Source organism: Lupinus angustifolius, chromosome LG13, assembly GCF_001865875.1.
Source record: "Lupinus angustifolius cultivar Tanjil chromosome LG13, LupAngTanjil_v1.0, whole genome shotgun sequence".
Lineage (NCBI taxonomy): Eukaryota > Viridiplantae > Streptophyta > Magnoliopsida > Fabales > Fabaceae > Lupinus > Lupinus angustifolius.
This window is the reverse complement of record NC_032021.1, coordinates 16,821,451-16,936,292: the sequence shown is the minus strand read 5'-3', so window position 1 is coordinate 16,936,292 and position 114,842 is coordinate 16,821,451. Positions and strand designations below refer to the sequence as shown.

At 30.7% G+C, this 114,842-nt stretch overlaps 12 protein-coding genes and 1 long non-coding RNA gene across 21 annotated transcripts; 6 read left to right on the top strand and 7 right to left on the bottom strand.

The window, feature by feature from the left end:
• On the top strand, window positions 9,940–13,221 carry LOC109325293 (PHD finger protein ALFIN-LIKE 2-like). 2 transcript variants are annotated; one of them, XM_019557576.1, is made up of 6 exons: window positions 9,940–10,062; window positions 10,196–10,304; window positions 10,396–10,428; window positions 10,983–11,205; window positions 11,672–11,792; window positions 12,732–13,221. In XM_019557576.1, the coding sequence occupies exons 2-6, from the start codon at window positions 10,214–10,216 to the stop codon at window positions 12,990–12,992; spliced, it is 729 nt and encodes a 242-aa protein (XP_019413121.1). In that variant the 5' UTR covers window positions 9,940–10,062; window positions 10,196–10,213; the 3' UTR covers window positions 12,993–13,221. The 2 variants fall into 2 exon arrangements, with proteins under 2 accessions (XP_019413121.1, XP_019413122.1); XM_019557577.1 differs by having other exon boundaries at window positions 10,043–10,066.
• Window positions 16,739–21,025, bottom strand: LOC109325292 (leucoanthocyanidin dioxygenase-like). Of its 2 annotated transcripts, XM_019557575.1 has the most exons (4): window positions 20,421–21,025; window positions 18,235–18,568; window positions 16,870–17,126; window positions 16,739–16,832 (listed from the first exon to the last, which is right to left on the bottom strand). In XM_019557575.1, the coding sequence occupies exons 1-3, from the start codon at window positions 20,924–20,926 to the stop codon at window positions 16,878–16,880; spliced, it is 1,089 nt and encodes a 362-aa protein (XP_019413120.1). In that variant the 5' UTR covers window positions 20,927–21,025; the 3' UTR covers window positions 16,739–16,832; window positions 16,870–16,877. The 2 variants fall into 2 exon arrangements, with proteins under 2 accessions (XP_019413120.1, XP_019413119.1); XM_019557574.1 differs by having other exon boundaries at window positions 16,739–17,126.
• Window positions 27,840–34,662, top strand: LOC109325296. The gene is made up of 3 exons (XR_002105116.1): window positions 27,840–27,853; window positions 31,179–31,181; window positions 34,516–34,662. It is a non-coding gene; the product is annotated as an uncharacterized LOC109325296 (long non-coding RNA).
• On the top strand, window positions 32,403–46,818 carry LOC109325291 (pentatricopeptide repeat-containing protein At3g22470, mitochondrial-like). Of its 3 annotated transcripts, XR_002105115.1 has the most exons (3): window positions 32,403–34,166; window positions 34,966–35,041; window positions 35,155–35,505. XR_002105115.1 is itself a non-coding variant. In XM_019557573.1 (2 exons), exon 1 carries the CDS (start codon window positions 32,509–32,511, stop codon window positions 34,162–34,164), a length of 1,656 nt encoding a protein of 551 aa, XP_019413118.1. In that variant the 5' UTR covers window positions 32,403–32,508; the 3' UTR covers window positions 34,165–34,166; window positions 46,804–46,818. The 3 variants fall into 3 exon arrangements, 2 of the variants coding, with proteins under 2 accessions (XP_019413118.1, XP_019413117.1); XM_019557573.1 differs by lacking the exons at window positions 34,966–35,041; window positions 35,155–35,505 and adding an exon at window positions 46,804–46,818; XM_019557572.1 differs by lacking the exon at window positions 35,155–35,505 and having other exon boundaries at window positions 34,966–35,145.
• Window positions 37,208–39,595, bottom strand: LOC109325295 (protein DOG1-like 4). The gene is made up of 2 exons (XM_019557578.1): window positions 38,669–39,595; window positions 37,208–38,094 (listed from the first exon to the last, which is right to left on the bottom strand). Exons 1-2 carry the CDS (start codon window positions 39,171–39,173, stop codon window positions 37,904–37,906), a joined length of 696 nt encoding a protein of 231 aa, XP_019413123.1. The 5' UTR covers window positions 39,174–39,595; the 3' UTR covers window positions 37,208–37,903.
• Window positions 41,299–47,680, bottom strand: LOC109325290 (phosphoinositide phosphatase SAC8-like). Of its 3 annotated transcripts, none has more exons than XM_019557571.1 (20): window positions 47,346–47,680; window positions 46,482–46,556; window positions 46,098–46,225; window positions 45,917–46,008; window positions 45,755–45,812; window positions 45,149–45,205; window positions 44,956–44,989; window positions 44,757–44,837; window positions 44,561–44,667; window positions 44,159–44,224; window positions 43,958–44,035; window positions 43,455–43,519; window positions 43,238–43,336; window positions 43,041–43,140; window positions 42,857–42,965; window positions 42,702–42,774; window positions 42,516–42,609; window positions 42,350–42,433; window positions 41,632–41,716; window positions 41,299–41,541 (listed from the first exon to the last, which is right to left on the bottom strand). In XM_019557571.1, the coding sequence occupies exons 1-20, from the start codon at window positions 47,503–47,505 to the stop codon at window positions 41,414–41,416; spliced, it is 1,773 nt and encodes a 590-aa protein (XP_019413116.1). In that variant the 5' UTR covers window positions 47,506–47,680; the 3' UTR covers window positions 41,299–41,413. The 3 variants fall into 3 exon arrangements, with proteins under 3 accessions (XP_019413116.1, XP_019413114.1, XP_019413115.1); XM_019557569.1 differs by having other exon boundaries at window positions 44,138–44,224; window positions 47,346–47,679; XM_019557570.1 differs by having other exon boundaries at window positions 41,632–41,698; window positions 44,138–44,224; window positions 47,346–47,677.
• LOC109325975 (pentatricopeptide repeat-containing protein At1g12300, mitochondrial-like) lies at window positions 51,222–53,202 on the bottom strand. The gene has a single exon (XM_019558625.1). The coding sequence runs from the start codon at window positions 53,097–53,099 to the stop codon at window positions 51,444–51,446; it is 1,656 nt and encodes a 551-aa protein (XP_019414170.1). The 5' UTR covers window positions 53,100–53,202; the 3' UTR covers window positions 51,222–51,443.
• LOC109363645 lies at window positions 59,209–62,056 on the top strand. The gene is made up of 2 exons (XM_019609900.1): window positions 59,209–59,586; window positions 60,676–62,056. Exons 1-2 carry the CDS (start codon window positions 59,237–59,239, stop codon window positions 61,958–61,960), a joined length of 1,635 nt encoding a protein of 544 aa, XP_019465445.1. The 5' UTR covers window positions 59,209–59,236; the 3' UTR covers window positions 61,961–62,056.
• On the bottom strand, window positions 63,455–67,912 carry LOC109325270 (beta-glucosidase 11-like). Its single transcript, XM_019557531.1, has 13 exons — window positions 67,771–67,912; window positions 67,286–67,346; window positions 67,127–67,167; window positions 66,538–66,613; window positions 66,384–66,455; window positions 66,176–66,263; window positions 65,802–66,057; window positions 65,498–65,613; window positions 65,135–65,355; window positions 64,734–64,756; window positions 64,311–64,398; window positions 64,018–64,108; window positions 63,455–63,916 (listed from the first exon to the last, which is right to left on the bottom strand). The coding sequence occupies exons 1-13, from the start codon at window positions 67,894–67,896 to the stop codon at window positions 63,640–63,642; spliced, it is 1,536 nt and encodes a 511-aa protein (XP_019413076.1). The 5' UTR covers window positions 67,897–67,912; the 3' UTR covers window positions 63,455–63,639.
• LOC109325273 lies at window positions 69,325–73,992 on the top strand. Its single transcript, XM_019557534.1, is given in 10 exon segments — window positions 69,325–69,448; window positions 69,672–69,912; window positions 70,585–70,661; window positions 71,158–71,423; window positions 71,611–71,679; window positions 71,826–71,884; window positions 72,888–72,989; window positions 73,252–73,280; window positions 73,282–73,375; window positions 73,599–73,992. Coding segments are annotated over 9 exon segments (984 nt in total). The 5' UTR covers window positions 69,325–69,448; the 3' UTR covers window positions 73,646–73,992.
• LOC109325274 lies at window positions 75,711–78,110 on the bottom strand. The gene is made up of 4 exons (XM_019557535.1): window positions 77,846–78,110; window positions 77,271–77,322; window positions 77,020–77,180; window positions 75,711–76,174 (listed from the first exon to the last, which is right to left on the bottom strand). The coding sequence occupies exons 1-4, from the start codon at window positions 78,047–78,049 to the stop codon at window positions 75,779–75,781; spliced, it is 813 nt and encodes a 270-aa protein (XP_019413080.1). The 5' UTR covers window positions 78,050–78,110; the 3' UTR covers window positions 75,711–75,778.
• Window positions 78,874–85,354, top strand: LOC109325269 (T-complex protein 1 subunit beta). 2 transcript variants are annotated; one of them, XM_019557530.1, is made up of 13 exons: window positions 78,874–78,961; window positions 79,382–79,409; window positions 79,511–79,567; window positions 79,889–79,954; window positions 80,052–80,163; window positions 81,190–81,318; window positions 81,945–82,016; window positions 82,196–82,311; window positions 82,916–82,992; window positions 83,279–83,764; window positions 84,299–84,614; window positions 84,997–85,183; window positions 85,222–85,354. In XM_019557530.1, exons 2-12 carry the CDS (start codon window positions 79,404–79,406, stop codon window positions 85,141–85,143), a joined length of 1,584 nt encoding a protein of 527 aa, XP_019413075.1. In that variant the 5' UTR covers window positions 78,874–78,961; window positions 79,382–79,403; the 3' UTR covers window positions 85,144–85,183; window positions 85,222–85,354. The 2 variants fall into 2 exon arrangements, with proteins under 2 accessions (XP_019413075.1, XP_019413074.1); XM_019557529.1 differs by having other exon boundaries at window positions 84,997–85,354.
• Window positions 86,621–94,365, bottom strand: LOC109325271 (auxin transporter-like protein 4). Of its 2 annotated transcripts, none has more exons than XM_019557532.1 (9): window positions 93,799–94,365; window positions 93,328–93,537; window positions 93,045–93,230; window positions 92,519–92,631; window positions 92,228–92,411; window positions 91,377–91,474; window positions 90,084–90,291; window positions 88,873–89,130; window positions 86,621–87,084 (listed from the first exon to the last, which is right to left on the bottom strand). In XM_019557532.1, the coding sequence occupies exons 2-9, from the start codon at window positions 93,517–93,519 to the stop codon at window positions 86,848–86,850; spliced, it is 1,476 nt and encodes a 491-aa protein (XP_019413077.1). In that variant the 5' UTR covers window positions 93,520–93,537; window positions 93,799–94,365; the 3' UTR covers window positions 86,621–86,847. The 2 variants fall into 2 exon arrangements, with proteins under 2 accessions (XP_019413077.1, XP_019413078.1); XM_019557533.1 differs by lacking the exon at window positions 93,799–94,365 and adding an exon at window positions 93,648–93,728.

The following is a 114,842-nucleotide window of genomic DNA, read 5'->3' as shown; positions in this document are numbered from 1 at the left end:
ATTTCTCATGCATTTGGGCTTGTCATTTTACAAGTAAAGTCGGAAAATTCTGAAGTATCATTTGGCTTGCAATAACGTGATTTATTTGTCTAGCGCGGAACGATGTCATCTTCAAATCAATCAACACATCAACTCAGATTCAATGAAGGTAGTTTATTGGCTGTGGATTAATATAAATGTGTTTAATAGCTTACTCTAGTTGGGTTTCAAACCCTCTTGTGATTGTCTTNAATAACGTGATTTATTTGTCTAGCGCGGAACGATGTCATCTTCAAGTCAATCAACACATCAACTCAGATTCAATGAAGGTAGTTTATTGGCTGTGGATTAATATAAATGTGGTTAATAGCTTACTCTAGTTGGGTTTCAAACCCTCTTGTGATTGTCTTACTCAATTATGTTGATTTTCTTGCTCTTAAATTTCTTTTGAAAATATAGTAACTCTAACTCAATTTTAATAATATTACTTTTTTCCAAAAAAATATTAATTCAACCATCACTTAATTTAAACTCACAAAGGATCCTATTGGTGTAAGACGAATATTGTTCTTTTTGTTTTATAGTCTCATTATTTAATGATCAAACTTTGAACATAATTCATACAATATTCTTTTTTTTTGTAAGTTTTCCCTTTGTACAAGAACTGTTATTAAATTTTTATTCAGCATGTTAGTACCATGGTTTTTATGACCCATTTTAAGGATAGGTTCTCAACGTTAGATTGGTTAATTTATTGGAAATAATGTTCTCATATATGTAGTAAGATTTCAGATTCAATTAGTCAGAATAAAGTATATATTCCTTCAATCATTGTTGTGTCACCTTTAAAGACCAACATTGTGTTTTGCTTGTATATTAGTGTTTTAGAATTTGAAATAAAACAAAAATTAAAACTTGCTTACTTTTTTTCCTCTAAAAGATAGGGTGAATTTTGTCCCTGGAGTTTCTATAATATATATGTCTTATGTTGAACATGTTTAGTAAAATTAGGTGACCTAAAAATAACCAAATGATATTGTAAAGGTTATAATTCATGGAACCATATAACATAAGTCTCTTATAGTGACTTCTTAAATTAGGGTTTATCCATAGTTGGGGTATCTCTGGCTGCCCCAATTTTTTTGCTCTTTTGCACGTAGTAAAGATAAATTGCTATATCTTATTCTATTTAATTGAATTAATTTTACTTGGATTTCTAACCTTTATGGTTGTCTTCCCTATATATCTTGATTCTCTTTTATCTTGTTTTTTCTCTTTTCAATACTAGGGATGGCAAAAAATTCGAGCAGTGTACCCGTGGAAATACCCGCAATGAGTATCTATAATAATAGCTCATGAGTGGGAACGAATTTTATGATATATGCCTTGTCGATACCGGCAAATTAATAAATTAAATTTTTATATAATTATAGTTTTTTATTATTATTTTAAATTATATATCATATATTTTATTATCATTTCATAATAAATTGCACCTATTTGACTATGATTATAAAGTTATCATATAAATATTATACTATTCTTGTAATAATTATTTTATATATTGATTATTACAAAGTATATAAATATATAATTAAAATTAAAAACTCGTTGGGTACCCGCAAATACCCACTACTCGCAAATATTGTGGGTTTGGGAACGTGAAAGCAGTACTTGCACTCATCCACACCCATTGCCATCTCTATCAACCCATTGAAACCATTATTTAGGTTTAGTAAAATTTTGTCTTTTGCCCATTAAAAAATGATAACATCCTTGAAGAAAACCATGAAATTAGTTTAATTTATAAAGCTAAATTTACCACTTATCCCTACTTCTATCCTTCCTTTAAAAAAAATGAAGTTGTGCAAGAAATTATCAAAAAAAATTGATTAGCAAAGAATTTAAAAAATAGGTACAAGGAGTGATAACCTAAATACAAAGCAACACTCTTATTAGCGGTTACCGCTAAAAATATGAAAAATACAAGACCTCGAATTTATGTACCAATGAGAAAAATCATAAAAGCATGGACCACTAATGAAACAAGATCATGTCCATAAACGAATCTGAAATGGAGTGTGAACATTGAGAAGTTGCAGTAGAAGCCACCCACATGAATCAGTATCAGATAGATCCAATTGATAGCCCCACATGAACACGCAACGTTTATCACAAGGTGGTTTGCATTTTTGGTTTTGAAAGCTTTTCAATTCTCCTACGTGACAAAACTAAGTTATATAATATGATAATATTATAAAATAGAGGCATATTTTATAAGGAGGTTTTTTTTAATAAACAAATATTAGTATATTAATATTTTGTTGTAAGTGATACTCGAACCCACATTGTCCTTCAGCCGATTCTTTAACATTTTCATCATAACTATTAGATCACTTTATGACTTCCCGATGAGAATTATCATGAAGACATGTCATTTGAATATTCATGGAGAATTGTGATTATAAGGGACATGTGATATAATATAATAGAAGAGTATTTTATAAGATAAGGATTACATAAAGTCAGCTATTATAATTTACAATTAATATTGCGAGCTAAATTATATAAAAAGAATTGAAAATGAAAAACATAGATTTGTTGGAGATGAGATGAAGTTAAAGAATGAATTATGTGTTCAATAATTTGAACTATGACGTATCATATGAGATTTTCATTCCTCCTTTTGAGTCTTTACATGTACAAAACAAAAGTTAATGAATAAGATAAAAAAAGAGTCACGGGTCTATTAGCTAGTTATTCTCTAATAAAACTTTAAAAAAACGTGAACTGGCAGAAAAATAATTGAGGGAACATTCCAGTGACTGAAGACAATAAAGAAGAATGATGAAATAGACTTTTGCAATAGAATTATGATTGAATATTGTGAATTGTAAAAATTATTATTCTCAATTGATGAATTTACATCATAACTTTTATATAATTATGCACATCCAACTTGAGTAGTCTCACCTAGTGATGTGTGAACCGGATTATACTTGTTTGACCGGTTTAGCCGTTGACCGGACTTGTAAACGATTCTGATCTCACCTATATAAATTATGAATAAATAATATAATTTATTCCTTAAATATACAAGGGTTATATATATCTATTTAAATAAGCCAGCCTCTCAAGATCAAAAGGCTTTCTAATGCCTATGACATCAATCACTTCTTTTTATCGGCAAATGATAATATATAGTATTTGTTGTGAGTAAAATTCGAACCCTCAACATTCCTTAATATACTCATTCTCATTAACCATCATACCACTTTATAATTTTGACACGAATCACAGTACCTATTTAGCTGAATTGGCTTTTAAAAAAGAGGTGATTCTATCTTCATTCTTCATTAGTCAAGCCAAATAGTACTATACACAATTCACATTATGCTACTCTCACATTATGTATATCGTTTTTCAAAGTCCAACACAAAGTGATAACTTTTATTTTATTCATAATAATATAATGCTATTATTATGAATTTTTTGCATACGATATTCATTTGGTAAGGATTCATGATCTTTAATTCACATTAATAATTAAATATGAATATTATATAATAAAAATATGTCCATTTTGCATACATTATTCTCACGTGTCAAAAAATTTAAATTCATAATTACTTGAAAGTTATCACATTTTAAAATTTGGTTATTGTTTTTATTAGTTGAAATAAATAATAACATCATTAATGTAACCATATTTAAGGGGTTTGCCTAAATAAACATGTCAAACGTGTAGGTATACTATCTTCATACTTTTTATACGAGAACTGATCTTACTTAAATCTCTCCATATATATATATATATATTGAAAGAAAAATTTATCATGTTATTAAACACGCAGCGGAATAGACATGAATCTATTAGTGTTTAAAGTTATATATAATGAAAAACTGCGTACCCGGTTGTAGTTCCTGAATTTTAAAGTTGTTCTTCAAAATTATGAAGACTCTACGCGTGTATCCACACCGAGACCAACGTTTGCTATCAACTCTTTGAACTAATGGAGCAGAAAAATATGACACTCTAAAACTCAGAATTTCTTACTCACAAAACTCTTTTGTATGTAAGTGTAGCAAATAAAGATGTGAAAGAAATTACACATAAGGAATGTAATTTTTCTCTCTAGAGTAAGCACACTCTATGTGTGGAGGTATATATGTTGGTGGCACATTTGCCTTTATATCTAATTCTCTCCAAAAGCATTATGCACATGCATTTTTTTTCTTTGCACATATATCCATATATATGATGCATTGTAGTGTGCAGAAAATGAACACAAGCAACACTTCATTATGTGTATATTGCTTTTCCTCAAGTGGTACCTATTGGTTGAATTGTTACAAACCAATTACCATCTATTGTTTCATAAAACAACATAATAACTCATCTTTTATTTTAAGCTACAAATAAATAATTTAGAATATGTTTTTCTCTATTATTTAATTCCTGGTGCTAGCAAAGAATTAAAATAATATTCCACAAAATTATTTATTTGATCAAATTAAATTCTCCAATTTAATTATCAAATAACATAATTATTTAGCAAAGATTAGAACACTCGTTAGTGTGTGACCCCGTAGGTTCAATACTAAGTTGGTAGTAAATTAACTAAATTAATTTACTAATCAAAGTTGGCGTCTAGCAACACTCCTTAACGGCCAGATAGCATGAAGTAATATATTCTACTTTCAAGAACCACTAGAAGATTAATTAAAATATTTCCTTCTATCTTTACAGCTCTGTGCTAACTTTAAAGTATGGTACAATTGTCAAACTTTAGTAAGTTGCCATAATGACTCAAAGAAACTCATTTCTTTATTCATTGTAATACCTTGGCCAAGGTCATTTTATTATAGAGCTCAAACCCATTACCGAGAGTTGATGGATTCCTTTTTGAATAATCATTAATTCTACAAGCATTTAATCATATGCAATATTCATTCAAATAACATCCTGAGACATTATGTGTCCGAAATCAAAGTATGATAAATAACATGTTAATTACTATGTTATTCTCAAGTCAAATGAAACTATTTCATTTCTTCTTCAGAATTTCCTATTGACAATTTAAGGTAATCTTAACCATTAGGAATTCTCGATTGAGTCAGTTCATATTCATATATACATCATCTATATGTGCAATTTAATAAATGAGATCTATTAATATTTATCCAATAAATACTATCACATATATATTGGTCTACCCGAGTCATTGATATCCTATTCTCAATGATTCTACGACCAAGAACAATTTAGATTAAAAATTATAATAGACATGTTTCTCATTATTATAATCTCTATTATAATAACATGTCTCTAATATTTAATCAAGGACCTTATCATATAATCTATTTAATTAAATATGATAAAAATGAATAAATGCAATTACCATAATTATATTTAATGACAGATTGAGTCTTGGGCATAAATATAGAAATATACGAATATATTTCTAACATATATATTGCAACATATCTATGTAATTAGACTTAGGTTACACTCAATCTTAACCATAGATTTTATTTTGATTCAATGGTTTTGGCCCATCCTCTCTTGTAGGCTCTGCACAAACATCAATGGGCTTATTTTAAGTGCCCATGACTTATTTTCAGTTTGGAGAACCATTTTCAATGGAAATGGCTTTGCACTTCTTAACACTTGTTGGCTTCATATATACTCTATTTATTCTTCCTTAAATTGGAAAAATAGGCTTCAACCAATTCAGAATCATGTTGTGAGAAGTGGGTTGAGCCACATAACTAGGTTTGGTCTTTTTGAAATTGAACTTATTCTATGTATGCCTTAAATAAGATGTTGGAAGCTATGATGGCACCACCTAACTACATTGCATCTTGAACTCTTTCTTTATCATCACAATCCTTCATCTATAGTAAATCCTCCTTATCTTCAATTCTTATATATATCTAGCATTGTCTTATATGAAGTCTTCATGCATGTTCCTATTTGGAGTCCCATATTTGCTAGTATAATAAATTTAATGTGGTACTTAAGTCATGAGACTCTCTCACTTAATAGATTAGGTTTTTGGGTTGAACTATCCTCATGTATTTAAGTCCGTCCTAACAATTGGTGTTTTCATTGAGAGTTGTGCACGGAAAGGGCTACCTATTTATAGGCTAGATTAAGGTACATTACTAAATATTGATAGGTGACTGAAATCGCTAAAAGAGAAAGGACTACTATTGAGTTAGTGTCGACAGAGTTGTTGTGGACGTCAACCCTTAAAGAGGTGACAATGTTAGGAGTCTCACATTGCATAACATAACAAATTTAAGGTGATATTTAAGTCATGAGACTCTCCCACCTAATATATTGGTCTTTTAGGTCGAGTTCTCCTCGTATGCTAAATAATAATCGTTCCTTTTCGAGAACCTTCTTCAAAACCCATGTCAATGCCAAACTATAATGTCCTTTGCAAGCATGCCTACTTAATTCACGATATTAAGGTGCATTAGATTATATCTTTTTTTTGTTGTTGTAGAAAACATAAAATAGGCAAAGATAAAATAAGGAATTATAAATTACTTCATGATGGGTGGTATGGGTGAGCAAGACTCATTCCAACCTGTAGACATGTTTCAATCTGATGACTTAAGGACGGGTTTGACTCATCCAAATAAATAAAAAATGACAAATCCAATTAAAAGAGATAGACTCGTTATCAAAAAAGGACATATCCACACTAGTTATCATATGATTTTTATTTCCTTACCCTTTTTTTCATTGTTTAATTCTCATGGATAATGAAGAATTGTTGTGACAAGAGTGAAGGACACTACGATGCTCAAGAGTTAGTTATTTTTGCTTCTCCATTGTTTGTTTTTCCTCTTTGAAGTTGTTTATGCTTATGTTATTGTCTCTGATTGCCAATGTCCAATAGCCTTCAACTCGTCTTCTTCATCTTTTTACCTTTTAGTTCTCATGTGTTTTTTATCATTTATAAGAACACTTCAGCTTATGTTGACAGTTTGAATTTTTTTGAAATTTTTAATGTCTTCTCTAATTTTCACGTGATTGTCATAGTTTTTAGTTTGAAGGATACAATTTACGGTTTGTAATTTATATACTGATGTATGTGGGATACAGGTTTTAGTTGAGTTTATATACAGATTATGATAATTTTGATTGTGCATGTTTAAAGATTTGAGGAAAAAATATACGTTTGTCATTTTCCAACTCGGACTCGTCCCTATCTTAACCCGTCTTATTTTGGACTTGTCCCTCACGAGTCCGATCCTAATTAGGGATGGGTTATGGTTCAAAAATTGACTCAATTAATATTTAGGAACGGGTGAGGGACATGCTTAACCCATCTCATGCTCACCCCTAGTGGGTGGTTACACCAAGTTTTAGTTTTATAATACGTATATACCATGTTTTGGCTTTATAATAACTATATATATATATATATATAGAGAGAGAAAAATATAGATGTAGATATAGAAATATAGATATAGGTATACCATAAGAATTTAGTTATTCACTTTTGTTAATTCCATAAGAATGATGTCTTAATTCACCATATTTGAAGTTTATACCCAACACATAAAAAAGCCAAATCATTAATAATTGAAAAATTACTATAGAAAAATCTTAGTTTGAAATTCTCTAGATGGATTCACTATATTTCAAATTAAATTAGAAATTTAAAAAAGGTAAGGAATTAATAGTCTAATTTGAAAACCAGGAAGGAAAATATCCCTCAAAAAAGAAATAAAAAATGTAAAATTAAAAGGGAATCAAACTAGAAAATCTCCTCCTACATAAAGGCAATGTTGTTAAATTAACAATATATATATATATATATATATATATATATATATGCACTCACACTATAAAAGTTTTTCCCAATTATTTCTATATCATTCATTATTTATACATATTTATTGTTGATATTTAAATATAAGTAATACAAATGAATGAAAAATAATATTTGTCTATAAATTTTTACACTGAAAATACATAAATATTACTCTAAATCAAAAACTAAATTTAACAATCAGTGTAGTTAAATTTAAAATTGGTATGGATAAAGTCAACATAAGCCTAGATTTCGAAGTCATTTTCCATACATTATTTTGCCAAAGCAACAAAAAAATATAAAATATCATATATACTTGGTAAAGATTGAGGATATATGTTAAGAGATTTTACTCATTTTTCGTTAGTCATGTTAAGATATCTTAGTCATTTGATTTCTTTAGTATAATTTAAAATAAATCTAACTTTATAGCCTACATTAAAAATATAGTTACTAAATTACTGTCTGCAGTTGAGAATGTTGCATATATGGGTGAAATATATTCTCAGGAAGTTTCAAAAGTAGAAAAAATATATATACCCACGTTTTATATATTGTCAATATATCATTTATTATTCATATTTAATCATCACTGATTTTTTAAAAAGTAATATAAATAAATATTAGATAATATACAAAATATATATAAATCTTTTTACATACAGTATATAAATATTATACTCTATTATAAGTCATATCTTCCGATATCATGAAAGTATGCAGAATATATCCAATAAAAAATTATAAAAAGTAAAAGGAAAGTATGAGTTATTCTTGTATAAGATATTGAGTTTTTAAAAGCATGTAGAACCTACTATCTTAATTTATTTATAAATTAATTTGACATCCCCAAATTTTTGAAAAATTACACCAAATATTCATTTCTTTTTGTACCTACAAAAATCATTCCTACTTATATATAAACTTTACGCTTACTATCATTATACAATAAATAAATGTAATATTTTAAAGAAATAAGTGACGAATATAATTATGTTAAACAAAATATGTTATATTATGTCATAAAAATCAATTTCTTTTCATAATTTTTTTGGTTTGTTATGAAATACATCAATAATTCTAAGGAAATATTGTTTAACTAACTCTTATATTATATGTAACAAACAAAAAAAGTAATAAAGAAATATTGACTCGTATACTATTTGAAATTGTATTAACAATATACTCTATTTTGTTTAACTTAATTACAATTATCACAATTTTTTGTTTAAAAAAAGATTACATTTATCTTTCATGGATAGGTAGCCAATGCATATACATATACAAATTAGGAATGTTTATATAGGTGCAGAAAATGAAGGGATGATTTCTGTAATTTAACTAAAAATCAGGATTGTGAATATAGTTTACTCAACATTTATTGAAAATTTATAGGATTTAATATATATACTGACGATGTAAATGTTTTTACACTATCAATAAACTATTCACCATTGATTTATTAATCACCATTGACTCATAAACAAAAATAATACAAATTAACAGTAGATGGTAGACCGATAGTATAAAAACTCTTACACTATCAATGCATAAATTTTAAACTCATTTTTATATAGTTATCCAAGTAGTACAAAAAATCATTAAACCTTAATTGATTATTTGAATTTCAAATTGGTGAGTAAGATATATAATCACCTTATTATTACTAGCGTGTTGACATGCACTGTCGTGCCTGTCAATCCGCTTTCCTATCGTTTGTAATGTATAGTTTGTATTTTATAAATTCAAATATAATTTTTTTCGCTAAATTTACGGTTGAATTTATTCAATTGGTCTAATATTCAATTTTTTAAATACACTTTTAAAATAAGAAGATAATAAGGATAAAATAAGAAAATAATATTATATGGTTTTTTGGTATAAATAAAAAGATATTGAGGGCAAAATAGAAAAACATAAATTATATCATGATGGGTGATTATTTTGTGTTTTCTCTTTATTAATAGTATAAATAATATTTAAATACAAACTTTTTTTTTTACCATTTAACTTAATTACTAAACAAACCTGAATTACAAAAAAAGTTATAATCCGTTTTTTTTTTTAAAAAAACTTTATCTCTTTTCTCGTAGAAAAAAAAAGCTTTATCTTTTTTTGGTTAAAAAAAAGCTTTATCTAAAAAAAGCCTTATCTAAAAAAAGGCTTTATCTAATTTATCTAATTATAAATTGCAGTGATTCTAACCCTACCAGTCAATTCTGAACTATAGTTTTGAAAGTGGTAACTGGTAAGTAACTAAGAGGAGGAACGTTTTTTACAACACACTCCTTTTTTCTCTTTTGATCCATTATTCTCATCCAAATTTCTTCAATTCCCTTTAATTTCTCTCAAATTCGTTAATAACCCTTTTTTTCTCTTAGATCTCTCTCAATTGGGTTATGGAAATGGCTTCTAGTCCTCGCACTGTTGAAGAGATCTTCAAAGATTATAGCGCCAGAAGAATCGGTGTTGTTCGTGCTTTGACTCAAGGTACACTTCACTTTTCTTTTCAAATTCTTATCTGGGTCTCTTTTTTTGAACCCTAATATGTGAAAGTTCTTAACTTTTTTCTCTCTCTCAGATGTTGATGAATTTTATGGGCTCTGTGATCCAGGTAAAGTTTGATCTTGGATCTGATTTATTTTATTAAAATAATTAACTTTATATGTTAATTTACGTAAAAAGTATTTTTTTTTTGTTGCTGCATTTTGTTTAGATTCTGGGTTGTGAATTGAGTATGTTTTGTTTGGTGTTTAGTCAAAGTTGACTTTTTAACTGAATTTGAGGAAAATAAAAAATGGGTATGCAAAATATAAAAATTCAGTATGTTTTGTTCTGTGTCTGAGTTTGTTACTTAATGTACCATGTTTGTAATCCATGTTTAGTTTGCAGGATTTCAGTTTCAAGTGAAGTGAAACTTTAATCAATTATCAAAAGTTTTAATTTCTCTGGATTTATTATACTAAAACCAAACAGCAAAAAATATTTTTACCACTAAGTGAGGTTGGCTACATTGATCAAATTATGTGATAATGCCGTAATTCGTCTTTACTAACAAAACCATTTTTTAATCTAAATCCTTCTTAATGGTTTCATAATAATAAATTAAGTATAAGTAATTTATGTGTCCTTACATTAAATTCGAAGTTTCTGCTTTGGTTGTTAAAGATAAGGAGAACTTGTGCCTGTATGGACATCCGAATGAAACATGGGAAGTAACTTTGCCGGCAGAGGAAGTTCCACCGGAGCTCCCTGAGCCAGCTCTTGGAATCAATTTTGCTAGAGATGGCATGAACCGCAGGGACTGGCTGTCTCTTGTTGCTGTGCACAGTGATTCGTGGTTGCTTTCTGTGGCATTTTATCTTGGAGCCCGTCTTAACCGCAATGAAAGGTACAATTTATAGCTTTGTTGGAGGTGCATACATTTGATAGTAATTTAGTTTGTTTTTGCACTCTCTGTTAATGACATGCTTAAGCAATAAGCATTTTGGTTAATGCTGAAGTATGAGTAACAATTGGAGCTATTGGTTGTTATATGCATCTAAATCTAAAGTAATCATGGTGATGGTGGAATAAAGACTGCAGAGATACTTGAGGGAAATATATGCAATTGAGTTTAACTTTATCATTTGTTTGATAGAATCTATCTACACTGAAGCTATTATTTATCCTAACTTCTCCTTATTGCTTTCCCTTAAAAAAAATAAGCTACCGTGATTGAAAGACATGCGAAATGATATTACTTACAATGTCTGTTTGATTTCTTTGTCCACTATCGTCGCATTGTTTTATCAGCATCTGCTGCAGCCCGGCATATGGTTCTTTCCATTGATGTTTCCCCTTATTCTTTATGGCAGGAAACGCTTATTTAGCTTGATCAATGATTTTCCTACAGTTTTCGAAGTTGTTACTGACAGGAAACCGATTAAGGAAAAGCCCACTGTGGATAGTGGAAGCAAATCTCGAGGAAGCACCAAGGTTAGTATTTTTCTCTTTACTAGCTATTGTTATATCTTTGTTTCTATTGGCTGTAGCTGTATCACCAGGGTTTAGTTTAAACTTTAAAGGCTTGGTGTGGTAATTCTTGTGCTTTCTAAAAGTTGCTGCTAACATATTTCATAATAAAAGTTGATATCCCAACATCATTATGTTGGTAAGTAATTCAAATATTCAGATCTTTCTTTGTTTTTTTTTGTGTTCGTGTGTTCGTAAGACAAACAAAGGTACTGGTAACTTATAAAACCATCTCTTAGGTAGAGTTTGGTATGAGGAAATAACAAAATGGAATAGTGTCCAGTTTTGTTCTCTTTGGTTCCACCCTTTTATTGCAACCAAAACGTTTAATTTTTTAGCCTGAAATCCGATCCTGCTTTATTTATAAAATACCACGCATATGTTATTTTTTGTCCCTTTGTAGCATGTCTACCAATTGCTACCTTGGTATGCTTATTGTGGGAGGTGTGACTGTAAGATGAGTGAATCATAAGTCATAACTAGAAGACAAATGGAACAAGAAACACAAACCCGAGACATGCACCGGGACTTGTTGACATCATTACTATTTGTTTTTTTAGTTTCGGTTATATTAACATGAAGGGTCTGACCCTTTTTTGGACGTTGTGCATAATGAGAGCTTTATAGCACTAGGATGGCCTCCCTTTCTTGTGGTTAACTTCCAGAAGCATATTGTAGGAACTACAGACCAATACTAAACTCGGCCTCGGAATTTTTTATCCTAATATTGACATGGAGTACATTATATAAAGCTGTCAATACGACGATGTTTAGTTTTGTATGTTATTGCACCACTAGTACAAACACTATTAATAGTATAAGACTATAATTAAAGGCTTTAAGGTAAAAAAGCATGCCATGTGTATATCCGTATATGATTCAAGCTTGTATATTTATCTGCAGAGATCCAGCGACGGGCAAGTTAAAAGCAACCCGAAGTTTGATGAGGAATATGAGGAGGAGGAGGAGGAAGAAGATGAGCATAGTGAAACCCCTTGCGGTAGTTGCGGCGGCAAATATTACAAGACAAGTGAATTTTGGATTGGCTGTGATATATGTCAGAGGTGGTTCCATGGAAAATGTGTGAAGATGACTCCGGCAAAAGCCGATAGCATAAGGCATTATAAGTGCCCTACATGCAGCTTAAGGAGGGGTAGACCCTAAGGTTGAGGAATATATTATGCTGTGGCTGATACAAATGTTGTTACATCAGTTAGAGATGTTCATGTTAATTAGTAAGTATAGTATCTATGTTTGATGATGGGATTTAATTTCTCAGGGATTATGTTTATTTTCACCAAGTTGAATTCTTAAAGTATGTTATATATATTACTCAAAAATTAGCATATTATAAACTCTAACTTGTTAATCAATTGCTATTTGCTTGAATGTATAAATTGTATAACCTATGAGTAAGGAACTAATTCCTTTTTTGGTGTCTGAATGTCCTTCGTAACAAGTGTTGTTTACAGGAACAATCATTCGACATTCAGCTTAGTACGATACCCGGGAATTCAATGAGATCTTATACTATTAGACCAAAACCTCGTTGGTTTTTTTATTATAGAAAATCATATTTCTCTTATTATAGGTTGTGAACTAGAAGGTGAAATATTCTTAGAGGTTCTTGGTTTACTGTTCATTACATAGGTGGGTAGTAGCCGAGGGAAGGTAGATATACATAGTGTTATCCGAGTAGAAACCGATGACAATTAGGAGCTGGTCTTTTTAACTCAAGGGGCTCATCTTCTACACACTTGTAGATTACCAACCAACTCTAATGAGGTTGAATTAATAAAAGAATAGATATGCACATTGTATGAATTAATAAAGGTAACAATTTTTAATATAATTATAATTGTATAATTAATTTCAAATTAGATCGGCTATCATAATTTGAATAAAATCCATGCCTATATGTTAAATTATTTTTGGGTAGACATACGTATAAACTAAAGTATGCTATCTTATAAAACTGATTAAATCATATTTCTCTTAGTAGCCAATGAATTATATTTAAAAAAAAGATGCATGTCATTTAGAGAAAGAGACGTGCCCTTTTTTATTTCTCTTCTTTTTTCTATTTACACTTAAATTAGTTATATAATTTTAAAATTTAAATATTTTATCTTTTATCTATGTTGTGTTTGTCAAATCTTAGGCTGGTTCATGTTTTTTTTTTTTTTTGCTGTATTTTACTCAAAGGGTTGAAGAAAAATAGTGTATTAAGTTGTTCATAAGGGCCGACTTGATTCTCTTCCCTATGATCCTATGTTAAGAAGTCTTAGGAGAGCCACCGATTCTAACTATCATTCATACAAGATTTGACATATTGTCCATCTTATATCCTCTATGTTTTTTACAGCTCATATTTGTTTCAGTAGAGTCTTTTAGTAGCATGTTTCGATTCTCTTTCCTATTACTTAGAAAAAGTGAGTTGTCAAATTTCAGATAGAAGGTATTATCATTATTATTTGTACAATTAGATATCCAACCTGAAATCATAAAACTGACTCAATTGTAAGAGATATATCCCCCCTAATCGAAGTGGAATATGCATTAAAGAGTCCATCATAATTAAATGTTACCCTCTCAAGAATGAGGAGTTTTACCCATTTTATTTATCAAAAACATATTTTGTCTTTTAATCTATTTTTTTTAATTCTACTTGAATAATTATGCATTACGAACTGATAATTTTAAATATTTTTTGAAACATAAATCATCCATATTGTAGGATTGAAACATGATTGTTACTATACTTAAAAATGCTCATGCAAATGCTCATAATATTCACTTGTTATTTAAAAGCACTAAGCAACCACTTATTTTTTTGCGTCATATATTTTTTAAGGCCTAGACCCAGTTGTGGGATTTGAAGAAAGGCCCCCAAATGAAGGCACTAAGTGACTCTTAATAGGACCCATGGGATAGGTGATTGGGAGAAAGATTCGTATTGAGTGTTGAGGCAACATAAATGATAGTACCAAAAGAATATAAGAGAAAAAAATGTATGTATTGATAATTGATCATGTATAAATTTTATATACTATCATCTTATCATTTATATTTTATGTTTCATCTTTATTGATTCTTAATTTTTTTAAACACAAATGAAGTATGGGTGATACATGACTGTATATAAATTGTTACACTAACAATATATAAATATTATATTCAAAATATAAATACATCTATCTCTATATATAACGTATTCGATATATTTCCACACAAATTTTTCTGCATAATGGGAGAGGGTTATGGAATGGAAATTGAGTAGTGCATTGACTTCAACATGATTAAATCATGTGTATAAAATGTATAAATATTTTTTTTTTTGTATATTTTAAAGAAAAAAGAAGAGTGTAATATTTATCAGTCTGAGAAGATTTATATATAATTGGTATATAATCTACTATTCATTTTATTATTATTATTTGAATAGTTAATAATGATTAAACATAGGGTTGGAAACGAGCCGAACCGAGTCGAACCAGAGTTCAGCATAGTTCAGTTCGATAAGGATTGGTTCAGCTCGAAACTCGACTTGAGTTCGATACGTGTTATTTTTTTAGCTCGAGTTCGGTTTGGTTAAAGTTCGTGAATTGTTCGGCTCAATTCAATTGGTTCATTTGGACAACTCAAAATGGTTAATTAAATTTTTTTGGACAATTTAAATAGTTAATTAAAATTTTTTAAAATACTAAATATTTTTTTTATACATATAAATATAACAATCTTTATATATATAATAACAATAAATATAAAAAATAATGTATGAGTCATAATATATATATATATCAAACTAGCTCATGAACCTAATGAGTCGAACTGTATCCAAATCGAGTTTGGTTCGTTAATTTAACAAGCTCAAGTTTGACTCATTTAGTTCATGAACCAAGTTTATCGAGCTAAATAACGAATCGAATTTCGAATGAATACGAAGTTGGGTCGGTTCATTTCCAACCCTAATTAAACATGAATGATGGAGAATGCAGTAATATTATATAAAACTCATACACTATCAGTACTTAGTATAAAAATTTATACACGTTCCGTATATCATCTACTATTCGTTGACTTTTTTTGAATAGTAAATAATGATTAAACATGAATGATGAATGATGTAGTGATATTATATAAAACTTACTCATACACTGTCAGTACATATGTGAAGATTTATACATAGCCAGTACGTCATGTACTATTCGTTTGTATTACTTTTTTCTAAAAGAGTTAATAATGATTAAAAATGAATGATAGATAATATAATAGTATTGTATAAAACTAATCAGAAAATATATTTTTCTCAAAAAGACACATTTTTCTCAACTTCTTTTGTCGTACGGATAACCCCATCAATTTATTATCCCCATTTACGCGTTATCTGTAAAGGTCTACTCCTAAACTAGTGGTAGTTGAAACCTACTAAGGATTTTCAAATTGAAAACGTGATTCAATTCGGATTCTCAATTTGTTCATATTTTATAATCATGTTGCTCAAATTGGCCTAATCACCCACCTCAATAGGGTGGTTGCTCATTTTTTCTCACAATTATTCTCAACAAATTATGTTTCTGGAGTCGACTCAATATGATATTTAAGTCATCATAAGACTTTTCTATTTAATAGATTAATCTTTTAAGTTGAACTCTCATCATATACTTAAATCATAATATACCAATTATCGTAATCAAATTCTCAATGTTTATAATGTATTAATGATTTAAAATGAAATATACATATTCAAGTTAATGATAAAGATATGATTAAAATTATTTATCGTAATAATTACTCAAACATGAGAGAGGTAATTCAATGGACCACTCTATATAGCCATTGCTAATTTTCTTTACATCAATTGACCAAAGCAATAATAAGCTAAGTTTTGAGATAAGAACACACAAATGGAAAGGAAAATTTCTAACATGTAATCAAATTGTCCTCTTTTTAACTTCAAACATTGCACCCTAATATAATAATGATAATAAATTGAACCATTTACTAAGATGCAAACCAAATTGTCCCTTTCAAGTGCCACAATTGGACTCACTTTTTGGAAATCAAAGATTCCACTTGTGCTTTTCCACAAGGACCATGTGTCCTAATGTAAAGTCTATATTCATCATAGGTCATTGGTGAATATAGGGAAGGTTTTTCCTTTGTCACAAGTTCCTTTGAAGGTTCAATCAATAAATCACTCTTGGGATTGTAAAAGAAGGCTAAGGAAACACGATCTTTGTTTGAGTTTACAATTACCCTGTGTTCTACACTCTTGTATATTGCATTACTCATCACCTACAAAAACATGGCATTGAAGATGATTAATGAGTAAACCCCACCAATGTTAGAATTCTAAATATATCAATAAAACATATATAATTACTGAAATTGTACAAACCAATTTTGAAATCTTTTTTTTAACATTATAATTCATTTGGCTAATGTGGAACCAGTCTATTTTCATTGGAAAGGAGATTAGGTATATATCCATAATAAGTTTAAAATTTATGTATTGTCAGTGTGAAGTTTTTTACGCAGCTGATATATTATCCATTATTGATTTGTAGTACTTTTGTTTAAAAGTTAATAATAATTAATATATAAATGATAAATAATTTGCTGACAGTATAAAAAACACTTAAATCTTATGAATAATATGGATTCAATTCAAACTAGGTATTGATTCTCTTCTAGGCTATATCAAATTATTTTGTTTGTGCACAATAATGTATAGATTCTTGGTCATGTATCTTTTCTTATTGTAGGTGGGTTCCTAATTGATTGTAATATCTTATTTGTATATGGGCAAGCACCCATGTGCTCCATCAATATATTTCTTAGCTTAGGAAAAAAATCTCTTTATTTATGTGTATATTTCCTTCACATCATCACATGAAAAAAAAGTATTCACATGAGACCATATTTTTTTATAAGCAAAAATAATATATAAAGGGCAAAAGTAATAAATAAGACCATATGATCTACTTAATTAACATGCCTATCTCTTCCACTTAAAATATTGGTCATTTTCAATATCATTTTAGACATTTAATATGAAATCATTTTTCAATGTGTACCAAAATACTACATCTTTTTAATAAATGTTTAACAACTTTACCATTTAAAAACAACTCACCCTAGAAAATCTCAATAGTAATTGATTTTTTTTAATTAATGAGTCATGATATAAGAGCTTAATTAATTGACTAAAGCTAGTTAAAAGACTAGAAGAACATTTTAGAGTTAGTTGATGGGGATCTGTTGTCCTCAACCACGTCCCTGACGAATTACAATGAAGTAAAATTAATAAAGTTATGAATATTTAATTTTTTTAACTGATGTACATAATATGATTGGTCTGGGACAGAGTTAACGACAGCAGATCCTTATCCAGAGTTAGTACCTGAATTTGGTCACCAATGTTGATGATAAAAGCATTAGGGAAAGGCTTAACAGTGACCCATTCATTTTCTCTCCATACTTGAAGTCCAGAAACAAAATCATCAGGCAGAATAATTGTCATACCACCAGGGTCTGAGTGAGAGGAGAGTCCTAAAGTAAGGTCAGGTTGTGGGCACTTTGGATAAAAATTGACCCTTAAGCAACCACCAATTTCATTTTCTCCACCAAATGCTTTTATAAGGTGATCTTCTTTTAGGCCAAGATTTTTTGACATTATCTTTAGGATCCTTCCTCCTAGCTTAATCACTTCCTCACTATATTCACCAATCACTTTCCTATATTATCATAAAAGTAACATTAGGGGAAATAGAAATTTATTAATGAAAATTTGGTAGGCTTTTTCTTAATAAAAATAAGTTATAAGATTTTTATAATCAATATAAAATACTCCATAGCTAGAAACCAAAATCAAACAAAAGTTATGCCTAATGACTTTAGTCACACATATATATTCATAATGATCATACTTGTGAACATATTAAGCCCTAATGTAAATCAACTGTTGGTGAGTTTTGTTTATACTATTAAGGTATCATCTCATATGGGTAAAAAACTATTCTCTTTCTGGGTGCGTGACTGCCTCTACCAACAAGTGTCGCTCTCAGGAATTGAAACTTTGATCTTTTAGTCGTCATCATGAGATCTAGCAGAGCTTTATACGAGTTCATCAAAAAATAAGAAATCAAGTTTGCAAAAATAAAAAAAAAACAATTATACAATGTTCACAATTTGTTTTTATGATAAATAAAACATATAAAATGTTCTAATTAAAAGGATGTATTCATTAATTTATTTAAAAAAAACTCATGAATGATGTAGATAATGAAAATGAGGTGCAAATGTCCATTTATTTGTATATAATTTATTTTCTCAAGGGCTATTTTTATTTTATCCCCCTCAATTCTAAAGTTTTTTATTTTATTTTCTTATATATAACTAACAATCATGTTATTCCTATATCCAAAACTCATATACCAACCTTACATGTGCTACTTCTAAAATGAAAATTTAAACAAAACTTTTTCCTCCACCTTCATCTTCTTTCACTAAATTGGAATAAAGGTAGAACATAACATGTATATGTTTTTCTGTTTAAAGATAACATTATTTGTTTTTATCTTCTTATTTGCTAAAAGTTGACTTTGCTGTAGATGTATATCACCACGTTTTACATGTTGGTGTAGAGACATGAACGTGTTTTTTCCACTTGAAAAGAAGTGTTCAACAAGTGTCATAATTTACACGTGTTCAAAAAGCTTTACCTCAAATTAATTAATAATTTAAATATTCACCAATGTCTAACACGGCTTCGTCCAGCACATTCCAATGTGACATGTTCAAACTTTTCAAAACCTAACTTTTATTTATACATATAATTTTGAAAAGAAAAAATAAATGTTACGATAATATAAGAGTTTTATATATTATTATTATTATTATTGTATCATTCATGTTTAATCATTATTGATTCTTTAAAAGAAGTAATATATAAATGAATGATAAATATTATACTAATTATATATAAATTTTTACATTGATATTACATAGATATTATTCCTTATAATCTTCTCTCCCACTCATTATATGACCTTAACTAGTTGGTAGCCCATTAATTTATTACAAACTATTTAATCAAATAAATATACATCTAACCAAACAGGACAAAATCAGAAAGTAACAATTTAACAACAACAGAAAATAGCACATGAACAGAAAAATATCTACATTCTTCTTTTAGCCAACACATACAGCTACCAATAAATTTATTATCGGAAACTGTTTCATGATGTCTCCTTAATGTTTTATTTTATGTAATTTTGAAATATATGTATAAAAATGGAAAATAGAGATAAAAACATGCGATACCAAACGTGTTAAAAAATTGATGTAATAAACTCAAATTTACAATGATGTTACTCATCCAAATTTATACACATACAACCTTATAATGAAAACAATATGTTATCAAATCCTAGATATTTTGGATTGCCAAAAGAGTAGTAACATTAGACAAATTTCCAAAATAACTTAATATTTTATGAGACAAAGTAAAACTATGATGTAATGAAATTGCTAAAAATAGATATGTTGATGAAATATTTTGTGAGAGAGATATCATATGCAAACCTTAGAGATTGTGGAATTGAAGGCCACTTAGCTTGGTTCCTAAGAGAAAGAGGCTTATAATGGAGAAAAAAGTAGTCACTCCAATCCAAAATTGCACCTTTTTTCACACCCAAACGACTACCATAACCCTCATAAGTAGAAGGAGAATTAGCATAAACCTCTTTCTCCTCAAGTGGTTGGTTAAAGAACTCACGCCACAACTCCCTAGCACTCTTCATCAACTCATGGCTAACACCATGATTCACAACCTGGAAGAAACCCCACTCCCGGCACGCCTCCGCGACGCGGCCGAGCACCTCCTCCCGGAGGGTTTGATCCTCACCATAGAGGCCTTGAAGGTCAATGATAGGAATGTTAATAGGATCATGGTTTGGAACAAAAGTTGAGTTCATTTTGGTGGGTCTTTGGGACTTTGGCTTGATGTAACATTCAGGAATTAATCTTAGGCCACTTTCGGCTAAGGATTGGACACGAACCACAGGTTCTGGCCATGTTTGACAAGTCATTCTTTTCTTTGTTATAGAAAAGAAAACAAGTAGGGTAGTGAAGCACCAAGGTAAAGAGGGATTGGAGAAGGTGTAGTTTAAGTGTTTTTTTTTGGTAGTGTGATTGAGAATAACTAAGTGAGGGGCTATATATCGATGGATAGCATGACATGCCATAATTTTTGACGTGATGAAATTGAATTGCTACTTGCTAGTGAGCTGTCACCATAATATTTGAGCCGAAAATATTAATAATATAGTGGGTTAACTCTTCTCAATTATTTAAATCGCAAATCGTATCCGAAGCGGCCACAATATTGCGGTATAATTGTTGTGTGACTCTAAAACTGTTTGTATTTGGATCACATCAGGCTGCATCGTTCAAATATATATTTTGAATCAGAAAATAATTCACACCACAACGATCACAATCTGTACCATATCAAATTCAAATATATATTTTTCCATAAATAAGAAGTTATTTAAGATAATTGAACATGTACCACTTTAATAAACTACTCTTTGGTATAACCTATCATACTGAAGAATTTGGATGAGTTCTTAAGTATGATAGTAGGGTTTGATCTCTATTATATTTAAGAGAAATGTTGTTTTAGGAGTAAAATTAATTTTAATGATCTATATCTCAAAAATGAATAATTTTGGACTTTGGGGAAATATTTATTTATTTTATATTAATACATTATATACGCAAATAGACAAAATTATATTTTCGCACTTTTTTATTATACTCATTTCTATATCATCTTATAACAATTGACGTAATAACTTTTGATTTGGAAACAAGGTGATCAATGGTTATAAAGTATGAGTTAAAAAGAGATCTGAAAAAAGTATAATTAATGTTGTTTAGTTTTGGGAAGCTGTGGTCTGAATATACCGAAGTTGATGTAGATAGAATCTTCTAATGTTATTTGAGATTTGTCTTAGAGCGTTTAGAGATGTATTTAAAAGGTTCACTGACGCTCAAGTTAGTATACGAGAAATAGATGAGAACGTGAAAGTGCAAAAGTAAGAGTAAGAGAATAATAGCGAGAAATAAAGAGTGAGTAATTCTTCCTTAGTCCCCTATCTATAATGATGAGCGAAATATTCTGTTGTTGATCTGATCGACCAAATAACTTTGTTGAGCCTACTCTAGACATGTAGATGTTGCTTTTTCCATGTCAGACGACTCTAACAGGTCTATACTCTGTGAATAGTTAACTTATAGCCTCTACTAAGCTGTATCGTTGTATTGTAGGCTTATCTTGTTGTATGTCAAAAGGTGTGGTAGCGTGTAGATAGCATTCGGTATGTGACAAAGTATTTTAGGATCCAGATGAAACAAATAGAATATCATTATTTATGAAATATCTTTGGTTCAAATTTTCAATCAAAAACACATTTTTTTTCCTCTAGAAGACATATATCCTTGATAAGTCCATCTACATCAACAAAACATAATTTATTGTTAAGCAAGTTGCTAACCGACAAATTAGTATTGAAATTACCAAATGATATCACAAACAAGTATAGAGAAAGGAGTTATCGAATTCACAAGAACTTGTTTGGTACTAGTCTTTCAACTAAAAAATATTATTTTAAATCATTGGCCAGAGAGTTATTTATTTGATGATGCAAATATAATGCAAAATTGTAATACAATAATAAAAGGAGCTGATGTCTAGAAGTCTAGATTAATAAAATTATGTTATATGAACCCTTAAGCATATTTCTATGTACAATAGTCTTATGCCAACAAGTCTGAGAGTTATAAAATTACAAGATTGGTTCGACACCTAGATACCAATAAAGTAATATGCATTAGATGACAAAGAATACAAGTATATATCTAGAAAGTGCATTGGTGGTTGAGTTATGCAAGTTCAGAATTATGCAAGTAAGAAACTAATCATTTTATTCAATAACCATGCTATAAGATGATTAAACCTAAAGCAAACATTAAGCACATGCAAATACTCAACTATAATCAAAACTTTATGAATTAATATAGATGAATCATTGTACATGCATAAGGTTTGTGTTACATTCAATCCCAATAAGGATTTTAACTACTTATCTTCACAATGTGTGTAAGTAAGATAAAGATAAACACAACTCATGGGTGGTAGAACCACACACAAATGAACATAGAATAACTCATCTAATATTTAGACCTTGATCTCATGACTCAAATGAGCTGAACTACCCTAGAAATTCAGAAAATAAGTATTACAAATCAAAATTACAAAGTGCGTATCTTTTGGCTCGAGTTAAAAGTCTTTAGATAGTGTCTGTATGCTGGCTCCTGTGCTCAGCGCAACCTTCCAACTGGCTAGTCGTGACCTTTCAGTACACCCACTTACATTGGACGCCAATTCCATGTTGAGTGCACCAACTATTGCGCTAAGCGCAATTCCTTGTGTTGCGCGTATGAGTTATAGAGGCTAAACTTCTTAATTCTTCAATTCACGCGCTCAACATAGATGTTGCAATGAGCATGGGTCTTCCTTCGTTGAGTGTTGAGCTCAGATGTTGTTCGGTTTGCTCATCGTGATCCTTGCGCTGAGCTTGACTAAGTTTTCCCTGAAAATTAGCTTTTTTAAATCATTCCTCCAGATTAAGCATGAAAAACATTTGAGAGATGATATTTGGCTAATTAAGTAAGTTTTTATTATGTATAATTATAATTTTATCCATTTGAGTTGATTAAGTAAGTAAAATTTTGTAAAGTAAATATATATTATATGATCAACTTTACACCGGAATAAATACATATATGTAAAGTTGCAATGGGACTATGTGTGGGAGTTTTTTGTCGGTAAATAAGGGATTATTATGCAATTAGAGCAAGGTCCTTGCTACTCCAATTGATTAAAATAATAATAAAATTGAAGAGAGAAATGAGAGAATGTGAAATAATTGAAAATGGAAAGATATATTATTGTGAAATGTAAATGCTAGGTAGGTCGTGAGATCATTTTAGGAAAAAGTCTAAATTGCATAATTAGAGTAAAAAAAAAAGGAGAGTTACATAATTTATGGAAAAATTTGTAAATAATTACAAAATAAGTTATGAAACTCATTTAACATTAATGGTGTACTTGAACGCTTTAAGTGTCTATCGTTTTAGAACTATGATTTGACTAGTAGAATTTTCATTTTACACAAAACTCAAACTAGACATAAAAATAAATATTTTTATAACTTAGAAAAAGTAGATGTAAGTATTATTGAGAGCTAAATTAATTGGTAGGAACAGTCACACACCTATGAAAGAATGATTAGTTCCTTATTGGTTATATTATCCTTAGATATACTAGGAAAAAACTGATAGAATTGAATATGATAAACTAATTAACATTCTTATAATAAGATTTCCACATTATAGTTTTATTGGTCCAATGATATGAATAAGTGTTATTAGAATTGAATCAGACCAGATGGTCCGATTGCTGATAGGACTTAAAAATGATTTTGATTTGTAGTCTTAACCGAATGAAAAGTTGGACCGCTTTGAATCTGAAAATACCGGTTCAACGGTGTTAAACTCAGTTAAATCGGAATAACTCGGGAAGTATACCGATTCACTTAAAACTTAAAAAAATTGAAACACTACTCTAATATTTTATTTTACTCTAGTTCAAAAGAAAAGGATAGAGATATGTTACTTCAATATAATTATACATAATTGTTAATAATACAAAAATTTTGGATTTATATATGACTATATATAAAATGATTAATTATATATGAAATTATCTAGTCCGACCAGACGTTTTAACCAATTAAATCTAATAAGAGACCTCTTCTGATTTGATGCACAACTCTGGTTTCAAATATCATTTCACTACATCTTAAATTATTTCCAATCACACTTTTTTAAATAATTTTTATCTTTTTTTTCTCTTCTAAGTCTCCTTCTTTTCATTCTCCCAAACATACAGGTATTATTTTAAGCACAGAAATATGGCACACTGAACATGAACCTTAATGTTAGATCAAGCATTTACAATTTAATTATCAATTGATAAAATCGAGTTTCTTTGGTTCCATAAATTTAGTTCGGTTTACAATTTTTTTATAGGCATGTATATGCTGATTATGTGTTCTTTACTTGATGGTGTGGCAATGGGTGGTGATATTCTACTTCGAGGTTATCTAACACATAAATAATTTGATTTGCATTATACGATTGTTTTTATTTTACTTTAATTTAATCTATTCTATTTTTACTTTAACTATACAATTTTCCTATAGATAGATTCATTAAATAGGGGTCACACAACTTGGGCAGGGATCCTCAAAATTAATGAAGAAATAAGAAATATAAAAATAAGGAAAAAATAACATGATAAAATATTTTTATTCTTCTATATATAATAAAATAATATTTTTGTCATTAAAAACATAAATAAAATCAAATATTTATCTTTCTATTAATGGAGATGATCTTTATTCAAATTATCCTATTGTTATATTATTAAAAAATAATTTTAACTCCATTTATATTATTAAGCACTCCCTAGGTTTGCTTTGGTTCTTGTAAGTTTGTTGGGTAATAAGCTTAGCTTCAAAAAACTTATATACCAGAGTAAAAAGTAACATGTTAAAAAATGAGTTATTTTACTTAATATATAGAGTAAATTATACTAATATATTTGAGTTTTAATAAAATTATATAAATTATCTTTTTTTGTACCTACACAAATAATCTCTATTTATGTACATAACTACACCAACTACCCTATGAGAAGGATAATTGTGATCTTTTAAGCAAAAAATGATGATAAATGTAATTAAGTTAAACAAAATATACTTTGTGGAGACAAGACCAAATAATATAAAGTCAATTTCTATTCATTGTTTTAAGTTCGTTACAAACTGCATCAATAATTCTAAGGAGATGTTTAAATTACTCTTATATTATAGTGTAACAAACCAAAAATAATAAAGAGATATTGACTCTTATACCATTTGGATTTGTCTCTACAAAATATCATATTTTGTTTAACTTAATTATACTTATTACTCTTTTTTTTTAAAGAATTTAACATTATCTCTCACCTAGTGTATATATATATATATAATTAGAGGTGATTTATGTAGTTTTAAAAAAGAGAATGATGATTTGTATATTTTTACTAAAACTCAAAATATATCGGTGTAATTTACTATATCATATATTATAGTTACACAATTTATACTCAAAATCTAAAAAATAAAATCCTTACGGTTCATTCTTGCTAGTGAGGGTTGTCGGAATCTGAATCGCCTTGTCGACCTTGGACTGCTTTTGGTGGTTACCTAGAAAGGGATTCCGACATTTAAGTCAATATTTATTAGTGTGTATTTAGAGAAAGAATATAGAATGAAAATATATGTCACCTTATTATGCGATACTTCACCTATTTATATCATGAGGTAAAGTGGTTTGCACTCCAAAAAAGGGTATATCATCATTGTCGACATGTGGTTTTGTCCTTTCTCAATATATCAAATTGACATCGTTGTGAATTTGGACTATCTCTATCATATTTGCAACATGAACTTATCTATTGTTAAGGTGGCATGACTTTTGAAGTGAATGAAGGTTTACCATAGTAGATGTTTACTTAATCATCTTATATTTCCATTCTTCCCCTAGTTAGGATATATGTTAATGCTACTTGAGCAAGCACATAATAATGATATCTTTAATATAGTCTTAGTTTTCCCCTAAAAACCTACTCTCCTAAATATCGTTGTTGTTATTTGTATCTATGAACTACATAAAAAAAATCACAAATATAATATTTATGTACTATTAATATAAAAATTTATATATAATCAATATTTATCCATCATTCTTTTAATATTTTCTTCCTTTTCTTAAATATTGGACCCTAAATACATACATCAAGAACATGTGCAAAACTCACATTACATATCTCGTAGTGATGTTAACATCGATTCATAATGTATTACCATAGCCATGTGCATTGTGCAAGTAGTTTGGTCCCAATAGTGACTCAACCAAACACATAAAAATCATAAAAAGTGTCTCTTTTAAGTGGTCAGAATTCAAGGTTGGACTTTTTATCTATTTATAAACATCCAAAGAAAAATCATGCAATACCCTACGTCAATTCCTTGATGTTCTGTAAAGTTGTGATTTCTAAATCACTCCAATTTTCTATAAAGGGTATTAATTACTACTATATATTCAAGCTAAATGGGCAAGGAAAGCTAAATGGGCAAGGAATCTTTTGGAAAAACTATAAATAATTTTCACGTGGTTAATATCTTTAAGTGATGCATATCACATTTTCTAATTCATGTCTCACTTTGTATCCTAAGTCAATTTGAACGTTACACTCAATTAAAAAGAAATATCATAAAAATATAAACTATTTTTTTAATATTATTTTATAAAATTTGATCGACTAAAGACATTAAAACACGAAAAATTATGTGACATAGGTTCATTGTCCATCTTTATGAAAGTGTCCTGGTAATAGTAGGCAACTAGGGAATTATGCAATAGCCTCTAGGTCAACCTTGATGTTCTGTGAAGTTGTGCATTGTAAATGACTCCAAATTTTTGAAGGGTTATTACTTTTTTTAACTAAAATTAAAGGGCAAGATGGTTTGTGGTTTAGGTGGTTTTTATTTCTTTCTTTATCCTCTTTTGGATGTATTTTCTGAAAGTTGGTTCTAGTTGTTGGGTTTTTTTTTATTTTATATTATTCGAACTTTATTATTCATTTGAGAGGATTTGTTCTCTTCAACACAAGAAAGTTAAAATATTTAATAAGGACAAGTAGAGGAAAAACTAAACATTTCATAAAAATTGTAATAAAATACCTTATAAAAAACCATCCTATCTTTTTTTATAGAATTCAAAATCTATGCATTGTTGGTGTAATTTTTTTACATTATCAGCATATTATTCACTATTGGTTTGTAATACTTTTGTTTGAAAGTCAATAATAACTAACATATTAATAATGATAATTTATTGACATTAAATCATTTGTATATGATGTCTTATAATGATAACCGGAAAATAAGTTAAATTGTCACTTTATTCTATATGTAGTATCATGTCATAAAAATACTTGGCAACCATAGAAATCCACATTAGAAATTGTTTTAAAGAATGGTGACCAATGTTCTGGACCTCTTCCCTGGAAAAAGTCCTATATATTATATAAAGGTAAATGAGTTAAAAGAATACATAATAACTGATCTGAATAAATTTATTAGAGATCTAATGTCCTATGTTTTTTATATGTTTTTTCACTTAGCTCCTAGATATATATAAAAATACCTCATTTTTTACAATTAAAACCATAATATTGCAATTTTTGGAGTTTCTGGGTGAGCATTACAATCACAATTGTGGCCACTTGTGGTGCAACCATGATAATCTAAACTCAGCATGTAATAGGGACGCAAGAGCAGCATAAGATCAAAGACAATACATATGAAATCACATGAGAATCAAATTATATGAAGTGATAGCAGAGAATGAATTCTAATAATGAGATAGAGAATAAAGTTTCTTTTCGTATAAAGAGATAAATTATCTTCTTTAACTATTAAAATTATGCATGTGTTTTATTAAATCATTTTCTATAAAAATATTTTTAAAATTAGACAAAATAATACACATGTCATATTTTTACTGGATGAATGAGATAAATTATCTCTTAATATGAGAAGATACTTTAGTTATTCAGATCACACTACTACTTATAATGGCCAACAAATATTGAGGAACAAGATATTATGCTACAATGCATGCAATAATGATATTGATGAGATTGTAGTCAAATTTCAAACGAGAAAAATATCACATGCATGAGACTATGATAAGAGTATGAATTTACTTTGGATACATTTTATGTGTGTACACTTAATCAATTATACATCATCTCATGTATATATAATTTTTTTGGATAATTATTGGGAAACTATAAAAAATACAATGATGATTATTAATTGATACTGTATTTTTTACAACATTAATGTATTTATTTTTTTACTATTAATGTATTATAAGTCAATCCAAAAAGTAATTATTTTTTTAAATTTAAAGTTAATCAATGGAAGTTTCGTCATCTACTAAAGTTTTTTCTTTCACACTATAAGAATTAAGCTCCAATGTCATATTTAAAGAACCAAAATATTAATCATCTACACAACAAGTAATATATAGTATTAAAAACCCGATATGGATTTCAATTAGTTTAGTATAGCTAGCGATCGTCCTCGATTTGTGATTTAGATATTGGGTTGTCACCACCTAATTTTACATAAATTAAGGAAAAGAGAGAACATGTATATGTTAATGGAGAGTGATGAAGAAGTACTATGGAAGCACCATGGCTTCTAACTTCATCATTCTCCTTTCATAAAATAAATTTTCAATTACTTGATCCACTTTTCAAAAGCAATGGGATAAGATAATAATGTCCATCATGGTTCCATTGTTATTGAATATGAAAAGAGTGGAGAGTCACAAATGAGACACTAACTAAAACTTTAAAGACATTAGTTTTATGAGTTTTTTTTACTTATAAACTCTTTTAATCATCCCCACATATTCAATGTGGAACTTCACACTTGAATAAACTCGATGTCTCCTTAACTACTACACAATCTCTTTGTGTACAAGGCACCACCACGACTCAGTATGGTTTTCTGACTTCATTCCTCCTTTAATTGTGTGTTGTTTCATCATTGACTGAGTTTATGTGACGTCTTATTTATACCTTTTAAAATATGGTAAAAACATTTGGATCCTTATTACTTGAGTATCTACTTTTCTCATGATATATTATTTATCTTTAAGATTTTGGTATATTCAGATAAATTCATCCTTTATATCATGATTATATTGTAGGATATATACATTTATTAATCCTTTATATTAAAATGATCATATAGATTTTTCCAAAATATAAGATAACATGTTTTCTATATTATTATCTTTGGGGATTATGGATATTATGATGTAGAATTTAATGTCACAAAAATGTATTATTTTGACTGTCTTTATCGAGTCTAACAATAGATATGTCATGGTACAAATAAGCACATACATATGACATAATATTGGTGACTAATCTTAATCTAAGGTGGAAATGTAGAGACACAAGATGTTGAAAATCGTGTGTTTAACCCATTCTCTTTTTAAATGGATGAATTTTGTTTCTTTTTTTTTCCGAAAAATGTGTCACTGCTTTTGTTTGATTGAAAAATTACATTTAAATTAAAATTTTAAAAATTAAGTATTTTTCTAATCAATCACAAATAATAATACATGAAATGGTATACTTTTATAGGATAAAAGATATTCACCTTTTTTTTTTTTGTAGACTTGTTCAAATAAACAAATGACACATAAAGGGAAATTTGGTTGTTAAAGGGTGCAATTGCTTTCAGCATAAGATGGAAAACACATTTATGCACATGCCAAAATTCAAGTAATATTAAATGTAAGTGGCAAAGCTCAACTATATGTTGTCCCTTTGTGATTAAGATTGATTGAAATGTGCCTAACCCAACACCCAATAATAGAGTTTTCCCAATCTTAAGTATTGATTTTCACAAAGAATAATATATGAATCGAACAAAATCATAATACTATATCACATATCAAAGCTAACAAACTTGTTTATTAAATAATATTTACTTCATCCATCCCATTTTAATTGTTATTTTAGAATAATATACACATGTTAAGATTATCATTCAAAGTGTTCGTCATCAATATAGAATAATGTATTATAACCTAAATATCCTAACAACTCATACTCACCATTATCCCAACAAGTTTAATGCAATAGGGCGAAACATGAAAAGAAATGTAGTTAGAGAATCTCCCTCAACAAATAAAATTTTCATTTTTATTTGAGTTTCACATATTATTTTGTAATTTTATTATAATTTCTCATAAAATAAGAACAATATCTACTTTTTCTTTACAATGACAAATATCATTCTTATTCTTATTTGGATCAGACAACCTACCCCACACTTTTATATTTTACAATAAATATAACAAATTATTAAGAATAATTACTTATTTATTAATAATTAAAAATCACTATAATTTATTATAACTAAAAATGTTAAAATGTGGTAAGAGCCGTGAAAAGAAAGCTCATTGATGAATCAAGAAGTGTATAAAAGAAAGTTTAAAAAAGCTTAAAGAAAGAAGAATGAGAAAGAAAGATTGATAATATTCTCATTGAACGAATTGAATTGATTGAATAAGAAGTGAGTCAATATGACTTATTTATACAAGAGAAAAGAAAACTTGTAAAGCAAGTAACTAACATAAACCTAACTTGTCAATTCCTAACTTTCTAACCAACTATCATCTTCCAAAATAACCTATCATATATCTTTAATAAAAATATTTTTTTAAATTATAAAAATAAAATAATTGAAATACATTAAATATAATAAAAATTTCAACCTAGTAAATTAAAAGATAAATAAAATACATAAAATAGATAAAGTACATCACAATATATAAAAGTCATATCTCCTCACCAAGAATTGTTCTATAAACATTTATTACTAATAAAAATATTATCTTTTGTATGTTATTTATCAACACTTTCATTGTGAACTATTATATTAAATTTGGTGGTGTTGAGTTCTCTATGATAAACATTTTATGCTGATTTTAGTTTTGTTGTAAACATTATTTTCTTTATTATATTTTTGTGGTAAAGTTAAATCTAATTAAATACATAATAACATAATACTTATTAATAATTTTTTATTTAAAGTTATTTGGTAAATTTTCATTTAGTGCTTATTACCAAGCCAAAAGTCTCAAAAAAGATTAAAATATATAAGAAAAATGGGTAGCCCAAACCCGTCCAGGTAAGCCTGGCCTAAGCCCGAATTTATAATAGCCTGACCGGACTGGGCTAAAAAGTCCGGATTTAATAAAAAGTACCTAAAATGATACCCAAGCCCTATAAATTTTCGAGTTGTGGCGGGCTAGCCCGACTGGGCCCGCACATTTTGACAGCTCTAAAATAAATATTAATTCTTATACTATTTGAACTTGTATTCACAATAAATATCATTATATTTAACTTAATTACAATCATCGCCATTTCAATTTTTATTTAAGAAATTATACTTATCTTTTACACAGTTGTAATCAATGTAACATATGTATATAATTAGAGGTGATTTGTATAAGTTTAAAAATAGTAAATAATTTGTATAATTTCACTAAAACTCATGTGATGAATTTAATTTACTATAATTTTATGAAATGATTCCTAGAATATTATATTAGAGATAAACCCATTTGAAATCGGAAGCACATTTGTCCCACTTTTTGTACCACTTCATGTACAATTACTTTTATTGATTGGAAAAAATTATTTAAGTTAAAATTGTAATTATTAATTATTTTTCGACCAATTATATTTCCTATCACATTGCACCTTAGTGGGACACAAGATGTGTCCCCTTTGAAATCATGGTTCTGTTCCAACGTTGTTGTTACTGTGCAAAGTCATCATTCAGAAAAAGACCTAATTTGAGTTCAGTGTGTTCCAAACAGCCATTGCAAGAATCAAATGTATCAATTTCAAAGGTATTATTCTCTTTCTCTCTCAAAGTTTCATTCTTTCATTCCTCAATTTCAATACCCTTCTTTCCTTCTTAGGTTTTTCTCTCTTTCTCTTCATCCAATTCATCTCAATAACCCTCTTAATGATGCTGTTCATTCCTTCAATCACATGCTTCATATGCATAAGAAACCACCCATCTTTCAATTTAATCAAATTTTAGGGTCCATTGTGAAAATGAAGCATTACCCTATTGCTATTTCCCTTTTCAAACGATTTGAACGAATGAGAATTAACCCTGATAATTTTACTTTGAACATCTTACTCAATTGTTACTGCCATTTGGATAAAATGGATTATGCTTTCTCTGTATTGGCCAAAATTCTGAAATTGGGTTATGAGCCAAATACTATAACCTTCAACGCACTCATCAATGGTCTTTGTCTCAGTGGTGATATTAAGAAAGCTCTTCAATTTCATGACACTGTGATAGGACTTGGTTATCCGTTAAATGCAATTACTTATGGGACTTTGATCAATGGGTTATGTAAAATAGGACAAACAGAGGCTGCAACTCAGTTGTTGAGAAAGATTGAATCGAAAGTCATGAAGCCGAATGTGGTAATGTACAACACTATCATTGATAGCCTCTGCAAAGATAAACTCATAACTAGGGCCCTTCATCTATATTCCGAAATGGTTGTTAGAGGAATTTCTCCTGATATTTTCACTTACAGTTCTTTAATGTATGGTTTGTGTGTCGTAGATCGATTGAAGGAAGCGACTGATTTGCTAAGTGATATGGTAATGAAAAACATCGACCCGGATATCTATACTTTCAATACATTAGTTGATGCATTTTTTAAGGAAGGAAGGGTCACAGAAGCTACGAGTTTGTTAGCTGTTATGATAAAAGCTGGTGTGAAACCGGATGTTGTTACTTATAATTCTTTAATCGATGGTTACTGCTTAGTGAATGAAGTGAGCAAGGCAAAACATGTATTCAGCACTATGCCTCAAATGGGAGCGACTCCCAATGTTCAAAGCTATAGTATTCTAATTAATGGATACTGTAAGCTTAAAATGGTGGGTGAAGCCATGAATCTCTTTAAGGAAATGCAGCGTAAAAGTATCACCCCTAATACTGTAACTTACAATTCTCTTATTGATGGTTTGTGCAAATCGGGGAGATTATCTCACGCATGGAAGCTTCTTGACGAGATGCATGATCGGGGTCAACCTGCCAATGTTATTACTTACAATTCCTTACTAGATACTTTATGCAAAAATCATCAGCTTGACGAGGCAACTGCGTTACTCAAGAAAATTGAAGGCCAAGGAATTCAGCCAAATGTGTACACATACACTGTACTTATTCACGGGTTATGCAATGTGGGTAGAGTTGAAACTGCAAAACAAGTTTTTCAACATTTTTTGATTAAAGGGTATCACCCAAATGTTCGGATATGTAATGCTATGATATGGGGGCTTTGTAAAGTGGACTCTTTTGATGAAGCATTGGCATTGAAGTCAAAAATGGAAGAAAATAATTGCCTCCCAGATGCTGTAACTTTTGAAATAATTATTGTAGCGCTCTTAGAAAAATATAAGAATGAAGATGCAGAGAAGCTTCTTAGTGAAATGATAGCTAGAGGGCTACTGTAATGGTAAATGGTTCCTAGTTACACATTAATATATGTTTGCCATGTACACTTACATGGTTGTGAAATTGCTTTATCAACATTTAAAAATTTATTCCTTCATCCTTACCCTCTTTGCTTGTGAGGGTAAGGGTGAGAGTCTCATCCATAAGCCGTTCTTTTAAAAGAATGAACAAAAGAGATATGAGAATGGGGATTGTTTAGAAGTCTCAGATTCTAATATTCTACTTTACTTATGGTCATTTATTGGGTTGATATGTAACCCATTTCGTCATTAGACTATGAGTATCATGTTGATATCAATTCTTTGTATAGTTGGTTACTTCACTCTATTGATATCAAAAACTAGGATCAGAGTTACATGTTGCTTGTGATTTTCAGATTAGTTCACCTTATATATGCAAATGCTTGTGAACTTTCTTGTTTTGGCTTTTACCTTCTAAGAAGTCCAAAGCTCCCTCATTTTTTTTGTATATTTTTTTAAAATCTGCTCAATGTCTTGTTTCAGGATCAGAGTGCAGTTGAGATTTTGTATAGGTTCTTAGAATTAAGGATGATTTACTTTAAGACTTGATATTTAAATGTTGGGTATTTGTTTTCTTTTAATGATTTTTGTGTTGATTTTGTTTCCAAGAAATGATCATGTGAATTTCTGATTTTTGGGTGTAAATAAATGGTACTGGGATGATTGTATAAAGATTTGTATAGTTTTTTGCTCTCTTTGATTTGAAGAAATTTAATGCAGTTTTTATTTTATTTTGTTACCAGATGCTAATACTTGTTTCTGTTTTGTTTCTTGTCTCAGATGAAAAAAGTATCATCATGTTATCTTTATTGTCACTTGAGAATGAATGTGAAGGATGGATTAGTTGAAGAATTGTGTATGACTCCCTAACTTCAACTCTGTAATGGTGCTGCCACCTTAGATGCATATGTCACATAGTTGAGACACTTATTGAGAGGGATTAACATATTTATATATGTATGCTTGTAGGAAAGATTTCAAGGGTTCGATTTCAAGAAGCGACACTTGTTGGGAGGGATAATCATGTACCCTGGAAGGGATTAGTTACATACCCATATAATGACGATTGACGAGATACCCTTAGTAATACAAAAAAAAAGACTTCACTGCATATGTGAATGTGTGCTTCGGAATTTGGGGACAAAGTTAAGTATTGGACTACAGTGAATGAGACCAACATATTTCCCTGGTTCGGCTACGATTCCAGACTGTTACCACATAATCGGTAAGGCTGTGTACATCTACTTTCCCACACCCTATTAAGTCAAAGCACTGTGCACTGGGTTGCCTTTTTTAACGGGATGCAATGACATTATATACAAACAGAAATGTTACTATATTAATTTTAACTTTTACTATATTCCTTATAGTGTTTAATTTAAATTTATTAACTTCATTGATTTTACTAAATATAAGAGTGTTTGACTTATATGTAATACTATTGAATAAGTGGTTCCTTCAAAATCTTTTCACACTAAGTGACTTTAATTATTAATTATTATTCAAAATTTCTTTTAATTAATTATCTTAAAAAATTATTGCCCTAATTATTTAAGTAACTTTTAGGATTCTAAGATTAAAGGAAATTGTACTCGACTTGTGTCTTATCTTCCTATCCTCCTCTTTTAGTAGTAGAAAAGCATCATGTTATTATAATATTATCTTAATATGAATAACTCAATGCAGACCAATATTGACTCATTTTTCTTGCCTTGAATTTAAAACATTAATGTCCTAGATTTTATTAACTTATATTCAAAACTAAAATAAATCTATCTTTCCAAATTCTAAGGTTAAAGGAAACAATACTCTAGTCTTATCTTGTGATCTTATTTGAACAAAAAAAGTGGTACATAAATGACTCCATATCATGCTAGCTTTGGTAAGGAAATTTTGTAACTTATGTGATGATTTGCCACATTTATAATGAGTGTTATAAAACTTGATTTAGTTTGTTTAAGCCTAAAACTGATGATTCAGATGGTCGGACTGATTGGATCCGCCGATTTTTTTTAAAATACAACCAAATCAATGTGGTTTTCAATGAAAATCAAGTACATTTAACTTATTTGTAGTCATGTTTGTCATTTATTAACTTATGTTATAGCAAAATCTTCGTTATGTAATTAAAATTTAAATTTATTGTACACTTTTGTTGTAGTTAAAACATAGTTTATATGTTGTTTGATGATGTTTTCAATTTGTTTGTGTCATTTTATAAAAGTAAAATCTTATTTTGTTGGTTGTTTAATGAGGTATGCTAATGTTTTTAAATTTTTAGTATACAATTATTAAATGTTGTTACGTAGCATTATGAATTTTTTAGAATTTTTAATGTAAATCGAGTTAATCGGTCCAACGATTGACCCACTAGTTCGACCAATGATTTATTGACCCAGTACCCTGACCGAGTCATTGACCGGTCCGAGTTTAATAACACTGTTTGTAATCCTCTCTCACCATATATAGTAATAAGATTACAACCCCAACTCCTTTGGTCCTTTAACATAATAAAAAAGTTAATCTCATACTTGAATTTCCATATTTTACTAAATTGACATCAAGAATTGATTGACGACGACTAAATTTTTCCTTTCTTAATTTAAGAATTTGATTGCGAGATAATTTTTAGAAAGGATATAATATACTTATGAGAAGATTCCTAAGATTTACCTTTCTATGACTAAATTGATGAATGATATCAATCTGAACGACTAAATTGACGTTTTACTATTTACTTATCTCATGATAGGGTGATCATTAAATAAGTGTAACCTTAAATTAAGATGCATAGTTAATTCAAATTTTAGGAAATAATTATATAATAGACCAAGCATGAAATCTCTTATATTAAATTCAAGATCTAATTAGCACCTAATGAATCTGACTCCTCTTCATTAGTAGAAAGGGTAGTGCATAGGTAAGATCACGATACATGTGATGATTGGGAAGTATATCTTTTGTTGTGATGTGTTGATGGAAAGAATATAAATACTTTGATGCAATGCCCAATGCCTTGTGATACATTAAAAAGTGATTTTTTAAGGTTCCAAATTATATATCCAAGTACTTCACTGAAAAACATGTACTTAATATCACACAAAATAAAAATAACATAATTCTTAGCTATGTACAGCAAATATAACAAGCAAATAGTGAAATCTGGGGTTCAAAATGAGATCCTAAACTGCTTATTTGTCTACCTGCTTGCATGGTATGACTTATGACTTCATCTTGCTGTGGCCGGGAAGTCTCCAACCATCAAAGATTTCTACTTTTACGGGAAGAGTGGAAAGCCATAAGAGAGATACCACATTTTGAATTGAAACCTTAAAACAACCTAATAGACTTATATCTAATATAAGACTTCACAGTTGAATAAACTCAATTGTCATATCCATAATGCTAAATGCTAAGGCCTACCTATGCATTATACAATTCAAACCATTTTCCAAAAGAAAATACAATCAAATTAAAAATAACACTAAGAGAAAAAAAGGGAAGACATCAACTAAAAACTAAACCTAAAACCACCTTATAAACAGCCTTCAAATATATTCCTATGATCATAGTTACCTAAATACGGCTACGTGGTTCATTTGGATACACAGTTTGTCGTTTGATATATTATGAACTTCCCTTAAGATGAATCCGGTACGCGACACGCCGGATAACGACATGCATGAATCGAGTAACTATGCCCGTGATGACTTCAGACTTAGCCTCCACTCAGACCATCCTTCTCCAAACCCCAGGCCCTGACCCTGAGCTGAAGCTCAGCCACAGCAACAAAGAATGTAACAGCCTGTGATGGTTTCAATACCTGCACAACTTTCAAAGCTGTATTTCTCCTCAAACCATCAGCCCTTATAACTAGATTCTCCAATTTCACCTTCAAAGTGCTTGGAACTGCATGATCCACAAAACATTAACATGCAAATATATTTAGCCAAACAACAATATTATCTGTACAACCACACTCAGATAATATTATATACACAAAAATTGTTCCTAAAATGTAAACAAATTTGTTTAGATATCACTTTCAGATTTGCTTTTAGGATAATAGCAACCTAATCAATCTAAATAAATTTGTTTATATATCATCTTCAGATTTGATTTTAGGATAATAACAACCTAATCAATCTAAATAAAGTTGTTTATATGAATTTGGTTTGTTATTACTGCATTAATTTCTGCAACAACTTCGGTTTCATAAGACATCTTGCCTTGTAAAATCTAAAGTTTGCAACAACTATGACACTTTGCCTTATGAACAAGGCAAAGTTGTTGGATGTCTGCAACAATATCACATCGGACGACATTTAGGCTGTAGTGCAACTGCATCGAACAGCATAAGGCCGCATTGATATTAAAAATATTTGTCAAAATAATTCACACCCCCAACGGCGCAACCCGCATCGGCCGCAATCACAATACCCACAATTTAAAATACTATCTAAGTATATATAACTAATTTTACCAGATATATTGGATTGAGAATCCAAGGTTGCCCCACCCAAACACATCTTGCCATGGCTTCTTGCCATCTCCACAAGTGGCGGCGCCGCCACACTCTCATGAAACTTAGCCAATTCATCATTAAGTTCCCTCTCCTTCAACTTTGTCTCTTGTTGGATTTGACTCAACCTATGCTTTTGCTCTTCAGATAATTCACCCTCCAAAGCTGTGCTCACAACCTCAAATGCCATCCCAGGCTTAAACCCTCCAACCCAAAGAAACATTCTTTCCAATGAAGTGAACCATGGTGGTGAAAAAGCAAGGATGATATTGTTTTGGGCAACCTTTGATTTCTCTTCATAGTATTGTCCATAGTGGCAGAGTACTCTGTTTATCAATCCTCTGATGCTGTCACCATCTGGTAGTTGTTGTTGAGCTGAGAGAAGCTCATCAAGGTGGCATCTTTGTCTCATCAACCAACCATGGAAAAATGCCTCAAAAGATGATGCAATATTTGAATCACTCATCTATGTGTTTCAATTTTCAAAGAGTGAGAGAAACAGAGGAATTCAGGGGGAAAAACAGAGTGACAGAAACAGAGGAGATGTTATTTAATAAGGTTGTTGTTGTTGTTGTTGTAAGTAACCTCAATAAATTCAAGTCCTACTTGAAACACTATTTAAGGTATAAACCTATTTCAATGTCCATTTTCTCTATTCACAATGCTAGATCTTGAAACTTAACTCAAAGGAAAACAGAGGAAAACAGAGAAAAACAGGGGAAATGGAGAAAATAAAGTTAATAAATGTGATTTAATAGGGTTTTTTTTGTTGTTTTTGTTATGGAAATGAGTTTTGTGAAAAAGGGTATAAGAATTTGTTGTTGGATTGATTAGGAAGAAGGTGGAAGCAATAGTTGGAAGAGAAAGGTAATGGAAAAAAACAGAGTAAGAAGAATGTGTTAGTGAAAACAGAGAGAGAAAAAAGAGATAAAAAGAGTAGTTAAGTAGTGGGGAATTGTTTCGGTGCAATTTGTCGCCACTTTAAGAGATAAGTGGTAATGCATAAATATTGGAACATTACTACGTGTACTCTAAAACATACACAATAATATCTTTCTTCAACTTAACCAAAATTACCTATACCTACACTAAAAATATATATACAACTCTAATATCTATGTATTTATCAAAATATAAAAAATTATACATAATTATTATATTATTCGTATTTTGTTTAAATTATTTTTTGAAAAATCAATAATTATTAAATATGAGTGACAAATAATATAATAACAATATATAAAATTCATATACAATTAATATATATATTTTATTCCTAGACTAATATCATAATTATCGTTATCATTATTAATTAAACATTATATATATTATAATTTTTTATTATTCCGAATCTATTTTATTATTATTTTATAATAAGTTTTAGTTATGATCTATAATAACAATTCTATCGTATGTTATATATTATTATTAAAAATATATAATTAAACATAAAATTTTATTGGGTATACGTACATACTCATTATTTTTACCTAAAAATAAGTGTAGATATATGTATGAGTATGTATTTTTTATTTTCAGTATATTATTTATTATTCATATATTAATTATTATTGATTTTTAAATAAAAATAATATAGATTGAAATATTAAACTATGTTAGTTTGTTAGATAGATATGAGGAAGTGGGTGGTATTAAATATGTAGCAAGTATCTTTTAGAAAAATGTGATAAAGGGGGATGAACTGAGGGAGTTGAGTATATTGATGAGAAGTGAGTGGGGTTGGTTATTCATGTGATGGACTCAATTATGGTTTAGTGTTGGGATTTGAGATCGAGAAAAACTTAAATGGAGACACATGTAACACATCATATATAATGATAAATACATTTTATATTTTTTGATGCTATCATTTGAGATTAAATTTAATATGTTGTCAAAATTTTATTAGTTGTCTCTATATGGTTTCGTGTCCATACAAGTTTTTCTGTTTGAGATTTTAGATTTTCATTCAAACTTTGGTGAGTAGGACTAATATGTTGACACATGCAAATGTCATATGCCAAATAAGACAGAGAATTCTAGAAATGGAGCCAACTAAGACAGAGAAAATTAACTTCACACACAACATTTTATTCTTGCACAATGTTGTGATTGGAGTGTGTTAGATAAATAATTGTTTTCATTAGTACAATTAACTTATAAAAAGTTATACATTTAACCATAACTTAGATAACATTTAATATGCTTGTAAATAAGTTGAGAGGATCAATTTCAAAGTATCAATGGTCATTGATGCTTAACTATAGTACTAATATTCATCAATAGTTTAAAATTATGGATTATACAATACTAATCTTTTGTTAAGTTTCATCCAAAAATTATTACAAGGTTGCCATGGGGTTATATTAAGTATTAGCCATGTAAGTTTTTTCCTTTAGTTTTTGAATTTAAACTTCATAAAAAAATAATGTGTACACATCACGAAAATATAAGATAATTCCTTTATTTGTAATGCACATTTTCTTTAATAATAGAATATCATAACGCCATTTGATTCATGTAACCGATCTCACCGATCTTACTGGTGTTGGCTTAATGTGCTCACAAACTAAGGGCTAACCAAACTGAAATCACTATAAAGGTATTTCTATCCATAAGAAACATATTTTCATTTTGCAGAATGAGATCATACAAATTTTTCTACATTTTGTTCAAATGATTGGTAAACAATGAAGATTACTTGTATCACAAGAGACCACACAAACGTGGCCTTGAACATAATTGTCTTCCATTAGCTTTGACAATGGCCATTACCCCAGCAGTTATTCCAGCATAAACTACAGAAGACACATACTGATGCGCATTTCGGCCCGCTAGAAAAACCAGCAAGGAACAATAAAAATAATAAACGTCGACGACCCTTTATTCGGATGGATGAAACAAAGAAATGAAGAATCATATACCTTGCTGAAGAGTTAAGGTTGTTGCTGTCAAACCTCCAATTATCAAAGCTGATGCCACCGGAAGGATCTGCATGTTTATAGTTTTCTATCAAAACAAGTCAATTCTACTTGAGAATTTGTTGTATAAGCCATTTTAAAATATGAAACTAAGATAGTTATCAACTATGTCCACACCAGCATGTACAGACGCGTTCGGGTAAATAGCTTAATTAACATCTTGTTTAACAAGTTTTGTATTTCGCAAAGATTCAAGAAGAGTTTTTTGAAATAAGCTAAAAATAGTTTACTTTCATAGGCTTCTCTAATGAGCTTATTGAAATAAGCTAAAAAATAATTGTACTAAAGTCATAAACTTTTTTCATAAGCTATTCTCATTAGTCCAAATAAACTTTCTATAAGCTCTCTATTCTATATATAAAAGCTGAAATCGCACGTCAAGAATTGGTTAGGCTTGGGGTATGTGTATTTTTGCCGATAATATGCTAAATTTAGTTATACACCAGAATGCACTATGCAACCATTTTTGTTTATGTCGTCCCGTATATGTTAAGTTATCAACCTTGATCAGCATAAAAACTAAAACAGCTACTACATTATTCCAACCCCCTCCAGGATCTGTTGAATGGATTCTGAAATGACATTTTCTTTCTTACTTCATTACAAACTTTCAGGGTTGGAAGCGATATAAATTAGAAGACTGGGACCTGATGCTACTTACCGAAAAAGGTTCGAAATTATTTTGCTGGAGAGAAGGGCTGTTTCTACTGATATTATAATGACCACTTATCAGATCCAGCGCGTCCTGCAAAAGACATTCAAATTATTAAATACTTTTAAGATCGGGTAGATTTCATTTAAATGAGTGATGATAATAGTGAACTTGCCTGCCGAACACCATCGTGGAAGTTATTCAAGTAATATCGTGAAATCGCACTCATCCCATCTCTAATCATTCCAGTTAGTGTTTGTTTACCATATCTGCAGCATGTTTCCAAAATGTACAAGTATCAAAAGAAAAAAGAAGGGAACATTGAACCACAGGATTGTAGTAAAAGAAATTAAAATAGTACCTAACTAGGTCCCCTTTAAGGGCAAAAGTCCCAGCATACTCGAGACTTATCTCATCACCTTGCTCTGCCCACACTAAATATAATAAAAAGAGCTCAATTAAACCGGGCAATGATTCAAAAATACGAACGGAAGAAATTATCTAGAAGTTCCGTACATGTTCTAAATTTTCCAAATTCTTCAACAAACATAGAAATGGACTCAGAGAGAGTAAGCAATCCAATCCTCTGCAACTGTAGATTTAATGACTTCTCGGCCAAGTAACACTACAAACAGAAACAAGATAGTCAAAATGAGTAATTATGATTTACCAGAATCCGACTAATGATTTGTCAGCAAACCTGAGTAACATTTGTTCGATCAAGGGAATCAATGCAGTTTTCTCGGACAATTCCATTCTGCTCCTCTAGTACATTTCCCTTACTATCTATCAAGAAGTATCTGCTCAGCTGAAATAGCAATCATTAAAAATCTGAATTATAAATTGCTAGCATATCTGGATCGTCGCAACTAGCTATTGATTTTTTTTTTTCATTACCTTTGTTTTTCAAAATCCTCTGAGATGTCATCGTAGAGGATTTTCAGATTATCGAAGTTTGAGCTTCCACAGTGGCAATGGAAATCAAAAGGCATATATCTGCCATAATCCATGAGTCATAAACAGAAAATTGTATCATAGAAGAGGAAAAGATAAGAGACACAAAATAATCATATAGACACACTGATACCGTTTAAGCTATAGCAGCACTCCGTACCTCACATTTTGCTGATTTTGCATTTCAGCCGCATATGCTGCACTTAATTGACCTTCTTCACCATGCTACAACAGTAAAATTAACAATAAATTTCTCGAAAGAGATACAAAATAACATGCACTTGCTACGGGAAACTGGCTGGTTGAGGCTTATGAAAATAAGTTCTATTTAGCTTATTCCAAAGAAGTTTATTGAATAAGTGGTTAATTAATGTATTTACCAAAACACACCCTTCTCAATTTCCCTACTTTAAATTTCGGGGAAAGATAAGGTGAGCAAGAAAAGAAGGAAATATTTAAATACGATTTTAAGCAAAGAGTCTATAAAGCAGCCAGTTTTTTAGTCCAAACTGAAAAGTAAACACATTTTTACACAATCACGAATATCCTTGCCTCCCAAGCATCAAGAAGATGCTACATATCTTCGGGTTCGCAAAAAAAGTAAGAAATAAATTTTCTGCAGCTTCACAGTTTAAAGTATAAAGAGAGCAAAAGAAGCCATACTTTATCGGTTAGATCAACTGCTATTATCTCTCCATATCTTTGTTTGAGGTCATTGAAATGACGCGTCACAATATTTGGCTGAAGAAAGAGTGGAGAGGAAAAACAAAAGAAACATTTATTAGTGGAAATCCCATGGTAGAATCATTGAAGTGCTGGTAAAATCCAGAAATAGAAGTGTACTGTTTGCTCATGACTAATAACCCTAAGGTGCGGTTTATAGCTTAGATCAACAATCTGCTCCCACAGGATAGGAATTGAACCTCGAACCTGAAAAAGAAATTAATCGGAATACAAATAAGAAACTAGTAGCACAACAAATTGATGTTTGCATATAAAAAGTTTTCTGTGGAAAATGAGATGCCAAATGTTCATGAACCATGTTTTAACATTACTTCCCAATGCATGTTTAGTTTTTTAGAAAAACCTTATTATCTATACTTGTAATCGGGAAAATAAAGCGCTCGAAACCCATTAGCATTTTTGGCAACAGCAACATTATATAAAAATGGACAGATATGGTAATGAAAAACATAACCAACTGTAAGGAGAAACTAGTGAAAGGAATTACTAGAAATTGATACTTCATTAGAGTATAAGTATTACCTGCAAAAATGAGGACCTGAAATCTTCAGTTTCAAACAACTGTTCAGTTTCAAGGAAATTCGCAGTGTCGCCATCAAGGTTAGCTCCTCTTCTCCACATTCTTGTTCCTACGTCACCATGTTGTCATATTATAACGAGCTATTCCAAATTCATGATGATATTATTATAAGAAGGAAGCATCTTCGAGACATTGTACCTAGGCGCCGCGTACATCTCCTTGAAATTAATGTTACTGTAGAAAGTGTGTCTTTTACCTTCAACTCTGTCTTTTGGAAGCTTAAACCCGAGTTAAGGGAGAACGTTACCGGCTTCCCAAGGTGACATTAGCACAATCACACACACACAAACAAACAACGGGGTTGAGTGGAGCAGAGGTAATTTAAATTAAAGGATATTCCCTTGTACTAGGGGGATGATGAATCTGTCAAGCTGCCACCGTAAAGATATTATTAGTTAAGGGGACAAACCTCCTGGTTATACGAAGAATGAAATGATGAAGTTCATTAAGAATTTTAAAACACATATTTTTCAGTATAATTAAAAGCATTTTCATTTCAGTAAACAGGAAGTACTGCCAAGTTATCTAACCTTACACTCAATAAGCTCTTCCAAAAGATGTCTGTTCCATACAAATCGAGGGTCAGCCTGAAATACAAATGGAAAAAGGAAACCTAAAACTGTCAAAAAATTATTGCTGATAATTGCATTTTATGGTATCAACACGGGCCAAGTCAGCAACAAAGCATTGGTCTAGTGATATAAGTTCCCGCTAGATCCTCAGAAAGACTAAAAGGTCAAGGGTTCGATTCCTGAGAGCGATACTTGTTGGGAGGGGCAGCCATGCACTCCGAAAGGGATTAGTTCCTTACCCATAGGGTTAGGAGATACCCTTGGTAGTACTCAAAAAACAGGGGCCAAGTCTTTCTTTGAAATGAAATGACTTCATGGCCGAACTGAACAGTAAAATAATGGATCAAACTGAAGTAGAATAAGCTGATTGAAACAAGATATACATGAAACTTAAGCTCTAACACACAACAGAATTCAATCACACATGAACAAAATGTTGTGGCAGAATGCTTTACTCGCGATGAAGGTATGAAACAGTAGACCTTAATCTAAGAAACTGTGCACTAAATGATTGGACCCCAAATGACAATTATTCCCAGAAGATCAAGCATTACGTCAACCAACCTGCTTCCAGATCGGCTTACGCATCCACCCTTCTACTAACTTGCTTCTTATCTGCAAGCTAGTGACACAAGGAATTAAATATTATGAACATCAACTTTAGAATGATATCGATGTGACACAACTAAGATGATAACAATGTGGCTAAAAGAATGTGATTCTTACCTTAATGTAATATCTGTTTCATACGAATAGTACAAGCCCGGCATTGACTCCACTGCTTTCAACAGAGTCGTGAAGTAAGCCTCATCCTTTTTCTAAAGACGGATATACACAGAGGACACATTAAATGACACAAATAACATTTGAATGATGACATATAACTTCTGACTACATAAATCCTTACTTCTTGACCAGTTGCAAACCTCAATGCCTCATTGCAGGCAAGTACTCTCATAGACGTCAAGTGATATACCGGAAAACCAAGAAAACTTCCAACTTCTTTTCGCGAGGTTATTACAATGGCATAAGTTCCTACGCCAAGGCACATATCATTGAGTATTATATACAAATACCGCACATTTAGTAAACACCACTAGATTTATTTTTTCCAAGCCAACACACTATGAACAAACAAATATTCTCAAGCTGTACCAGGACAGGATAAGATGTTACTACAAGCCGAGCTAGCAGTTAACGTGCAGACAGATGAATGAGTAAAACGAATGCATATGCAAGTATATATAAATACAACTCAAGAATCGAGATAAAAGCATACAAGCATATCTACCTACAACCAATCTTATTGTTCCCACCACACCATAAATGGTAGATGTATTTGATGGGCTTTCTAAGTTTGTGTCACCTGCAAAAAGAAATTTAGAGAAAAAATCATAAAAAGGGAAACTATTACAATAAGATGGTGAATTTAAAAGGTTTCTAAATTTGTAAATCTTGCTTTCCTGAAGCTGAAACTAAATACCTAAATAAGAGTCAACTAAAACCTCAGAATGAATGTAAGAAACTACAAGTTCCTTTTGTCTATAACTGATTCAAAAAAGTGAAAATTGAGATACTCAGAGCATTGAAACACCATTCTCTCATTTTGGTAGAAAATCGCGAATTGGTTCTCTCGTACCAATTTGTGTTTCTTTTGCGAATTGGTTCCCTTTAAAGAACGAATCGAATTTAGCTACAATTTAAGTAAAAGAAAGAAGCAGAATTGGTAATATACACTCACTTACATGAATGGGTTACAACAAATAAGAAATAATTTTATCCTTAGGTATTTCTCCTATGATGAAACAAAAGTTGATTCAAACCTACAAGAATCAGCACTAGAAATGACTATGCAAAGAGCTATAGTTACCCTACTGAATATACCCCTAACATACCACGTACTTCGCCATACCAAAGAGAACCACGTATGAGGTGACTATGACTCGGAGTTTAATATTACATATGATCTTGTTTTCATTCTCAAAATAGCAGAAAACCAAAACCAATACACAGCTTACAATTAAATAATTTCTCATGAAAATTCCAAGACCCTAAGAACTATTTCTACTTCACAAAAGACTTAACTTTTCAATTCATTCTCTCTGATTGGCTGCATTTTTCTCTGAAACCAATCATGAAATGAAAAAAAAAATACCATCTAATAAATTGATATTCCCATCACAACGGTTAATCCAGAACCCTTGATTTGATGATTGATGGGATTTGATGACAAACTTATCCTGAAACTCAAGCAACTCCAGCTCATCGTAAAGCTTGAATCTTTCAGGTGAATCTGAAGAGGGTTCAATGTCCATTATTAAAAGATTGCAAAAACAACACAACCCTTTGAGAAATTAACAGAATAGCATCAAAACCCAGATTTTTGTTTAAGGTAATTGATGCAATTAATGATGTGGTTGAACAATACCAGGAACATAAATGGTGACAAACTCATTTAGGTAACAATCGTTTTCTTTTAATCAATGGAATCAAATTTTGGTAACAGTTTTATGGTAAATTACTGTTACACCCTTCCTCATTATTGAAAACCATTAAGTGATGGATAACCAAAGTGTTTGTTTTTGTTTTATTTATTTTTTTGTTTTGGAACGACTATCTATACCAAGATGTTAGTCTAGTAATGTAACTTGACTCTCATTTCTACAGACCACAATTCTTAAAGATTTGATTTATGTAAATTATTTATTGGGAGAGACAATCATGTGATCCAAAAGATATATCAGAGTAACAAGATACCTTACTTATATCTTATCATCACCCACCTTGATAATTGAAAACCAGCTCAGGAGATAATAAATAAGTCTAGATTCCAGATCATGCTTATGTGTAAGAAAAATAATTAATTCTTTTGAGAGTGTAATGAACTCTTTTATTTTGATTTAATTTATAGAAAAAGAATCCAACCTCATCTAATTTTGAAGTTTTAGATTTTAAGCAAAATTATCTTACACTTATTTCAATTGATGACAGACAGATAATTTTAGCTTTTATAGTATTAGACTCTTCTATTTAAATGTGAGACAAATAATCAGTTTGTTGATTTTTAAATTTATTTTATTGAAAATAATTAAAATATGAACCGTTAAAAAAAAATGTTATACCACATGTTAAGATATTCATTTAATATTGGAGAGTTCAATACTGAATAGAATATGTATGGTAGTGTTGCTTATGAAAACATGTTTCTGGATGGAGTTAAAAAAAATTCACCAACTTTTGTAATTTTCATGTTCTGGCCCAAAGAGGAGGTAAGTGATAATGAGTACAAGAATGAGAATAATGCTTTTCTAATGTCCAATATATATGAGTTTACATGATTATATATGTTTTTCAAAAAATGAAAATGAAGATTATAGAACAATCTTTGTTATATACAAAGATAATATTATATTTTACAGTAATGATAGGGCTCTATAGTATACTCAATTAGAAATTATGCTCAGAATTGGTCATCTAGCTATTTGAACATCCTGAATATTTGATGCCATTATTAGGCCATAGCAGTAGAAAACCAAACATCATATATTACTATATAATTTCTTTCAGATAATGTGACTGCCCCTTCTAACAAGTTTTTCTTACAAGAATCGAGTCTTTGATCGTTTGATCTATCTGGGGATCCAATAGGACTTCACACTGCTAAACCAACACTTTATTGGTTGTCTCATGCAAAATAACAGAACCATTTACATTTGATCCACTTCTAGCACTCATGTTGAAACATCAAACATCATTTGTAATGACCTTACTTAGAAATGAAATTGAAAGTATAAGTAGTTCAGTGCATCAAACATGCTCCCAATGTATGCATGCAAGTACATCCAAGGTTGAACTATAAGGTGTTTGTTGGCCTACAAAACTTGAAAACTTGCCATACAACTACTAATAGAACATTGAATTTGTTCATAAAAGAAAAGTGAATCAACACCCTGTAAAGTAAAAACATAGTTTATGTATTCAATTTTTTAATGAAATAGTATATCTAAAAAATAAATAAAAGAAAGTGAAGCATATTACATAAGTGAGCACAGAAGGGTACCATTTTCAGCATCGGTGAAGGTATCTCATATGTTGGGCTTCCTGCAATCTTCATTAGCTGCACAATCATCCTTTAACATTACCCCAATAAGGTAATACTATATATATATATATATATATATATATATATTGAAGAACAAAATGAGTAAATTTAGTTTGTAAATTTATTTTTGGCATGCAATTTTGGTAGTCGAATTTGTTTTGATCTAGCCAGAGGTATGCACCATAGGAGGCAACCTTGTTCAAGCCAGGAACATTCACAATATAGAAGAGAAAGTTAAGTGAATTTAAGTAAATTGAGACCAATGTGTTGCCTCAACCAATCAACTGGAAGGGGCTTGGTCCCTTAAGTATGCTGTGCTGGGTTCCATACATGGACTCATGTGTATAAAGATAATAAAAAATGGTTAAGAGAACCAAAAAGTCAAGTCACATGACAATGCTTAGCTTGAAAACTCACAGAACTAAGAAAAACAATTGAGTATGGCATGAACCGAAGTGACGTGGATTCAAAGAGGAAATCACTTTTATCATCTTTTGACAATACTAATAAACAAGTTGCTGACATGAAGTTATAAGGTTATTGTTGATTTTGGACTTGTCTATGAGCTACCAAAGGCACTTAACAAAGTGACAGGCCTTAACATTGTTAGCAGCTATATGAAAGAACACGATATAACTGTGGCGGCTAATTTACTAATTTACTCAGAAAAACACCATAATGCCACTTACTGCTAAACTGGCACATGTTGCATGGTATGGGGAAAACATTCATCTTTGATTCACAAGTGGTAGTAAAGAGAACATGATCATATATTTTTTAATCCGAGACAAGAAACAAAACAGAAAACAAGTATTAGCATCTGGTAACAAAAATATCAAAATGTATTTGCAGCTTGCCAAGTTTAGTACAAACATGAATACTAACTAAATTTCAATTTCAATTTCATGACTTATAGGACTTAACTTTCTAGGTAAAGAGACAATTCTGATTAAATGATCACTTGTAACCACCAGAAGCAAAACCAACACCCTCAACATTTTAATACCCAAAATAAAAACTGCATCAAATTACTTCAAATCAAAGGCTACAAATTTTTTTACCAATCTTTATACAACTATTCTAGTACCATTTACACCCAAAAAATCAGCAATTTACATTATCATTTCTTGAAACAGAATCAACATAAAAATCATTAAAAGAAAACAAATGCCCAACATTTAAATCTCAAGTCTTCAAGTAAGACATCCTTGATCCTAAGAACCTATACCAAATCTCAATTGCACTCTGATCCTGAAACAAGACACTGAGCCGATTTAAAAAAATATACGAAAAAAATGAGGGAGCTTTGGACTTCCTAGAAGGCAAAAGCCAAAACAAGAAAGTTCACAAGCATTTGCGTATATTAGGTGAACTAATCTGAAAATCACAAGCAACATGTAACTCCATCCTAGTTTTTGATATCAATAGAGTGAAGTAACCAACTATACAAAGAATTGATATCAACATAATACTCATAGTTTAATGACCGAATGGGTTACATATCAACCCAATAAATGACCATAAGTAAAGTAGAATATTAGAATCTGAGACTTCTAAACAATCCCCATTCTCATATCTCTTTTGTTCATTCTTTTAAAAGAACGGCTTATGGATGAGACTCTCACCCTTACCCTCACAAGCAAAGAGACTGTTTCCAATTTTTTCATTCTTTTCAAAAAGTAAATTTAGGTGATGACTATGACACATATTCCTGAAATAATTACCAACATAATAAACAACAGCCTTTAAAAAGCTCCAATTAATTAGCAGGAATGGCCTCAAGGAAAATATCAGAAAAACACAAAATATAGCTTTCATGATGCAACCAAAATATGCTTGATTTGAAGTTTTCAGTTTCTCTGTAAAATAAGCACAAGATTTATTTTTTGAATGATTAACACATAAGCACGAGAAATAGACACGAAAAAGAACAGAAAAACATCTGATTCTACTTTCTACAATTTGGGGTAAATAGATTTAACCATAAGATATAAAGCATTCCAAATAATCAAAGTCAGTTTCAGCTTGGTTTAATATATGGAACACTGAGAAGTGAAGGAATAAATCTTTAAATGTTGATAAAGCAATTTCACAACCATGTAAGTGTACATGGCAAACATATATTAATGTGTAACTAGGAACCATTTACCATTACAGTAGCCCTCTAGCTATCATTTCACTAAGAAGCTTCTCTGCATCTTCATTCTTATTTTTTTCTAAGAGAGCTAGAATAATTGTTTCAAAAGTTACAGCATCTGGGAGGCAATGATTTTCTTCCATTTTTGACTTCAATGCCAATGCTTCATCAAAAGAGCCTTCTTTACAAAGCCCCCGTATCATAACATTACATATCCGAACATCTGGGTGATACCCTTTAATAAAAAAATGTTGAAAAACTTCTTTTGCAGTCTCAACTCTACCAACATTGCATAATCCGTGAATAAGTACAGTGTATGTGCACACATTTGGCTTAATTCCCTGGTCTTCAATTTTCTTGAGTACAGCAGTTGCTTCGTCAAGCTGCTGATTTTTGCATAAAGCATCTAATAAGGAAGTGTAAGTAATAACATTGGCAGGGTGACCCCGATCATGCATCTCATCAAGAAGCTTACATGCGTGAGATAATCTCCCTGATTTGCACAAACCATCAATAAGAGAACTGTAAAATACAGTATCAGGGGTGATATTTTTGCGCTGCATTTCCTTAAAGAGATTCATGGCTTCATCCACTATTTTAAGCTTACAGTATCCATTAATTATGATACTATAGCTTTGAACATTGGGAGTCACTCCCATTTGAGGCATAGTGCTGAGTACATGTTTTCCCTTGCTCACTTCATTGACTAAGCAGTAACCATCCATTAAAGAATTATAAGTAAAGACATCAGGTTTCACACCAGCTTTTATCATAACAGCTAACAAACTCATAGCTTCTTTGACCCTTCCTTCCTTAAAAAATGCATCAACTAATGTATTGAAAGTATAGATATTCGGGTCGATGTTTTTCATTGCCATATCACTTAGCAAATCAGTCGCTTCCTTCAATCGACCCACGATACACAAACCATACATTAGAGAACTATAAGTGACAATATCAGGAGAAATTCCTTTAACAACCATTTCGGAATATAGATGAAGGGCCCTAGTTATGAGTTTATCTTTGCAGAGGCTATCAATGATAGTGTTGTACATTACCACATTCGGCTTCATCACTTTCGATTCAATCATTCTCAACAACTGAGTGGCAGCCTCTGTTTGCCCCATTTTACATAAACCATTGATCAAAGTCGCATACGTAATTGCATTTAACTGATAACCAAGTCCTATCACAGTGTCATGAAATTGAAGAGCTTTCTTAATATCACCACTGAGACAAAGCCCATTGATGAGTGCGTTGAAAGTTATAGTATTTGGCTCATAACCCAATTTGAGAATCTTGGCCAATACAGAGAAAGCACAATGCATTTGATCTAAATGGCAGTAACAATTGAGTAAGATGTTCAAAGCAATAAAATCAGGGATAATTCTCATAGGTTCCATTCGTTTGAAAAGGGAAATAGCAATAGGGTAATGCTTCATTTTCACAATGGATCCTAAAATCTTACACAATTGAAAGATGGGTGGTTTATTATGCATATGAAGCATGTGATTGAAGGAATGAACAGCATCATTAAGAGGGTTATTGAGATGAATTGGATGAAGAGAAAGAGAGAAAAACCTAAGAAGGAAAGAAGGGTATTGAAATTGAGGAATGAAAGAATGAAACTTTGAGAGAGAAAGAGAATAATACCTTTGACATTCATACATTTGATTCTTCTAATGGCTGTTTGGAACACACTGAACTCAAATTAGGTCTTTTTTGAATGATGACTTTGCTTAGGAACAACAACGTAGGAAACAGAATCATGATTTCAAATGGGTTATCTCGACGTTGGTTCAAGTGGTATACGCTTAAGCCTACTTAACTGTGAATGTTGTCGGCTCGGACAGGATTACCTTCAATACAATGCGATGATATAGATGGGAACAAAAAAATAGGTTTATGTCTTTACAATATAATATTCTTGGAAGTGAGGGATCCATTCATTTATTTTAGGCAAATATAATAATTGATGGTTAAAACTATGCACCTTTTATCCATTTGCTCTATCCCTTCCTGACACCTCCTGAATTGTAATAAAATTGTATAAATTATCTATCATTTTTTAAACTATATAAATCATATCTAATTATACACATACATTACACCTGATTATCTATATATGTGACGAATGTAATTAAATTAAACAAAATATGATAAACTGTAAATACAAGTCCAAATATATAATAATTAATGTTTCTTTATTATTTTGGTTAGTTACAATATAGTATAAGAGATATCTCTTTAGATTTATTGCAGTTTATAATGAAAGATCTCTCCACTAGAAATGTAAATGTCTTTCATAAATAGGGTTATCTCCCCTCAAGTGTGGGTTGTATATAGATCAGCTCCCCCAGGTCTATCATGTTCCAACCGATTCGATACCACTTGTTCAACCCGACTATGATAGTAGAACTTCCAACTATCGGGGAATTCCATTGTTATCTATGTATGAGAAGAGTGAATAGCTACTAATAAAACATCACATCTTGAAACAAAACCTTAAGGCAATAACTTCATAACTTTTTCCACTTATAAACTCTTTTACTCATTCTCTCATATCCAATATGAGACTTGACACTTGAATAAACCAAAAACATCAAATAAAAACTTTCCACAATTGTAACAATTCCAAAAGGTGAATTAGTATAAATGTTCAGTACTTCATGTCTGTGAGACATAAAGTAACATAAAGTGTGGAACATAATATGTATTCAAATCTTAAGTCACAAAACTCTGCTTGAAGCACTACAATTTATATTATATGAATAAAAATGGTCAAAGTCTTTGGTTAAATATTGTTAATTCACTATTATAATAAGCGTATCTATATACACTTCCAGCTATACATATCATGAAGTCTTTGTTTAAATGTTTATATGTGAAAAAATATTTGTTTACAATTATTGTAATAATATAATAAGTTGTATTCCTTCTGCACATAACGTGGTTCTTTTTATATTGGGTTAGAACAATGAGTATTTATGTATTGTCAATATATTTATACACGCTCAATATATCATTCATAATTTATTTGTAACATTTTTTAAGAATCAATAGTAATTAAATATGAATGGTATAATAATATATAAAACTCATATACCCATAAATTATTTTAGTTATACAAAATAAATACAAAGATAGATATATTTTTAAATGTTTGTTTGAATATGGTAGTGCAATCAATTAGATATATTCTTTCAAATGATTCTGTTTTTCATTCTTCTAAAAATTTAAACTCATAACTAAATTAAAGTTGCAACTAGATTTAATTAAAATCTATGTTGTAAAATTACCAGGTAACAATAAAATATGAAGAAAACTACATAATTATATTAATGTTTCAAAATAACATATTAATCAAAAACAACAATAATTAAAAATAAAATATGTAAAAGAAAGTGTTTACATTCATCAGATCATCATTTTCATTCTTAAAAATGTAAAAGGTAAAAAAATTAACTATTATTTTTTTTCAATAAAATAGCCATAATAACTAATACATGATTGAAGAGTTATGTTGTCAGAAAGAAAAATTCTTATATTGTAATAAATATTAAACTCATGATTTAATTTATTATTAATATTATTATAGGAGATGAGAATAATGTTTTCTTTCCTTTTAGTTTCAATGATAAAAATGTATTATCAATATAAATAAAATGATACAAATATTATTATATATGATTTTTTCTTTGTTTTTTTTACAATTACTTCTCTATCCAGTAAGAGAAAGAAGTCTGATTGATACACATACATACATATTTAAATACCGTAATTTTATGTGTGAAAATGAATATTTTAAATCAGTGGAATATTTTATGTGTAATTTTCCTAATCTTGTATTCAATAATCATTAACCTATTGTAAGTTATTTGTACCTACCATACATTATTAATAATATTATTTTTGCTGATAAAAAAACGAATATTTAAAACCAACCTGGTACAAATTTCTAACCATTAATTTTTCCACTTCCATTTATTTGTGAAATTTGAAGAAAGAATGTTCATATATTCATTTTTCACAAGTTCAATATATTTTTCAATAATATTCTCAATAATACGGAAAAAAATAATAACCATCCGTAGATAAATCACTTTAAAATAAAAAAACACAATAAACCTTTAAATTATATTTTGTTCAAACTTTGCTATTAAGGACCCATGTTTTTTCCTGCACAAGCCTCACATATATCAGGATCAGCCCTGAAGATCAAATAGAATAGGATGTTGTTTTTTTATAGGTAGAGAGAATTTTTATTAATGAGTCACTAAAAAGTTACACATGAACAAAAGATAGAAAGGAAACGAATGAGCGTTGGTTCAAGTGGTACATGTTTGATTCCCCTTAAGCAAGAACCCGGGTTCGAGTCTTGTGGGAAACCAAAAAAAAGATAGAAAGGAAAAAAAGGGGAAACTACATCAATCTAGGACAAACATTAAAAGAGAAGTGAAAGATAAATCTACTTGTAGTTGAAGATGATATTATTCATAGCTATCCAAACAAATCAAACAGTTGCGAGCAAATAGTGCTCTAGTGTATGAAGAAGTGATTGGTCAAGTCTGGAGGGAGAACAATGATAAACCCGAGCGAGTTGTAGATCGACTACCACACCGAATAAGTAAACCTACAAGAAGAAAACTTATGAGGATTCGTAATGTTTATCACAAAGTTTGCATAAGGGACCACCACCATATTGAAAATTGATCACTCTCCTAAGTACAACATCCATTATTGGCACTCTGTATTGGAACAAACGACAAACAAATGCGATAACCTTCAAAGGAGATTGATGAGTGTGAAATTATGTTATATTTGTATTGTATTGAACTTGCATTTTAGGACATAATTATGACTTTATGATTGTTTTTAGCTTTTATTTCCTTTTGTTCGGGTTGAGCGGTTTTTTTTGGCTATGTTGTGCACTTTAGATGGATTGAAGACAACAAGAGTAGAGATTGAGTGTTTTCGGCTATGTTGTGCACTTTATATTCTATTCCTATCTTTTAGATTGGTTTTGTTGGGCTTAGCCCAATCTTTTGTAATTATGATAAATGAGAGTTTTCCCTCAAGGGTTGAAGATTTTATACTTTACATTGCAATTTTCTAATTTAGAATTTAGTATTCTCTTCTCCATTATGAGTGAGTAATTCTCTTTGTTTCTAGGATTGGGGCTATGTCCTTTTACATTCAATAAACAATTGTTATAACTTCTATTTCATTAAGTGGTGTGATTTGAATCATTAGACTGAGTTTTATTTGTGTGAGTTGTCTGACCAACAAATTACACCGCTTAGATACATTGGGGAAAGACCAGGGGTGAATCCAACTATCCGACCATTCAGTTATTCGAACTAGAATCATAATACACGATAGTAGTCTAAGTATTCTCGGGGGTTTCTGAAATTCACTTTGGGTTGCTACAAAATAATTGCATAGAAAGATTCAAGTAAAAAATTCAATTGATAATTGTACCACGAGAATAAGTGTGACTTCAATTGAGTACACATGTCAGAGCTTGAAAGATGATGATACATATCAAAGAGCAATTCATCCTTACAGCTTAGTTCATGAAAATGAGCAAAACAAAGATTTGCGAGTGTAAATGCGATAACTCTTATTCTATGAACTCTCCCTAAATTAGATTTTAACCTTTTTTAATATTTTATAATTATTCTTGTCAATTGCTCAAAGTTCTATTTTATTCCTTATTTGAGTTAAATATAAACTAATTGTTATAATTAAAGGAATTTTCTAGTCCTTGGGGATCGATATTTTATTATTTGACGACATAATCATGCACTTGCGATTTGTCTTATCAGAGATTTAGAATGCCAAAGAGTATGAAATAGACGAGAGTCCTTAACCGACAAGGGGGTCTACTTATTGAGAAGCGAATAAGTAGACTTAACAGAGTACTATTTGAATTTATTATGAGATCACTCTTAAGAATCGATGACACACTTCTTAATATCATTGAGGAGGTTGTGGATGTGATCCTGTTCCCAAGAAAAAGGGGATGATGCCAAGTTCCAAACCCAATTTCCATCATCCCAACTACCAAAATCACTAATACTGCATCTTTATTAGTATTGAGGTTGTAAAGTTGGCGGAACAAATCGATGAGATTTCGAAAACCCACCCAATTATCATGCTAGAAATTGTTGTTGTTGCCATCTCCAACGTGTCAAACTAAATCATCCCAAAATAAATTCATAGAGTCAGAGCCTCAAGTTGACAAGCCATGTTTCATTCCTCTTAGGTGATATGATATGCATGACTAACAGTTGAATGAATGAGACTCCTCTCTAGTAATGGAGAGGCAAATGATGCTAAAAACTAAAAAAAATGTGATATGTTTTTACATTTATACCATTATATTTATTATGATAAGATAAATTTACCCTTCAAACTAAAGGGAAAATTGCACTTGCCTCTCCATTAATGGAGAGAATTCTAACCCCTAACAGTTTGACACTTTGGTTCATAAAAAAAAGACTAATCTTTAAAACCATTTGCTAGTATACAAATAACAACAATAATAACTAAGTAATTTTTTAATAACTTAAGTCAATGGTTTGTTAATATTATAGAAAATGGTTCAATATAAATGGAAGAGCTTTAGAATATATTGCTTTCCATTTCTTTTATGTTTATACTGTTTTCCTAATATGCCCTTAATTAGATTATTAAAAAGTTGATATAGAAATGTTTTATTATTTATAACATTCTTAAATTAAATATTTATTGCCTTTGAGTTGAATATTCTTATTAAATATTAAATTTGTATTTTTTATTTTAGAGAATTAGAATATTTTTTATTGGATGTATTTCATGTTATAATTTTTGTATTTATTATAATATCCAACTTAAAGTGAGATGTATTACTTATAGTTATCTAGGATTATATGATTTTACTTTAGAAAAAAAGAGTACTAAAGGCAAAATAGGAAAATAAAATTATGGTGATAGTTATTTCAAGTTTTGGTTTTATATATAGTATAAAAGTATATATATTTCACCATTTTCCAAATATTTAAAAATTTCCACACGTTATCTCCTCTTCTATCAAATTAATGTGATGGGTTTCTTGTTTATCAAACCGCTTACAAATAGATATAGGAGAAAAGAGCATGTATTAAATATCATAGCGTGTGAATGTACTATAATTGGAGAGATTCTTCAAATTTTGGCTCACTGAATTAATTAAATTCATAGGAAAGTGGGCAAGTGGCAATGAAGCCTAACAAAGACAACCATATTATATTATTCTTAAAAATTTGCAACTTTCACGTCGGGTTTAAGTAGTATATGTTTGATTCTCCTTAAGTAATGTATCGGGTTCGAGTCTTGTGAATAGAAAAAATGTTCGCTGGGAGAATTAACTCCATGTAGATGTTCCCAACTTGGATAAGATTAACTATAGTGTGATACATGTGGGAAACAAAAAAAAACTTAGAAATTGATGATAAATAAGAGCCCGAAAATTAAGGACATGGTGGCTTATCATTGAGGGAGCACATGCCCCACGTCAACATATTTATTTATATATTTTATGGCAGTGTTGTTATATAATTTAAATTTTATAATTTCTTTATTTGAGAGGATTTTGACCCCATGTGTACCATTGACTTAAATTAATATTACTATCCTAAGTCTTTATTTATTATTATTATTATTATTATTATTATTGAAGTAGTCTTTTTGTATGAATTCATTGTATATAGATTTTGATTAACTCTTTCACTTATCTAAGTCCTATTTTCAGAAAATGGAGACTAAGAAAGAGAACAATGAGGATATGAAATTCAAGGCATGGAAAGAATCTACAAAATCATTGTTAGGAACAATAGATAACTATTGTTTTCAACCATTTAGCATTTCAGTAGTTCCAGATGAACTTAGAAAATGGAATGAAAATGCTTATATACCAAAATCTATCTCTATTGGTCCTCGATATAAGGGAGTTACAAGGGATCTACAACAAATGGAAGAGATCAAGTGGCGCTATATGAGAACACTCTTTTCTAGAACACAACAACATGATCATGATGATGATGGTGAACAAATCTCTGATATATGCATGAAGGCCATTTTGGAATTGGATGGAGCAGTTCGTGCAAGCTATGTTGATGAGATCAAATTGGACAGGTATGTATATAGATATATATATATGAATGAAATTTACTCGTTTTATTGATGCAATGATAAGGTTGTTACTTACTGATTATGAGCTCATATATGTTTCTCTGCTTACAACGTTAAGGTTGTATTATGTCATTTGTATCACAATATATAGTTGTATTATATATCATTCACTATATTATCAATATAATGTATTAAGTGAGAGCCTCGTGCGTTGGCCGTTAAGGTTGTGTATATTTACTCTCCCTAAATCCTAAGGGTCTGTTTGTGAGTTGAGTTTTGGAAAGAAGAAAATGAAATAGAATATTTCAGAGTCAGTATATTGTATGGCTTTCAAGTTTTCCATTTCTTTTCCTTCACCTCCAAAATCCAACTTGCAAGTAAACCCTAAAACTAGTTTGAGAGTCTTGTTTTGAAGGGGAGAGAAGAAGTACTTTGGAAAGTCTCTCCCTAAATCATGTTTTGTGAGTTGAGTTTTGGAGGGAATAAAAGGAAATAGAATATTTCAAAGCATATCACAGTGTATTTTAGGGCTTTCAAGCCTTCATTTTTTCTTTCTTTCATCTCCAAAACCCAACTTACAAGCAGATTCTAAGACTATGTTTGAGTGTCTTGTTTTGAAGGGGGAAGGGAGTACTTTGGAAAGTGTCTCCTTTATCTAGGAGCTAGGTGAAAGGGAGAGAACGGTTTTAGAGGTTTTCTCGCCCCTCTGTAACTCTTCACATGCCTATTTTCACAAATTCCCTCCATTTAAGTTTTTTAGACAAACATGTCAAAATACTTCAAAGTCTTTGCTAAAATTTTATAATCAGATTATTGTTAATTATATTTATAAAGGGAATGTAAAATAATATTTTTCCATTTTATACCCTTCATTCTCCGATGGTTCTTGATTTGATTTTCATTCTCCTCGTCCTAATTGCCCCTTATCTATCTCCTTCCATTTTCCTCGTAACTTCCAAACACATCCTAATAAGTGGGAGCCTCGTACACTAGCCGTCCTTTTCTATAATTTTTATCTAAGAATCATAATAATGTATTTTATCATTTTTATGTGGCATGACATGAATTAGTATTGAAATCAAAATTTGGCAGGTATGAACTAGCAGCAATTATGTTATATGATGGTTGTTTTCTGCTAGAACTTCTCATAAGTGGATCAAAGCATTTGAATGAAAAACTTAAATCCAAAAGTCCTTCTGCCATAGAAGGTAGATCATTAGGAAGACAAGAAGATGCATTTTCTGATCTAACTCTCTTGGAAAATCAGATACCACTTTTTATTCTCAATGAGTTGGCTCAATTACTCTTCCCTCAATTCTTTGTACACAATAAAGATGGTGTCTACACTGTTGAATCTCTAGTTTTATCTCTATTAGGGTTCTACCCAATTCCAAGCTTTATAACCCTTAAAGCTGGTCACTTTCTTGAACTTACTTACACTTCCATTTTTGAAAAGTTTATACTAATACAAATGGAGCAAGAAAGGAACAATAATCATTTAGAAGGTGATTATTTTGAGCTTGAAAATATCATTGATGTTGAGCAAGATTCTGGACCAAATCAAATAAAACTGCATCGTTGTGCTAATAGGCTTAGAGCTGCAGGGATTACAATCAAAGCTCCAAAAACAACTGATGAAGTGAAGAATAACCCTAGAATAAGTTTCAACTTTGACATGAAGTTTGATAAAGTTAAAGGGGTACTAGAAATTCCACCATTGCATATTACAAAAACATCTGAAGCAAGGTGGCGAAATTTCATTGCATGGGAGCATCATAAGATGAAAGCAAAGAGTTTTGATATTAATAATGAGAAGCAGAGTAGTGAAATGGATTCTTACAGCAACAAATACAAATGCACTAATTGGGTTGCTTCAGTTTTCAAGGGTTGGATATGGTGCAAAAGTAATGGTAATGAAGATAACAAGGTTCATGATAGAAATCAAAGTGACACCATGAGATTAAGTTCTAGCTACAAATGCAAATGCACTTGGGCTGCCCTACTTTTCAGTGGTTTGATTTGTTGTTCAAGTGATATTGAACTACTTAAAGATAGAAAGATCATAGTGAATTATACCAATATGAAAAATAGAGATCTTGTGAAATGGTTCCATTCAATCACAGATGGAGTTGACACTAGCATTGTTGATCCTGAATTACGTAAAGTGTTTACTGAATTGGATACATATGGACCAAAAAGTTATTTCCAAAAAATGATCATAATATTCTGGCATTATTTCACACAAATTCTTGATCCTATTTACAATCTTCATAGTTTTTTGAGTGAAGGTTACAACTATGCTGCTGCAATTGGCCTTATTCTCACTTTGATTCAGACTGTTTATTCAATGGTGGCTTATCATCATCCTCTGAAGTGATGCAAATGTATTTTTATTTTTTATTTAATATCCATTGGTTAGTCTTTTTCCTTTTGTTTGTTGTTGTTGTTAACATTAATGTTTATGTAATAAATAATCAACCACTTGCATGAATATCTTATATATGTTGGCTATTTCAAAGTACAGATTGAATTTTTAATGTTGGATCTTTGTTAATTCATTCATGCTAGTAATTAATTTGCTAAAATGGTTTTATAGAATCTAAGTATGGAGTTCAGAATGAAATCTAAGTATGGGGTTCAGAGTGGGAGCCTCAAAGGTACGTTTTAAAAGGGTAGTGGGGAATGTCCTTTGAATAACTCTTTTCAGAGGCTTTATAATTTGAGCTCGGAAAAGGGGCTCTGGTTGAGCAGTTAAGTGTTTAGAGGGAAGGGTTGTGGAGCTGACATATACCTGAGCTTGGAGAAGAGAGTCTTTTGAGAGGGAAAAACTTTTGATATAAGAGTTTTTGAAGATTGTGAACTCGAGCATATTGAGGGAGGAAGTAGAAGATATATAGTTGGGTATGGATTCATAATGTGTCTAATTGTTATTCAGTTAAATCAACCTACAAAGTTATTTGGCTAGTGGACGATTCTAGATTAGAGGATCGAAAGGTATAGAGTGTGGTTTAGAAATCTATGACACCCTTGAAGTTTCGTGCGTTTGTTTTGATACTTCTTTTAGATAGGATCCCATGTAAATGGAACCTAGCCAAGAGGGATGAAAATTTCTCAGGTAATGCTCTTTTGTGAGTTTGGTATAAGGATCAATCAGAAACGGTGGACCATCTTTTTTTCTCTTATTATTTTTCTTACTGAGTTTGACAACTTCTATATGGTTGGTTGGGGTTAGTGTTGGTGCTGCCTTCAAGAGGTAAATCTTACTATTTACAACATCTTTTGTCGTTAAGGGGAGTGCATTGAAAGGATTTTGTTATGTGTCTTGCAATACTTATGGTAGTACCAAAAAAATAAGTCATTTAAGTTACTTTTTGTTTCAAAACAGACCTATAAAATTATTCCTAATCTTTTCATCCTAGACTAACCAATACCAAAATTGTAAATTTTAGTTGAAAATTGAAGAGCCCCTAACAAAGCCTCAAGCCTCTCTATTTTGTTTTAGGTGATTTTTGAAACCATAGCTGAAGAAAACCAATAGTAGTGCAGACCAAAAATCATTGAATACTGCATACTAGCATGAATGCAGAAAAATAACTTTGTTAAGTTTGATGAGAAATATAATTACTTTTAACAGAAATAATATCATTTCACAATATAATGACTTGTATCTCATCATTTTCTTATTTATTAAAATCTACTTAGTTTCATAATTTAACATCATAAACCATGTCCTCTTATGCTCTCTTGTAGTAAACTAACAAGTTACAACGTCTATTTGCGAGTTGGTTTTGGTGGGAAATAAAAGATTTCAGAGCGATAAAATATACTTGGAACAAAGATATATTATCCCAAATTTTATCTCATAAGTTATCCCATGTCAATAAAAATGAAACGAAAACAACAATAATAATGAGGACTTCAAATTTTTAATTGACGTGACATGTTTTTATTACCACGGACAGTGTACGAGATATGATTTGAGACAGACAAACCTTTGTTCATACACTCGTGGGCTGATTGTAAAGTCTCCTATTTTCTTTCATTCCCGTTCAAAATCTAACTCTCAAACGAACCCTCCATAGCATTATACTGTAAGAGAGAGTGTGAAAGCGCATGTGTATTCTTCTCAATTTCCATGTGAAACTTTGGGTTCATAGTCCTCTTGTTCAGAAAACTTGAGTACCATTCAGCAGAGAGCTTAGGTTTCCTCCTCAAGCTTGGATCTTGAAAATCAATGTAATATAGACCAAAACATTCTTCATATCCATTACCCACTAACTCCAATCCATCCAAGAATGACCATACAAAATAACCTCTTACATTTGATCCCTTCCTTTAATATATCAAGAACAATAAGCATTCATGTTAATAATGGTAACTTCATTTGTAATGATCATTTCACTTGTGTGGAATTGAAAATGAAAGTATAAGTACCTTAATGCATCATGCATGCTCCCAATATATGCATGCAAGTACTTCACCCTTGACCAATCATCCAATGATGAATTACAAGATGTTTTTTGGCCTGCAAAGATTTGTTGATAAAAGAAAAAGTGAAGCTTTTATGTTTACGAATGGAATAAAATATGCAGTATCTACAGACAAAAGTAGTCGGTTATTGGTGAAAAGTCAATATACTTCTAATGCCGAGGATTTCAAGGGAGATAGATAAATCATGTCATCAAACAAGGTTTGCACATGTACTGTTTTGAGACAGAAAACTATACCATTTTCATGTATGTAAATTGGAATATTGCCATAATTGTTCTTCAATGAGTCTAGTATCCTTTGCAATCTCCAGGTTGTAATTGGAATCTAAACAAACCAGCAGATTAGTGGAAAGCAATTAGGTTCAACCTTCATTTGTAAAAATAAAGATAAAAGTATAAGAGTGAATACCCATTTTAGTCTTTTAACATGTACCAATTTGATCCCGAAAAAATAAAAATCTAAACTTGTACTCAAAGATCATGAACATGAGTCAAAATAGTTCCTCTTAGGGATCATATAAATGCTAAAGTTGACTAATTTGACCCACATTTAATATTTTTTGGACCATTTTGAGGTTTTCAAATTTTCGGAGACGAAATTGGTACATACAAAAATTCGTACACTAAAAAAATAATAGTTCTTTCTTACTCTATTGTTACCTGATGTGTAGGAGTATCATTTCCTGTAGCCAGAAAAAAGATTAATTAGTTGTCTCATTTCAATAAATGGTGTTAAATAACTAAGCAAGTCTTCAACATTAACAATACAGGGTTATAAAATTTAGACATGACATGTTAGCATTTTATGCTATGGAAGATTGAAAAGAAAGAGGTATAAAATGTAATGGCAGTGAAAATGTTGAAGAACAATATCATTTATGTCATTGTTGCAGCAATAAATAGCAACAAAATGAGTCCATGTACAAGAAGCATCATGATTTATAAAGTTGAAAATTTCATATAAAATAAAGAGATTGTTATATATAAGAGACTTGTTAGAGATTAATATAGAATTGGTTTATGCAATGAAAATTAGTGTAGGGAAATGGATTATAACATACTTTCAAATTCTATTGCCATATCTGCATTATAATCTCTTTCCTCCATCTTCAAACTGCTAGGACTATTCTTAATGTATAATGTGTAGTAAAAGTTTATTCCTAAGAAGTCAATTGAGCCCTTCACCATATTTGATTCCTTTTTTGTGAAGAAAGGAAGCCTTGAGCCGGCATTCTTTTTCATTATGTCCGGGTAATCTCCGAAAGTAAAGGGATCCATAAACCTGAAACAACAAATCATAGACAGAACCTATAAAGTAGCAAAAAAGCACATGGTTGGATTTTTATGACAAATTTGATGTTTTTGGAGTTTATGGTTTGGGGCAATGTCACAATGAGAGAACTAGACACCGAATCGTTACTTACCACCCGACGAGGAAGTCTTGGACTCTTCGAGTGGCACGTATATCTTCACTAGAATTTGTTTTAGGAACAAGACCAAAAGTAAGTAGATTAAACCCAATAAAGCCATGCTGCAAGTTCTGCATTCAACCAAGATTGCTTTCATCAAAAACTAAATGAAGAGTATATAACATCATCATCATGATCAACATAATTACGTTAACGTTAATTGTGAACTACTGTCAGTATAAATCTTCTAGTTTCCGAATGAATCGAAGGCCTAATGAATGACATAGTAGAGTGGTGAATGTGGCAGGTATTGTTTTACCTGGTATGTCTTCCTATACAGTCTAGCAGCAGATGCATGTGCTAACAACATGTGATGGGTTGCCAAATATGGCTCAGTTGTGGAATTGCCCCGGGAGCAGTTAGCTATAGGGGAACGAGAACACCGCTGTGGTGGTAACACTCCGAAATCATAGCCAAACCAAGCAAGTATATTGGGTTCATTAATTGTAGTCCAATGCTTAACTCTGTCCCCGAATTCTCTGAAACACACATCTGCATACGCTGTGAAGTCTTTCCTGAAACATATATCAAAATAAAACCATCTCTCGATTTTGTGCCATACGCATTTGGCATGATCTCCTATATTGCACAAGATGGTAACGCAATTACAGAGTTGAAGTTATGGAACCATACACAATTCTTCGACTAACCCATCCTCCGTATTCATCCTCGAGTGTTTGTGGCAGGTCAAAATGGTGCAGTGTAACATGTGGCTGGATTCCTACAAGATGAACATACATTAACAAAATCCAATATGCAACAGTAGCAGCATATAACTTGGAAGAGCAATGATTTTAATGAAACATTAAAATCAAAAGTTGTCTTCGTAAAAAGTACGAACCATGGCGTATCAATTCATTGATAAGGTTGTTGTAAAACTGTAATCCCTTCGGATTGATTGGTCCTTTTCCATCTAGTAATACATGACAACAACATGGTCAGAACAAAAAACAACATAACCTATGTAAATCAAACCAAATTTGTGTTAAGTTCACCTGGAATAAGTCTTGACCATGATATGGAAAATCTATAAGCTTCTAAGCCTATGTTAGCCATGAGTTGAACATCTTCCTGTAGGAAATTAAGCTTGGTATTTTCATATAAACAATATTAACTCAAACCCAGTTCTCATCAGAATGTGATCTTATGTTTGATCATGAGATTGTATGAAAAAATCATTGTTGGAAGGGGTCAACATCAGTCTTTAACTATCCGAACATAGACTTGTTGTCCCAAATCCTATTCCATAGGCTGTCTCGTGCCCAATGAAAACAAGTGTGGGTACCACACACTACTGCTATCGGGGAGCCTCCAACCACAGGGGAGTTCCATTGTTACATGGGTATGGGAAGAGTGAAGAGTCACAAGTGAGACACCACGTCTTGAACCAAAACCTTAAGGCATTAGTTCCATGGGCCTTTCCTTCTTATAAACTCTTTCACTCCTCCCCGCATTATCCAATGTGAGACTTCACACTTAAACAACTTATGAGACAGAATCTAGAACAATAGAGACTTGTACTATATTATTATCATTGTCGTTTTTGCTTCGTTATCATTCGTACATACACAACATTTTGCTTACCTTATATTTGTGATAGTGATCACTTGCAATGTCTCCATCACCTTTATACAAATTCACAGAAAATATATTTTAAGTATTGAATTTATTTTCTGCTGAAGTAGGAAAAATAAGTTATAAGATATTGAAGCATATTATATACATATGAGTATAGAAGAGTACCATGGGCAAAAGTATCCCATATACTGGGTTTCCTACCATCTTCATTAGCTGCACCTTCAACCTTTCACCATAGACCAAATGGAAAAAATTACATATAAATAAATATATACATGCTTTAATATTTAGTGTAGAAGATTAAATATTAAACCCGAGTAATCCAATTTGACCCACATTTGATATTTTTATGGACTATTCTCGGGTTTTCAAATTTTAAAAGATTAAATTGGTTGAGAAAAAAAACTTGAGAGACAAAAATATTTCTTTACTCAAATAAAAAAAACCTAATAGTTAGAAGAACATTTTAAAAATAACTTTTTGTTTTAATTTGCAAGAAGGTGTCACATGAAGTTGATTATGACAAAATCATTTTTATGTCTTATAGTTAAAAGCTATCTTTATAAAATGACTATATTACAAAATCTATTTAGTTAGTAATTGAGTGAACTAAGGAACAAGAGAATAAAAAAACTGAGAGAGAAATGAACCTGATATGCTGAAGTTCCTGAACCAAACACAAATTGATTTGGAAAATCATCTCTAGTATAGGTATGAGCACAGCCACCATGTAAGAGAAGGAGAAGGATTCCTATGAAACCAAAAATATTCAACATTTCATCAATCACATAATGTTTTAGTATGCTTTTACCTGTATTTATAGACTATATAAATATATACAGAAAAAGATGTATGTTTGTAAGAGTTTTTTATACAGTATTATTTGTCATTCATTTTTAATTATCATTAACTCTTGAATAAAAATAATGTACTGACTGTATATAAATCTTTACGCTGTCAGTGCATACATATTACATTTATATATATATTATTAATATTGCATTCTGTGGTCATAATAAAGTGCTTTTTTCTTTGTTAATCTGTGTCTTGTTTTAATAGCTACATTAGTCAAAATAATACATCATCTTTACACAGTCCTGATCCGAAGGGCACCAAATGTCAACAGCCACATTCCCATAATATTCCTGAGTTTAAAATCTATACATTTACGACATAAAGTTTTTTATACTGTCAACTCATTATTCAAATCATTGATTTATAATACTTTTATTTAAAAGTTAATAATAACTGACATATAAATGGTGGAGATTTATTAACGGGATAAAAAATAAATCCATGAACAGCACACCGGAATATAATACAATATATAAATTATATCCTACAAATTAAGTCTAACATAAGAAGATATAATATTTGTGAATATAAAAGTAAAGGGAAAGTAGGGTCAGTGTGGTACAAAGGCTAAATCAGGGAATCTCTCTATATTGGTATGAAATATCAATTAATTGATCATATATCTACTACTGATTTTTATTTAATTTTTTTTAAAATAATTTAATTTTTACCAAAATATTGTTATAGAATATCCAACACACCATCATTATATTTGTTTATTCTTATAAAAATTTTCCTGCCACCATGTTATATAATTTATTTTAATAAATAAAATTATTTATCACATTTCTTATTATTTTCTAAACAATTAACATTAGTATAATATATATAACTTTACCATTATATAATTTAAATAGTGAATTATTGGATTAACCATTGTACTATCATATCAATATTTTGAATGATTTGATGACAAATATTATATTAGTAAAATTTTAGGAAACTTATAGTGACTTTAACTTTTGTTAAAAAAAGTAAACATATAAAAGATAATTGTATAAACATAATTTGGAATATTACAATTTTACTACCACATTTCTTATATTTATATTTTCTACTTATATTCAAGTCAACTTTTCTACATGTATTTATCTTCGGAAGAAAAGCTGAAATTCAGATTCTACAAGAAGCTCAACCTGAAATTTTCAGCTTGTATTTATAATACCAATATCTTTGTATTCTAATAATATATTTTTTACTAATTTAATATGTATATATCAGCGATGTAAGGGCTTTTTTATATTATCAATAAATTCTTAAATAAAATAATACAAATGAAAGATAATATATTAATGATATAAAAAACTCTACACTACAAGAATTTAAACTTTTTTTTTACTAAGCTTATAATTCAATTTCAAATTAATTTAGTAGTCCAAACCTAAATCACACTCCATACCTATAATAACCCAAGCGGCAGCTTCTGGTGAGTCCCGCCACCGTCCTCACTCCGCCGCGTAGTCGTCTCTTCAGGTTTCTCTACTCTTCCCTTGTATTAATTTTTTTAAATGTGAGTCAAATTAATTTTTAATAGTTTCGTTACACTTTAGTCTTATCGGCTGCTATTTTGACTCACATTCGCGACCAGTACTAATTTAGTTTTTTGTCGGGATCAAATTGGTATACGCGAAAATTCATAATAGAGCAGAGTTTGAATTTAACTATATTGCACTCTGAATTGTTATTATTGTCGAAGATGGATGGTGCTGCATCAGGTTCTGCTTCAAGAAAGAGAACATTGGAAGCTTTGGAGAAAAGATTTGCTACTGAGACTTTTCTCAACAATCCTACACTCAATGATCCTAAAACACCACCCATTCATATTTCTAATCATAAACCTTCTTCGAATGTTTCTTCATCACGTTCATCTCGTCCTTCATTAGATACACCTAAAGTTGGAAATTTCACTTTTGTTGGAACTATTCCTACTTCACAAGGTACTAAATGAATACTAACCTTTCTAAAGTTCTATTCAGTGTAATTGCGGTTATGGTTGTGTTACTGTGTGCGACTGTTGTCATTGCTGGCGGGCTATTGTGACGTGGAATGCGGCCGTTGCAGTATGATTTGTTTTGTAATTAAAAAAATATTTTTGAATTCAATGTGGTGTGATGTGACCCCAATTGTGGTCTGATGCTGTTGTATTCCGGCCCAATGTGGCTGCATCATTGTGATTTGGAATCACACTGCAACTGCGGTGTGATGCGGTTGCGGCAGTCACCGCAACTGCAATATTGCGACTGCAATTCATGGTTGTGGTTACATTGTGGTCATTGCGGGCTATTGTAATGTGGATTGTGGCCGTTGCAGTATGAACTATGCTGTGATTAAAAAAATATTTTTGAATTCGATATGGTGTGATGTGGTCCCAGTGTGGCCTAATTGTGGTCTAATGCTGTTGTATTGCGGCCCGATGTGGCTGCATCATTGTGATTCGGTTGCGGCGGTCATTGCAACCGCAATACTGCTGTCCTGTCATGTGATGTTGTCCACAATTTGAATCACTGGATATCTTCTTTTCATTATTTGAATGTATTGTCTGAATTTTATTAATCAATTTTATAATTCCAATTTGCATTTAGGAAAATTGAGTCTATTTTGATTTACAGATATCGAAGAAGGTGGTCCGGTGTATACCCAACTTACTCTGCCTGTAGATGAAAATCTGCTCAAAACTAATGAGAAGGTATATATCTATGTGATTTGAAACTCATGTCATGGCCATGAATGAAAAGCGGAGTTCAAGCATTTTCTGATAATTTTTTCTCTTGTAATAACATAAAATCGACAATTAATCTTCAGTGAAATCTTAAACTAAAAAAATTATCATTGGTGCAACAAGTTTTGTGTGGATCTTTAGGAATGGTTTGGTGCGTTGCAGATGATGATGACATTGGTGCGGTGGTCATAGTGGTCTTTATGTATGAGAGGGAAAATTACACTATCATATATTTTTTCTCTTATCCTGTCCACCAAAGGAGCCGTTAAAGTGACATTCTAACATATTGACAAGCATGAAAATTTCTGCAGTATTGTGTCCTTAAATCACCAAAATGTTGAAGTTGTATCTTCAGTTTTCAAAGATATATATTTTCCATTTTTACGTAATACTGTTAGTAGTTGCTTTGTTTTCTGATTTCATCGAAACTGACATACTTGCCTATTTTTCTTATATTCTGCAGTTTTCTGTTGATAGTGGATGTTCAATTGATAGCATGTTGCATGAGATTCTCCAGAAGGGAGATTCATCTCAAAAGTACATGCAAGGATTTAGAAACTTGAAAATTAACAGCTGGATCCTTCTTGATAACGTAAATCAAGGCCGCTCACTTGCTTCGACTTCTCAAACAAGGGCCTTGAAAATTCATTCAAAGCGCTCTAAGAAACACATGTCTATGACGCAGCATAAAAAGCAGGGATCATTAGTTCTTCCTCAAGGGTTCCATAAGTTAGTTTAATGTCTCTGAATTACACATATTTTGAGAAATCTTTTCATCACCATCTGTTGTTTTGGGCATTCTTAGTTTCATGCTAGGATTTAATAACATTTATTATACAACTTGTTTTAGTTTAAAGGACAACTTTCTCTACAGTGATTCTTTTTGTTCCCTAGTAATTGTTCACTTTGATTACAGATACGATTTATTCAAGCCAATGCATGAAATGTGGAAGGACTATATGATGCGGCTTCTTAAATCCACAGCGTAATTCTTTTCTTCTTCGGTGTGAATGGATTTAACAGTTTCTTATCTTCAGTTTTTTCCAGCAAGAAGTGGAGGAAAATATGATTCTACTAATTTGTATTTTTTCTTCTTCTATGGCTAACCATGAACCTATTCAATTTTTCCAGCCAACATCTATTGCCTCAATGTCTCCTTGGTGCAGATCTACATGGTGCTATTATTTTAGGTTTGAGCACACTCAATTTTACTTTGAGTTATGAAAGCAATAATAATCTTACTATCAGCAACGCTAGAACTGTTTTAATTCCTGGTTCTGTTTTTTGTAACTTGTGGTCTTGTCAGTGTATTATTATGTTCGAGCACTCGGCTATAAAGACAGTTAGTTTGCCTTTGATTGGAATTTATTTTGCCAAAGTTGTGTATTTCCTTCATTTGCATTGTGAGTTGTGTTGAAATTGCTTTTCACTGTTGAACTTACATCCTCAACGTATATTCTTCATGTTCTTTGAATGAGCTTGCCATCTTGGGTAGAAGAAATTGCATGCATTCATTATGTTTATATTATGGGAAAAGGTCAATAGTAAAGATGTGCTTCTGAGTTGTGATTGGTTCAGGCTAGAGACCTGTTTGCTGGGTCTTCCTCTCCCAGAAAGGATCCCGGAATTAAAAACTCTCCCTTTCTCTCCCCGGCCTCTAGGAGCCCAGCGGCATGCATAACCTTTTTCATTTTAGTTATATGCAGAACTAAAAAAAGAAGTTACTAGGAATTATATAGAATTTGTTTTAGGCCTTCAAGTTTATGAATTTTTTGAAGAAAAGTGTTGTATGATATGTTAGTATGTTGAAGTTTTCTATTTCAAATTTCCTTGTTAATGGTTCAATATACTTGATCTTTCAATTTAGGCAATAGCTGGTCATGTAAAATTGTTTATATTTAAAATAATCTTTTCAAATATGAAATAACTGCATTAAAAAGTATGTTAAAATTTCTTCTGATGCTGAACTTGTATTGTCAAAAAACCTATCTTTTTGTTTTCAGAATTTTTGGGTTGTGTTCAATATTAGTAAATTGGAGTTTTCTATATCAGGCCTCCTCTGTAATGGTCCAACATACTTATCTTTTCAATTTAGTGAAAGAAATGGGCTTTTAAGACTCTTAAAAACATATTATTTTAGCTTCTATCTCTTTATGTGATTGTGTGCTTGCTATCACCAACTGTGTTTTGCAGTTGTGGGATGTAAAATGGCCCATTTTATTGGAACCAGTGGCATCATGATTCGTGAAACTGCAGAAGCATTCGGGATAATTACTGAAGATAACAAATTCCAAGGTAATCCTTCCACTATATAAACTGGTCTGGCCTTAAGAGCCGTTATTCCTATATTTCATAAGTATTGTAGGTTCATCTGTGTTTCAATATTGTGATTGGGTTAGTTAAGAATTAGGAACCTTCACATCACAAATTCTGGAATTTGTTGACTAAGTTTAAGTTGTGATTATTATATTTTTCTGGGATTCTATCTGTTTTATTTAACTTATTTGTTTCAAACCTGTGTTGACCAAATATTTCATTTCTATTTGGTAACTTGCAGTTGTTCCTAAAAAGGTTTCTGTATTTGTAATCCAAGTTGATAGCTGGAAAGTCACTCTGCATGGAGATAAACTCGGTGAAAGAAAATTTGGATTATGATATTAGTAATCATTCTTCAACTGTAGGTAATATCTTCCTCCCACTTGAGGCTTTTACTATCATATTTGGAGGATGATACCTCATCTTCTCAGTATGTGAACCGTCTTCGAATCTATTTTCTCTGCACTAGTTTGAATTCTACCATCCGTTGCAGCCATTTGAGTGATTTTATTCTGCTTAAGGTTTGAAACTTGTTATTTTCAGTAACATTTTGACATAAATTGATTAGCCTTGTGGATATTTTTGCAGTAGAAATGCTTGGCATGGAAAAATTAGATATCACAAGTGTTGGGTAGATAAGTTTCAAGTCCAAAGGCTATTAAAGGGAATTTATAGTTATAAAGTGAACTTGTTTTGAGCATTCTGCTTTTTGCACTCAAAGGACCTTATTCTGGCTTTGAAGCCATTGCTGTTAAGTTGGAATAAGGGTTGAAAGACTCAAATCTTGTCTCAAGTATGACCCCATTTTCTGTGCTGGTGAATTTGGAATTTTGTAGTCAGAAATGGTGAGAGTTGAATTATTTGAAGAACACTGAACCTATTTTATGAGTGAGGATGTGCTCTTTTGTACACTTTGAATCTCCATTTGTTCCCTCCTGATCTTTTTATAATAACTTTTGAGGTTTTGATTTTGTGTCTCTTTTCAAAGTTTTATATGTTAATTAATTTTGTTATCATTTTTTTTTTGCATTATTTGATTGCAATCGATTAAGTTTATTTGAGCACAAAAATGAGTGAGTGTAAGGAAATATTTTGTAGTCTATGTCTAATGTTTGACAAATTTAAAAATGCTAACAATGTTTACAATCTTTAAATAGAAAATAGCATATTACAACTAGTATGAAGAGTAATTGGATTCATAAAGGGGGACCACCAGGGCATGAGGTAGATAAACCGGTTATCAAACCGGTCAGGGTACTGATATAGTGATACAGTGGTTCAACCAGTAGTTCAGTAATTAAACCGCATACCAGTTAAATTTTACACACCAACTTATTTATACATATATATATAAACCAATAATAAAAAAATTCAAATAGGCAGATACTCAAATTTATAATCCATATTCATAATCTACTCAAAATTCACATAAATAAATAAGTTTAACTCTTTAACAAATTCAAAGTCTAAATTGCAAAATATATAACAATCTAAAAGTACACTTAACAAACTCAAAATATAAATAAATGATATAGGTTCATAACCCACTCTACAAAACAAATAAATTTTGGAGTTTTAACATTTAAGACCAATGAGTCAAAGTTGTCTCATATCGATGTTATATTTTTGTACCAAATCCTACCGTCAGACAGTTGACTCCAAAATTACACAAATGTCACTGAGATTATACACCAAAGTGTAATCTACGTATGCCTTAGAAGCATGTGTATTAAAGTGTTAAAGAATGATTGGAAAGAGGGGTCACCATGTAATGAATTTTTAAGTTATTTAAAAAACAATGTGTATAAACCAGCCGGTTTAGTCAAATTCCAACCGATTCACTGGTTTTGACCAATTTTGATATTTGACCAGTTCAACATCCATACCGTATAGATTAGAGGTTCAATTCGCCGGTTTTCCGGTCGAACTGGTTGACACAGTTTTTATATCACCGAGATAAACAACACAAAACATGTAAACATGCTACAATTAAAATAAATGTCACTCTTGTATTTATACATACTCAACAAGTATATATATATATATATATTTATATTTAACATAGTTACATGGTTTCCTTTAGGTACTATGTACTGAATTTCATGTAAATTTCATGTTGTAATAATAATGTTAAAGTTCTTATTAGTCGGCACTCCTCATCTAAGGATGCTTGATAAAGGGTGACAAATGAATGCTCTGTCTTCACTTTTCTTTCCCTTACAAGTTTATTAGTATGGTACTTATCATACAATTATATACAACTACCATTTTTGTTATAAAAAATACTGAACAAGAAATAAATGAGAAACATACTTGAGAAACAAACTGATACACTCATGAGATGAACAAAAAATTCACTTCATTAATAAACATATATGATAATACAGATGAAGTATCATACTTCTTTTCTAGTAACAAGTATTATACTTATTTTATTATCCAATATATATATATATAGATTATATAATATATATATATATATATTATATAATCTCTGTGGAATGACAATGCCATGCCTAAAACAACTTGTGCTTTTTCTAGGAAACAAAATAGTATGTGAAACAAAAGGAAACATGTGAGAAATTTTAAGATTACTTGAGAAAAATGGAACATTACCCTCATCAAGGGGTTATTTATACCATCTTCTGATCCTTTCTTCAATATATTTCTTAAAATAATACTTATATATGTATAATATTTTATATAAAAAAAATACTTTGCCATATATATATATATATGAACCCTTTTGATGTATTATGGATGATTCCCTATGAGCTTTCATGCTTGTTGATTGGTGCAACTTTTCCATTGTGTGTGAGAATATGCATGTTGGAATCATTTCCATGACCCTTTGCTAACTTTTCTTTCAGCTGAATCAATTTCCTTTGAGTCATTCTGTGCTTTGCATTCTTCATAATCTCTTCTGAGGAGCCTATATCTTTTGCATGATTTGAGTCATTCTTAGATTCCTCATTTGAGTAAGAATGTTGATATTCTTGTATAATTTTTTGAGATTCAGCATTGTCCCAATCCTCACAAATAGTTACTCTAGTCATAGCTTCCCATGTGTGTAAAATTCTATCTGGGCCTGGTTGCCAAAAGATATCACCTTTTTTTCCTTTCAGTATGAATTTGAATTGGATTGATTTTCCAACAGGTATGTTCTGATCACATCAAGGAAAATATAACAACATTTATAATGTTTTTTATTTCATGCTCAAAAGAATATAACTAGTGAGCAACTATTTAAGTATTGCTATGTGACTCGGAATAGAGGTGATCATCGGTCGGGTTGGATCAGATAAGGTTTGTTTCTTATTTGACCCTAAAGGTTGGTAGGGTTATTTTTTTGAATCCAGATCTGGCCATAGACCTGAAGTTAACCCGACCCCAAATATCGACTGGAACAACTTTCAAACCCGAACCCGACCCTAAACGGATTAAATATAATGCGTATCTCTTTTAGATAAAAAAATTCAATATTTTACTTATTATTATGAATATGTAAATTGATATATGAAATAAAATATATATATATATATTGCTAATAATGTATATATGATGAAAAATTAGAGAATTAATAATAGTGTCTGCAAAATAGATGTCATTATTCTATACACAATTGAATAGAAACACATGTAAATATGATAAGTTAGTGACCATAGGACAGGTTGAGTCATTCTTATTCTCTATCCGGCCTTAAATATTGACTGAGTCTAATTTTTGACCCTAGACCCAATGAGACCCGACCCATGATCAGGCCAAACTAGGTGAACGGTGAGAGCCGAGTCATGCTCACCCCTGACTAGAAAGTCACATGCTCAAATTGTGAAATCAACCTCTTACAAATATAAGGTAAGACTTCCTATAAATGTTTTAAATTGTGATTGTGGTGTGTTACACTCACTTGCATGCATTGTGGTCTTTTGTGCACCGAGTGCGGCCACTAAGATCTACCACCACAATCGAAATATTGCAGTCATTTTATAGTAGTGAAAATTGTACTCACCAGGTGGGTAGTCCATACATGCCCATCGGACCAAGTCATTGGTAAAGCATTTGAAGGGTTCCATGAACCAAGCATAGGATCATCACCAAGTAAAAGAAATTGTTCCCCAAACTCACAATTTTTTTGTAACTCAAACTTAACATGAATGTTCTTCATTTCATCTACAAAAACAAATTCACATTTTTAGAGTATTTGAGCAATGAAATATATATGCATAACAATATAGATCCTAAAAGATGGTTGGAACCAACTTGTTTTTTGTCCTTCAAACTTCATAGTCTCTAAGTCCAAATGCAACATACTCTGCAAACCAATATTGAATTTCATCAAACATGCAAAAATCTTATAAGCATTCATTTTATATTATGTAAATATCACAATCAAGTAACCATTTTGCTTAAAAAAATCTTCATATAATAGACAATCACAATTATGGAAAAAAGGCATAGAAAATGATTAAATTGCTCTACATTTCTTTATAATTCAAATCACTATAGTTTAACTAAGTTTTCAACTAATTCATAAAACAAAAAATATACTCTCAAAACTTTTAAAATATAAATATCTATTTAAAAATCCAATCCAATGAGAACTAAATAAGAATTATTGGACCAGATCTGATTTTTTAATCAACAGAGAGTTCTATTGTTAGCGAAGATATGGGAAGAGTGAAGATCCACAAGTGATACACTACATCTTGAATCAAAATTTTAAGATATTGTTTCTATGGATCTTTTCCATTTATAAACTCTTTCAGTTCTCACTTCATATCCAACGTGGGACTTCAAAAAATTACAAAATAAATCTTAAATTAAAAAGAGTCTACCTTTGTTTCAGATGTGACAGCATAAATTGGGTAAATACCCTTGTTTTGGACAAGTTTGAGGAAGTGAAAGTTGCATCCTTTTCTCTCATTTGAGAAGAAACAAATTTGAGGTCTATGAGAAACAAAAGGAGCATTAGCACTAGGAAAACAAGGTCCTACATTCTTAACAATGGCCTTAGAATAAGAGCTAGTGAGTCCTTCCATCACTGGCTATAGTTTATTAAATTTGGTCACAAACACAAACAAAGACAAAGTTTGTTTGATACTAAGAAACTAGAATGAAAAGAATGTGCAAAATATAAGTGAAAGTGAATGATTTTATAGTTATAGTTATAGTTATAGTTGTGGGGTTAGAGAAGTTTAAGGTATTGTGACAAAAAATAGACCACAAATGGAATTGAATGTGGCATGTGGATATAAGTTGATATGACTAGAACTTGAGAAACATTCAACTAATTAAGTGTTGTTCTTCTTCTGAAATTATTAGTGGTGTTTGTGATTTTATTATAGAAATTATTATGAATTTATATTGAGAGTTTTTTTTAATTGATCTATGTTGAGATTCACAAGCCAGTTTCTTTATTTTACATTATATGTTTTACGACAATGATTAAGATTTTTTTTAGTAATACTCATGTATTTTCTCAAATTTTTTGTAAGGATTTAATCTTTTTTGAGGTTTGAGGTAAGTTTTTTAAACTCATTCCCTATTCTAGTTATCAATGTTATGAATCTATGGGAGCACATCTGCTGTCCCATAGTTTGTACTATTCCATGTACTATATAACCTTGTGACCTTGTGATTGGTTAGAAAAATATTTAATAATTAAATATTAACTTAAATATATTTTTTCTGACCAATCACAAGTTCGTGGCACGTGGAGTGACACAAACTGTGGGACAATTATGATGTGTACCCATGAACATATAATGATTTGAATTTATTCACTAATTAAAACCATTGAATTTTGATAAAATTGACAATTAGGATGAAAAGTAAGTTTAGAAAAGTTGTAATTGAATGATTAATTAATATTATTGTCTAGTATATTCTCCTTTCTCTCTTACAAGTCTTTCATTTCACTCTCAACTAAACCCTAACTAACTCTTCAAAGGTAACTCCTTCTCTCCCTTCTCTACCCTTTTCAAACTTAAAACGACATCTTTTGGTTCGTTTTAATGCCACAATGTTAATCAATACTTAGGGTTTAACTCAACTTGTGTTTTGGCTACATTGCACTATTTTTAGTTGTTCAAAACACGCTCTTCTTTGTTTGGATCTTATAGATTGGATCACGAATTATAATTTGCTTTAAAAATCGCTACTTTATATTTTAATCTTTACCATAAACACCTGATTCACTATTTTGATGTATGTTTATGCTTAAAAAAAGTGATTTTTTTTCTTCTTCAAGACTTTTAGCTTCTTAAAATGCCTAACCAAACATATATGCAAGTTTTACAAGTTATTGATTTGATAATACATCAAATATGGGATTGGTTGTTTAACAGATTTTTATTTTTCTGTAATCAGGTTTATCACATTTGAATTCTCAGAATGGCTGTAAGTTACTTAGTTACTTGTTACTAAATTTGTTTGATTTTATTTTTCTTTGTAATTTTTGTTCTTCCTTTGGAAATTGATTTACATTGTGAATGCTATAGATTGATAGAATTTTTAAAGATGAAGCCAGTGAAGAAAAAGGAGAACGTGCCAGAATGGTAAGCTTGTTAGGATTGATATACTAACTTCTAATCTGCATTAGCAAATTTTTCCTTCGGGAAATCGTATGATACCAATTAATGGCACCCGTACGCTCTGGTTATGCGCCATCTAGTATGGTTAACCAGGCTAAATTATCCTAACAACGCTCATCACTTAAGTGTTGTTGCCATTTTTATGTAACTATATTAAGGATGAGTTAACCACACTTCATTTATAGCACTTAGGAGTACCATAGTGTAACCCTCATCCTTTATGTCGAGTCCGGAGAAAGTTGGTTAATTCTATCTGCATGCGTTGTATGATTTTGTTTTGTGCAGGCATCTTTTGTTGGAGCCATGGCTATAGCTGACCTGGTGAAGACAACTTTAGGGCCAAAGGGAATGGTAAAATCCCATCTTCACTCAGTATGCATGTAGATGGGTCATTTTGTTTATTTTTATTTGTAACTAATACATATATCTTGGATGCGATAAACCGCAGGATAAAATTTTGCAGTCAACAGGCAGAGGACAGGAAGTTACTGTCACTAATGATGGTGCTACAATCTTGAAGTCTCTCCATATTGATAACCCAGCTGCTAAAGTCCTTATTGGTATCCTTATAATTTTTTATTGCTGTGGTGGATTTCGTGTAGAATTTTTTAGACATTAGGGGATTTTGGAGAGAGCGAATAAGAAATGCCTATTCAAGTTTTTAATTGGCATGAAACTAATATCAATAATATCTAACTGAAAAAAATCACAGCACAATGATTCCAAAACAAGAAAAAAGTGAAGGTTTTAAAATTTTAATCGCACATAAGAAGCTTCTGGAGTGCTAGGCCAATGGGAAGGCCTTGAACCAACCTAAAGGTAATTGACATATGACCAGAACAAAAACCAAAATATGGCCAGGAGATGGATTAAAGATCCCAACCTAAGGAAATTACAACCTTTGAGATACAGACAAAGATGCACTTACCACCCACTTGAATCTACCGAAGAGAGAAAAATGAATTGATATAGTTCATCGCTGAATGGAATCCATCATTTAAGGTTCTCAAAATATTCAGACCTAAAGTCTATTTACTTGAGGAACATATAACTAGTTAGCCTTGGATCATACCCATAAGTATATGAAAATGGTTAAGGTGAGAGCCTCATGCACTAGTTTGCCCTGTATTGAATTATCGCTTTAAGCATGGGGAAACAGATAAGTAAAAATGAAAAGTTAAATCAATCTGAAATTAAATCCAGAGCTATCCAATGACTAGTCTTGGCTATAACTGGCCTTAATCAGATCTTCAAAAATAACAATCAACTTAAAAGTGAAATCAGGCATTGGTCTGACTTCCAGAGTCCTGATAGTAAATGGACATTTGGTGAATTTGTGCCAATTCATTAGGTAGGTCTTGGACTTTGTCTGCAAATGCTTCAGCATCACTAGAGAACGCCTAGGTTATCATTAATCATGTATTAATAAGAATTCTTTTTGGGCATTGATAATGTTTCATGTGCCACATATTTTTATTTAAGATGGCAAGCATTTGGTTACTGATGAGAACATTGATGTGGATTTTTCTTTGCAATGTAAATATATAAGTTTAAATCATAAGATAATCATCCTTAATCTGAGTTAGACATATCAAAAGTTCAAGACGATGAAGTTGGTGATGGAACAACCTCTGTTGTTGTATTGGCTGGGGAACTTTTAAGGGAGGCAGAGAAGCTGGTTGCAGTTAAGATTCATCCGATGACAATAATATCAGGTTCGGTTCTTTGCTTAGTGCTTTTGTGATGCAGATTTTGTTGTGTTTTAAACGCTGCATGCTTTCTGGTTACAATTTTATTGTCTCACATTTCGAGCATTAGTCAACTTACCTTAATTAGTAATTTCATATAGTAAAGAAAACAATGTCTTTGTCACTGTCCGTTACCCCATACATTATTAATATGTATTATGTATATCAACCTTCATTTGGTGTCTATCATCTGTGAAAGTTCTTTTATAAAAAAAATGAAATGTTCCTTCGATGGTTGATATATTAATCAAATGAATGTAAACACCACTTTTTGTCTTAAAAATGTATTCCTATTTCCTTTCAGCTTTCTAGTTACTTAAGGATCAGTTTAATAAAAGCACTAAAAAATTAAACTACTTTTAGTTTGGTCTTTTGTTTTCTTTCCAAGGCTGCCCAATGTACATTTTAATTTGGCCTGTTTATTTGAGCTTTCCTCCTTCAAGTAAAATGAGAAAAGGACCAGAAACGTAAAGCAAAAAAATTGGCCTTGATGCTTTAGTTGAAACTTCTCGTCCTTGTCAAATTATTTTGTTTCCAATGGTGTCTTTGTGATTAACATTAGTGTGCCTGATATTATTGTTTATGATTTTCAGGTTTCCGGATGGCAGCTGAGTGTGCTCGCAATGCTTTGTTGCAGAAGGTTGTGGATAACAAAGAAGACGCTGGTATGTTTTTCCTTTTGGATAGGATTTATTTTTTATTTTTTACATTTTTTCATTTGTTTCTCAGCATTTGAATGCATTGTTACCTTTTTCATCATTATTATTGTGTTTATAGTGGGTCCTGTTATGGAGGCGTTTCTTGCATCTTAATGTCTAATACATGAATTTACTGGAGCGTGCAGAGAAATTCAGGTCAGACTTGATGAACATTGCAAGGACTACTCTGAGCTCCAAGATTCTCTCACAGGACAAGGAGCATTTTGCAAAATTAGCCGTGGATGCTGTAATGAGACTTAAGGTGAACTGTGACTTCCCTCCTGAATACATATTTCAATTTCAGTCAATTTTCTGCTTTTGACCAATTGTGGAAGAACTTAAGTCTAGACTCTGGAAACATTTGTTTCAGTTTTGATCTACATATTTTTCAACTTACTTGGCTAAAAATTAATTTAAAAAATACAATCCTCTGTCCTCACATTGTTTCTGTTTGACACTTTCTTTCTCTGTTTCGGCAATATCGCTGCACTAGCTCCTAGCTCTGTTTCAGCTTCTGCATTCCCATCTTTTCACACATTCTCATCATGTTCAGACTTTTCTATCTAAACCCGTCTCTGTATTGTGTCTTTAAACTATTACTTTGAATTTTTAGTGATGAACATATGTACAATTTTGATAGCTTTTCAATTTTGAAGGTCTATCATCTGTATTAGAAATTTGTATGGTGTCCTTAATATCTTCGATTAGGCAGCTGCTTCACTAACTGCTGTACCACTATAGCAGCTTTGGTTGCAGATGCCCTGGCCTCAATATCCGGGATTGACTACTATGATTGTTATATATTTGTGTTTTCACGTTTCAATTCCTTGTGTCTTACACTTTAGTGGCCATGTTTCAAACTGCAGGGAAGCACTAATTTAGAGTCAATCCAGATTATAAAGAAACCTGGAGGATCACTAAAGGATTCATTCTTAGACGAAGGGTAAATGGCTTATTCCTATCATTTCAGAAAAAATATACTATTTTGCAGATCGCAAGTATGGAATGCTTCGACCCTTTTTGCATCCTAGAGTATCTTCTATTTATTGAGTTGCATAGGCAGTCTTCAAGGAATTTATATACTGAATTTATTTTCAACTTCTGCAGTCTCCTTCCTTTATAATGGAGAATTTGTATTAGTAGTCTTATGTTTTTTATATTCCAGTATTGCTTATCCTTGCATTAGTCTCAGTGGAAAACAATCTTTCTGATTTGGATTCATTGTTCAGATTCATTCTTGACAAGAAAATTGGTATTGGACAACCCAAACGCATAGAGAATGCAAAGATATTGGTGGCAAACACTGCCATGGATGCAGATAAGGTGAAGATATATGGAGCACGTGTTCGTGTTGATTCTATGTCTAAAGTTGCTGAGATTGAAGGAGCTGAGAAGGAGAAAATGAGGGAAAAAGTGCAGAAGATAATAGGTCACGGTATCAATTGTTTTGTTAACAGACAGTTGATTTACAATTTCCCAGAGGAGCTCTTTGCTGATGCGGGAATATTGGCTATTGAGCATGCTGACTTTGATGGTATTGAGCGTCTGGCTCTGGTTACCGGTGGTGAGATTGCATCAACCTTTGACAACCCTGAGTCTGTCAAGCTTGGTCATTGCAACCTTATCGAGGAGATTATGATTGGCGAGGATAAGCTGATTCATTTTTCTGGTGTTGCAATGGGGCAGGCTTGTACAATAGTTTTGAGAGGCGCTAGGTACTCAAAATTGTTTTTCAATTTTGTGCTTTCACATTCTCTGGTGATTTAATCTTGATGATATATTACTTCAAATCATTTGTCTGTCATGAATTTTTCATTTTCTGGCATAGGATTTGTTTTCGTTGTTTTGTTCATGTTTGTAGTCATTATACTTGATATGAATTGCTCAGTTCCAATGGCCTTTTAGGCAGTAGTGGTTCTATTTTAATAAAATTCACATCTATAATTAATTTCCCCCTTTCAAAATAGTGAATACCTTGCAGCTTATTGAGTCCAATGATTTAATTATACATTGCTGGAGTTTTGGATATTACTTGCTTTTATGCATTTTTTCCTTATGATCATGCCAAGGTAGTTTATGACTTTATGCAACCCTATCTAGTGTTTCGTTGTTTCAATCATTGCACTGTGAGCTGGACATTTATATGAGTGTTTTATGTGCATATGAGTAGACATCTGTTTCTAACAGAGTTGAAAGAATGTTTCACTTTTATGTATGTTTTAAGTCTGACATATCTACTTTTGTGGCAGCCACCATGTTCTTGATGAGGCTGATAGGTCATTACATGATGCCTTGTGTGTCCTATCACAGACAATCAATGACAGCAGGGTGGTTCTTGGAGGTGGATGGCCGGAAATGGTGATGGCAAAGGAAGTGGATGAATTGGCTAGGAAAACTCCTGGAAAGAAGTCTCTTGCTATTGAGGCGTTCTCCCGTGCACTCTCGGCTATCCCGACAATCATTGCTGATAATGCTGGTTTGGACAGTGCTGAGTTGGTTTCTCAACTACGTGCAGAGCACCAGAAAGAGGGGTGCACCTCAGGAATTGATGTTATCTCTGGTTCCGTAAGTACTGAAACTGAGAATTTGGTAGCTTAGACTTATTTTAATTATCACCAAATTTGAAGCATCACATCTTATTGCATGACATTACTGCCGTTTCCTTTCTTATCTACGTGGGTTGCAACAATATGCTCCTTCGCGGGAATTTCTTGGAATTTGTTTAACTTGTTTGTAATTTTGTTTTCTTATCTTGGAATTTATTTGACATGTTTCTGATTGTGCTATTCTCTTCTCACATCATATTGATATTTGTTAATACATGAAATGTTTCATTACTATTTCCAATATAAGTATGTAATGCTAGTGGAGTTAGGATGATGGCATGATATTTTTTTCTAATTTCTTTTGGGCTAACCTACTTTAACCACTTTCACATTCCTTAAAGGTTGGAGACATGGCTGAAAGAGGGATATCTGAAGCATTCAAAGTGAAGCAGGCTGTATTACTATCCGCAACCGAGGCGGCTGAGATGATCCTTCGAGTTGATGAGATCATCACTTGTGCTCCAAGGAGGAGAGAAGACAGAATGTAAAAATCTGGTCAGGGCATCTAACTTTTAGATGCTTGGGATGCATTAACATTTTCAAGTGTATTCCAACAAGTGCTGTAATATTGATATGCTGGTTTTGATTAGTGAAGGAACTGGCTATAATGCTAAAACTTTGTTAGCTAAGTTTTATTTGTTTTGGGTTGGAGTGGAGTGGGTGGCAAATATGATAAGAACATACAAGTTTTACTGAGAACCCTTTATTCATGCCCTTGCAAGGGATTAATTTTGAATTTATGAGAACATTGTCTTTAGCTTGATCCTTAAAAAAACATGTCTTTGGTTCTTTTTCTTGTATCTTGGAACTCCAAGATTTTATAATTGCTCAGCTTCTGAAGTTTTATTGTTTTGCAACAACTTCTAAACAAGTAAAGAAAGAACAACATAGTATGGAATAATGTTCTCTACACCGGGCTAAATTAGCTGGTCCTGGTCGGACCAGCTAAATAATAGAACGGTCCTTTTCCTTCCGGTCTTGGTTAAGCTATTTAACCATTTGCTCGGTCAGACCAACTTGAACCGGTCAAAATCAGTTAAATTTGGTTTGACTGCTTTAATCAAATTAGACTATGATCTTATTACGTTTTGAATGATTTTCTTAAAGAATTTGCAATTCCACCAAAATTCAACAAACAAAGTTATGCACTCCTTAAAAATTAATCATAATATACCTTAAGAGTTGTGAACTCAGAGTTATGACCTTAATGAGCATAAATTTAAGTTTCTTAATCTGCTAAAAAATGGGGAACTCTAATTTAATTAACCATGAAGAGGATCCACTTAAACCAATCTCTAATCATTTACACAAATCCAATGACATAGAGGTTCATGAATTATGAATATGAAGTTTTATATAATAAAATTGGTCACTTAAAAAATGGCACATGAAGAGGAGAAGAACCCACATGCATCCCATGTGAAATTGTAGGACAGGTCCACCCTCCATTTTCTTCACTATGAATGAAGAGTGAGGAATCTTAAAACATGTAACAACCCTTCAAGACTACAATATCCACAAGCATATGTTGTCTTAAATCTTATCCGTATTTGTTATTCCAAATCTTATCTCGTATTAATAATAATGAAACAAAAATAGAAAATTAATGAATGTTTAAATTTTTTAATTTACATGATATATTTTTATTGACATGAGACAGAATTTGGGATATAATTTTTTTTTATTTCCTATAAGTATCCTCGCACTTGAGACAATATTGTCTGAGCCGCAGATGTTTTTTCCATCCACAAGACTCAAACCCAAGACTTTACTTAAGGAGAATCAATCATGTACCACTTGAACTAACACTCGTTAATATTTAGGACATGATTTAAGAAAACATATCTTTATTCTAATAATGATATTAGAATCAATGACACAAAAATATATGGCAAACAAAATCTGAATTGTATAATGTTGCAACCAAATTAAAAAAAAAAGTTGACCAAGAAAAAAGATAAAAAGGAAAGATACCAAAACACATGTAATTTAATTAGCATATGCTTTTGTAGCAAGAGAATCATAACACAAATGGACACACTATTTTTAATCACCTAATCTTATAGGGAAAATTTTAGAAACCTATATAGTAAAACAAAGAAAAAAAGAAAGTTGCAAAACATAGCCAACATACACAATATTGAGGGATCTATGATAAAGAGTATTTTCAGGTTGAACTAGATATGATGTACTCAATGATGAAGGGCTCGAGGGGGTGGCGCCGCCATGAGCGGTGGTGGAGTCGGGGGATGGCATTGGTAGCACTTTGCAAAGAGCCCAAAAGTGTCAATTTGCCTGATGAAGTTGGTCATGCTGGCCCATCCTCCAAACCCAAATCCAACCACAAAAACCCACACCACAATGAATGCATTGATGACATACATTGCACTCCAGCTTGGCAAGAAGAAAGGAGGCTTTTCTGCAGCATTCTGTAATAAAATGAAGAAAAGTTAGTCCCCTACAACATGTAAAAGTCGATATATGTCAGAATTCGCATTTAACAATGTTCATTGAACAACACACCCGTATATTGAACACTATTAAATGTAAGGCGAAAAAGAATCAACAATGTTCGATGAATCAAACACTTTTAAATATGATAGACAGATATATAATAAACATGTCCATGAAATAGTCTAGTCACTCTTGTTTCTATAGTGAGATTCAACATCGCTCACTAAAGCGAGAACTATTGAAAAACACATATTTAACATCATCTTGTGTAGTGAGCGCGTTGAATAACATGTTTTGATTATTGATGTTTCATGTAACCTAGCATCAGAACCGATACATTTGAAGATATTATTAATTCTATTATACGTTAATTTCAAATTCCTACAAATAAAAGTAAAATAATAGGAATAGCAATGATGAGAAATATGATTAGACTAGTAGGGATAATGCAAGATATATATTAAAAAAACATCTTAAGGTTCACATGTTTGTGTTCCTAACTTTCACTATTTTGCTAATTGAAATTGAGAGAAAGATGTACGCACTAACAGTATATGAGTTTTATACACTGTCATTGCATCATCCATCATTAATACTTAATTATTATTGATTTATAAAAAAAAGTAATCAAAATGAAGAGTAGATGTTAGGGTGCATGTACATAAATCTTTACACTGTCAGTGTATAGATTTTACACTCATTGAAATTATTGGTGAGAGATATTAGGCATAGTACAATACAACTATTGCAAATAACTAAATGAAAATGACCACCCACCACCCTCAACTCATCAAATAATGTTTCAAATTCATGCCTTAAATGCTTTTGTACATTTTCTACTCTCTCTCTCTCTCTCTCTCTCATTCTCTCTCTCTATCTCTCTCTGAGGGACAGTGTGTGCAGTGGTCACTTAACTTTTATTTAATAGTGGGATTTGAGAGGTTGTCCCCTCATCAAAACCCTGGTGTACAAGGAATGTAAAATGACAATCATACCCTCCATTGGTTCCATATACTTGCAATCATGCCATCAAGGTAATTCACCTTAGTGTGTTATATGCAATTCTCGGCCCATTTGCGAGTTAAATTTTAGAAGGGAAAAAATCGAAAGGGAAAGTATCAGAACCATGAAATTCACTTGTAAGATAACTTTAAAATATTCTTATTTTTTCTCTTTCTCCTCTAAAACCCAACTTGCAAACGAACCATAAAAAATATAAAAGGAAAAGTTTAGTTGAGAATTTAAATACATTCTCTTTGATCTAAATAAATAATCAACTTGAACAAGACTTTCTAATAAAAACTAACCAAACCAAATTTTAATTCCTTAATCATTACCCTATATAATAATAACATGCAGAATTAAAGATGCTTAATTCCATATACTTCATCATCACAAATTTCCTATGCACCCTTATGCAAGTAATTTGCAGAATAATCAAAGTATGTCTACCTTAAGAGTGTGCAAAACCTTTGTGAAAAAAAAGTGTCCAATTATAGTCACTACAACATGTAACTCCAAACTATGAAAACTACAAATATGCAAAAGGATACGAGAATAAATCTTCTCGACTAATAAAATCATGACATGTGTCATATTTAATTATTTTCTAGAAAAATATTTCTAAAACAACACAAAACAATACACATGTCATGCTTTTACTCGTTGGAGGAGATAAGTTATCTCCCAATACGAGGAGATAAGTTATCTCCCGATACGAGGAGATGTTTTATTCTAAAAGAGTATTTTGAAGAATTCATTACCTGTCTTGCAGAGGCTTTTCTATAAGTAAGCATATGTGCTAAAGAAGGGATGATATAGACAGTGAAGCTAACAAGTAAAGCACCAACAGCAGAGTTAATTGGTCCAAAGAATGGGAATATTATTGCTAAGAACCATATTGGTATCACCACTGGTAACCTTGCTAGTGCTCTCAAACAAATGCTTTTTGTGTCATGCATCCCTATTACCTTCTCCCACACAAAGTACAATGGAGTACATGCAAATCCAAATGTGATAAACTGCATCAATTTATTAAGTGGAAGTTAGAAAGCGTAATACCGATCGTTAACGAATTGATTAGGCTGTTATTATCTTAAAATCAAATCTGAAGTTGATATGTAAACAAATTTGTTTTGTTAGAGCTATTGAGTCTGAATCCATTTCTTTACAAAGTGTAACAATTGTCTATTTGCCTATAGAATGAAAAGGGCGGCTCGATGCATGAGACATTGGGTTGAATGAGGTATATGCATGCAGCCTTATCCCAAAGCGGAGAGGCAGTTTCCAAAAATTGAACTCGTGTTTTTTCTATATAATACATTTGTTATTCACTTAAAAACTCAACACAATCATCATTGAAGGGGAACAAAGGTATTTCTCTACTTTGCTTTTTTTTTTTGCATTAATTGAATTTTACTTCTTTTTCACTAGAAAATTTTGCCTTGAGTGATTTTGGTGGATAAGTGCTTAATTGGAAAGCAAACAGCTAAATAAAAGAAGAAAAATGCTAACTCACACTAAACTTTATGTGAATTAATTTTGAAACATTCATATAACTTTTATTGAAACATTAATATAATTGCACATACATTTAAAAATAAATCACATAATACAAAAAGGAAATGATTGCGTATATTTAACACCACCAACAACAAAATTTCTTCCATTATAAGCAATCAAAACACATACAAATGAAAGGTTTGACCTTAACTAAACAAAATAAAAAGGTTACTTCATGCACAATATCCATTTAAGAAAACTACTATTGAATTTTGTCATAATTTTTTTTTTCGAGAAAAAAACTTAATTTTAAAGAAACTTTGTCCTGAATTAAAGCAACATTTATTGGGCAAGTTATACATACCTATCTATTATGGTCCAAATAAATAACTTAACCAAAGTTTCATTTCAACTCTTGAAAATTAAAATGGTTACTTTATGAACCAAAAAAAATACAAATGTTATAAGTTACCTGATGAATGAGCATGAGTATTACAGCAGCATCACGAAAACCATTCTTAGGAAGAAGAGAAAATGCATTTGAATGGTTAAGCAATTCATCACCAAAAGCCCAATATACAGCAGCAGAAGATGGAAGTGTTAATGTAAAAACATATAATGTGGCCATTAAATATATGTACTTGAATTTCTGTGGCTTCCACATGGCATGCATTATTTCTCTGCATCAAATTCATCACTTTATATACTCAGATAATATTCAATGATAATATAATAGTGTGGACTTTGGAATTTCTAAAAATAACCAAAGATTAGAAAAATTGGTTTTTTACTATATTATAATAAAAGTTACTAGTAATTTAATGGGTATAAGTTGAAATTTTTTATTTGGTTAAAAAAATGTAACTTTGTACTTGACCAAAGTTCAAATGATTTAGATGATAAGAAAAAAAGGGACATAAAAACAGAACATATATTATTTAATTATATCTTGGTAAGATAATGTTCTTAAACTTTGTCTATAGTTAAAATAAAATATGACATCATTGTCTTTAATTAACCATTTCCTAATGGTGATTAACAAAATAAATGTTATGATTGAAGACAATGATGGTACTTGTAGGTAGCTATCATAACATACTTTATAATAAATTTATGGAATTTTTTAATATCAATCTTATGGATTGATGATAAAATCCATAATAAGATATATTTTCTAGGAAATGACACATTCAAAGAATCAAAAGTTTTGTCTTTAGTTTTTCAAGTAAAGTTATTCATTTTTGGATCCTTATCTAGGACAACATAAATATATTCTTACACTTTCCCTAGAAGTAAAATTAAAATAGGACATAATTGTCTTTTTTTAATGAACCATTCAATAATAGTATTAACAAAATAAATGTTATGATTGGTGGCAATTATGACACATGTGAATTGGAACCTAATCACACATGTAGACAGCTATAACATGACATGATATACTTTATAATAAAAGTTTTATCTTCTCCTATAAAGTATTCTTCCTACATATATATCTAATTGGGGTAGGGATATGCAATGCTTTTCAAAACAAATAAAAGTTAATTTCATGATTTTGTCCTAAAGTCTCTAAAACAAAGGTGACATGCAAAAGCTGCAAAGAGGAGAATGGATTCATAATGATGTTGAGAAAAATTAGTATCATTATACATTTTCATTATAGTTCCGAAATTACTCGAAAGTATAAACAAATATAAAATAAGTAGTGTGACCCATTTAAGAATCGAAAAGTCATATGTCGATGTGATGCGAGGAAAGTACTTACACAGTCACTGCATGTCCACCAAATGTGTACAGTATGTTGGTGGCTCCAGTGAAGTACAGAACTAGCTTGTTTGGACCTGTGTGTGTTACATTTTCTACCTGCACCATTATTTCCATAATTAATAATATATTATATCAGAGTAAATACTTCTATATTCATTGTTGATTTAATCTCAAATATGTTAAAATTATACCATTCCAATAATTTAATGAGTCATCAATTTGAACATTCATTTTACCAAATGTATACAAAAAATGTAAATTTGGTGACTTAAATCTTTAAAAGATACAAAGTGGTGAAGGAATTGCTTAATTGACAAAGGGCGACTCAATGCACGAGACATTCACTTAGTGAGGTCCTGAGAAGGCAGATGTACGCAAAGTGGTATACTCTGTAAGTAGAGAGTGTTTCCATAATTTGAACTAGGAACACTACTATTTTAGAAGACTAAATCGATGATAAAAAAATTTAAATTACTAACACTATTGCATGATTAGAAACACTATTATTTTTGTTATTCACTTACAAGTGCTTCACTTTATAATATTAAGAGTAAATATTCACTTTAGTCCTTCATATTTTTTGACCTTACTAGTTTAGTCCTTTAAAAAAGAAAAAACCTAAAATGGTCCCTAAAAATTTCAAATGTGAGTCAAATTAGTTATTTTTAGCATATTTTACAACACTCTATAGAGACTAATTTGACTAACATTTGAAATTTTTGGGACCACTTTAGATCTTTTTTTAGGACTAAATTGATAAGGTCGAAAAATACGATGGACTAAAATGAATATTTACTAATATTAATTACTTAAAGAATAAGAAATTTTTGCAGTAAATTACGAATTTACCTGGCCATGAACAAGTGCAGCTATAGCCATATACCAAGCAGTGTAAGTAGTCATTCCAAGTCCCAAAAAAGACCAAATTCGGTAATTATGAAATGAAGGTATGAACACTGTTGTAGCACAACAAGCTCCAAATATATAAGTCCAAGTCCTTTTGTCCAATTTATCATTGATGTAGTAGATATTACTGTTTTTGCATCATCAACAAAAATACAACAACACATATCATATTAATATTATCCTAAGTTTCTAGCAAAAAATAATAATAATAATATGAAGAATTGTGATATATACCTTGCACATGCTATAAGCTGTATCACAGATCCAAAGAGTAGAAAAGTACAATTAAAGGCAAGTCCTATTGCTTTCCAATATGAACCCAATAAACCATCAAGGACTTCAAACCACTGAAATTAAATACATTATACTTTCAATTTAGTCAATGCAATATGAGATCTAGTCTTATACTATAAGGTCAAACTAGTCATTTTTAAGGTCAACTTAATCCATACCAGGTGTTATAAAACATCCTAAAAAAAAAAAAAAAGGCTAATTTGACTCTATTTGAAATTTGTGGGTACATTTTGTGGTTTTCAATTTTTTGAGGAATCAAAAAATCCAACAAGGCATTGGTCTAGTGGTGTAAGGCCCACTAAATCACAAAGGTGACCAAAATGTCAAAAATTCAATTCTTGTAAGCAAAACTTGTTGAGAGAGGTATATACACCCTGAAATGGATTAGTTCCTTACCTATAAGGTGAGGAGATACCCTTAATAGGTGGTAGAATTAATAGAAGCAAAAGTGGAAAAAATAAATGACCTGAATGACATGGTTCTTGAAATTGGTATTTTCCTTTTCCTTTCTAGTCCTATACTCCACATAGAGTACACTGATTAAATAAGCTGTCCAACTTCCCAAGAGTCCATAGAATATCTGAAGCAAGATTCCTGATACCATACCAAGTTGAGAGAAAGAATATGGAAGTGTCAAAAGCACTTGTGCAACCTATATAAAAAAAAACACATAAATTGGATGGTTAATTATGGACTAAAAATGGATTTTATAAATAAAAAAGTGATTTTTTTTGTTAAGTGATTTTTACTTGATTTGAAGCACAACTGAACCATGCATCCCATACAGAACCACCATGCCAGAGGAAACTTTTGACATTGAACAAAGATTGGTCTTGTTCCTTATTCTCTATTTCAATTCCTCCACCAACACTTCCTTCATTCTCTGTTTCGTTCATGTTAGAACTCACTATTGCTTCTTCTGATTGTTTGTGACCCAACATTTTCTTCACTTAATGGATCTGAAAACAAAATAAAAAAAGACATCATATGAGACAATAACAAAAAAATAACCTTAACCAAATCAAACACTACCCCAGAAAATGAAAGCCAAGAAAAAAGTAAATACTAGTATATAGATCCAGATAACTGAAAATTCCTTCGCAGACTTTTTCACAAGAAAACAACTCCAAAGGAAAAAGGAGATGAAAAAAAAAGTGGGTTCATGGTATTTACATGTTTAAAAGCCAAAATCCAAATAAAAATCACTTTTTTTTACTTACCTTGGTGTTATTATATAGTGATGTCTCTTTCTTCAAAAGGTTTAGAGAATGAAGCTATGTTACTTCCAAAAACAGAATGGTTTCTCTTACTCAAATGTCATGTACTGAGAGCTTAATATACATAATAAGAATTATTTGTATATATGAACCTTGCTTTAAATAAATGCAATGAGATTTTCAGAATCAGAAGATGCAGAACTTGTTGGTTTTGAAGCTTGAAAACTCAGCAATAAAAGCCACCACTTTAATGCAAGGTACAGAAAATTGCAGAGAACAGAACTGCAAAGACGGCTAGAAGCAGCAAAAGCAGAATTGGAAACTGAGAAAAAAGATTAAAAAAAAGCTATAATCTCTTCAAAAAAGTTGGCTTTTTTCTTCTTCAGGTTCAGAATTCAGGTGACTCTTATGAACTATGAAAGGTTTTTTTTTCATAATAAAATAAGAGAGATAGAAATTGAAGGAACTAAAAAAGTTGGCTTTTTTCTAATTCTGATTCGATTCTTGGTGGTGATGATGAATGTTGACACAGAATTTTGGATTTCAAAGTGAGTGAGACATTGTTGTTCTCATTAGTGAAGGAAAGGAGCACTTTTTATAGGCATCAAAAAGTGCTAAGATTATTAGATTATGTCAGATATTAAAACTATGCATTGATTATAAAATAGTGAAACAGTGTATTGAACATGAAGATACTACTTACATCACTGTATTAACTTCCTAAGTAAAAACAAAAGATGTTGCATCCTTAGTTTTATTTACTATAGTTTCTTACGTGTTAATAAAAATATATTATATCAATTAAAACTTAAAACTTTTATTATTATTATTATTATTTTAATTTTATTATAAAATATTATATTAGACATGATTTGTTGTCATTATCATTTCATGTATTTTTTAACCCAAAATATAACATACTCAAAACAATTTTCATTATGAAATAATCAGTTGATGATTGAGTTAGATGAAAAACAAAAACTTGATGACTATTTATTTATTTTAAAAAATATCTTTTAAGTTGTAAGGACATTACTTAAATCCGAGACATTATTTAGAAAAATCAAGCATGTACTATTTGAATTAAGCCAGTTCACTCATGCTCCACCAAGTTAAATAATAACTGGAGGGTTTAGGCAGGTGTTTTTTTAGCCTGAATAGCATTCGAGTTTCTTTGCTCAATCTCAAATAACAAATGCATAAGAGCTGAACCATCCACTAAGTCGAGTATATTGATGTAATAATTGTAGATATATTTGTTGGAGTCTTTCTTTCAAAACGTGATATAAACAAATATTATATTATATAATATTATTAATAATTACCTAATCTCGACTTTAATTTTTTTATTAAACCCGCTTTGCCTCTACTTTAGACTTTATATTCCCTTTCCTAAGAGCTTTAGCTGATAATTGGTATAAAATCCCTTTAAAACTTATTTAATTTCGATTCAAATATCACTAAGAGAAAAGGGGTGGTTTTGTCCAATGAGAATTTGCCCCTAGAGATTTGGTCAAACATAATATATAATATATATATATATATATATATATATATATTACTACATGTTTTCACTAATCTTCTTTTTGACCTTTGGGGTTTAGTGGGGTGAAAGCAATCATTAGAGAAGGATTTTGATGCCACTAAAGTCCTTTATCATGAGGATCAAAACTTGGAGTATGTTCCATTGGTGACCTTCAAATAGGTCCCTATCCTTTCACACCTTTAAATCCCATTCCAAACAAGATGATCATAAAGAAAGAAAAAAAAGAACTTTGTTTTGCTTTCTTTGTTTCGTTTTTTAATTGGTTAAGGATTCAAATGAGCATGGTAGTTTCAAAAAACAAGAACATGGTGATACTAAATCATTAATTGTATGGTATACTTTAGTGTAAAATCTTAATAATATTAAATTAATTAATTATATTATAAACGAATTTTGATAACCAAAGATGTATAGGATAAGGTTAAAAAATATAGAATATTGTTGTCACTCTAACGAAATATTAATATCATGTTAAGGTGAGTCCAATCCCATGTGATTTTTTTATGTTACAAATAATGTATCTTACTTTTTAAGTTTTCGGCCAAGAAAGAACAACTAAGAGACTAACGTGAATCATTGTTGTTATACAATTCATTGGTAAGATATCTCAATTATTTATATAAAATCACATATATTAAATTCTACAAAATATCGTATGATATGACAAATAAAGCATATCTATTTGGGTTTATTAAAAATGTAATGATTAATAAGTGGTAGTGGAGCATTTGCTATGAAATTTGCATGACCAAGTTTTGTGGCTGATCAAAAGCATAAAATGATCACATTGGAATCTTTAACAAATAGGATGTAAAAAAGCATTAACATGAGTTGGGGCCACATCAATCCAAAGACGGAAAATGCCTTTTTATGAATTCATAGGGTTGGTGGACTTAGGGGAACTTAATACTTCCATTTTACTATTTTCCCACCTTTTGTAAGTCTGAGAAACTAGTAACGATACTAGTGTTAAGTTTCTATCTTAAAATCATATGACAATGAAAGGATAGTGTAATATATATTTAAATCCTATATGTTGAGTTTATTCAGGTGTGTAGTTTCACATTGGATATACGGGGAGAAGTGAAAAAGTTTATAAGTAGAACATGCTCATGAAACTAATGCCTTCAGGTTTTGGTTCAAGACGTAATGTCTCACTTGTGACTCTCCACTTTTTTCATACCCCGATAATAATGAAACTCTATGGTAATTGGAGGCTCTCTGATCGCAGTCTAGTTCAATAATATTGGAAAAAAATAATGTAGGTGATATATGAGAATTAGTTGTTATGGTAATACCCCTTTGAAGTGCATGCGATCCTAACTAGAAGCACAAAATGTTGACCAACATTTAGATGTTATAGTCATAATTGATTTGAAAATGAGACATTATATATAAATATATATGTTATACCAATCCATATGTCACTTTATTCCATTGATCAGAAAATATATTCTCTCAATTTATTCATCAATAACTTAAATTAATCCGAAAATGAAAAAGAGTGTATGGGTAATATTCAAGTGATATAGCAAATGACAAAGGAAATGATGATGTTGTAGCATGGACACACATTTCACTTTGCTAAATAATTCACCGTAGATCCTATTCGATGAAACTCATTTTTGGTAAGTAATTTTAATAATTCTTGATGAATAGCTAGGTTGCTTATGAAAGCTTTTATGTTGAAAGGATTTTTTAAACGATTAACTATATCTGAAATGTCATAATATGTATATGAAAGTCAACCAACATTCAAGTTTGTAAAAAAAAAAACCCACATCTAATTTTTTTATATAAAAATTACCCACATCTAATTTTTTTTAATGAAAAATATAGATATGCAAATAAAATTAGTGCATTATATTCTACTTAAATAATGGTGGCTATACATACAAAAGAAGAAAAAGAATCATTAAAGTCAATATTTGTACACATAAATTTGGTGTAATATATACTTAGAATCATTAAATCGACTTCATCAAACTTGAATAAGGTAAGCACGAACCAATACTAGTTTATACATATAGATCCCACAATATGAATCATAGAAAACTAAGCTCTACCATTTAGGGATCAAAATACACAACTAATTTATTTGTGATAGATTATCAATCTTGGTCCCCTCAAACAAACATATGAGTCATTTCTATCAAAGCTATAAATGGCTTTTCAACCAAAGTTGGCTACACTAAATTTCATGATGAGATCAACTTTCTTTCCCTTCTCACCCATGCTTGAAAGTATGTGCATTTTTTTGACTTAAATCATAGATTGAACTACGAGTTTATTATGATTTGGACTTGGAATTTAGAAGTTGTTTGGATTCTTGGAAAAAGGTACAAAATGCATGAGAAAATACCGAAATCGTCATCAAGCAATATTTTATGTATTTCTTTTTGTGTGCGTTTAGACATTAATATGAAGTGGTGTGAAAATGAATATTATATTATTAACATTTTCATGTTTCTTAAAGAGAAATATGTTATGTAAACATGAGCTAGCCCTTCATCATATATATCAATTAGTAATTTTGGATAAATTGAATATTGATTTTTTTAACTAAAACATTTTATTAATGGAAAAAAATAATGTTACAAACAAAACCAATATACAAAATAATTAAAAAGAGAGGTCTTCAAAGAGCCTCAACTATAAATTCTACCCAACAAAAATCAAAACAAAGTAAAACCGAAACTCACCAAAAAAAAAATCTAACAATTATTACATTCCAAATTAAATATCCGATTTGAATCAACTCAAACCAAGACATAATCACAAACTTGTATATTCCTTTGCTCTATATTTATGATTTGAGCTTGATATCATCCATCAACTCCTCCAAACATACTCCATTGTTATAAAAAATCATAACATTCCTACAATTCCATAGAGACTAGATTCCAACCATCCAAATAATGGAATAAATTTCTTTCAAAATCCTAACTTATAATTTATTCTTAATATTATTTTACAATGAACCTCCTACACCCTACCATCTAACCACCTTATAACTCCATTTTTTGTTGATGGTGAGACTCAAACCCACAACCTCTCCATTCCTTACTACCACCTTCTTCACCATCAGATCACCTTATGACTCCCTCATGACCTACTTCATTATTATACAGTTCACTAAAACCATGACCGGAGCTATTATGTGAGGGCATGCATATGAAGACTAGTTTGTAGGGAAGACTTATAAGTGATCTCGTAGACTAGATCCTAGACCTTATTATTCATAATGGACTGGTTCAAATTTGAGGTTAGTCTTCGGCCTTAGGGATTTTGGTCTTCTTGTACATATAGGTAGGAATGAAGTTTATGGATAAGAGTACTACTTGATATACTACTTTAATTTTTTTATTAATAAATGTTATTGCTGATAAAAAGATATTTTTAATTGAATTCTATTTTTTTGCAATCTATTTCAAGATAGTAATTGAGTTAATTTAATACATTAATTAATATAAATTTCGTTGAATGAGTTAACATATTGGGTAGCAAATACCAACAGATGTTGGTTCAAGTGGTACATGCTTGATTCTCCTTAAACAAGAACCCGAGTTCGAGTCTTGTGAATGGAAAAAATGTCCGTTGAGAGAGTTAGCCCCACGTATCCGGGATGTGGATGTTCCCGGTTTGGACAGGATTATCTCCAGTGTGAGGATACTTGAAGGAAACTAAAAAAAATATTGTGTAGCAAATTTTGTGGATTAAAAAGTGAAGTTGCTTTAGGTTATAAACCTGGAATTTAGGCAGCGGAGATCAAGGATTGAAAGCAGGTACCAGAGTTTCTTTTTGTTAACCAAATATAGCAGCCATATCAATGTTTCACTATTATCTTTTGAATTTCGGAGTTCACTGAACCTGTTTTTGGGAAACACTAGCAATATAATATTACCAATTCTAGTAAAAATCATATCTTTCTAGTGTTTTACTTTTGCCCTATCCCTCGAGGTTTGTTTATATATAGTTATTTATTTATTTTTACATATATGAACTCATATTTTATAATGGTTCTTAAGTTTTCCATGCATGAAGGATGTCATTTAACCAAGAATCTAGTTTTTTAAATGAAAAAATTACTGAAGTGAATTTTACTAATATTAATATTTTTCATACATGTGACTAGATTTATGATATCATTTTTAAGGAACTCAATAATTAACCTACCCTATTGGACATGGTTAGTAATTTCGTTTTCTCTTTATATGGTGGGTTAGTATTCTCTCTAGTAATGGAAACACAAAAAAAATAAAAAAATTCTATAATGTGACACATTTACCTTTCAGATATAATGCAATGACACTTTTATTTTAAATGTAAAGATAAAACTAATAACTTATCTCTTTAGTATTAGAAAAGATTCTTCTTCACATGTGAAGTTGGATTATCACACATCAAACTCCGAGCTTATGTTACTGGGTTTGCTTCATTAAGTTGTTGCATGTTCCAATAATGAACTCATTTAGGATCTAGATCTTTCATGAATGCTAATATGTGGAAAAAAGAAGATCCTTTAATATTAGTCAAAGATTGTAGCAAATATTTGTATGGTTAAATAGAGAAAAAGTTGAAGTTGAGTAGGTGAATAATTGACCATTCAATAGTACCTAACTAAAATATTGAAACATCTGAAAGCATCACAATCGGGGCTATATCACATGCATGATGCATGATTATGAACCACTTAATTATTTTCATTATTAACAATTAATGCAGAAATTTATTGCTTACAAAAAAAGTATTTAGTTTTGTACAATAAAAAATGTGTCAAATTTTAATTTTTAATCTTCAGGTCTATCTCTTTACATCATCACTATGTAAGAAAAAATAATAAATGACAATCCGAATCAATATACAAAATTTGTTAAACATATATTAGAGGAAAAATTATATTAAAATGTCAATCTTGAAATTTGATTTCAATTACACTAGACAGTTTTTTTTTCTTCAAATAAAAGTTACTCCAATGTGGCTTATGATGTTATTACATTTGCTCATTGATCCCTCAATATATTTACACTCATTATAACATTAACAACTAATTAGGTCATTGTTGAAAATATCAGTTAATTATCTTTAAATAGTTATAATTACACTCATTATATTAATTTATGGATTTTCTTAAACTCACCCCTTAGGGCTTAGAATAGGAAACAGAAAACAAATATATTTTTGCATACTAAAACTAAATACTTAATATTCTAAAATATACTGAATTTAGTTTTAAATGCATTTTTAATATTTAATGTGTTATCTCTAATGAAATTTATGAATATTATTTTGTCACCTGCATTTGGGTCATTATGAGCTATTATAAGGTTGCAGAGGGTCCAGATATTGCATAGTAGAGAAATGTGATACCTCAATGGCCGGCCAAAGCATGCAGTGAAGCAATATTGATACTGGTTATTGAAATGTGAAGTATGAAGTGATATGAATGGTGCTTCTATTCAAACCTTTCACCATTATTCCTATCTTCAATTAATTCAGTTTATTATGCAACTTGGTGGTGGGTCTCAAGCTCCACTATGTCGATCAATCTATGAGCACAAAAAATAAACACTTCCCAATCTTAAAAAATAAAATAAAGAATGTATCTTTGATAGATCAAAATACATTTTTTGTGCAAGGTTAACTCCTCACATATAACCATTATGGTTAAGGTTAAGAAACCCTTTATTTTTACAGCTTTCTAAAACATGAATATGCAATTTACAATATAATATATATTAGTTTTTACGCTAAAAATGGCTATGTAATGTACCATCAAAGATGAGATGCTTAGTGTGAAGAATCTCCTTGGATGATGTTCCAACAAGATTGAATTTGATAAGAAAGGAGTTTTAGGAGCTCAAGACTCATCACTTTGTGCTCTTTGTGAAGTGATGGATGAATTAACAAGTCATTTGTTCTTCTCATGTTCAAAGTCCTATAATGGTTTGGCAAAATCTACTAAAGGTTTGATCTTAATTCATTTATTCATAATGACATTAAGTCACTTCTTATTAGATTCAAATTTGTCATGGATGGAGACAAAAAATAAGCAATAATGGATGTCTCTCTCATTCGTTATTATATATGGACTTTATGGATGAGTTGTTAGGAACAAAGTCGTTTTTTAGAATGGTCATTTCAAATTTGATGAGGTATTAGAATTAATTTTTCTGCACTCCTGGAATTTGTTTGAGGCTTGTTTTCCTTCCTTCAACTACTCTTTTCATGGAGTGGATGATGTTTCCTTCTAAGTGTTTGTTCTGAGTATTAATATATCTATGACTATGTACATAAGAGTATCAATTGTTTTCCTAATGTTTTTTTCCTTTTAGTTTATTAATATATCTAATTGCTGACAAAAAACCTAAAAATGGATTAGTAAAGTTCTATGTTTAGTATATTCATTTTCTCAACAATAATTTCCCCCTCTAGCATGTACTACATGTATAAAGATGAAATTATCATACTTTGGAATTTAGTTGTCTATGTGCTGAATCTTCTGGTGATCCCAATTCTTAATTTAAAAAAAAGAAAGATAACTAATATCATTAGATTTGTTGGGAGTCATAAGGTGGTGAAGTGTGAATAATTTAAGCTAAGGAATGGACTGATAAGGAAGTCAGGGTTCAAGTCTCATCCATTATTAAAATTTGTCTATAAAAACATTATTACTTATTATTTATTTATTGATAAATGTGGCAATGAGGACTATTTTTTTTTATAAGAACATAACGAGGGACTAATTTTTTGTGATAGAGAAATGAGTGGCTAATTTGATGTCATATATATATATATATATATATATATTTGAAATACCAATTTAATGTGTTTAAAAAGGAAGATCAATGTGGTGTTATGTATCTTTATAGGATCAAAGTTTATAAATTTACTTTTTTTTCTTCAGGAAAAGTAATTTTATTAATGATGTCGCGAAGGTACAGGGAACTAGCAAATTCTTATATTGATTAGTACGAATTAGACCTATATGCATGAGAAAGTGACTAATTGTTTAAGCAAAAACTTTAATATTAAAACAAAGTCAATTATAGAATAGTTGTCAAACCAAATAGGTGATCTTACGAGTAGAGAAAATGAGTTGAGAGGACTCATTTTACGCTTTATAAAATCGACATAAGAGGCCTCCTCCATGGGAAAATGTAATCCATCTTCTAAACAAGGCATCCATCAATGAGACTTTTAATTTCCATAGTAGATTGGAACGATGTTGCTCCTGATCCTGATGACGAACTTGAAAGAGAATAAATCTGAAGCAGTTTTAATATGATATTGGTTGGTTTTATCATGTAAGCAACTTTAAGTGATGTTTTGAAATCTGATTTTGTACAATTGATTTAGATTAAAAATTTAAGTTTGAAGTCAATCAACTCAGGATGAGTAACATTGTTTGGATAGTTTAAAGTGAAATCATGGTGAATAAGTACATAACTACATACATTATATAAATTTTAATTGTTTTCATCAAAAACTTGTTAAAAGTATAAAAGATTAAAACTATAAAAAAGTTGCGTAGTTGAATGAATGTGAATGGGAAAACTCCAACATGCTTTTATGTGAGAGTTAGTGAAATGTAACCAAACGGTGTTGAAATGTGAATGCAATCAAACATTGGCTTATGCATTCCTAATCTTGTTTACATGAACAACGTGTTTGAGAGAAAGAGGATTCAGTAGTTGCATGTGGGTCATCCTTGCCCACTTGCTTTTTCTCCACTTCACTTGTTTTTTCCCACTAACATGCTAAATAATTAATGCTTGCATGCCCCTTAACTTGACCCTCTTTCCACAATGTTACATCACCTCTTTGAGGTCTCACGTTCGAGTCGGACAGAACAACATCATATATTATATAATAAAAATGTATATGGGGTTCAAGGAGTGGGGTGATAAGAATGATGTTGAGAGTTCAAAACTCACTCCACCCATCATAAAAAAAATACCAATATACTAATATTTGTCTATAAAAAATAATGGTGAATGATTAGGATCGAGACGAGATAGAGTTTCACAATTAATTTTAATATATCTATACAAAGTTAGAGTTTCAAATTATCAAATTGGTTGTTTTGAAAAGGTTGTCAAACCACTATCACCCCTCTCTATGATTAGTCTAACAATTGGCTAATGGTATATCCATTTAACATGTTCTTAATTTGTCTAGTTTGAATATTCCCTTCCCCTTGCCCCCAATTAACAATTAGTAGAATTTCCCATAATATAATTAATATTAATATAGTAATTGTGCTGAACGCTAAATAGTAAATACTAATCTACATATATAATTGCAAGTTGTAATTAAGTTTATGAGGGAATCAAGGGTTCTATTGAACGTAGCACATGCTAATTGATCTAACACCATAAATCACATATTATATCTCTTGCATGTTGCTAACAGAAAACTATCACAAACTGCACTAACAGCTACGTATAGTTAGGAGTAATAGATCGAATATATATGTTCAGAGAATCATGTGTGGTCCCTTCCCTATACTCAAATATTACATTTTTCTAATCATAAGCTTTAATTAATATCACTTGCTTGTACAATACATAAAACCATGATTGAATTTACTATTTAAATTGACTTGTAGCTTCCATTTCTTGAGCTGGCCTAGCAGCAGTGCACATCCAATTATAAGCTGATAACTTTTTTTTGGCTAATTATTTGTTTGTGGGCATATTAAGAATTTGAAAATCATTACCTATACTTAAGAGTTTGAATAATCATAAGCAATAGTTGATTATATTAAAATCAATTAGTCTAACTAAGACATATGATGGAAGTCATAAAGTGTTCTAATAGTTAGGATTAGGGTTTACGGAATAAAGTAAAGAATGTTGTGGGTTCGAGTCTCACCATAATAAATTAAGAAAAAAAGAGTGACAAAGTGGTTTGACAATTAGGGTAAAGGATTAGAGTAAAGAAAGTTAAAGGTTCTAATCGTAGCTTGAAAATAACCCAATATGATGAAAAAGTTTGGATACAATATTAGAATAATTCCACCTGAGTCTACCGAAAAACTTGATCACAAAAAATGTTGTACATTTAATACAAATATTTCAACCAATATGAGACATATTTTAACACTTAATAGGTAAATTCTCATAAAATTATAAGAATAAAAATGGAATTGCTATAGCTGCTCAGCCATAAGTGTTGGAATGATAAAGGTATCTTTATATAATTGTACTTTATGGGTGCTTATATTTATGGCATATAATCATATAGGCCACATTATTAGCCATGTGGACATGTCTATGTGAGACATTCTTCATATGACTATGGAGCCCCCTTAACGTGCTTACTATGTATAGATAATAAATACACGTAGCTTCTCCCTCTAATTAAAGAAAATGAGTGATTGGTTCATTTTGAGTTTCTTATATAAATTTGTGCTTAGCCAAATTTCACTGCTTAACCCCTATTATGTAGATTAAATGGAGTACAAATTCATATTTAAGCAAAATGAACTGGATATGAAATGTATATTGAGAAGAACCACGGATTATTTAACTCACTATTTCTAACATACCGCTTAGAGTAAATTACACTCATACCCTCAATTTTAGTGAAATACATAAATCATTCATTCCTTTTTTGAACCTATATAGACTACCCCTAATTTAAATGGGAGCATATCTTCTATCTCATAAAGTATGCTACTCCATATGCCATTTGCTTTGATTGGTCAAAAAACACTTAAGTATTAAGCTTTTAACTCAAAAATATTTTTTTCAGCCAATCACAACAAGTAACAAATAAAGTGACACACTTTATGGGATAAAAAATGTGCTCCCAATTTATACACATACATTACGGTGACTATCCTCTAAGAAAGATAAATGTAATCTTCTAAACTCGAGTCGTGATTTCATCTTGAAGGCGGTGGATAAATTATTTTGTGTTGTTGGTTTAGTCCCTTTTAAGTTCCTAGGAATCCCAGTTGGAGCAAATCCTAAAAGGCTCTCCACTTGATCTCCTATCATTAATTCTTTCCAAAAGAAGTTTTCTCTTTGGAAGCATAAGCTCATATCCTTTGGTGGCAGGGTTACTCTTCTTAAATTGGTACTATGTTCCTTACCTATCGACTTCTTTTCTTTTTATAAAGCTCCGATTTCTATTATAAATGTGATTGACAAAATTCATAGACGTTTTCTATAGGGGAAGGGGGAAAAGATAAAAGGGATTTATTGGGTGAGGTGGGAGAAAGTGTGTAGGCCTAAAGAGGAAGGTGGTCTTGGGATAAAGAATTTATTCCTGTTTAACCTAACTCTATTAGGTAAATGAAGATGGAGATTATTATTTGAGGGAGATTCTCTTTGAGTGAAAGTCTTAAAGTCGAAGTACGAGGATGAGTTTTTAAGGTGTATAGGGGAAGGTGATTTGGAATGCTTTAGGAGGGACTCTTCTTGGTGGAGAGAGTTAGGGAATCTTAGTCATAGTAGGAAAGGAATAGGATATGGGTAAGTAAATGGTGGTATCTGTAGGACTCTAGCTAGGTTATGGATCTGTTGTTAAATTTTGGACTGATTTATGGATGGGGAGTGATACTCTAAAAAATCTTTTCCTAGATTGTTTTAGGTGGCTTTGGATAAAGAGGCATTTGTTGCTTCCTTGGGTACATGAAATTACGGGGTTTGGTCATGTAACTTGATATGGAGAAGGAATTTATCCATATGGGAGGAAGATGAATTTGCAGAACTCCTTAGACAACTACATGGCTTAATGCCTAAACATCACATTAATGTCTCTTAGTCTTGGATTCATGATACAAATAGAAAATACTCGGTCAGAAATGCTTATCAAACTCTACAAAAAGTGGAAGAAAGCAGTAGTATTGCTTTCTTCAAAAGACTTTGGGCTTGTAACGTCCCGACAAAAATTCTTTTGGATGAGTTACCAACTAAGGTGAATCATGCTCATAGAGGTGGGCTAACTGCTCAAGACACTCTTCTTTGCTCTTTTTGTGGTGAGGTAGAGGAATCTACTAGTCATTTATTTTTCTCGTGTTCTGTTGCATATTTGGTTGGAGAACAAGAAACAAAAATGGTGAGTGACTGTTTGGTTTGTGAAAATTTGGAATATTTGGTACATTTGGAACAAAGTCATTTTTTAGCACAAGAGGTTCCAAATACAAGATGTGATGGAGCTTATTTTGCACATTCTTAGAGTCTTCTCAATGCTCACTTTCATCTTTTCTCGTTTTCACTTGTAGATTGGGTGAGACACCCATCATATTGTCTTTCTCTTTATTGATGTAGGAATTTCGTAAATAAGAATATCACTTGTTCTCCTAATTATTTTATCCCTAGATTAATAAGGTTTTCATTGCTGATAAAAAGAAGATGATGAGTGTAATTATAAGTTAAAGAAAATATGGTATAATATGGAGACAAATCCAAATAGTATAAGAGTCAATACATATTCTTTATTTTTAGTCCTTTACAAAATAATATAAAAGTGATTTAAACAACATCTTCTTTAGAATTACTTATTTTGATCTTTGTACTTATTCATTTTACTAAATTTCATGAAATTCATCCCATAATAAAAAATATATGTTAGGAAGAGTGTATTAGCATTTCTCTATTGACAATCCAAGGAATTTGAAAATGTCATAATTTTGTCTCTATAATGGTTAATCACAGAATTGTGTCGTACCTCTAAAAAGTCTGAATTTAATTCCAGCACCTTTCAATGTAATGCCTCTCATCCTTATCCTACTTTTTTTAATTTCCTTGCAATAGGGTCTGCCCCATATCTGTTTTTTGAGATTGTACATTAATTGTTGTACATTATTGAAACAACTTCTAGTGATGAGAAGCTAAGGATTCTAAAATCTTAATGGGATTATATTCAAATTCCACCTTCTTTATTAGTTAATGGAAAAATTCCAAAACCACCCATGAATTTCTTGATGTGCAATTTAATTATTGAATTTCAGAAATATCTAAAAAGGAATCTGAAGTGAAGGCAAGGTGTAAAATAGTTTTTGACTATTAAAAAATATCAATTTATCCTATGAACTTTGTGCATGATCTATGATTTAATTCATGAAATTCCAAAAATATGTAGAAAGGAATTTGACTTTTGTTTTGTACATGACATTTTATAATCTAGTTTAATATTTTAGGTGGCCAAGAAATATTTCCCCCTTGAACTAGTTAGAAATATGTCTTGATTTAATATTTTAGGTGTTCAAAATTCTTTCTCCCTTAATTAATCATGATGGATAATGAGAACACTTGTTAGATTTCTGTCACCATGAGTCATAAGTAGCCCTTCAACTTTCCCTTTCAAACTATCATTAGCGTGTGAAGGGTCCATTAGCTTAAAGATAAGTATAATTATTTTGGAGGAAGGAAGCCCCATCAGGATTTTTCTATGGTCAAAGGAGAGAGATGCCTTTGTCAAAGTATTGTCTTTGATACATGATGGTGAAGATTATTATTTACATGAACAAGACGTTAGTCTAATTATGTAAGGTCCTACTAGAATTTTAAATCGGTCAAAATGTCAAAATTTCAATTTCTGTTAGCAATACTTGTTGAAAATGACAACTATACACCTTGAAAATGATTAATGTTTTATAAAATGAGAGAATACACTTTCATAAACGTAAAAAACATTTAACCTACTTACTAGGTACCCAGGGTGCCACTTAGATATTAAATACATATGTTGTCTCATAATTAAGGGTGGAAACAGGCCAGGCCGCCTACCAGAGGCCTATTACCTGGCATATAACAGGCCAGGCCAGGCCAGGCTTTCTTCGTAAACAGGCCAGGCATAGGCTTTTTGAAAAGCCTATTTAGTTAAATAGGCCAAGCTGTAGGCCATCCAAAAGGCCTATTAAAAACAGGCCGGCCTATTTAATTATATTATGTAATATGTTCATATTATACAATTTTAATATAAGTAATATTATTATACATATGTAATATTAATATAAAAAATATAATTTAATTGTTAGGGTTAGAAGAGTCTAATTAAAAGTAGGAATATTAACCTATCTAAATGTAGATATGATGACCTATTTCAAGATGATATAGTAAAACAGGCTTTTAAACATGCTAATAGGCCAGGCCAGACTTTTAAACAGGCCAGGCCTAGGCTTTGAATTTTTTTTTAAACAGGCTAACAGGCCAGGCCCAGACTCCTACATACTATATAGGCTGGGCCTGTTTAAGGCAAAGTCTGGCCTGGCCTGGCCTGTTTCCACCCTTACTCATAATGTACGTCACTGCATGTGCCAATGATTATGATTGGTTGAAAAAATTATTTAAATTAAATTTTTTATAATTAATCAATTTTCTAACCAATTACAAGCAGCAATATATGAAGTGGTACGTTATTTTGGGACAACAAATATTTACCCGTATTAAAGATAAGGGTCATTGTGTAGTTAATGCCTCTCCACAATAGCTAACAACTTGATGTACATAAAGTTATTGGGTCCTCTCATTGCCCATTAGTTTTTTTTTTTCAGGAAAATAAATTATATTAGATAGAGCAGGTGCAAAACACAAATGCAAAGAGTAAAATAAAATAAAATATTAAGGGTTTATATATCATTACAAAAATGATATAAATGGGCATACTTTTTATCACACCACCACGTCTAAGATCTTAATTGAATTGAGTGCAAAAGTTGTATATGGTTGAATGTCATTCTTTTAATTGAATCAAGATCATCCATTGGTCGATAATGATTCAATTAAATTCATAATTCTAAATAATTAGTATTGGTTCTAGCAATAAGTGAGGACTTTAAATAATTAATTATGTTGAAAACATCAAGCATTATAAGTGCTGCTATTCTAAACAAAAAATTCATAGTTAAGTAATAATTATAATATAATCATAGGTTCGTGGTGAATAATCCTATACTTGATAGTATATCTACCATATAAATTTAATATATGTATATTTGTGTAAGATAAAAATATGTTTATATCTATAATTGCAAATTATATTTTGAGTGGTGGACAATATTGTTAAACGAGTGTACATTGTGGTTGATAATTGTAATTGAGATAGCAAATGCAATTAGCATTTCAATATTAAGTATTACTATATACTAATTATAAACTAATATTTCTCTTGTTAGTTACATCCACAATTCAATATTGTTTTCTATTTGAGAAACTTTGTCAAACATCAATAAAACTTGAGTGACTAAACTTATGCTAATTAAGGTTAATAGAGTTCATAATTTTTTGGATGTATCGAAGACAAACATTCTAAAGGGTCCCTTTGTGCTCATGGTCATGACCCTATCCCTAAGAAAAAGACAGTTTCCCCACAAAACAAAACACTCCCCTCATGTCCATGGCTCCACCCTCACACCACACCACCCTCTCCTCAATGTTCTTCATCATCCCCTCTCTTGAATTTTGATTTCATGTCTCATTTTGATTCACTCTTCGATGTGACCTTGTACTTACTCTATGAGGTTATTTGAAAGAGTTGGTTGTAGGTAGGACCTTAATTTCTTTGCATATGAAGATTATCTTTGCTAAATCAATCACTTTGATGTTGGTCAATTTTATTTTAACTTGGTAACATGAAAAATTACATGTCCTTATTTCTATCTCAATTTCTTGTCTTAGTTAAATGAAGTAGTGTCATTTAATTAAAAAGAAAAATTCTAAAAACATAAAATAATATTTGTTTATTACTTGAAAAAAGTTGATTGGCTAGATACATATGAATATAATGATTTTAGGACGTAGGATCTATGTTCAACTTTCAGAATGGAGATCACATGTTCCAACATTTTGTGTCTCATTGTATCTCAAAATCCAATCATAAAGTGCTAATCAATAAAGAAAAAATCATAAAAATAGAAAATAATTTGTTTTTTTATTACTTGGTGGAGTGTGATTGGCTTGGGACATGAGGACATGAATTTTTGGGACATGTGATCTTTGATAGCATAGGCAAAATTGACTAAACCTAGTTATGAAATTCTCTTGTTTTCGACTCCCTCAAATGCGTTGAAGGAGAAAGCCATTGGAACCATATGGATCTGTCTCGTAGATAAGGTGATATATCACATCATGGAAATAATAGTTGCAACAAAGGAATGACATAAAATTAAGAAATAGTACATGTCCAAGTCTCTAACGAACAAGTTGTATGAAAAGAAGATACAATATGAACTAATGATGTGAAAGATTCTGATTTATAACAACATGTCAACACCTCCAATCAAGTCATTAGTGACCTATAGAGTACTCTAAATGTGAAGGTTGATGATAGAGTAGAAAACAATAAATTTTTTGTATATCTTGACTTGTTCTTATGAACACTTTGAGACAACTTTGACGTACATGAAAGACACAGTCAAACTAGACGATAATGTGCGTAGTAAAAAAACAAACTGCATGAGAAGGATCTCTATGTGATAGTATGTATGAGAAGTGATATAAGGATGAGGAAGAATAGGAGGCAAAATGGATTCTACAATGGTGAAAAAGACGAAATCCATGAGAGGAACATAACACAATGTTATAGGTGCAAATATATCGAGAATTATTAATGGGAGTATCCCGACATGCCAGGGGAGTAGAAACTTTGGCCAAGTAGAGTATTGGGTTCTAATGTAGGTGCTAGGAATGTCTCTCTCATCACTAGAAAGGATGTTATTATATGAGATGAGAAGTGAAGTATTATCATAATGTTTCCATAGCATAATGAAGATATATATTATTACTAGCATATTCAAAATAACACAAATATTAGCAAGGTGTATGGCACATGGCGTTGGTAAATATTTATATTTAGAGTTTGACACATTTAGTAATAAGAATAATTCTTTTTCTAGTGTGTAAGATCAGACAATGTTGCAAACACAAAGCATACTAAGAATTTTCTTGTAGATTGTACAACTTAGCATGCAAAAGCTCTACGAGCTTTGATACCACTTGTTGGACCAGACTGCAACCTCCATGAGTCCTTCTTATAAACTATTTCACTCCTTTCCACATATTCAATATATGACTTCACACTTGAATAAATCCAACACTTTGCTTCCTCTCTCTTTTCATTGCACGAATGGATTGCACATGTAGTGGCAGGCATCAACAAGCAGACCAAGAAGCCACAACAAATTAGAATTTGCTTATATAAAAGTGATTCTAAGAGAAGTCAACACAAAATCACTTTATTGGATTCTTAGGATTTGCATCTTCTATAAGTTTCCATCTTCCATGGGATTCTCTCATATTAAATTTACATAATTAATAACATTAAGTGAAAAAATATAAAATAAAATTACTACAAAAAGAGAAAAGAAATGTATGCATTAAAATTGTATTAGTTTTATATATTATCATTACATCTTTCTCTATTCATTTTAACTATCATTTACCTTTAAAAAAGTAATACAAATGAATGGTGGATAAAGTATTGACTGTATAGAAATTATTATACTAACAATATATAACTATTACATTCTTAAAAAAACTTGCCAATTTTGTATCTGAAATTGTTTTTTTTACTATGTCACATATAAAAATTGTATCGAGACAATGTAAAACCCAAGTTTTCATAACAAGTGAATAATAATAATAAATAATAATACAATATGTCAAGTTATTAATAATCTCCGTATTAAAAAATATTTCTTTAAATATGATTAGATACTAAGATACATATGTGGTTAAGAGACATAGAAGATTATTCCAAAAATAAATGAGAAGCAAAAAAACATGGTGCTATGATAAAGAACTTCTTTAGAACATTAGAGTTATATTAGAAATTATTTCTCAATTATTTAGTTCTTATAAACTTCGACATTTATTATGAGTTAAAAATATTATTGTTGTGATTTTGCAAAAAAAAAAAAAACCAATTTTGACTTGTGTTTCTAATATATTTTTAGGTAATAGAGTAGATTACTTACCAAGAAAATATGTAGACACTTATATATAGACATTAACAATATAAAAATAAAAATCCTTTCATCTTCTTAGATCATTGAGATTAAAAATAATTAATTCTCATGTGACAATAAAATCTAAAAAAATCATAATTTTTTTCAATCATTGTAAAATAATTGAATAACCTATTGACATGGAAATCCATTTAATCATATGAAAAAATCATGAAGTTAAATTAAATATATACAAATAATTTCAAAAATAATAATAGCAATTAAAGAAAGAGTATTTTAAAATAATAACTATACAATTTGGTATTGCAGGAATTAAAGTAGATTTGAGGACAAAATAATCAACATGGATCAAACAATAGCTAAGATTAAAGTGGATATTTCATTCTAGGGTATTTTTTACGAGTCTTGTGCCAACTCTTCTTTAAGGGACTTTTACATCTAGAGACCTCAAGGTCCTAATAAATTTCAATGAAGCTCCAAAAATTATTGAGATAATTTGGATGCCTCCTCATTTGGGCGTAAACACGGATGGGGCAGCTCATGGTTCCCTTGGGCTAGCAGGAGGAGGAGGAATTTTCAGAGCGTAAAATTATTTTCTAGTCTGTTTTGTTGTATACTATGAGATTCAGGAGACTTTATTTGCTGAATTTCTTTCTAGAATTTGCTCATAACAAAGGCTAGAACTATTTATGGTTAGAATGTAATTCAATCTTAGTTTTGAAGATTTTCAATGGTAAAGTCACGGTTCCTTTGAAGTTGCAAAACATATGGTTGTTGTGCCGGAAATTAATATCGTCTATGAACTTCAAAATCTCTCATATTTTTAGGGAAGGAAATTCTCGTGTGGACAAATTAGTGGAATTAACTCTCAATCTTTCCATTGGTGGAAAACAATGCCAAATTTTATTTTCACTGATCTATCTAGGAATGCTTTTGGCCTGCCATGTTATAGGTTCAAAATTTTGTACTTGATCTTTTAACTCTTTGTATTTGGTTCAGCTTATTATTATATTTTCTATGGTGCAGTTGCACCATCCCTTAAAAAGAAAAATAAAGAGTATTTAAAATTGAAATGATAGTTATACATAGGGCTCTATGACAATAACTCTATGTTATATATTTTGTCACTGTAAATGTAACATTCTTTCCATCGAATTAAACATAGGGCTCTATCTTCAGTAATATATATAAAAGAACAAAATATTATATCCATCACTATTCACCAAAACATATGGAAGACATAAAATCATAATATACAAAACGACCATCAACATACATTTTCATCCTCTTCTTTAGCCTTCTACCAGATGCAACAAATTGTCACATCCACTTCTGAAAATTTTAAATAATAAAAACAGCAAGTCATGTGCAGATTCAACTTTTCCTATTTCTTACTACAATTGTGACCTATTATAATAAAGCAATTAAATTAATATCATCTAATTACTTTGCAAGTTTATAAATTAAAATTTAATGGAATAAAAATAATTGTGTCGTCTTATGTTTGGGCTTACATATTGAAATTGTGTTCCTTTTTTCTGTATCATTGGATACTTTAATGAAAGTAAAAATCATAAGGGTCAGCCCATGATTAATATATCAATGTCAACAACCTGAGTTGAAGTTTATTTCTGTGTTACATGAGGAAAATTTCATAGAATTAGGGGTGAGCAAGACTCGACTCTACTCATTAAAAAATCTAACCATGTGAGTTTTGTATGTCAAAGTTTATACAAAATTGAGAGTCCAAAACTAATTGTAAGATCGAAATAAAAAATAAGTACATGTTGTATATCAAATGAATTTAATTATATTTTTTTAATTAAAAGAATAGGTTTCACACAAATTGTGATAACATAGGATATACTTTCTTTTCAAGGGCTTGAGTCCAACATTTTTTGATAATATAAAACAATGACTATCGCCACCTATAAAATATTGAATAAATTTATACATAAAGTAAAAATCATCAATAACACAAATGATTTAATAAATAGTAAAAAACAATAACATATTTATCATGTATTAATTGTATATGTAAAAAAAACTTGGGTCCTTTCAACAATACTACCTATGCCATGCACTTGTGATGCACTCAAAGGGTTGAGTCTAACCCTAACCACATCACCATCTTAAGAGTCCGAATTTGCTCCTACTTTGACTTGACTCATATTTATGAGTGGTCAATTCTATCATGGTTTGGCATGTCTTCTAGTTTCTTCACAAGCCTAACTGCAACATGATTCCAGGGACGGTGCCATGTATATTTTTCAAAAACATGTATATTATTTATAAAAATTATTATTGATTTTTCAAAAAAATAATTCAAATGAATAGTGGATAATGTAGTGACCATATATAAATCTATATACTAACAATGCATATATATTATACTCTTATTTATAACTCTAAAAGCTTAACATTTAGTTTTTCTGTAAATGATATGACATGTTTTGAGAAAAACAAATAATAATTATGTTGAATTATTTTTTAGTATTATTGACATGCAATTTAAGGAACTTTATGATCGTTTCTTCGAGACAAACACTCAATTCTTTATTATATGTCATGTTTGAGTCT

What these genes read in the sequence shown, in the direction of transcription:
- LOC109325293 (XM_019557576.1), top strand. Translation starts at nt 10,214, where the DNA reads ATGGAAATGGCTTCTAGTCCTCGCACTGTTGAAGAGATCTTCAAAGAT. An exon ending in TGTTCGTGCTTTGACTCAAG is followed by an intron (nt 10,305 to 10,395) that starts GTACACTTCACT and finishes TCTCTCTCTCAG; the next exon opens with ATGTTGATGAATTTTATGGG. An exon ending in CGTCTTAACCGCAATGAAAG is followed by an intron (nt 11,206 to 11,671) that starts GTACAATTTATA and finishes TCTTTATGGCAG; the next exon opens with GAAACGCTTATTTAGCTTGA.
- LOC109325291 (XM_019557573.1), top strand. Translation starts at nt 32,509, where the DNA reads ATGTATCAATTTCAAAGGTATTATTCTCTTTCTCTCTCAAAGTTTCAT.
- LOC109325292 (XM_019557574.1), bottom strand. Translation starts at nt 20,926, where the DNA reads ATGACTTGTCAAACATGGCCAGAACCTGTGGTTCGTGTCCAATCCTTA. An exon ending in TCAATTCCACAATCTCTAAG is followed by an intron (nt 18,569 to 20,420) that starts GTTTGCATATGA and finishes ATGATAATATAG; the next exon opens with GAAAGTGATTGGTGAATATA. An exon ending in ACATTGGTGACCAAATTCAG is followed by an intron (nt 17,127 to 18,234) that starts GTACTAACTCTG and finishes ATGTTTTTGTAG; the next exon opens with GTGATGAGTAATGCAATATA.
- LOC109363645 (XM_019609900.1), top strand. Translation starts at nt 59,237, where the DNA reads ATGAAATTCAAGGCATGGAAAGAATCTACAAAATCATTGTTAGGAACA. An exon ending in GATGAGATCAAATTGGACAG is followed by an intron (nt 59,587 to 60,675) that starts GTATGTATATAG and finishes AAAATTTGGCAG; the next exon opens with GTATGAACTAGCAGCAATTA.
- LOC109325270 (XM_019557531.1), bottom strand. Translation starts at nt 67,896, where the DNA reads ATGTTGAATATTTTTGGTTTCATAGGAATCCTTCTCCTTCTCTTACAT. An exon ending in CAATGAATTGATACGCCATG is followed by an intron (nt 66,264 to 66,383) that starts GTTCGTACTTTT and finishes TTCATCTTGTAG; the next exon opens with GAATCCAGCCACATGTTACA. An exon ending in TGGGTTAGTCGAAGAATTGT is followed by an intron (nt 66,058 to 66,175) that starts GTATGGTTCCAT and finishes TATATGTTTCAG; the next exon opens with GAAAGACTTCACAGCGTATG.
- LOC109325290 (XM_019557569.1), bottom strand. Translation starts at nt 47,505, where the DNA reads ATGGACATTGAACCCTCTTCAGATTCACCTGAAAGATTCAAGCTTTAC. An exon ending in AACAATAAGATTGGTTGTAG is followed by an intron (nt 46,226 to 46,481) that starts GTAGATATGCTT and finishes GCCTTGGCGTAG; the next exon opens with GAACTTATGCCATTGTAATA. An exon ending in CAAAATCAGCAAAATGTGAG is followed by an intron (nt 43,337 to 43,454) that starts GTACGGAGTGCT and finishes GGATTATGGCAG; the next exon opens with ATATATGCCTTTTGATTTCC.
- LOC109325274 (XM_019557535.1), bottom strand. Translation starts at nt 78,049, where the DNA reads ATGGAAGGACTCACTAGCTCTTATTCTAAGGCCATTGTTAAGAATGTA. An exon ending in GTTTGAAGGACAAAAAACAA is followed by an intron (nt 77,181 to 77,270) that starts GTTGGTTCCAAC and finishes TTGTTTTTGTAG; the next exon opens with ATGAAATGAAGAACATTCAT. An exon ending in ATGTATGGACTACCCACCTG is followed by an intron (nt 76,175 to 77,019) that starts GTGAGTACAATT and finishes TGATGTGATCAG; the next exon opens with AACATACCTGTTGGAAAATC.
- LOC109325271 (XM_019557532.1), bottom strand. Translation starts at nt 93,519, where the DNA reads ATGTTGGGTCACAAACAATCAGAAGAAGCAATAGTGAGTTCTAACATG. An exon ending in CAGCTTATAGCATGTGCAAG is followed by an intron (nt 92,412 to 92,518) that starts GTATATATCACA and finishes ATGCAAAAACAG; the next exon opens with TAATATCTACTACATCAATG. An exon ending in CTGCACTTGTTCATGGCCAG is followed by an intron (nt 91,475 to 92,227) that starts GTAAATTCGTAA and finishes ATAATGGTGCAG; the next exon opens with GTAGAAAATGTAACACACAC.
- LOC109325295 (XM_019557578.1), bottom strand. Translation starts at nt 39,173, where the DNA reads ATGAGTGATTCAAATATTGCATCATCTTTTGAGGCATTTTTCCATGGT. An exon ending in TTCTCAATCCAATATATCTG is followed by an intron (nt 38,095 to 38,668) that starts GTAAAATTAGTT and finishes TGGATCATGCAG; the next exon opens with TTCCAAGCACTTTGAAGGTG.
- LOC109325269 (XM_019557530.1), top strand. An exon ending in ATGCTGTAATGAGACTTAAG is followed by an intron (nt 82,312 to 82,915) that starts GTGAACTGTGAC and finishes TTCAAACTGCAG; the next exon opens with GGAAGCACTAATTTAGAGTC. An exon ending in ATAGTTTTGAGAGGCGCTAG is followed by an intron (nt 83,765 to 84,298) that starts GTACTCAAAATT and finishes CTTTTGTGGCAG; the next exon opens with CCACCATGTTCTTGATGAGG.
- LOC109325975 (XM_019558625.1), bottom strand. Translation starts at nt 53,099, where the DNA reads ATGTATGAATGTCAAAGGTATTATTCTCTTTCTCTCTCAAAGTTTCAT.